The 144,179-nt window shown below is 49.0% G+C and overlaps 3 protein-coding genes and 1 pseudogene across 10 annotated transcripts in view; 2 read left to right on the top strand and 2 right to left on the bottom strand.

The window, feature by feature from the left end:
* kay (transcription factor kayak) overlaps positions 1-26,495 on the top strand; it is a 75,905-nt gene extending 49,410 nt beyond the window's left edge. For 2 of the 8 annotated variants that reach the window (XM_077666562.1, XM_077666560.1), the window contains exons 2-5: positions 20,493-20,693; positions 21,199-21,390; positions 22,109-22,216; positions 22,756-26,495. In XM_077666562.1, coding sequence (XP_077522688.1) covers positions 20,493-20,693; positions 21,199-21,390; positions 22,109-22,216; positions 22,756-23,355 — 1,101 coding nt within the window. In that variant the 3' untranslated portion in view covers positions 23,356-26,495. Of the gene's footprint in view, positions 1-289; positions 545-11,775; positions 11,937-20,492; positions 20,694-21,177; positions 21,391-22,108; positions 22,217-22,755 lie in introns of those variants that run through there. The other 6 variants (XM_077666559.1, XM_077666557.1, XM_077666564.1 and 3 more) reach the window with 5 other exon arrangements.
* A 10,877-nt stretch (positions 26,496-37,372) lies between these two features.
* On the top strand, positions 37,373-111,010 carry LOC144134534 (uncharacterized). The gene is made up of 10 exons (XM_077667442.1): positions 37,373-37,415; positions 38,270-38,461; positions 50,888-51,145; positions 52,959-53,042; positions 53,820-54,038; positions 54,422-54,672; positions 107,854-108,101; positions 109,887-109,893; positions 109,992-110,103; positions 110,972-111,010. Exons 2-10 carry the CDS (start codon positions 38,330-38,332, stop codon positions 111,008-111,010), a joined length of 1,350 nt encoding a protein of 449 aa, XP_077523568.1. The 5' UTR covers positions 37,373-37,415; positions 38,270-38,329.
* Positions 42,568-43,960, bottom strand: LOC144135524 (tetraspanin-33-like). Its single transcript, XM_077668169.1, has one exon. It carries the CDS (start codon positions 43,747-43,749, stop codon positions 42,646-42,648), a length of 1,104 nt encoding a protein of 367 aa, XP_077524295.1. The 5' UTR covers positions 43,750-43,960; the 3' UTR covers positions 42,568-42,645.
* Positions 111,011-115,523: 4,513 nt separating the features above from the next.
* On the bottom strand, positions 115,524-116,504 carry LOC144135523 (uncharacterized; annotated as a pseudogene).
* Positions 116,505-144,179: the final 27,675 nt, after the last annotated feature.

The following is a 144,179-nucleotide window of genomic DNA, read 5'->3' as shown; positions in this document are numbered from 1 at the left end:
GACCGAGCTGTTTGTCGCCCCCGCGGCGATAAAGACGACGCCGCGGCCTCTGGAGCGCGCTCCGCTCGCTCGCCGCATCGGTGGAATTTCCAGCTCCGGAAAAGGGCTTGTCTCGGTTTCCCGCGCGATTCCGCGAAAAAAAGCGCGCGCAATCGAGAGGCGAAGCATGCCGATCGGCTCGCTCCAGCGCCCATGTATAGCAGACGGCGCTGCGCCCACGGTACGGGCGGTTTCCCGCCTTTTTTTTCTTTTTTGCCCGCCGTCTGCGGTTCGCCGTGTCGTCTTCTGCATTCGGGCCGTGTCGTCTGCTGTTGCACTACGTGTACCTGTGTATGCTCGCGTTTAATATCGGTATCTCGATTATACGCACTGTTCTGCTTGGTGCTGCGTGTCGACGGGTGATAAACGCGCTCTGGGAGTTGATGTGCTCCGCGTTACTTTATTTTCTTTTACCTGTCCGCTCTTGCGTGCGCGATTGAATTACTATTGCCGGCCTGAAGCCATGTTGTGACGTATCCGTGTCCTGTCGGCTGCGAAACTCAGTGTAAGTGCTTGATTTTGTTGTCGTTTCTTCACTATTCGCGCTCAATGTCGTCTGCGCGTGAGGTTCATGTCGACCGCTGTGGAGTGCTACAAGTTCACGTGTGTCGCCACGCCTATCTCGAACGCAGCCGTGCTGTCTATGAGCGCGCCTCGTTGTGCCGATAAACGCTGTTCTCGATGACGTGTACACGCCGTATAACGGCGCGTTCTTATCGGGTTCCTCGCGCGCATGCGGGAAGCGCGTTGCCCGGCCGTCTTCTGCGTGCGGCGGCAGCGGATCAGTTTGACGTCACCGCTCCCCGATCGGCTAACAAGTTGTTTGCTAACATTCTTTACCTTTCTTTCTCGTTGTTCAGTGAAACTTTGCTAAGTTTTCATCTAGTGATAAACGCCGCTTACCTCTCCGCAGCAGAGTGTCTCACGACTGCGCGCGTAGTCGAGAGGAGGGGAGGGGGGGGGGGGGGGGGGGGGGGGAGGCACACTTTCCTGCGGAATCTTATCTCTATCTCGAAGGCGTCAATCTGCGTAATCTCTTGTTCGTCACAGACAGTACATCCAGGGCGTCGCTCCATATATGGTCAGAGAGTGAGCTTCCGAGGCGCTCTGTATGCTGCTGCGTGACAGATAAAAGTGACAAGTTGGTTCAAGTGCCCGCTTGGGACACATCCGCGCAACCGCAGGGCGGTGGGGCGCCGATAAGGTCTCCGTTGTCTTTTTTGTGTATTTTTTCCCACCTTCTCCTAGGCGGCGGTTCTCACTTTTTTGTTTTTGCTTTCTACGAGTTTATTTTTTTGTTCTCATCTCGTACTGTTTACCCTGCGTTGACAGCCAGGCCTGGCTGTGAACGCTCCGTGCGGTCCATCGATCGGAAGTGGGCATGCGCTACGCAGGCCAGGGTGCTCTTCTGTTTGTGTTAGGCCTCGAAAAGTCCGGCACGTATTTTTTTTAGGAGCGGCCGCGAATAACCTTTCCTTTCTTTTCGTGGAATGTGCGAGCGACGGCAGCAGGTGTTTCCATTTTCGGCCACCGCGAAGTAGTAAACCGTTATTCGCGCGGGAAAAACAAGCCCCGACTGCGCGAATAACAAGCCCCAACTGCGCGCGGTCGCTGACTCCAGGGTCAGATCGCAGCGCGCTCCGGGCTTCAAGTAATGCGCACATCCGTCATCGCCATTCAGCAGCCCTTGAAGACCCTTAGTCGCTGCATAAACATGAGAAGGGGGGGGGGGGGGGCAGTATCCAAGTAAGTGTTACTGGCCGACCCATAGAGAATGTGCAACGGTTGCAAAAAAGTTTCGTTTTATGCAGTCGTTATAGAAACTGAAGGCTTGTCAAAGACGTTAGTAAGCTTCGTATTGGCGATTCGCACAGACAGGGTTGAGCATCCGCCTCTCATGCGGGAGGTGCAGGGTTCGATCCCCAGTGCCGCCGGGTACCCACCGGTGATACAATGGGCGCAAGCTTTCCCTTAGTCTGGTGCTCGGCTTATTTAAGGTAAAATGCTTTGGAACTGGGTCTTTGACCCCACCCTGAGAAGTCAAAAATACCTTGTGCCATGGCGCTCTTTGGCGATAGATGCCATTGCGCCATAAAGAATCCATAACCATCATCACCAATTCGCATAAACAGTCTGTGGATGTGTATACCAAACTTTAGCTTGGGTGGATACCTATGAGTAATTGGCTCCCTTATTACAAATTTACTGCACCTTGGGGGATTCCCTTAAACATTTGACCAGCACTGTTGCACTTCGAGTTACTGGTCAATTCGCTCTCGCCCTTCGATATGCTAGCCGTCCCAGTTATATAGCTCAGTTGGTAGAGCGACTGCTCCGGGGAAGCGGTCGTCCCGGGTTCGAATCCCGACCAGGACGAATTTTTCTGTAACTGCGAAGTTTCTGTGGAAGCTGTACAGCTTCCATTTGCAGTCGTATGGTTGCTCTTCGGTGGATGCCAATGAGTAATTTGCTCCCTCATTAGGTTGTCTTCTGCGTATATGAACTATTTTTTTTTTGCAGACGATTCCTCCAGGCTCTCTTTAGACAGTCCATAAATTGTGCACGAAAGCAAATACTCTAGGAAAAATTGCAGAGTGGTGTAATAAATGGCAGATGGTAATTAATTTCGAAAGAACTGTCTCTAGGTCCATTACAAGGAAAAGTGGTGTAATAAATGGCAGATGGTAATTAATTTCGAAAGAACGGTCTCTATGTCCATTACAAGGAAAAAGTGTAAATTAGACTATGTATACTCTTGGAATAACATGAATATCCGTAGTGTGACTGTATATCGATACTTGGGTGTAGTCATCACTTGTGACCTAAACTGAACTACGCATGTTCAAAGCACAGCTAGCAAAGCATGTATGAACCCATGTATGAACTGGTTGTGAAAGGCCTACTGCTACCTCTACTACTAACTAGCTACGCTACCTTTTTTTTTTTGCCGTTGCAATCATTTACTATGAACACAGTGTAGGTACACAGTGTAAGAAATGTTTAGAGAGAGTCAGTTTGGGCCGCGTTTTTTTTTTTTTGTAAGCCTATACTGTTATGAATACGACCGGGAGTGCGAACCGGAGCAAGCATCTTTGAGGACCTTTATTGATTGGTTAGTATCGTTCAATTGATCCGAGAATCAGAGACGAAAATAGTGTCCACGTGTGTGGGCTTGACGAGCATATACGGATGCCGAGACAGGATGCGCGCGCCCTATCTCTCCCCGTTGTGTCGATTGCGCATATGAGATCGGTAACGAGGAAGTAAGTACAGCCGGACGTGCAAGCTTCCACCGCGACTGCCGGATATCGCTTGATGGCCAGGCGTGCACTATAAGCCCTGCAGTGGTCGTTATTGTTTCCCGAGCTCCACTGGGCCTGAAGCACTGGTTCCGGGAAGGCGCTCCAGACTGCAATCACTAACGACCAGATGCCTATCGATGGCTTGGCTGGAGCTTGACCTTACTGGACATTTTATCGGCCGCTTGAACCCTTTGGAAACGGTCTTCGCTTGGGCGCTTATATAGCTGTCTTGATATAACCGTTCTAGAGCGGCTGCCCGATATTGTACTCGTGGAATTGTACTGTGCCACAGCCTCGGTGGGTTTACGGGATACTCTGGACTGCTGCTGAATTTCACTTTTCTCTCGAAGTCTTGTGATCAGTATTAGGCACGAAACTAATTATTACAATAGTGTCGCGAATTTCGGGCGTTGATTTTATACGCATTTGGACGACTTCCAATCCAGCCTTCAGTCGCCACGGCCCTGTTCTCGTAATAAGGGAGTAGTTGCCCATTATCCCAGCACGCATCCATACGGCTAGACAGGAAAGCTAAACAGCTTGCACAGGATCTTCGTACTTGAAGAAAAATTCGTCCTGGTCCGGGTTTCGAGCCCGGAACCACCACCTGTCCGGGGCAGTCTCTACAAACTGATCTAACCAGGATGTTTAGCAGATCGTATAGGGCGAGAGCGAATTCATCATTAGCTCGCATGTTAGGAACCTATACGTCTTGTCCCTCTAAAACAAATCATGAATATTGCAGACAAGGTAATCGCACACAACTGAAGAACGCAGGGGTGAATGCCTCTCAAGGAAGGTTAATCAGTGGTTAAGGGGACTAACATCTACGTCATGAAAAGCGGTCGGCGCCATTGGCTGGAAGGCCATATTTGGGAGGCATTTGCCGCTTCGTTCTTTCGCTGTATCCGACAAATTTGGCTGCCGGTTCAGCGCGGCTGCGGTGCCTTGCAGCGCAGGTCGTGAGGCCGTGGGTTTCATTCCCGACAGCGGATGTCGCTTTTCATTCGCCGTGGAAACTCAAGATATCCTGGCTGGCCGTCGCTCTTGAGTCGCCGACTCGTTTCGGAACGAAAACGCCTAGTGTGGAAACAAAGGGAAAAAAAGGAGTTTTACTGAGCGTCTGCCTTCAGGAAAACAGAGCCAGCCATGCCTGACCTGCGCGCTCCGTATAGAGCACCTACGGGCTTTTCATAAGCTTGAATTGTTTTCTTGTGGCGCCACAACACGGCGCGCAGCGTCTTAAGTTTCTTGCCTCCTGGTCGTCGGCCTAAGGCAGTGTGCTGTGTTTATTCTGCGCGTCGCGCTTTTTACTATTTTTTGCTCTAAAGCTGGGTGCAAAAAAAGGCGGACTCTTGTATGAGAGAAGACATATACACACAGGCGCCGTATGTGTGTGTCTTACTTTCTCACGTTATTGTTCTTTTAGCTCAGTTTAAAGAAGGCTTTCCAGCGAAAACAAAACTGCTGGACCTAACAAAGTTTTGTTGAAATGCATCATGCCACCTTCCACCCGTGAGCCTTCGGCGTGTGTTGATCAAGATAGCCAAATACATTAGGTCAAGGCGCCCCCGAACGGCAACCCTCTCTACTCCTTTCAATGGGGCCAACTTCGAACTTGGGATCCCCCCCGGTTGCCCTACCCGTCGAGACGCGAAGAAGGGGGGGAGGGGGGGGGTGAACCACCCGCTGACGCCGGGTTTTCACTGCACAGCGCGTCGTAACGCCGTCAACAACCACGCCAGTGGCAACAACACCAGCGACAACACCAACAGATTCCCGAGAAGCCGCCTTTCGGGGCCAAACACTTTCTCCTCTCCGGCAGCGGGTAAAGAGGCCCTGGAGATTCTGGTCGCTTCCACGTAAAAACCCGCGCGGTCGTTCCGCGCTCGATTCCGCCGTTTCCCTTCGGCGGCGGCGTCGTCGACGAAAGTTGTCCGACGCCAGCGTTACCAGCGTTCGTGGTGGCCCCGTTTATTTATTTTCTTTCCTTCTCCGCTAGAGGGAGCCGTTGTTCGCCCTTCTTTCTCCCTCCTCCTCTCGTCTCCCGGCACCAACCTTCTCGCACTGTTGTCCTTGTTGTGTTTGCGTGCGGCCAGCAGCGCGCGAATTTCACTCTCTCCCTCTTCGTCCGCGTGAGCCGATGATGATGATAGCGACGGCGATGACGCCGGGGAAAGCGGCGGGGATTCCCCGGCGACGGCGGCATCGATTCGGAGATGGAGATAGCGGAGTCCGGTTCCCCCTTTGCGCGGCCTACTTCGCGCCTGTAGTGTTTTCGCGGGCTCTTCGCTTTTTCTTTATTCTTTCTTTTCTCGGAGCGAAGTCCTTTAATAAACACCTTGTCCGTGGCGCGCGGTCGCCAGCTTGCGCCAAGTTGGCTGGTTGCGGGTTAACGCCGCGCGTCCATTCCGTTGCGCGCGATTGGTTTTCGTGGAGCGGAAGCGTGTACGGTCACTCCATTGGAATGCGCGCGTATCTCGTTAGCATTTGACGGCCGCTAGTGCGGTTAGGTTGGGGCAACCAAGATTAGCGGAGTAGTTTGTATTTAAATCACCAGGAGTCCTCTGACCCGCTGTAGGAGCAACGTGTTAGAAAGCGTGGAATGCTGGCGGGAGGCGTTCTCTGCGCTTGATCTCAGCCGCGGTATCGGCAGTGGGCCCAGAACACTACATCATACTTAGGCCCGAAATCGAATTCCGAATGGAGCACGGCCCGGTAAAGGGAGCCGTGCTTCTTTTTAAGGTGGAAACGGAAATGGAAGTGCCGGTCTATAGATTCTTACTCGTGGGCCAGTCTGTTTCTGCGTACACTCGAAAGACCAGAGGCAGTTGCTAATCTGCGACACAGTCTTAGCGTTAACATTGTAAGCGAGTGTCGTAACGGCCTCTAATTGAAGAGTCCCAATTGGTGAACCCTCTTGCTAACGTCACTTGTTGGAGCAGATATACAAGGGGTCTCAAACTCATCCCAAAGCGCGGGACGCATTGACACACTTGTCTCCCTCGGACCAGTACCTGGAGAGGGGTGAATCAAAAGACTAAATTGGATGAAAAAGTGAAAAGTAGATAAGCAAGCCACAGAGAAAAAAATATTTATTTGCCGCGCGAGCTGTGGGATATAGGTTCCACATTTTTTATTTCTTTTTGGCCGTACCTGGCAAAATTTTGCCTCAGGTGGGGAGTTTTTGGCTGCGACTGCGCCATAGGCGCCGTTTACCCCAGAGTTCTTTATTGCCGAGGAAACTCCTCGCTCAAATATCGTAGTAAATGCCACAAAAAGCTAATGAGCTGTCAATAAGCTATCAATATACATGGCTGTGGCCAGTCACTCAAACGGGCGCTGCGCGTCCACTCCTTCCGAAAGGAATACAGTGGTGGGCGGCCGACTGATCTCATCTCGCATTAGCACCTTTTGTGTGCAGAGCAGCAAGTGAAAGCGAAGTCTGTGAACGTGGGTTTTTAACTGGAAAATATTTTCCCGTATGCGAGAATTCCTGGATTTTCTTTCAGGTGGTCGTGTGTGGAAGCAAAGAGAACGAGCTAAGCAAAACAAAAAAAAACTGCTTCAACACCTAACCAAACGTAGCGCACTTCTTCTTGAAACGCGTTTCTTTTACCATTCAGATTTTCAGGGAGCGTGTAGCCCTAATATAGTCACAACTGCAAACAGTCTAAAAAGCAGCCAGGGAGAATTTTTCAGTAGCTCAATTTGGCTGCATATAAACCCAACCTGGCAACACTTAAGAAAGAAGTTGGGTTCAGTATGATTTTTTTGCAGAAGAAAATGTTCGGAAACCTTATTATGAGATAGCCTACCCTTCCTGGCACGGAAGCAAAGGGCCGCGCCGTCTGAAGTGCTGCAGAAGGTTCCTTATTCTGTACTGAAGAAGGATCCCTTATTCTGTATTGTACCATTGTACTCTTTCAACAGCTGTAACTGGCGACATTCCTGAGTTTTAGTCAGAAGGGGGAACTTGGCCCTTACAAAAATTTCTTTAGACTGTCCATAGACTTGTGTCTATGAAGTCTGTAGACTCTACAGACAACCACTAGAGAACAGTCTATAAGCAATACAAATTCTTTAGACAGTCTATAGGATTTGTATTGCCTATAGACTGTTCTTTAGGGTTTGTCTATAGAGAGTCTATACACTTCACGGAAGATAGATTTAAGGCCTTACACTTTGAGTGGACTTTTGTCTATAGACAGTCTTGAACGCCCAGGTCTGAGCTGACCAACACAACCTCCCGTCGCTCGAGAGTGGGAACACGTATTAGAGATTACGGTGGCGGCTCTGAGGAAGCAGTTGGTGAAATGTGCGCGTTCAGTTCGAACCAACCGCACGTGATTGAGCTGTTTAAAACAACTCGGTTCTTTGGAAGGTGCCGTCACTGCCGTGAGAACGCAGCTTGCTGCCATGTGTTCGTCTGTTGTAAAAGTGAATTGCTGTTCACTTGAACGACGTTTCAAACCGTATTGCCCTCTTTGTTCGAGTAAGCCGGTGAGCCAGTGTGCATGGTTTTCCGGGATGGTTTATATGATGGCTTGGGGGCATTTGTTTATGGCTAATACTTCTGACCATAATGACTTATGTGGCTCAAGCTGGCTTAGGGGGCATTAGCTGGATTATTGTGCATTGTGCTTTCTTGTTATTGGCTAAAAGGACGATGAGATTGGCGGTCTTAAAGTTATTGCTCCTATCGGCGTCATAAATTCCGGAAGTTATCCTAGCTTGCCCAAAGGAAAGATAATGTCACTCGTACAGAGCATGATTACGGCTAGTTGCAGATCCACTGTAGATATTTTTTTTTTACACGTCCCGTGTATCTGCTTCTAGGTGCAGCGTATCTCTCTCTATGCCATTTTTGTTTTGTTATTTGCTTGTGTGGGGTAGCGCGGGTTTGTGAAGTTTCCGCTAAGTCCAGCACAACGTGTAATCGGACTCTGCGTCTGGGCTTTTAAGGGGAAATATATCTAAATAGATGGGGGGTATGGAATGTGCTGCCTTTGTTGCCAGTATCTGGTGATAGTATAGCATGGCTTTCGAAAAGCTCGTGCCACAGCCTGGTTCCGCTGAACAAAAGCACCACTAGATAGAAGAATCTCTTCCGATAGGTTCAGGCCTTCTTCGCCGAAGTCGGCGCTGGTAGCCACGTTCGCCATGTTCCCCGGGAGCGCATTGTTGGTCCCCTGGAATGTGCTGATAAAAAAACAGCAGCTTATCAGCGGTCGTCCTAACTCTTAACGCGAACCATATCGGGTAGCTAAGAAAAATAGCCGGAACGAATTCAGCGAAGTTGGCAAAAAAAAAAAAATGTTGCGATATCAGTTCGATATCAGATGGTCCGGGTTCACTCACCCTGACGTTTCCTTATTCAATGTTGTCTTCTAGCAGCTGCAGTGATTGCAGCGTGACCTTTAAGTTGAGCAGTGCGAGTGTAAGGAGAAATCGTGTCTAGTAAGCCTCAGTGGATTGTGACTTCGAAGACTTTCCGCAAACAAATTCGGTGACAGATTTGACAAGGCTGTGACAAATATGGCGCCTTCCCGTTGCCTTTGTCTCTTTCCCGCCTTTTTTGTTCCCTACTGGGCGCCACTCGAAAAAGCTGTGAAGCCCTGCTGCAGTGTTCTTTGCTTCAATTTTCTATTTTTTGTTTAATTTTTTCACTTTTCTCTTCCGGAATTAGGGGCCAAAATAAAGATGAAGGGCTGATCCTCGCTTTTCTTGGCGTGTCTACATAAAATACGCACTCATAGATAGCTTACAGACGGGGCTGTGCGCGGCCACGTTGCTGCTTGCACGCGAATACGCGGTAATGAGAAACCCATGCAGGCGGCTTGTGCGCGTGTTCTGTATAGACACTTGACAAAGAGAGCGCACTACGAATGCCGCCGTGCGCTAATGGGACGCCGTATCAATCACGCATACACATCCTTCTGCATGCACGCCGGAAACGAGAACCTTTAAGGAGAGGGACACTTTGTTCAACTGCCGCCTCTCGTTAAGGGCATGCGAGGCTTGTATACTGTTCCCTTGTATTTTTCGTAGTCGCCGCTTTGCGGCCTTCTTTCATCTCGTCACTTTTGCTTTGCTTTTCCGTCTTTTTTTTTTGTTTTCACTTCTTGCGTGCTGCGCTTGTTTACCGCTCGCGAGTGCGACCCTTTGGTAAAAGCCGCATTTAGTGCTCGGCACCGCTGGCTGTGTCCAGAGGCGGATCATTTTTTGTTCGTTTTATTTGGTTCGTACTGCCCCCGGGGGGGTTCGCAAGCAGCGTGTTTCCGTACCACCCCCGAAGGCTGTGGTGTGTGTGTAGTGAGCAGTCGGTGGCTTCGCGGCGCGCTTTGAGTAGCAAAAACAAAAAAGACAACAACGAAAGAAAAGCCTGGAACGATTGCCTCGGGGATCGCCTTCGGCTCCTTTTAATTTTGTTTCATTAGTTTGAGGCGGAGCCACTCGTAACGTGGCGGCGGTGAAGGCCAGTAATCAATGGACGTGCATACGGCGCCGTCTCGCGGGAGAAGAGCGCTTTGCTCGGGCGCTTCCGCCGTTCTGGGAAAGCACGTTCTTTTACTACGGTATGCTGGGCTGCACACCGACGACGAGTAGTAGCAACCCTCTCCAATACTCCCTCCCCCTTCGTCGTGGTGGCTGTGGAAGGCTCGCTTAAAATAAGAACCCACAAACGCCATAGCCGCAGGCGGCGGTGTCCTCGGGCGCTCTTGGCTCATATGTACTCTGCTCGCGTATAGTGGACGGCGACGGGACAGTCTTGTTCTGGCTTGTGTGGCGACTGCGGTGCACTGCGAAACACGCATTCCGGTTTTGCCGCTGGCGTGTGTCGGGCGTTGCATGCAAATACGCGGAGGGGCTCTCGCCGTTTTGAAGAGCTGCCAACTGCGGTGGTCTGCGCTGTACCGGAGCGGCTGTGCGCCGCTTCGTGTGCTTACTGACGGAGGGAGGGGTTCAGGCAGGTAGACAAGATGTATCCAAATTTGTAAAGTATACGTTCCGGAAATTCAGAAGGAGTTTCCAGATACGTAGACTGGTGGGCTCATATCGCCGCATCTTTGTGAACGGCGGAATAAATCCTGCTAGTACTTCGTTCGCTGAGACGATTGCGATTGCCAGCTTGGTACAGCTGCCGAACTCCGCTAAACTGAGGGCCTGTGTCCGACGTCTGGGACCTTTGTATCTTGGTCGTTTGTTGAGACTGCCGAGACTTCACCGCTCTTTGGTTGATGAAAATTCCTTTCGATTCCACGGGCAAGGAATCGTCAGTGCCCGGTCGGTAGGATCCTGAAGCGGGCTAGTTGGTCAGTCTTGCGTAAATTCCTGTTGGGAGAGCAGATAAAGGCGCGGACAGCGAAGACACGCAAGGCGACAGTCGGAGGCGGAAACATTAAAAACATCAACATGTATGAGGTTAAAGGCATTAATAGCTGGTCAATAAGCCGCATGAACTGCGGTCTCCCGATCGAGGCCAGTATTCTGAAAAAAAAAAAAAGAGGAAGAAATGGCTATAGGTTGCCTTTGTTGACGTAACTGTTTCCTAACCGGCGGCAGTGGCACTTTCCTCGATACCTTGCCAGCTGTTTTGCCTCACTTGTCACTTCGGTGTATTGCCGGGCGGCTGCAATACTCGGCATTGTTTTCTCTTCCTAACCAGCGCTGACGGTTTAGTGTCCCTAGAGCTTTCACCACTGACCGATGTACCATTCACTAATGGCTCAGTACTCTGCGTATTAAGAGTGGACGTTCAAGTTGTCTTCTCCATCCGAATTATTTCTGGCAGGAAAAACATGGCACGAGTTCCAAGAGAACTCTCGGGTGCCGTACGCGGAGCTCTCAATGGCTCAAATGAACATGAAACCGTGGGAATTCGCTTTGAAGCAAGTGTTCAAGCTTAAACTAAGCCGTGCGATCACATGGAATCTATATAGCGCTTTTTGTGCAAGGGTCTTCTTTTCCCGATGCTGACTGAATGCAGCAGTGCGCTTTTGCTGCTTATTGTGCGACGTCCGCTCCGAGGGTTTGTTTAAGCGCACCTCTTCAGTCGCGTTTAGTGGTCGGATCGGCGGCGACGTCGAGAGCGCCGAAGCGAACAAAAAAAAAAGAAAGGAAGCCAAAGTCGAAAGGCGGCGGCGACGCGGCCACATCTCGACGTGAACGCCGTCGCGCCGAGCCGCCGCGAAACGTCACAAAAGGGTGGAGAGGGCAACATCTCTGGAAGAGAGCGCGACGCTCTTTTTCCCTTCCACGAAGCGCGATATCGGCAGTAGCGGCGATTTGGCAAGAGAACAGCCAAAGGAGGCTGTGCTCGAGCGAGGCGTCATCGTGACGTCGCCGCGACGTCACTGATACGTGCTGGTGTCGCGATCGGAGAGAGAGGGAGGAGGAACATCGCCGGCAGAAAAGCAAGCCGCCGCTCGTAGCACCGCGCAGTTTCGTAGTTGCTCTGTCGTGCGCGCGTCGCCGGCTATGGATACCGCCGACCTCTGGACGGTAGAAATCATGGACAGCTTACAAATCCCCGAGAACGATTTCTACGAGAGCTGCGCGGACGATCTCTTATTGAAGGAGTTGGACATGCAAGTGAGTCATCATCGCATATTTCACTTCCGAAGTCGCAGTTCGCTGTTTTTCTTTACTTCTTCGTACTTTGCACCGCATCCGTGCAACGCGGTTGCTCGGGGCTTGCGCGGCAGGCTCTGTTGGTGTTCGAGAGGCAGCGGTAAACAAGCAGACGACGAAAGACTGCGCGAGAGGGCACTGGAGCTGTTGTTGCACCCGTGGGTTGAAACTCTTGGCGCGCTCGCCCGGACCCTGTTCTGCTCGTGTTTTAGTTCCCCGAAGTGTACACTGCCGTCGCGAGCTTGTGCGCGTGTTGCATCATTGCTTTTCCGGCGTGCGTGCGCTTGCCTCTGTGTCGTCGAGGGGGCGCTTACCGGAACGTCGCGGAGGTCCTAAAACTGCGCCGTCGCCAAGTCGCTGCTGCTGCTGCGAGTCCCGCCTATTGTTTCGAGTCCGATCCCCACCTCCACCCCTAGATACAGCGTTGAAATCTCCCCTCGCTGACATTCCGTTGTCTGCTGCTGCTCTGCTCGTGCGCTTCGTCGGTTGCTGGCAGCGTCGTCTGCATGACGTTCAGGTAGTAGCACGCATCCTTCTCAAGCCTATTTTAATGCGTTTAGCTCATTGTCCTATTCCGTCACTGTTTTCCGGGCCGCGAGAGTGCTTGGAATTGAGGACTGTCCTAACGTTTTTGTACGGAACGTTTCAAGTGGTCTCACAGCAGTACTTGGGTTTCATTTCCACGGAAAGCATTTGTGTGCGGCCCTGGGTTGAGATACGTGTTCTCTGTTCAAGGAGTTGTCAGCTGGCGCGCCTTTAATTGCCATCGTCACGGCTACGCTCTACGGGCCTCGTTTAATCCATCGGCGAAACGAAAAAAATAATATACAAAGCCCGCGCTATGAGCGTTCCGGTCGGGTGCCCAGTGTTTTATGTAGTTGTGCGTGCCAGTGTAGATTACGCATACATCTTTCTTCGGCCGGGGCGTAGGAGCAGTAACGGGCTACTTTCGCGCGCGCTCTAGACGTCTGCACAAGAGGACTGGAGGGGGGGGGGGGGGGGGGCAGGGCCTTTTGGGCGCATCGACATGTCTCGGCTTGTGCGCGCGGGGCGCCATCCGTCCGCAGTCTGCGAAAAGGTGTAGAGGTTTGGGGGTCGTCGATCTTTCGCTTGTTGTGCTCTGAACGTCTCCCTCCCCCATCCCTCTTTTTTTTTTCTCTCTTCGAGGAGGGTCGGTTGGTTAGTTGGGCGTGTGCTCCGCGGTACGGCGCCGGGGGTGGGAGGAAGGTTCCCATCAAGTACAGACTGGGCCCGTACACTTTTTTTTGTCTCCCGCCCGCCTTTATACCAAAAGGGTTCTCGCACCTTCCTGCCACCTACGCCCGGCTGGGCTTCTCGCAGCGACGCTTGCTTTTTCGGACTTAACGGTGGCGCGCCCTTGAAATATAAGCAATGGTCTGCGTGCCCTCGTGCGGAGCAGCAACTCGTACACTTGCTGGCCCTTCGACTTTTCTTTTTCTTTTCGTCCCGAGAACGACGGGGGATGGTGTCTTTTCGCGATGTGCGCTATATCTTTTCTTCTTTTCTGCCGTTCCAAGGTCGCACGCGTTCTGCTAACGTCGGCGGCAATGGCTTGGCTGTGCCAGCCAGCCGGCAGGTCTCTCCCCTCCCTCTTTACATTTTAGCTCTCTTTCGGTTTCGTCAGCGGCGCTATCGGACTAGCTTTTGTCTCCCCTGGCGGCCCCCACCTGCGAGCGTGTGTCTGTCGTATGTGCGGTAGGGCGCGCACGCTCTGCTATTCATTCGCTTTTATTTGTTTTTTTGCGCCTCTCTCCTGTCTTGTGTTACTTTATTCTCCCGCCTGTTGCTGCCCGCGGTTTCCGCGTGCGGATCTGAAAGTTAAATGGAGTACCCACACTGGGTGGCCGGGTTGTTAGGGGATGGGATGCTTTTTTTTCGCCGGGCATTACGGTACATCGCCAGATTAAAAAAAAAATAGAATAAAGATGGCCGCGTTGCCATGTGCAGCGTTGGGTACGAGCATAGAGTTTCTTGCTTATTACCTAGAGGGAAAGCTGGCGCCCCGCCTATGGGAGTTTGTGCATGGAGCTTCCTCGAGAACACCTCAGCCACCATGGGCGCTCTAAGCATCATGGGACGGAGAGCTACCGACTGCAGAACCACAACTTTTGGTCAAAAAATAGTGAAAAAAGAAACGTTGTTCGATAACCAAGAATGCCCTAAAATTCAATATCCTGTCTATAAATTGCAACAGACGAGCAGGAAAGCATGTAAATGTAAAGTTTGCCCAAAATAAGCGATGGCTTTCTCTCCTAGTGGCCAAGTATTGCAGACCACAAAAGCCAATATTTCGTGCTTAACAGGCGCACTTTTAAAAAAATTCGTTTAAAAAAATGTTATCGCTTCAACATTTTCAAAGGTTTTTTTAATGGCACATCAGAAAACAGAAAACCTTTATTGGCGTCGTATGCTGCTGCGCTTTCGCTACCGTGGCTTTTGCGCACTACGTTTGCGCCAAAGTCGTCTGCGCGCGGGGCGCGCCGTGGACGGAATGGCACGTCTCAGTAATGCCACTCTGTGTTCCCCAAAAAAGACCGACTGTCCCGCACCAACTAGCTCATCGCCCCATGATGCTTTGAGCGCCCATGGTGGCTGAGGTGCAGCGCCGCCAGCTTTCCCTCTAGTTAACAGTAAGAAACTCTATGGGTAAGAGCGCTTTAGTACAGAAGCATTAGCGCCCTGGGGAAAAAAGAAAGGTTTTGAAACGTGATTTCAACAGTGACCGCGTGTGTGCGCTGGTGCAGGTAATTATCTCAGAGGTATTTGGAAAGTCCTGAGAGGTATTTGGAAAGGAATAATGGTGCCGGGGCTTACTTTCGGGAATGCGGTTCTATGCTTAAGGGCTGAAGTTCAGTCGCGATTAGAAGTAAATCAGAGAACTGTCGGAAGATTAGCACTAGGTGCCCACGGGGAAACCACAAACGAGGCAGTACAGGGAGATGTGGGCTGGGCAACGTTCGAAGCACGGGAAGCTCAGAGTAAAGTACTATACGAAGAACGCCTGAGGAAATTGGACGATGACAGGTGGGCAGCTAAGGTATTTAAATACTTGTACAGAAAGAGCTTTGACAGACAGTGGCGAAAACGAACTAGAAAGCTGGCCAGTAAGTTTGCCAGAGACGAGGAAGGAGAAAGAAACAGCATTAAACGACAGGTTAAAAACGTCAAAGGTAAAAATTGGATAGATTCAATGGAAAAGAAGCATAGTGTAGAACTATATCGATGCTGGAAAAGGCAGATCAGGAAGAAAACGTTTTATGATAATTCAAAAGGCAGTGCCCTCCTCTTTGAAGCTAGGTCAAGATGTCTAAGAACGCGCAGCTACAGAAAAAATTTTAACGAAGAAGATGACACATGTGCTGTGTGTGGTAAATCTGTAGAAACAATATAGCACCTCATCCTAAAATGCGATGGTATCCATCCCGATGTCTGTGCAGGCACAGTCACTCTTCCTGAGGCCTTAGGGTTTAGGGATAACAATAGTCATGTAAATAAATCTGCGGTGGAAATTAGCAAAAAGCGATTGGAGGATTGGTGGCACAAAAGCAGAGAGATGACATAAGTTTTAAAGTGTAGGAATACGTTTTTTTAAAGGAAATGGCGAATTGTATTAACAGTTTACAGCAGAGTAAACAAAAATAAAGGAAAAAAAACCTGAGTATAGTGGCAACAACCACTGCCCCGTTTCAAAGGGGACGCTCCTACCTTCCATCCATCCATCCATCTCCGAGCTGTAAAAAAAAAAAATAGAAACATAAAACCGCTTCCAGCCTTCTCTAGTGGTGATGCGGAGGATGACTGGAGCTTGGAGGTCTGCAGTGCAAATTGTACCGGGTAATCTTCGCAAGAATGCGATACGAGTAGACTCCACTACGCTACACTGAGCTGCAGCTGTTTTGACAAGGGAGAGTTGGAGAGGGAGAGGCGCTGAGGTCCTTATCGTCGCTGAAAACATCTCCCTATTGTCTCGTAACGGTGGCAGCCGCGTGCTATGCTGTGTCCATCCCTGTAGCTGTCGTTTGCGTGCAAAACACGCGTCTTCTTTGGCGGCGCCGTATATTTCCCGGAAAAGCAAAATACAAAAAAAAACACTACACGTGTCTCCTTTCTTCTGTGCCGACCGGCGCGGCTTTTTGGAGAGAACAGCTGTTTCGACACCGCCAACTTCTGCGCTGAAAAGAGCGCGTGGCCTCCAAACTGGACTCAAAGCGAGCACAGGAGAGGAGCCAGAGTTGTCAGCGCTTGGCGCGTTTGCCAAGGCTACCCCACACCTCTCTGCTGGTGTAGAAGGAGGGAGCGTTGTGTATCGAGATAGCCGCCGCGGTTACCGCTGCTTCTCCTTGCCCGACGCCGAGCTGAGGGCAGTGTCATCAGTCACTCCGCTCTGTCCACAAGGCGCGGAGCTGTCAAGTATTTTCTTGTTCCCGTTTTTTTCCGCGCCTCATCTACTACGTAACAAGGCCTGGCTTATAAGCGCGCGCTCCCGATCCTCCTCCTCCTCCTCCTCCTCTTTTTCGTCGTTGACGATCCTCATTTCCATTCTAAATGGTCGGAACCTATAGCTGCTTCTGCCTTTTCTCCTCGTGTGTGTATCTGTCTCCCATGCGTGCGCTCATGACTAATTTATTACGCGAGCCGCGTCGAATCTCCGCGAACACCGAAGGGCGCTTCTATGGGCGGCGCTTGTCTTTGTGCGTTATTTTTATCGACAAACTCAGCTCGAGGAAAGTTACCTCGGCTTTTGACTCGATGTGTAGAAGCCGTCACGTAGCCCATTTGCGCTAGGGCTAGGAAATGAAAAAAAGAAAAAGCTTGCTCTCGTGTGGCACCCCTGACTACCTCACCGACAATTCCTTCTACGCCACGAAGCGATTGGCCATTGTAGGTGCGTGCGACGCAAAAAAAAGGCGCCCGTGTGCTGCGCAACCCCGGGCTGTCTAAATTACTGACCAGGAGCGCTCCACAAACGGCTTCCATCGTAGCCCGTGTGTGGTGGACTTTTCGGGTAACGTCCTGCGCATGCGCCAGGCATGCTCGTCCGACATTTTAGCCTGCCATGTGACCCGAAAGTGGGGAAGCAGTTTTTTGCACGCGTTCTTCCACGAACGACGTTTTATCCATCGTCGGGGTACCTCGCAGATGCAGGCGGTGGTCTCCACACGCGCCGGCTTCAATCGAGAAGACGTGGTGAGGTTCGCCATGACTTCGTAGTCGCGGCGAAGCCAGCATTTTTCTTTACTATACTGCCCACAGGTTAAGCACTGTCCGCAATGGTAAACTTAGCTTTAACCGCAGTGGAGGAATTTTGTCGGAAAATAACGGAGGGAGCATAGGCGACACGGTCCGGAAAACGTACTTCGCATGGCGGCCTCCATAGGGGTGCGTTTTTGGGAAAAGGTAGAAGAAATGGTCCACTTAAATTTGTGTCCGCTGCTAATTCCGTTTTCGTTCTTCTGGTGAGCGCGAAAGAGGGTAGCATATTTTGTGTGAACATGTTGGTCTCGTGCCCTTAGTCTTCATGACACTCGCGCCTTAGCCCCCCCCCCCCCCCCCCCTTCCCCCCCCCCCCCCCCCCCAGTCTTCGAGGGGTGGAGGGTAGTGCTCAGTCCAAAGCAAGAAAGACAACAACGAACCGAGGGAGCCAGCAGATTAGTCGTGGTTCGGGTTAATTCTGGTGGAGCAGTTAGCCCGTTATACACGCGAACATTTTTGTTATATAAACAGGAAAGGGGCCTTTGAAAATTGGATGTAGCGCTGTTAGGAAGACCACAGAGGACGACACAACAAAGAACGCTCTCGTAGAAAGCTTTCGAAGAATGAGTGACCAACGAGCCCAGCACCAAGTTCTACCAGAAGGGGCCTCTCTGTCGCGAGACGATGATCGTGCAAGAACACAGAGGAGGAGGTCAATGTATTTCGGCCCATAAGCTGCTTTTACTCGTTACCGCATCGCTTTCATCTAAACGGTGATAATTAGCTAGGAAAGCGCCGCGGATCCGCGAGGGTCTTCCCCGTGGCACGCCGCTACGAAAAAACTCGACGTTGGACGAAAAGTCGGGAACCTCGGCTTATTTCCTCTCAGTTTGCGCGGCAGCCCTCTCGCGAGGTCGGCCGTGTGGACGACGCTAGCGCCAAGCGAATATTGGGACCACCGCGACCAGAAGCACAAGGCGAGAGCGTGCGGGGGAAGCAAATCCGGGGGCGAAAACGAGGTCTGCTGGCGGTACGTTTCCGCGCGGCCATCCGTAGTAATAATGTGTTACTCGGGCGGGCACCTGTCCCAGTGGCGGCCGTCGGAGGAGAAAACAAGGGTTTTCCGCCGTTTCGGGCCCCAGGGGCGGGCGGCCCGTCCAGAGGAAAGCGTGGTGCACCCGTGCCACCCTTGACCCGCTTTGTGTCGCCTGGCGGTGCCTGGTCTGGCCGGCGTGCGCACGTAAACACACGGCTCCTTCTCCCCCCCTCCGGCGGCCGTCTCCGCATCCTCTCCCCGGACGCCGCAGTCTGAAAGCTATCTCTCCCGCTCCTTTCTGTGGCGAGCGGAAATCTACAGCGGGTACGTGTGTACCCTGTAAGGCGCGTTCTTTCTTTTTCCCGTTGACCCTGTTGCCGTTGTCTGGCAGGGATGGCGGAAGATACTCCGCGCCATGGTGGTCGTTTCGCTGATGGCCTCAGCCGGCAGAGTGGCAATCCCCTGCACAGCGTACGCAGCTCCCACTGGACGCCATGTCTGATGACGTCGTGGTGACCGCCTCGCGCGATACTCCGAAGGTCTCGCCATAACGAAGACGCGTTGCAATGGCGGCGGTGCGGGCCTGCGTGCGCTGACGGCCACGGAACCCGCGTCGTCGCTGCTGCAGCGAGTCTTCGTTCAAGGGCGGCCCCTGGAAGCCATTCTCGACTTCGGCTCGTGTCCGCGCGGTATTTCGAAGGTCTTAGGGTAATAGCGAAAATTATGCCGGAAATCGTGCGTCCCCCTTCGTGGGGGCTATCTTTGACGCCGTGGCCTGCGCTCTGTTTCGAAGATCTCGCTGTTACGAAGACTTGCTGCTGGGGAACATTATGTTGATGCCTCAGAAGCAGCCTTACACGCACTTCCGAACTCGGGGCTGGAGGTTGATTTGCGTAAGCATTGCAACTCATGTGGTTGCGCTCTTGGTTTTGTAATTCCAAGTCCTGGAACTCGGAGTTGCAGTGGCGCAGTGCGGCTTTCAGTTGCAGGCGCCTCCTGGACACTGCTCTTAAGCCAGCCAGTTGTGTGAAAAACCCCTGCTTTCATGACTGTGCTGGCGACGCCGCGCTGAGCGGGACGCGCCCAACCCTCGTCATGGTTGTAACGACGCCCCACGTTGGGCGCCATCGATTATAACCACGCGGCCGCTGCGGAGACCGGCTGTCGCGACGCCTGATGAGGACGGGGCGGCGGCGGCGGCGCTGCGTTTTTCTTTCCTTCTGTAGTTTTTTGTGTCCACGCTACCTGCTTTCTCAGAAAAACGGGGCCGCATATATTTTCGTGGGAGTGTATAGTCTGATCGATCCGACGGCCTTGTCTCTTGACCGTAATCTTCGCCCACAAACGCCGTTGGGCCGAGCGCTGTCTTTCGCCCGGCCTGAATCTCTGCTACCTCGGACAGACTAACACGCTCTTATGTTGAAGGGAAATCTTTCCGGACGCTGCATATAATCGCGCGGGATATAGCAGGGTGTTGGCTACTCTGCACCATGCTGCCTCTGAACCTTGGCTCAGCCTTTGTGTATGAACTGTGATGACGCATTTTTCAGTATTCAGCCTGAAGGCGGCAATGATGGGGATTGTGTTACTTTCCAGTGTGTGCCAGGTATCATCGTGATGATGTTAATGAAATGAGCATTCAAATTCGAATTTAGCTACAGGTTGTTCAAATGGCAGTTTTCATTTCTGAGCATTTTACTGAAACACAGGCTAGCCTGGCATAATACAGCTCTGCTTCATTCTAGCACTTTGTCTTTGCCATTCTATATACTGAGAATCTGCACACAGTATTGTAACAAGTATGCATTGTGCTAACCAGGCACGTAGCCAAAAAAGTTTTTCCCGAGGGGCCCAAGGCAGTTGTATAGGGCGAAACCCATGGGTGGGGGGTGGGGGGCTATGCATAAAGAGAATACTGCTGTGTGTGTGGGGGGTTTAACGCAATTTCAAGGGGGGGGGCAGGCCTCCTCGGACCCCCCTTGGATATGTGCCTCGTGCTAACACACGCTGCCGCATCAGAAGGTCCTGTAATCACAGCCATATATGCTGTTTTTAAAATTGCAAGCCCGAAGAAGTTGTTCTTGATTATTTGACCTCATTTGAAAGCAAGAAAAGTTTAATCATCGCATGCACAGCACAACCATGCAGCTCAAATGCACTACTTGAGGGTAATTATAATTAGCAAGGTAGTTTTGGCGTGTTTCTACTGTGAAGGAATTCTGCTGAAATTTACTAAACGTGTATTTCTTTTTTTCTTGTGTTTACAGTATTCTGGATTCACTGGGCTCACTTCGGGCATCCCCACACGCACCACTGCCACATTGACACCAACAACGCTGAAGAACATCGAGGAGTCTTTCCTGGAACTGCAGTCTGTTCCTCCGGCACCAATGGAGCATCAGCATCAAGCTGGCTTTGTGCCACCTCTGGTTAACGTTGCCCAGTTCCAGCAGCAGCAACAACAGCAGGTTAGTCTCAACTCGCTGTTGTCTACTTTTGTTTGCTTCTTTGAAGCTTCATAATTGCCACTCATGCATTCACTTGCAGCCTGGTCTATTTTGTTAAAAGTGCTTCTGTGTGACTGAGCATTACTGACCCTTGTGCAGATGGCACGGGGCTAAACAGTTGACATAGCCTGGTCCAGTACCGAGACAAACTGCATGCTTTGATTACCTGATGAGCTCCATTTAGATCAAGCTCTCTCTAGCAGTGTATTGTAAAGTCATTCAAAATTTGCATTTGCATTTGTTTTCTGCAGTGTAACTGTAAAAGTGACAGGTTTGATTCTGTGTGCCCTATGTATATAAAATATTAACGTCTTGAGTTCGTGTAGCAGTTCAACTCTTGCTGCTATCTGTGAAAGCATTTATGATAGCCTTCTTATGGTGGATGCCAAGCAGTGCTTAACTTCTCATGCCTCCCCATGATGTGTGTTGTGCTCAAGCCCACCAGGCGGCTTCTTTTTGGTCGCAGCACCAGCCGCCACCGATGGTGACGGTCAAGCAGGAGGTGGACGACGACTGGCTCCCACCCTGCACCACTCAGCAGATGCAGCTACCACCACAGGTGACCAGGCATAGCAGCAACACACCGGCTCCATCGCCACCACTGCCACACAAACCTGCTCGCACTGGCGGCGGCAGGAGGCCCAACAGGAGCGAGAAGGTAAGCTTTCTTTCACTTGTTTGAAAAAATATGTATTTGGTACCTGGACTGGGTTGGGTGGTTTCTAAAACTAGCTCTGTTCCATGGTTTTTTTTTTTTTTTTTCATTTTGTGCCCTTTGTTTATTGACAGAAGCGATGCCATGCTCCACAACTGTTATTTATTACTGATGCAATAAGCTCATGCATAGTGATAGCAGGGAGGTAATGCCACCTCGGCCAAATTATGAATGGCGCTAAATAAAAATGCATTAGAATTGGTACAAAAATTGTTATGTTATACTAATCTTGGTTTCGTTTTAAGGCTGCAAGGACAGTTAGGCTAGCATTTTGTCGCACAGCAGTAACTAACAATGTGCAGCACTTATAACTAGGATCAAGTTCTGTGCAGTGAAAGCTGCTAATGCGGTGCAACCACACACACAAGTTTATTTACTCGCATGTTTGCAAAGCCTTCCTCACAAATCTGTAATCTTTTCCATCACACTTGTAGCTTTCATTGCACAGCTGCAGGAAGTTGCCCACGGGTACATGTCGACCATTTTAATTGCAGTCCGTGCACTTTGCATCTGCTCACCCTTTTAATTACCAACACGTAACAACTTAATCTGTGCAGTCTGCTGTGGCTGTCATGTGTTTCAAGCTGAATGCTTGTGTTGTCGAGCAAGCCTTTTCGCAGTTGCCCATTTTGATGTTCTTTTTGTTTGTTGTGTTTTTCAGTTGAGTCCTGAAGAAGAAGAGCGAAGGCGTGTCCGGAGGGAACGAAACAAGCTAGCTGCTGCACGGTGCCGAAAGCGGCGAATGGACCACACGAACAGCCTCATCCAGGTCAGTTTTACTTCACTTCCAGCGCTAACACAGACACCTGGTTGATTAGCTGATGATTTGCTTATCTTGCTGGCTTTTTCATTCTAAGAATGTGAATAGAAGCTGGATGCTAGTAGTAGCAATGGGAGACTTACATAACAGAGTAAATTGTTGCTCTGCTTTTTGTGCCAAGATTTTTGTGGTTTGGTGTAGGTTAGTCATGAGGCATGTAGTATTTGGATTAAAAGTTTAGTTTGTGAGGACTGACTTTACAAAGGTAGCACAAGAGTTCAGTACATTTTATAAACTAACTTGCATCCAACCAAAGCTGAATTGCGTGACATCACCAGTAAATCGCATTCTCAAGCTCTTCCTGGTACCCTTACCTTTCTGTGCTTTATGAGCAAATATTGATGAGGAGGGTATGAAGAAATAAAACATCTGTGTGGTCATGGGAACAGAGGGGGGAGGAGGAAGCTTGCTCTTGCTTTGCAAAAAGCAAGCAAACAAACTTGGCATTCATTACTGTGACCTGACACAAGTGAACTGCATCCCTGCAGGAAACGGAAGGCCTTGCAGAAGCACGAAACAAGCTACAGAAGGACCTTGCAACTCTCAAGCACGAGAAGGAGAACCTCGAGTTCATCCTTGAAGCTCACAAGGCCACCTGCAAGATACTTCATTTCAAGGCCGACGCCAGTGCTGCTACCTCTACGGCCGGCACTATGCCCCATCAGCGACCTCAGCACCTTCCCGTCACATCATGCGATTCCAGCGGTGGCCCCAGCCGCAACAACCACAGGGTCCCAGCAACTCCGGGCCGTGCTCCGAAGTTCTCCCGTCCAAACTCTCTAGCCGTTACCTCGGTGTTCACGAACTCGGATGGAAGCAGTGCCCTGAACAACCCCACCACCACCAGTGGCAGCATTCCTGTGTCGTGCCCATCGCTGCTGACAGAAGTGGCTGGCGTGCCGATACAGACTCCATCAGCCGGCATGTACAGCTTCGAGTCTATCGTTGAAGGCACTGGAGCAACACCTACAGGAACGACGCCTCTGACCTTCTCGCCCGTGACATCATGTGCAGAGCAGCAACGCAACTCAAACGGCGACCTCTCGAGTCCAGACGGCATGAACCCACCCAAGCTCGTGTCACTCTGACCCCCTGAGCGCTGAGGTCCCTTGGCCCAGTGTTCTGCCGGCTGTCGCCATATCGTCTGCATGGGCGTTGCGGGCATTTCCTCCCACCCTCACTGAGTGCTGACACTCGGAGTTGTTCATGGTGCAACATACTGCACATAAACACATCGTCATTCTCCCACCCGTGCCAGGACTCGTGCGTTGTTGCCCACGTCCATTTTACAACGAGTAGGTCATGTCAAGAGTGATATGCCTGCTGGGAACTGGCTGCTCCGTTGTCAGATTTCATCTCGAGGTACTTATGGTCGCTGAGCGTCTGTCTATGTACTCAAGCTGGGAGTGGTTGTCAGCTTCTCAAAAATTCACTTGCTCCGGCAGTCCGGGGCAGTGGAATCTTCTGTTTGTGCATTGTCAAGTGCTCTCTCTGCCTTTGTGAGCCCCATTGTGGATCTATTATTTTTTTGTCTCTGTGCGGGATTGTGTCAAACACACAGATTTATGTATTTTCCACATTTTATTGTACCTGCATTCTATAGTGCTCTTGCAGCACAAAAATGCAGTTTTAATGACGAAATTATACCGGTTGATGAAGGAGGTGAAATAGTTTGTCTGGTTATTTTAGTATATTACCCACTTAATAAGCTATTCTCTCGGTGAAGCTGTGGGAGCCAGATTTGATCATGGAATTCGCTGCCTAATAGAGCTAAACAAGTATGATTCATTTGAGAGTCTAAGAGAGTTTAAACCAAATCAGAGAGGTATGCTGTTTGCTGTGGTTGTTGTCGATGCTAACAGTAATGCTTTATCATGGAGCGGTCAGTTCCCTGCCGACACTCTGTGGTGGGCTGCTCTTCTCAGTAGATTTTGCAAGGGTTGTTGGTAGTGCATTGTTACACTGAGCTGTTGGTGTAGAAAGAAGTCAGTGTAGTTGCTTCAGTCAAATGCCATTCCTCTGGTGTCGCAGGCTGTGTGGCACGATGTGATTGGAAGTTGCCACCTTAGTCGGCTGGTTGTGAAGCAGTAAGCGAATGAGTGAATGCCTGTGGTGCTCTCTTGTGATGACCTTTGGTGGAGGCGGCTGCTGCTTAGGATATTGGAGGCTAGACTGCAAGTTTTTAATTTGCTCAACAAGTGTCCTCTTGTCGTTGCCTCAAATGTGCCATTCTTGGGTAGTTTGATGCCGTTAGGTGCCGGGGAATAATCCCGCTCTTGGTATGCGTCGAAGATTATGTTTGTACCTATCAGGGGCTCGAGACATGCCTGGATAATTTCAGCTGAAAATGTGCTATCTTGGAATTGCTGTAGTATTTCCGCTGTATGGCGAGGCTAATTGCTGTTGTTTGAAGCATTGATTGCAGACTCTGTAGTGCTGCTGTGAGCTCATTCACTTATTTCCATGCTTTTGTGGTGTATTTACACTTACAAATGCTGTCCGTTATTATCTTGCCACCTTTACTGAATTCCTGAAGTTTCACTTTGCAGCTTTGATTGTCCAAGCATGCTAGAGCTGGTGGTATGGCTGGCTATATAACATATTCTTCAAGAGGCCTGCTCCACCATGTTAAGGCCTGAGTGAGCTGTGTAAAGTCCAGGTAGTAGTGGTGTAGTGTAGGGCCTGCATGCAAAATTTAAAATCCAATACACAAATGCCAAAATATCCTCTGATAATGGTAGCCACAGGTTGAGCATTTCAGATGTTTTGCGTGGGGTAATGTTAAGCGCCACCACGCACCTAGTCTGTTTGATTGCAATTTTGTTGAATGACTGTGTGAATGAGTTTTTCATAACTGACGTCGAGCAATATAGGATATCTTGTCACATTTACGAACATTTCGTGATCAATCATTGTGAATGTATGCAAATCTTGCCATTTCGATCGAAGCTAGTTTAATATGGATGCCGTTTCAGGCAGCAAAGTATGCACTGCAGAATTTTGCATTGGAAAATTATTCAACCTGCTATGAGGTATTGCTGCAGTCGTTGAAACTGCAGAGTTGGCATCCACCTTAGACGGGCTTCATAGTACTTAACATTTTTGCATGTGCTTTGTATGTTCTTTCACCGTTTTTTTTACCAGAAGCCTTAAGCGGCTGAGGTAGGAATGGGGAGGGAAGGAGTATTTTTATTGTCATGCTGCTGTAATGACTTGGGCTTCTAACTTCATTGACTTGTTTAGGTGTGTCATGCAATCGCGTGCATTTCTGCTTGCACTACTGCGCGATGCGACTGGCTTTAATGCCTAGCCGCACGGCGTCTCACCACAGCACTCCACTGAATCTCGTGATGCGTATAGTGTTGATGATCCTGCCATGTTGGCGGTGAGACAGTTCGCTGAAGTGTTTCTCAACGCGCAAGATTGTACACAGTTTGTGAGCGTAGCAAGGAATCTATGTAGACATGCGTCCAGTATGTATGTTACACAAATAAAGGAATACTGCAAAGTGTAATGCCAGACTTGCATGCTCAGAACCTGATGCAAACTTTTCTTCTAAAGTGCCACATGCTGCTTCCCTGCAAGAGTGCTATATATACTTGGTCTTATATTGTATATTTTATATACAAAAACATTATAGTTGTGATTATTACAATAATATATCATAACGATGCATAATGCTATTTTAGATGACACAGCAATAACAGCATTCTATATTTGCACAACTAAATATGTGGTTATGACTGTTTGTCATTGCAGAACACAATGCTCACGCCTCGCATTATATGAACTTTGGCAAAAATGTTGCTGAAGACATGTTTCACCTGCTTGCCTGCAGCTTCCAGTTGTACCAAAGACTGATGTGCCGAACAGAACTTTCATTTGCCGTTTCTTTTTTTTGATAGCTAACAGTCGTTGTTTTGTTTTGGTTGTTGAATTCCAAGTCACCTACTGTACTGTGTTTAGTTGGTTTTTGTTATAGGTTATTTATTAGCCCAGGGCACGTGCTCTGGGCTTCCTTGTTTCTTTGGTTGAGCTGTTTTTTTTGTTGTTCTGATATGTGGCACACAGCAATGGAGTGTTTGAGAATCATGTTCTGCCATACATTTTATTGTTTTAGTTGCGTCTTGTCTTTCATGTTGCATTTAAGCGCGACGAGATTCGTGGTGTGTGCGTGCCTGCTTGACTGCTTTTTAATCTGAAATAAAGAGAATGTTTAATATTTTTATACCTGCAAATGTTGCCGTACAGTTTCTTCTTACATTTTGTTAAACACAGTGATTGCTGCACAGATATATATATTTGGAGTGATACCCAACGAACATGCCCATCAAGGCATAATGCTTGTGCTGGAACAGTGAACAGGAATAAAAGCACACACAGTACTCATTAAAACCAGTACTGCTGGAAAAGAACAGTGCTTACGAACTATCACTTGCACAAGTTCAGGGCCACACACAAAAAAAGGCTACATTTGCTGCCACTTTTTTTTTCGTGGCTCCTGTGGTCCATAAGGCTAGGTGCAAATGCATTCCTTCACTTGTAGATGGTTGAACTGAAATTAAAAAGTTGGTACACACTATAGGGAAGAACTAACACCGTGTATCTGCCCTGAGGAGGTAACGCTTTCCAAAATAATATCTGTGATGGATCTCTCAAGATATGTTGAGAATGCTACAGAAATCTGAACACTGTCAGGGAACTAATACTTCTTTCAAATGGGTTAATCTTCTCGCTGTGCGTTCCAAAAACCTGGATGTTAGAACAAACTGGAGGTAAGTAATGCTAAATATAGCAAAGTGTGCCTGAAAAGGTGCGGAAAAAAAGACAATTGGTGTTGGGGTACCGCTCCCGATGACTTTTTTTTAGTGTCTCCATTGGTGTACACCTGAACTGCATGCGCCATCACTGAGTGAAAGAGGTAGATGCCTTCCGCTCACGCTTAAAAAACTTCCACGCAATGCTGTGGTAGTAGTGGTTATGCAGAAAGGGAGGCTCAGTACCTGGCTAGACACCTGAACTGCTTGAAGACTGCACTGCCTGCACTACGGGCTTAGCCAGCGGAGTAGGGGGTTCGATGTCAGTACACATGAAATTTTCTGAGCTCTGCATCCCCTCTCCCTTCGGTCTTTTCTTGGCCCATGCTATTTACAGACCACATGGATATATTAAAGCGTAAAAATGAAAATAAGAGTCAGTTTATTCTTGAAAACATTGATGTACAGGTGCGGCCAGAATATTACGGAGCACGCTTCGGAGTCTCAAAATTCCTGACGCATTCCAAAGAAAAGATATGATGGTTTCTTTGGTTCATGCGTGAGCGCATCGGCGGCCTATGCTAGCATATGTAAAAAGTGTATCCTAACTTTTGCCAGGTAAGGCGGGAAAAGAGTTTGATTGCCGAAGCGAAGCGTCTCTGTAATATTATGGCCGGAACCGTACATTGTCGTGCCTCTGTGATAGGGAGTGGAGCTTATTGCTGAAAAGAGACACTTCTTTGCTACTGCATGAAGTATATGGCACTCCTTTTAATTGTAAGCACAGTTCACCCGATTAAACGTCAGCCTACTTTTTCATATTTTGCATTGTCCTCAAATGATCATAAACTATACCGAAAATAAAAAGTGCTTTTTTTACAAGCTCCACTGTGGTCGGGCATAGGTTCACATGCATGGGATAAAAGTTTTGACAAATGCCATTCGTTCGCAGATGCTGACTTTGTTATAGAGAAGAAGCTTTTGTGTTGTATACCATATTTTCAACTGCCACGATTTTTCGTACAAGAGTTTTTTTTGTGTGTGAAAATAAATGTTCTTTACGAAACAAGTTCTCGGAGCCCCGTATGCGCTCGTTTTTTTTATGTAGATACTACAGTGCATGAAACAACTGACCATTCGGCTTTATTAAAGCAGAAAAATGACCAAGGTATTCTTTCTGCACACGCTCTCTTTCTTTATTTTTTTTTTGCCGGCGGCATATAAAACTCCCTCAAAAAAATATTTCTGGCTATTGTAGAGTACTATACCGTCGTGGAGGGCTCCGAATTGAGGTTGTTTAGAGTGCAAGTCGCATCGTGCAGTAAAATAAACGTCTTCTCTGATGATGATGTGTGGCTCTCAGGGCTCTGCTTCGCGGCGAGTAAACGAGCAGGCTCCCCGTTGCCAGGCGAGGAGGTCCGTAGGGCATCCCTACGGACGTCCATATCCGTATGGGGAACCTGCGCTGCCGAGGTGGTACTGCAATTGTTCCATTCGGTGAATCAAAACTGCCTTTGTCCTCCGCTTGGGCCGCTGCAAACGCGAGAACACATTCTGCGCGATTAGATGCCCGCGTTTGGCTGACAGCATTCATTGCCTACCCGCCTCGGTGGCTCAGTGGTTAGGGCGCTCGACTACTGATCCGGAGTTCCCGGGCTCGAACCCGACCGCGGCGGCTGCGTTTTTATGGAGGCAAAACGCTAAGGCGCCCGTGTGCTGTGCGATGTCAGTGCACGTTAAAGATCCCCAGGTGGTCAAAATTATTCCGGAGCCCTCCACTACGGCACCTACTTCTCCCTTTGTTCTTTCACTCCCTCCTTTATCCCTTCCCTTACGGCGCGGTTCGGGTGTCCAACGATATATGAGACAGATACTGCGCTATTTCCTTTCCCAAAAACCAATTATTATTATTATTCATTCATTGCCTAGCTTCTCTCGGCGTAGCCCATTTAGCTGACACACGGCACGTGCGCCTTCAACAGAGCGCGGAGGCTCACGCCAATAAGCGCCTGAAGGTAGCGCGGAAAAGTACGAAGAGTACTGCCCAAAACGGCCTGCTCTTCTCGCTAGGCAGTGTGCTATGGCGCTGCTATCGGCACCGCAAACTTCAGCGCAAGTTCCCCATATACGCATTGGAGATTCGGAGTATGTCCGAGAGACGTTCGTTATCGGATGGCTGGCGGATATCCGCGGACGGACGTCGTTCGAGTATCCGTGAACATCCCTCTAAGGATCTGAACTTACATCATGCACATATGTTTTCTTTTTCCTTAGACAAAAAAAAATTTAAAAGAACTTTTAATTTGCAAATGGCAAAATTCAACCCACCAAATTTCCCCCGTGTGCTCTGCGATGTCAGTGCGCGTTAAAGACCCCAAGGTTGTCGAAATTATTTCGGAGACCTCACAACGGCACCTCTTCCGTTCTTCTTTCACTCCCTCCTTTATACCATTCCTTCGGCGCGGTTCGGGTGTCCGCCGAGATATGTGAGACAGTTACTGCTCCATTTCCTTTCATCAAAAAGAAAGAACAAGCAATTAATTTTTTTTAAAGTTCCAAGCACACGGGAAAAAATTCTCTCGGCTTATTAATCGCTATGTTGTTTGGACACAAATTCCGCACAGAGGTGGCATTTGGCGATCAGTCTTATTTTATACTACGTTTGGATGGAGTACTTGCCTGATTCGGTCAGAATCGTTCGTTAAAAAACTACAGTTAAATCCTAATCGTCTGCAGCGACGACACAACAAAATTTCGCCGGATTGGTACGTAGCGCTATCTCGCGCCTACTAGAGGAACGAATGCTCTATTGCCGACGCCTCCACTGTAGCCAGGTGCCGCTACATGTACCGTGGCTGCGATAGGTCGTTGTTAGCATTAGTCGCCGCCGCATACGTTTAGGCTGAGCGATTAATTCTGACAGAGTACGAGAGTACCCCATGCAAACGTACTACAAAACAAAACTGACCGCCATATTTCACCACTGTGCGAAATTCGCGCCCGAGCAGTCTGAGTCTTCGCCACGGAGGAAGGATGGTATTCGCGTCTTCGCTGCTAGCCACCGCACCCACGCCCACGGCCAGTCTCGTGGCGGACGCGCGCTTCTCTCGAGACCGGCCGTGCCATGCCGTCGCTGTTAGCCCCGCCGATGATTATCCGAGCTCGGTGAACTACGGTTAAGCAGGCCTCGCTACGGCGCCTTGTTTGTGCGACGACAGAAGTTTCTGATGGGCTGACTAACATGTGACGTTTTGTTAGAGTTGAGGGGGGCGCTCGTTTCGAAACTGAAATTGTGGTTTTGTCGCTATTTAAATCAGTCCGGACGATGAAACGAATCGAGGTATACTTTATGATGATTATGATGCATTATGATGGATGATGATTGTGATGGCGCCAAAGAGCGCCATTGGCACGCGGCATTACACACGTCGCACGCCGGCGATTGCTTCAATTCCAAGAGACTCGGCGATATCTTCTCCTCATCGTCATCATCTCCATCATCATCATATTGATCACAGTCAGAAAATAAGATCAGGTTTACTTACATCCAGACTTTCTGCAGAGCCTCCACAATCAGCGGGTGTCCGTGGTGCGTTGCCACGCCATGCCATCAACCGTGTGATCAGTTCGAGGCCTTTTCCTGTTTTCCCATTTTACTTTTCCACACACTGAGGGTACCTTGGAGACAAGGTCTAACCGCAGACAGAAGCACGATCTTCAGTCTCACAGCCTGCTTGTGCGTGCTTTCGCACGTCTAATCGGTGTAACTATGTTTTAATTCTACCATTTTTTTTCTTGTTATGTTACTTTCTTTTTTTCCGCAGTGAAGCTACCATGTCCAACATTCATGGACACAAAAGTTTAAAATTGAGAAACTATAAGATACTGGTATAGAAATACTGAAGGTAATGATTCCTTTTTCTGATATGTAGCAAAGTCTCTCTTTTATAGTGTTTCCATCGGTCGCATCGAACAGTTAAGACTGCCATTGAAAACCAATTGGGAACGCTTTTGACGATACAAAAACGTTAATAGCAAAAAAAAAATGCAAGCCTGCTGACGGGATATCTGCGGCTATATTGATTGTTATATTGAAAGTTTACAATTGGAATTTGGCAGCAGCGGCAGCTCTCGTATTTTTACAGTTCGGGTTGCTACCGTTTCCTCCGCGTATGCGTCTCTATGGCCCACGGACTGGTGCCGTGCTACTGATTGCGGTTTCAAACTTGGCGCTCCCGGGCGACAGCAGCGACGCATCGGCGCCATATCAGCTGCATCTACTGTGGGCGTTTTCCGCTTGCATTTGGCAGCAGCGGCAGCTCGTGCAAGACACCCCGTCTGAAGCACTCCTTCCGTATTTTTGCAGGTTGGTCACTTTCTTTTATCTACAGCCTAGTACTGCCGCTGCTGACAAACTTGTTTACGCATCTTCTGTGTTTGCCGCATAACCTTACGACATGACCGCGTTGCTGCGCCCGTAGAGGAGAGCTTTCTGAAGAGCGCTTAAATTTATGCGTTACGAGTGCAATTTTTCCTTCCACACGGGCGCTTTCTCAGGCCTGACTGACGAAACCTTTAAAGGCAAGCGAGAAAAACTTAACAAAGCTTAAAGTGCAGGTCCTGCAGACCCAGTACAGGCAAGGATGCTACTGCCGTAACAGTCGAACCGACAGAAATCAATATTCCTGCAGTTTTGTTGGACGCAAGCAGAAAACTCAGCTGCCTCCTCTGCGTCCCTGAAAAGGGGGACGGGATCGAAAAGGCAGTAGAGATGCTTTCTGGCGAGTTCGACAGGTTCAAGAAGCGACTCGGTGCCCAAGAAACGGAAACGAAAGAGCTCAAAGTTCGAGTTGCGGAGCTGGAACCGAACAGTGCTACGCCTGATCTGGCTACAGTTCAGGCTAGTATTGATGACCTGGAATGGCGCAGTCGGCGTTTGAACTTGGGATTTCTCGGTGTCATTTAAACTGAACATGAAGGCTTACTGGCTAAGATTAACGAGGCGGGTACCGAGGCATCTCTTGAAACGTTAACAAGAGAGGATGTCGTCGCCATGCAGAGGCTGCCCAAAAAACAGGTCCAGAACTCCAGTTGAAGCCGCCGCGCTGGCTGAGTGGTTACGGCGCTCGGCTGCTCACCCGAAAGACGCGGGTTCGATCCCGGCCGCGGCGGTCGAATTTCGAATTCTAGAGGCCCGTGTACTGCGCGATGTCAGTGCACGTTAAAGAACCCCAGGTGGTCGAAATTTCCGGAGCCCTTCACTACTTTTATTTATTTATTTATTATAGATACCTCAAGGGCCCTTGGGTGAGGGCTCTCATAGCTTGAGTCGCTTTGGGACGTTAGGCCCCCGTAAACCAAGCTAAACGAGAACTCCGGTTGTTCTTGCGCGCTTCCCTCGCCAGGACCTGAGGGACAAATGGTTTGCAGCAAGAAGCGCTTTACGTGGTGCCTAGAGCTCTGTCGCTCACAGAGAACATGACCAAGTATTTCCGAAAACTCTTCGGGATGGTGAAGGAGCAGGCAAAACGGTCTGGATTCAAATTTGCTTGGCATGTTAACGGAAAAATACTCGTTGGGAAGAAGGATAGGAACAAAGAAGGGGACTCTGCCTTTATCATTCGGTCCGAGAGTGAAATTGCTGAACTGGCTCACTGATGGTGGTATAGCCGCCTTCGAGTATACCGGCCAGGTCCCTTGGCTGCTATACGTGCAACATGCTTCGCCCACTTCTCTTCCTCAAGCCAAGCAGTGCGCTTGGTCTTTTTGGCTGTTTTGCGGCTTCGGGAGCCTTCAGCCACGTCCTTCGCCGCTTTTGGAGCTCTGTGCCGCCGCAGTCCACTCCCAGCCGCAGAAACTCATCTACTATAAAGCTGGCCAATGAATATAGTGTGCCTTTCACGGACAAGGAGATATTGCGCGAGCTACAAGAGAGGACCAAAGACAAAATCTTGGTTAGTTATTAAAATGAATGTGATATTTTTATTTTAAACTGCAGAGAATGTTTACTGCATTCGAATCAGTGCGAAAGCACGGACTAGTGCCACGTATAGAAGACGACGATGAGTGGGCAGTGCCGCGGAACGGAGCGCTCGCGCTAGGCCAGCTGCAAACAAACAATGGGACAGCGGACTATTCTGCTCGGGGTTGCTTCCCATCGTATTAGTGCTTACGCACTAATAATCGCAAGCATTATTATGTTGAATTCTTGCTTTTTTTTCTTGTTCGCTTTCAGTCGCAATACGGGGCATCCGTTGTTGCTGAAGGCCCATCCACACTTCCGCTACTAGTTACCGAGTATTGAAGGAACTGTGCATGCGCAGCTGAAACCTGATAATAGCGTTAACACAGCGCTGCACGCTAAGTCCACGCTGACCTATTTTTTTTTGTTTACCGAAGCGTTTATCGCGTGGGAAGATGCGCAGCGCGGGGCAGATACTACTCCTGTTCGTCAATTCGGGTCACAACTAGCCGGTATTGATTTAGAATTAGTTTTTGAGAATGTCCATTATTAATGCCAGGCTGACGTAAACCTCGAGCTTTTCATCGTCTGTCTAACATCATGTCATTCATAAATATTTGTATGATCACAGTAAGGCAAGAATAGCGCGTGAATTAACCATTTCCGTCAAAACTTTTACGCTATATTTTTCGACATACTTGTGAAAGAGGGCACCGAGTGTGGCTTGGCTGAAGAAGTTTTAAAAAGAGGAAAAACGAAAAACAACTATTGCGCGCTAAAAAGTCGTTAGCAAATGACTCGTCCGCATAGGCGAAAACATTGTCAAAATCGACTGCCCGAGTTCAAATAGCTAAGCCTTTTGCAGCGGTTATTGTATTTCGTTTCCTAACCGTTTTTGAATGTGCTGTAAGAATCAGCTAAGAGAGGAACGACTGTAAAAATTTAGGAGGGTAGATGTGTAGGCCAGTTGGTGAGACATGAAGGAACTAGAAACCGCAGCGGACACGGGACACGGTGTCGTCTTTCTCTGTCCCGTGTCCGCTGCGGTTTCTAGTTCCTTCATGACTGCAAAAATCTTTTCCGCGAAGTGGATGAAGGTCAGGGACCTTCATGACGCCGATTCCACATATTCCACTTTCATTTGTCTAACACACTGATAATACACAGAAGATGGCGTCGTCTTGCTAACAATGCGCAATTGTTCAGAGCCTCTTGCAATGAGCACCCGTTTCGCAACACCCATGGCGCCAATGTTCCAGCGCTTGACCTGCTTGTATGCTGCTACATATTTAAAGGGTAGCTTCGAAGAATCGAGAAGAATATGTGCCCTTAGGCTAATGAACCAGAGAATCTGTCCTCTTCGTATATATAAGAACCTCCTTCCGAGGGTCCAAGGGCAGTAAAAGAAAGTGCCACCAAAACCTTCTCAGAGTGATATGTTTCCTTCATCTCCAGTGGTGTTCGCCCTGATTGGTAAGTCTATAGAGGCTCCGTGCTTTATATTGATTTAATTTTTGCTAACTTACAAAGACAACTAAGTCACTCGCCGAGCCAAAGGAGTTCTTTTCTTGAGTACGTAGTTTTTCTTTATGCGTGCCAATATTTTGAGAGGGCAGCCTGTCTCGAAGTATGAGAGAGAATATTAATTTTCAGGTTAGAGCATTTGTGCATCGATATCGCGAAACCTAGCGGTGACGGTGAACCCGTGTACATGGGGCACGATCAAGATGCTTCTGTTAATGAAAACAAATACAAAAACGGCGCACATAAGACAGAGGACCAGATACCATAAACCGTAAACCATATACCGTAAAGCATAAACATTTTTGCTTGATGGTTTGATTTGTGGCGGTTTAACGTCCCAAAGCGACTGAGGCTATGAGAGACGCCGTAGTGAAGGGCTCCGGGAATTTCGACCGCCTGGGGTTCTTTAACGTGCACTGACATCGCACAGCACACGGGCCTCTCGAATTTCGCCTCCATCGAAATTCGACCGCCACGGCCGGAATCGAACCCGAATTTTTGCTTGAGTACCCTAGAGAGCTATGATATTTGTATGACGTGTTGCCCAGAAACTGGTGTGAGGCGGTTTAGGTCTGCGGTCTTATATAAAGCTGCACTCTCCGCGGTGGCTCAGTGGCTTTAGCGTTCGTCTGCTGATCCAAGGTCCCAGAGGTTCGATCCTGGCCTCGGTGGCAGTATTTTTATGGGTGCGAAATAATCAAATGGGCGCGTACTGTGAGATTTAAGCGCATATTTAAGAAACCGAGGTGGTCTAAATTAATCTAGACCTCTTCACTACAGCGTTATTTATAACCATATGACTCTTCGGCACATCAAATCCGACAGTTCATTCGTATAAAGCTGGATATGCAGAACTGGTCAGTCTAGGATCCATTACAGACACGGGGGCAAAATGCTCGTTTTATTGGGGATGACATCTAATTTCGGATGAAAGTAGATTTTTTTTTCTTGTTAACTTGCTGTCAGCAATATCTTTCCAGATGCTGGAGAAACCAAGAAGAATTCTTCTAAATTTTTTTTTGTATGTGTTCAATTGTACGCAGCTGTGCCGGCCCTGTGCCTTTTCTATATAAACTAACATTTACATTGTTTCCTCTTTGTTTATGAACAGAGGAAGAGTGGATTCAGCCAAATGTTAGGAAAGTTTTTGGACTTCTCGAGGACCTAACTTTCTCTTTCGTCAGACCTAACTTTTGAGTGCGTGTTTTCTTGTTTGTAATGATGCGTAAGGCATTATTACGCTTGGATTACCACCCGGTATTCTCCTACGACCGCTAAATAATTTATAATCGCATTTCTGTCTCGTGCTGTTTCGATTTCAACAGCCGTATAAGGACTGCGACGTCAGCGTGTGCTTACAAGTCACGTGAGACATGAAAAAACTGCAATGTAATCGCCGCTTCCACATTCGTTGTCATTCCGGCTCTTGAGGAAGGCTGGCTTCAGCCCTTCGGCAAATTAAAACGATGAAGCAGGGATTATATGGACGTTTTTTCATGTCTCACGTGACACAGAAGTACTCTTTGACGTCACAGCCATCGTCCGGCTGTTGAAATCGAAACCAAAACAGCATGACAGAAAAAAATTCGATTATAAATTATTTAGCGGTCGTAGGCGAATATTGCACGGTGATTCATGCATAGTAGTGTTTTCCGCATCGTTGTAGAGAAGAAAGCAAGCCACCAAACGTAGGTGCACCGTTCAGCTATTACAATCCTGTGGCTTTAGGAAAAAAGGTTTTCTCAACTCACTACGCATTCCCATCCTTAAAACACTTTGTGAGCACCTGTAGGGAATCAAACTAGCTGTTCCTGTTCACAGGTGCAAGCATCGCTGCAAATACCTGGTGGAGTCCATCCTACGTGTGTCGCCTGCCGAGGAAAGACGGACCATGCGCCAATGTGATTCCTCGCTTCTATTTTCACTGGAGGTCTGGCTGCCGTAAATTCTCCTACAGTGGCTGCTATGGAAACGCCAACAACTTCGCGACCGAGGAACAGTGCTTGAGAAAATGCGGTACGTTTAGTTCGTTTATTTCCCAGGGACACTAATTTTTTAGGCTAATGGGGGCGTGCGCAACGAAAGTAAAAATTCGGAGTATTTGGAACACGTATAAAAGCATTACAGATATGTTAGGCTGTGATTTTTCTTGGAGTAGGCTGTCGTTTATTAAAAATTAAACAGAAGATGGAACTGCCGCTCAGTGATAGTAGCGTTTATTTCCGCAGTTTTGTAGAATGCGTGATTTGCAATTATATAGCTGCTAATATTAAGGCTCTATACTTACAAGCGCAAGAAAAATAGGGATTATTTATTTCAAGCACATGATTTTCTTTTGATCTCTGCTACAATACTCGAAAAATAGTCACTCGACGACCCCTTTCCGCACGAAAAGGAGGACAGCTTTCCTTGTTTAATCATTGCAGAACTGCCGCAACAAGGAAAGATTAAAAAAGAAAGATGCAGCCGCCAGGAGAACAAATTAAGACTGTGAGCCTAGGTTCTTACTGAAGGCAAGGACAGAAAAGCTGGAAAAAATTTAAAAAATGCGGCATAAACTCCACATAATTTCGGTGTGGATATCCCTCGTGAGCAGCTCTAATATGTGGAAATGCACGGCCTACCCTTGGTCTACCTTGCTTACTGGACGGCGAGGTGACTGTGCATTAAATTCATCGTGTTCCCCAAAATACCATAATGTCTCGAGTGCTTGCGTGAGTGTTGATGGTACTGTGTCGTCGTGCCTACGTATACCCACAAAGATTTACAGCCTATATATCGTACACCCATCACAACCGGCAGATAACAAAACGCTCATTTATTGTATTGCCATTTAGTTTACAGTGTGTTTTTCTCATTGCAGGTCGTTTCATACCGAGAAAATATCCTGACCATACTAAAAACGGTAAACTGAATGATTCGTTTATTAAAATAAAAACTAGAACGTTTTAAGCTGAGTTCGAATTTACACGGGGGTAGCCACGCATAGCGCATATATATATATATATATATATATATATATATATATATATATATATATATATATATATATATATATATATATATATATATAGTCTATTGTGATATCCTCATATATATATATATATATATATATATATATATATATATATATATATATATATATATATATATATATATATATATATATATATATATATATATATATATATAGTCTATTGTGATATCCTCCTGTTCCCTCATCGCATGCGGGAGGCGCGGGGTTCGATCCCCAGTACCGCCGGCTACCCACCGGTGATACAATGGGTACAAGCTTTCCCCTGGTCTGGCACTCGGCTTATTTAGGGCGTTACTTTAGGGAGTTACTTTTGCCCCCATTAGCACACGTCAGAAAAACAATAATGTATCAGAATGACTTACCTTACGCACCTAATTTAATGACATATTTCAGGCTATACATTTAAAGGTCCCAACACGTGTTTCCTGTTTTGCTTTTCGAGCTAGTTTATTTATAAAATCAACAAATAACTCTTGGAATAATGAGCAAACATAGATCACGGGATTTTTCTATAAGCTGCAAATTCTTGGCAGGTTATAATCCTGAAAATATATTTTAAGATGGATAGCTTGTTCTGACCAAACAGGAAAAGGGATACCAACCGTGTCACTACTGTTAGAAACGATCTAGAAAGGCGGGCAGTCATCAGCCGACCTTAATTAACGACTATAAAGCGAAGGCGTGCATCTCATAGCAGGGCATACTTTTCTCTTTGTCCGCAGGCACTCGTTGCAATGGAGAAGTGGGGCCTAAACAGTCTTTCTGCAGACTGCCACCGGTAGATGGACCATGCGCGACGGTGTACTCCCACTTTTACTTCGACACAAAAAAAGGGTGCACGAGATTTTCTTACAGCGGCTGCAAAGGGAACAGCAACAACTTTAAAACCGAAGCCGAGTGCATCAGTGTGTGCGGTACGTGTAGGCATCTCTTCTTTGGTATCTCCCGAGGCCGTGGGAATTAAAGAAACACGCAAGTGTGGAAGACTGCGTGAGTTCGTTAGTGCGTCGAAGAAACACTGAGGATAAATGCAATTGGCCTGTATCGATTGGGTACCGCGTTCTAATCTCAAAGAAACCACTTTAACCGAAGACTAAGATTCTTGGAGCTAGAATAGTCCCAGAAATGATATACAGGTTTGGCCACTGTCCGCCGATTTTGCAAGTAAAGTGCGTGCATCGACACACATTTTTCAACGCAGATGACAGTGGCTAAGCTACATTGCCCCTCAGTTCAAATCGGTAAGGACGGCGAGTTTGCCTCGGCTAGTGCGAGTATTTCAGAATTTAATTTTAACAGGAATAAATACCTCTTTCGCTGCCGGACAAACGTCAAAATAGCCAGAAAGAGCCAAGGGATCAGTTTTTACAGATAACAATAATTCCATACAGTAGTCCTAAGCGTTCCTGCATGGAAATCCCGTGGGAAGTGCCGAATGAAACTCAGTGGGATTTCTTTGTGGCGGAGTCCGTGCTGCGCACTACTGGCTCGCAAGAAAGCGGCGAAAAGCCTTCGAGAGCTGAAAAAGTAGGAGTCGGGAAGTACAAGTTGCTCCTTATGCCCACAAGGTGTTTCGCTCAGTCTGAAAAGGGTCACCAACAAGTATGTTGTCGAGGCTGATTTTTTATCTGCGCAGCGCAAATTGACGAAACTTAAAGTGCGTAGGCACATCCCCAAAAAAGCCAGAAACTTTAAATGCACGAGTAGGACATGTCGGTCCAGTTGGTCCATTATAGATGCAAAGGAAGAACTGCGCAGACGAGACACGGACGGCGAAGAGGCAAAGACGCACACAAACGCAGACTAAACGCAGACAAACGCAGGTAACTTTATTGCGCGACGGAACACAAGGCGTATATGAAGCGATCTACGCACCCTATCAAAAACGCCAGCACATAAACACGTGCCCAGGAAAGAAAACAAACAACTGCGAAACCACCACGTTGTAAACGATAGCCCTAAACTGGGCCGGCTCACTCTAAGATAACACAGAAGCCATAAACGTCGCACAGCGAAAGGGCATAGTGGAGTGCCACCCGAACTATATGGTGGAAAGTGAAACCAGCTGATAGGAGGAACAAAGGCCTAGTCAGATTTCTAGCACAAGTGCGGATAGCTAGGCAAGCCCCTAAACTATAGACGCCTTGCGTTCCTTCGCGCAATAAAGCTGTTATTAAAGCCCCAACTCGATGGACGCATCCTACGCGTACCCCAAAATGGCCAAAAATAGCTTTTTAAAATTTTGTTGCATCGCCTTGTATTTAACTTCATTAGTGCGCTACTCATAGGAACGAACAACACTGGACGCAAAAAACCACACACACAGTTCCAGTCTTTTTCGTTCCCATTGAGTAGCGCACTGATGGAGTTAAATATGAACCAACTAGGCCCGTTTACAGCTTTAATCACCGTGTATACCTCGTTTTGGATGCTGTCCTAAAGTTTCCTTGTCGCAGTCGACCCGGAAATACTAAAAAAAAAAACGTTTCTTGAACCGTGGCGGCTGTGCATTGCGGGGAAACGCTCGAACAATGGGCGTTTTCTCCGTTACGATTTTCTGCATAGATAAGCACCTTGTGGAGCAGATTTCTTCAAGACTGTTTTATCTATTTAGAATTATTTGTTTTGATGCACTCCTAGAACCATAGTACAGGCGAATGCATTCTTTGTTTTGGTACGAAACAAAGAATGAAACTTTTAAGTTTTCTTCTCGCTCTAGATATGTACACGGAGACTGCATCGCAAAAAAAAAAAAAATTCAGAACCAATAATTGCGTTTTGGAAAAAATAAATACAAACACACAAAAATGCCTTGACCCGTTAGCACGCAAGCTGGGACGCAGTTGATGTTGAACAAGCATTCTGCCGCATTTTATTAGCTTTCCAGCCTTTTCACAAGATTCCGAGGAAAATTATATGCTAGAAAACAGTTTTCTGCAGATATAACAGTGAAATTTGTTACCGAAATTTGAACAATGTCAGTGGGCAGAAGGGGCGAGCTTGAAGGCTGGCTCTCCTACCCACTGACGTCATATGGGTAGGGGACACGCGGTGAGGTGAGTCGCCTTAATCGGTTGCGAGCTACTCTGAGCAGAGATTTTAAAACAAAAATTATTTCTAAATTGTAGGGTCCACACAGAGCTTTCAAATTTGACACGAATAATCACAAAGAGCGCCTCTAGAGATCTGTCGCACTAGAATATGAGCGTAGAAATCCTTTCAGGGTCCCTTTAAGAAACGGACGTCGTTAATAAGGCACGTAGGCTTCCTGATTAATCGGTAGATTTCAGCGCAGCAGTCTGGATTGCTCCGCGGAGCCATCGTTGCTCGGGGACTGCTCTCATTCTGTCACTGGAACAAACCATCCGCAATACAGATCTGCCATAGGAGTAGTCTTGCTCCTAAAAAGAGCAGAATAAGTTGATCCTGATGTGCGCGGAATCTGGGATTAGAATTCACGGTTAGTAATGCACCGACCAGTCACACGTTGTAAGTTCGAGGAGGGAGGACTGCGCAGTGTCATCCTGAGAATGTAAATCAAGCAGCCGCCTGTTCCTGTTGCATGACTGACTGCCTAGACAGGAGGGACTGGAAGTGATAGAAGTATGGCTAAAAATGGCCCCGCATTTATGTTCGCTTCTCAGTTAACTGTACATTTACTTTCAATGTCTTCTTTTTTACTTTCACAGGGTGTCCACCAAAAACAAACACGTGGAGAGAATGATCGAAAAAATGATGAGAATGATGTGTGAAGAGAAAAAGGAGCATTTTTGTGGAAAAATGTGAATTTTACTTATAGAAGAAACTGCGACATGAAAATCGAAAAGCTAAATGCAGTTTGGACAGCGTAGTAAAAGTAATCTCAAGCATTGAGAAAAGTTTTTTTTTTTTTGTGGCTGCCATGAATTCAAGTACTTCATGCGACTTCGCGTACCGGAGTTTTCAGCAGCACATTATTGAAATCAAGGCGCATTTAGGCAAGGGCTTTATAATCAAACAAATCAAATGGGGACATGACGACACCAGCCAGTTAGCGTGCTTTTATTCCAAGGTACGATTTAGGTTCGACAGTTTGCCTTGGTTCAAACGACGTGCAGCGCATACTGAGCTTAAAATTATTTCCTTCAAAAAACGAGGCACCATTATAAAAACCACTGGATTCTCTGCAACGATCATTGTTCACTGCACCTCCGTGGCTTACGTATGGGACAAATAAATTTAATGCGAGCGTTTGATATGTGAAAAATTTCGCCCCCCCCTTCTCCCCGCCCCTAAATTGGTAGTCACCCGAGATAAAAAACCGTGAGATTGCCATGAGCAGTGTATTGCTAGCAGCCCAAATGTGGCATATCGTGGCTGCGTTCCCATCACGCCTCATTTGGCACTCAACGCAACGCCTTAATTGCAACACACTTACGGCGGGATGCCCAGAGGCTCTCGCGTTTGGGCAACGTCTGTTTCACCCGAATTCATCCCAGTGCCTTCAGTTTCGTAGCTACAAATAAAATAAAATGACTAAGTACTAAATCAGAGACACCAAAACCACTGTACAGCTGGAGCGTAGACATGGCAGCAAAACCTTGTGCGATTTAATGAGATTTCCTTGCGCAGCTTGCACACGAGTTTACTCTCTTCATGCGCTTTAGAACAGGTCCATCGCTGTTGTTTCCCTATGTTTACAATATAGGAAGCGCTTAAGACACAAAGGAACACCTAATAATTCATTAAAGTACGCATTCACTAATACAGCTATGCTACCAGCAGCGGATATAGCACCCATGACGGCGCGAGACAAAGCGCACGAACACAATAAGCCAAATATATGTTTTGAAAGTACGCTGAGGTGGATGCTTCAGTCTATAAGCAGCATTCGGAAGCGAGTGTGATGCGCTATTCAGCATTACGAATGAAAGAAAATATATAAAAAAATATCATCTCAGTATAATTAACAGTTCTGCGCAGTCAGTATCCCAATTAAGTCAGTGGAAGGTGACGAGAAGAGCCTATATGCAACCGAAAAGTCAGCTTTTGTCTGTAGATGTTCACCCCTTGTATACTGGATCCGGACTACATGTCCCTGCAGTGGCACACCTCCAACCTACGCGAAGCCTGCGTTAGGCTTCACGTTCGGCTTCTCGGTTGTCTGTCTCTCTGGTGGCTGCTCGGGAGGCTTTTCGGGAAGCTTGATTAGACCGGCCTCTTGCATGGCCTCCTGCCCTTCTATTACGGCCCTGTAGTACGCATCGTAGATGGCACTGATGTCGTGGATCTGGTCCTGCAGCACGACTGACGTAACGAGCATGGACAGCAGAAGCACGTTGAACAGCATCCCAAAGCCGACGTACGTCACCACGTGGTCCATGACGTGCGTCAGCGCAGCGTCGGCACAACTGCGCGTGTGGACGTACCTCCAGGCCTCCTGCTCCTCCATGAGCAGCACGCCGCGGCCGCAGAACCTCGGGACGAGGACGGGATCCGAACCGTTCACTGCCAGCACCCGGCTACGGCAGCACGAGTTTGGCACGGAGCACCGCTCGTTGCTCGGGTTGTCCGTGGCGCAGCGGAAGTACTCGTTCTTCTCCCAGTCTCGGAACGTGTCGGACGAGAAGCCGCAGCAGTGCATGGACGTCTGCAGAGTGTCGATCATGTGCCGGAAGTGGTCGCTGTGCCGGTAGCCCTGGATGAACTCGACGTAGGCGCCCTCCTTGATGTGGTTGCGCACCCACTGGGGCCCCATCGTGATGGCTATGGCAAGCAAGCTGCTGAGCACGATCAGAATGCAGAGCAGTGTCTGGTAGACGTCGAGCACGAACACGTTCTCGCGGAGTGCGCCCACCATGCCGCAGGCGGACACCGTTCCGAGGGCCAGGCTGAGGGCGATGGTGAAGGCGTCCAGGTGCATGAGGAGCGTGAAGGAGAAGGACTTGCTCATCACGTTGTGCAGGAGGTGGTTCCGCTGCGAGGGGCGCACCACCAGGGAGTAGACAGCGCACCAGAACGCGACGAGCGCGAGCAGCACGATGGTCAGGTTCACGGCCACGATGACGGCGCGCACCCGGAAGCTGGTGTGTGATTGTGTGGTCGTCGAGAGGCCCTTGTCGAGTTCCTCTTGCGGCTGCTGGCCCTCTTCGGTGCGATGTGTGCTGGGCTGCCGCGACTCCGGCGCAGGCCTCCGAGGGTCCTTGCTTGACTCCTTCTCCATGCTTCTTGTTCGTCTTCTTGCTCTTCATCTTCTTTCCGGGGCTACGAGCAAACCAAGGCTGTGTGGCTGATTGGCGTGCGCAGAATCTAGCACGCGCCCGCTACCACGGAATCATATTGCCAGCTGCAGATAATTTCGCAGTTCCACTAGAGGCCAGCAACAACAATACAGCCTTCAAGTTTATTTATCTGTTTATTCCTACCTTCAGGGTAAAAAAAATAGAGGGGAGTGTGGGTAACTTCAGTAATACCTCGAAAATAAAAAAAGGAAAATGAATACACAGCATGTAATGTCAAGAAGAAACATTCTCCTAATGACGTCTACTGCGAAAACATCAATACAATAGCCTGGGCGTAAAGCACTCCTACACACGGCGTCACCGAATAACATTGGACACTGTTGTGCCCGGACAACCAGCCCGGATTCCAAATCTACAGGATGCAAAATTTCTCCTGCGAACGCCCTTGGACAAGCCCGGTGCTGCGCCGCAAAGCAACAGCGCCCTAACGCTCCCTTGACAAGCTAAGATGCTGCGCCGCGAGTCAGCGGCGCCCTATGGAGAAGCATCGGCGAGCGACATGTCCAAACGTGCAGCAAATTGGTAGACAGCCAGGCGCCGGTTTCCCTTTCCCCCTGGAGGTCACCGCGCGTGGCAGACTTGAAGCGGGTGGCCAGCGCGGTCGCTGGTTGGACCTCTCTGGCGGCCGTCAAGTGCTGGCTTTGTATTGAACCGTTTGAGTGACAACCGTTTCTCGGGGCTTAGATAGATAGATAGATAGATACTTGAGGCCTTGCCCTTTGTAACGGGTGGGCACCACTAGGTTGGGCACCCGGCCAAAAAAACAAAAAAAAAACAAGAAGATGGGAGCACACAAGGAGAGAAAGAAAGATAAAACGCACAAAAAAGGAAAAAGAAGAAAAAAGAAAAAAAAACACGCAAGGGCTAAAGTCAGGAGGTGGGGGGGGGGGGGGGGGGGTCGCTCATCGACCTCGTTCACTTCCGACTCTTCGGTTTGGCGCTTTTAAACACAGTGCTCCACCAAAGAGTTAGTCGACGCTTGGTTCGCAGCACCCCCTCGCTCTTGACCTTGGAGCTGTCTCGTTCGTCGTCCACTGCAGGACAGTGAAACCCGAGCGCCTGTGGGAATGTGGTGCCCTCTGTCGGCATCGGATGTAGCCCCAACGCTGCCGCCTGGAGAGCACCTCCGATCCACCGAGAGACCGAGCCACCGTGAGCCGAGTGCCGCTCACGAGGGGAGTGAGATGTGTGACGCGTGGGAGCCTCGCCGGACGTCGCTGTGCGAGAACAGTCGCGTTAGCTCTCGGCCCCCGAGCCGATCTTGTCCTGTATAATGACCTGTACTTAGTGCATAAAATCCCTTTTGTTATTCTCACCGACGCCTGACTCGGAGTCTCCGTTACTGACTTGAGAGCTGGCGACGCTCTGTCACAAAACGGTGGCGAGCGCAACGGGACCACCTCAAAGTTACAACAACACTGGAGATTGAAACAATTATAGCCATTCAATTCTTGTCATTGATTTGGGAGATAGTTCTGATCCAGAGATGTTCGAGGTATAAATGAGTCAGAAAAACTTTGGCGTTACATGAAATTAAACCAAATTTGTGCACGTAATCGAGACGTGAGGATATATATATGTGGGGGATGCGAGTTATTCGTCGTGCTGTGTTTGGTGTTTTATTTGGCAATGCGTCGTGCAGTGTTTTTTTTGACAATGTAGGCCCCTTCACACCTCAGCAGCTTACGAATCATAACGCATTGTAAGCAGGATCACTCCAGCAACCCATTATTCCACGACCTACGGATATTACCCCTCGATTCAGTACGCCTCCGAAAAACAGCAACTGCCGTAAACAGTGTACCCGCCGCGGTGGCTCAGTGGTTAGGGTGCTCGACTACTGATCCGGAGTTCCCGGGTTCGAACCCGACCGCGGAGGCTGCGTTTTTATGGAGGAAAAACGCTAAGGCGCCCGTGTGCTGTGCGATGTCAGTGCACGTTAAAGATCCCTAGGTGGTCGAAATTATTCCGGAGCCCTCCACTACGGGACCTCATTGTTCCTCTCTTCTTTCACTCCCTTCTTTATCCCTTCCCTTACGGCGCGGTTCAGGTGGCCAACGATATATGAGACAGATACTGCGCCATTTCCTTTCCCCCAAAAGCCAATTATCATTATTATTATTAAACAGTGTCATTAGAAACAAGCGCCCCTTCCATACATCATCGCGTACTACCAGAAATGTCGCATTAGGCAACTTTAATCTACCGCCCACGAACAACGTATATGGGGAACGACGGATCTCTTTCGCTGGTGTTAAGATATGGACTACTCTTCCTCAATAAATAAAATGCGCTCACAATTTCGCGCTTACAGCTAAAGCATTCTTTCAGCACATGCATTCAATATGTTAAAGGACATTTATCTGCTGATCGCATCCGATTTATCGTTGTAATTTAGCATGCACGATGTTTCTGAATTGAAGCGACTGTTCCTTGTTATGCTTTCCTTTGTCATTTGTATTATGTATATATCCCTCTCTCCGCTTTTCCAAGTTTTTATTGTGCATGCGACGAAGTGCCTGCATTATAGCATTTCATTTTTGGGCCCATAACTAGCCTACGGCTACGGGTCCAAACAGTGCTGGACACACTTTTATTGTGTTTTCAAGGAAAAATAAAGAATTTGAATTGGAAACTTAACTGAATACCGTCTGGATATCGTATAATATTGCTTATTTAGAGCCAACAAAGATAATATTCTCTAAACTAAGCGGTCCCCTGGGAAAATAAAAAGCGGAAGTGTGGAAACGCGATTCCGGTAGACCGGAGTCCACCAGTCGCAGAACAATGTTGCGACACATTGCACCCTGGCAGAGACATTTCTCCTCTCTTTTCTGCCGCACTGCTACACAAATACCCGGAGCTGTGAGTTACATGTGTTCTACGGATCCATAAAGAGCCCTTAAAGGCGTACCTTAAGCAGAGTGCTGAGCGGTATATTTTCCTAGAGAGGCCGCCGCGGTGGCTGAGTGGTTATGGCGCTCGGCTGCCGGCCCGAAAGACGTGGGTTCGATCACGGCCGCGGGGGTCGAATTTCGATGGAGGCGAAATTCTAGAGGCCCGTGTGCTGTGCGATGCCAGTGCACGCTAAAGAACCCCAGGTGGTTGATATTTCCGGAGCCCTTCACTACGGCGTCTCTCATAGTCTGAGTCGCTTTGGGACGTTAAATCCCGATAAACTAAACCAAACCTATTTTCCTAGAGAAAACTCACAGGGAGACAACCGCGATTGCTTTCAGCGACTAAGATGACGAAGGTAGCGCGGGGCGCGTGCAGGGTGTGGTCACGTGACCGCTCTGTCAACAGCCTCACGAGTGCTCCTCACGCGCCCGTGAAAATGAATGGCTTTTTGGGGAAGGAAATGGCTCATTATCTGTCTCACGTATCGGCGGACACCTGAACCGCACCGTAATGGATGGGATAAAGGAGTGAGTGAAAGAACAAAGAGAGAGAGAGAGAGGTGCCGTAGTGGAGGGCTCCGGAATAAATTCTACCCCGTGGGGATCTTTAACGTGCACTGACATCGCACAGCAAACGGGCGCCTTAGCGTTTCGCCTCCATCGAAAGGCAGCCGCCGCGGCCGGGTTCGAACCCGCGAAGTTAGGATCAGTAGCCGAGCGCTCACGCGCCCGTGGCCTCTTCGTCTTAGCTCCTCGCAGTGGTTGCGCGAGGCGTGCAACTCCTTCGCCATGGCAAACGCGGGACAGTCAGGTCAGCGACAGTCGCAGCCGAGAGTCTGCGTGCTCGCAGGCATGAGGAGCGTTGGCAACGGCAAAACCCAGCTGTGCGTCAGGGAAAACGCAAGGCCGTTAGGCTTCGCAGTCAGTCCAGACGTCGTCACTAGACGAACTAGCATGTATGGTCAGCAGTATGACGCATCCGAATTAGCTGCCCCTAGGCCGTGTCGGAACCGGTGACGGAGCCGTCGCCCACTGAACGCGTGCTAACGGGTGGACAGCGCGGTCGAAGAGTGGAAAACTGCAGCTGGACCACCGACGCGGGGAAAGCTTTTTCGCTGAATTTTTAATGTTACGCGTAAGCTTAGCCACTGTTTTTTTTGTTTTGCTTTCGTTTTCTTCAGCACCTTCACCGTATCGACCCGTACGGAAATCAATTGACAGATAAGTAAGTAAATAAATAAATAAATAAATAAATAAATAAATAAATATGTGTGTTTTGTGTACCCCTTTATTTGCCCTTGCGCATTTGCGCGATACATTTTATCAGGTGCTTCTCGTGAACACGCGTTGCTCCTACAGCTTGCAGGTCGATGTACCAACTGTCTCAAATACGGCCTGCAGCGTCGCCGTGACTCCAACAGGGGACAACAACCAGAGCTGTGGCGAACGGCTTTTGAGTCCCAGGTCGCGCTATCGAACCCAGGCCGCATTTTCAGGCCGGGCGAAAAGCGAAATCGCCAGTGTGCTCTGCGCTTTAAGTGGAGGTTATAAAACCCCAGACGGTCGAAATCGCCAAATCAGCCAGTTTACGTCACCAAAGCAAAAGATGGAAAAAGTTGAGCGGATTGTGTGAGATCTGGATTTTGTAAAAGAAATCGACAACACAGACCTATATATATGGCATGTGTTCATGAAGCAGTTGTTGCATGAGGAGCACCTGCGCTTGGTAAGTATAAACACGCCTTGTATTTGACGAAAAATATACGCTTGCTCTAATCCGTGCCTGCCGTGACGCACGTGAGCAAAGAAGAAGAAAACTCTCCGACTGTACCGTATAGTGTTGGAGCCAGCCCTCCCTACAAGTCGTGAGACTAAGGATAACCACGACTGCCAGCACTGCTAGACGAGAGACATGCCCAGACGCGACTGGCTGGCGCAGACCGAAGTGAGCCCCTGGTCACGGTACCCCGTCATCTTCATAAACCTGGCGATCTTCCTTACCGCCATGGTGCTCGTCGGCATGTGTGTGAGTGGTTCTGCGCATTGCAACGCTATGATTACCGCGGTGGCAGTCTGGCCCGCGTCCTGATCTCACACTTTATGCGCAACGGTAGTATTACGGACCCGACCCCTCATGGCGGGAGCACTTCAGCACGCTGACCACCGGATCGCGCATTGCCTGCTGTCGATGTCGTGCATAAAAAACGTGGTCGCCCAGAGTGACACAAGGTCGAGACAGCGCGCCAGCCGAGCGATGCGTCTGCAGGTGGCGCTGCGAGAACGGCTAGACCATGAGCTTAAGTGTTCCCGCTAAGTCCGGTCTATACCATGCACTCCGTAGTAGTAGCAGCCTTATGCACAAGAAATATAGTTAAGCTGCAGTCACACTGTAGAGTGCGAAGCATGTCTAAACGTTGCGAAGTGGCAAGAAAAACGGAGAATCATGCTTTCTGTTCCAAGCTCTAAATAACCACAATATTGCGGATCACGCTTTGGCCATCAAGCGCTCGTCACGCGTTACCTGACGAAAATTAGGAAGCTGTTAACATGAGTTAGCACATGCTGCTGGTGCGCTTGCGTATGAACCCAAGAGGCTACTGCATGTTCTCGACGGAAAGTGTGAGACAATTTAAAACATCGAAGCGAGCTGCTTAATATTTTGGCTGCACCTGTGCGACGCGAAAAGTAACACGAGAATGTTAAATTCAGGCACAAGACGGACCTTTGAAGGCTTCATGCTTCAGCGCTATTAGTTTGTGGGAGTTTGTGTGCCGCAAACTCTGTAAATGCTCTGTAAACACACTGTTCTCTGTAAACGAAGCTGATATTTAATTATTACCTGCACCCGCCGCGGTGGCTCAGTGGTTAGGGCGCTCGACTACTGATCCGGAGTTCCCGGGTTCGAACCCGACCGCGGCGGCTGCGTTTTTATGGAGGAAAAACGCTAAGGCGCCCGTGTGCTGTGCGATGTCAGTGCACGTTAAAGATCCCCAGGTGGTCGAAATTATTCCGGAGCCCTCCACTACGGCACCTACTTCTCCCTTTGTTCTTTAATTTTCACTCCCTCCTTTATCCCTTCCTTACGGCGCGGTTCAGGTGTCCAACGATATATGAGACAGATACTGCGCCATTTCCTTTCCACAAAAACCAATTATTATTATTATTAATTATTACCTGCTGGCTAGAAACCGCACTTGTGCAGATGAAAGCCAAAACCTCTTTCTTTCACCTCCACGAGTGTGGTCTCCTGTCGGCCGCTAATGATAGAGCTATCGACTTCGTTTACGGAGCGCGCGGTCCAGAGTCTTTTGTCCCCGACTGTACAGTTATTACGCCAAGCAAAAGTTTCGATGCCTGTTGCCCTCACCCGGAGGGAAGACGTGATAGCGATAGCTATACCCCGTCCTACACTATCATCGGCACACCAAACGCATGGTACATCCGCAGAGCATAAGCACTGAGGACGCATTGCCCAGACCGGACACCCTCCTTTCCACATCTCCCTGGTGGCTGAAAGCAACGCCGTCAACAATATCTCTGGCAAGCAGCTAAACGTGAGTTTTAGGTTACGCATACTACGTCGCTGACGCCGTTTGTCCCGAAAAAGAAGCCTTTCATAAAGCTGGAATAATAAAAACAAGCTGCACACATACGCACACGAGAAACGGTGATTGCAGCGTTTAAAGAAATGAGTTCCCGCCTATTGCCCATAGAACCCGTGTATTCTATATAGGCTATGGTATACTTTTTCATCTGTCATTTTTCTTCCTCAAAGCTCAGTTGGATTACATGGATGGCTTGTCCTCTCACGTACGAAGCCATGCATGCAGTGCACGTTCCATGCGGTTTGAATGCACTGTACGCTTTATAAAGTCAGGCACATTGTCGAGGTGAGCTTGGGCCTGGATTGTGTTATTCAGTTATCAATATTGTTATCCATTTCATCGTTGCAGTGCGGACACATGAGCGTCGGCGCTAAGTGCAGGCGCAGAACGAAGGCCACAAAAATCTGCGGGTCGGCCTAGAATGCGTGTCTATCATTAAAAGAGGCTTCCAGTGCCTCGGTTCCGCTTTACATGCTTTAGATCGGCGGTGCGCCACCTCTGAGATGAACCCAAGCTCTCAAGACGCGGCTACAGCGTCACTCTCGCGACTGCAGGTGTACTCCATCTACCTGCGCTGGGACGACGTGTCGTTGGCCCGCGGTTCTTTCCTGGTCAGCCTGGTGGTGAACATCGACGTGGCGCTGCTCGTGGTTGCCGCCTTCCTCAGCTTCGTCTCGTCAATGGGCTTCCTGGGCGCGCTGAAGGAGAACATAGGCTGCCTCTACTGTTACAACTGGATGCTCTTCACCATGGTGCTCGTCTGCGCCCTGGGCTTCGCCCTGCTCATTGCCACCCCTTACCTCGCCACCAGGGTACGCACCGGTAGCGTGGATCTGAAGAAGCAGCTGAGCGTACTTGTTAGAAGGCAGCAGTATCCACCCAAGAGGTCACGGCACGCACAATCAGTATTGCCGAGGCCCTAAGGTTCAAGGATGAAGAAAGTACTGGTGATACATCCGCGGGAGATGACAGTAAGAAACGACTGGAGGATTGGTGGCATCAAAGCAGGGTAGTTAGCTAATATATACGAGCTTGCGATTTAAAGAGACACTGAGGTTACCCCCTTCTAATACAGTTCTCAGTACAAATATATTCTCTGGCGCCCTCCAAGCCCGGAGGATGCTGGAGCACCTTGCGGTGGGTGCACTTCCGGGAGCCTACCAAATTCTACGGACCATGTTTACATGAAGGCACAAGGTGGGATCCGTATAAGTGACTCTGCTCGAGAATGGCGGTGGGTACACTCTAAACAGAAATGTGTAGAAAGGGTGTAGAACTGTCCTCTAGCCCACTTCTTTTTATAAAAGGGCGTCCGTTATAGACGACAGTTTACGCCCTTTTTGCTCCCATATAGGCGTATTCGTGTTTAGAGTGTAGGTGGGAAGCATACCGAACCCCCCTAGGGTATTGCGCCGAATCCGGGCAACTTCCGGGCAGCCTCTGGAGCAGCTTCCGGTGGGTGCACCGTAGGGCACCTGCCAAATTTTCAGTGATATGCATCGGTGAGTGTGCAGGACATGGACTGCGTTTGCTACGCGTCGAAACTACGTGAGACGAGTGTCTGCCAGTGTGTGCGTGGTCATATCAATTGTACGCGTCACGCCGTGCAATTTATTGTACCAAGAAATCACCATGCTCCTTTCGCGCACTACCACTACCTTTTCTTCCCTTCCCTTGTGTGGGGTAGCAGGCCAGGGTTACCTTACCGCAGGCTGACCTCTCAATCTTTCCTCTCATCAAACAGACGATGGTTATACGAAGGGCCAGGGTGGGCTGCGGATAACGACTCTCGCCGTAAAAAAAAATACCGTTCCTGATACCTGTACCTGCCACCACACCGTCTCAGAGCGGTCGCACTTAGCAGCTATCCATCCAGAAAAGTATAAAAATGGCATAGGTCGTAGAAATAGAAATCAAACTGACATAGGTGAAGCGACAAGCAGCGAAGTTTTCAGGCACTCATACGGTCATGCCACTGTGATATCGAGTCTGCAAGAAAAAGAGCAGTAAGTGACTCGCGAATGAATGAAGGCAGAAAGGGAAGAAGTATTAGCTTTAGACATAAATTAGTTTACACACAAGTTAAAGAATTACAGCAGATTATGTGGCTGCAGCAATTGAGACAAAGTGACGTCAGAAATCAATAGGACTTTTGAAGAACAAAATGAAAGCAAACATTTCGTTATAATCAGAAAGAGAAGCCAATTTTGTTTGGAGGCTTAGGAGGGGTGCTTGAGGCCGAAATTTGATGAACAACAAAGGGACACTTAGCCCGTTTTGGCTGCCTTTGCATGGAAGACAAGTAGACGATGGTGAATGTTTTAGTGCTGTTGCCAACATTGTAAACAGAAATACGCCCGTATGGAAGTAAAATGAGAGTAAGCTTATTCCCTTTTCCGCAATCTCGCCGCCCAGGCTATTACCCATTTCGCTTACACCACGATGCTATACTACGGCGGCCATCATCCAGATCACAAACTCCTGTTTGACACAGGAGTAATGAGATCCACAACAGCGAGAATAGACGCAACTTAATAAATAAAATAATCACCGCTAAGCAAGATGAACGCGGCTAGGTGCCATTGCAGGCAAAAAAAAGTTAAGACCCTTATTTCGCTTTCACAGGACCTGCAAAGTGTTGTGAGCATCGAACTGATCGAGCGTTACCGAGACAACGCGGACTTCCAGCACATCGTTGATTTCGTCCAGGTGTGTAGAAAATTTCTCGATGTGAGAACTTGCAGAGCAACATTACTGCCTGCACTCGCTTTAAGAATTCGTGCTGATAGTTGTTTGGTATGAAATAGCGGCCTATGTATTGAGGGTTTAAAATTTTGGAGAGTTGTAATATGTATTCTCCACTGGTCCACGGCTGACATTCATACCGCAACCCTTTTTTGCCCTCTTCTACCTTATAAAGGCCCGATTTCCATTGAAATAGCCTCTTTGTCACAAGGACGGGGGGATCTAAAGAGACAGGCCTCCAACTTCAATTTCTTCTCAATGCGTCATCAGGTTAATTTCCGTTCCATTTAGACCTCTACCACCAGTCGCTATTCCCAAAGACATAAGCTGAGCGGGATTTCGTCACGTTGGTCGCAGCAGAAACACGTTCACGATGCCATTTACTTGCCCAATCCACACTGGCGTACCGGCACCCGACGAATGACGCAGCATGACAAGGCGTTTGGCACGCCTACCGAGATTTATCAGCGCTAGTCTTATCTCGGAAAAGAAGCAGTGTAGTGGCTGGAATCGGCGGAGCACCACCGCTGTGTTTCGTCCGTACTCGATACGGCGACAGTAAGGCGGCATCGGCCGCGCCGTGACCAGACTGTGGCGTCGGTGGTTAGCTGTTTCCTTCGCAGCTTATGGAGCTTGTGTCGCGATTGACGTCATCACACAATTAAGTAACAAAATTAGCCGTTAAAAAACTAAGTCCTGGGATCGCGGCTGTGGATGTGATACCCACTACATGGTTCCCAGGTTCAGTACAAGTGCTGCGGGGTGACCGAGGCGGCCTACAAGGACTGGAACAGAAACATCTACTTCAACTGCTCCCAGAGCAACCCCAGCGCCGAGCGGTGTTCGGTGCCGTCTTCGTGCTGCCGGGATCCCGAGAAGGAGAGTCTGGAGACGGTGCTGCAGCGTCGCTTCTGCGGCCACAACGTGCTCGCCATGACCGAACAGCAGGCCTGGGACAAGGTGAGTGCGTGGGCCTCTTGTTTCCGGGACGGGACACACATTGCTTGAGCACGAGTCGGTGAATTTCTGAGCATTTCTTACAGTTCAAGAGCTGCTGACGCATTGCCTGTTCTCTGATCGATTGCGGCTTACAAATGGGCTTTTTGCTACGGGCGCCAGCCAGCAGGCCCCCGCGTAAGCCGGTCTTTGTTCGCGCTGGTAGCTCAATGCTAAATCTGACCATTAACAGACGGGACCTACAGTACGGTACTGACAGGTATGGTATCGGCACCTGCACGCTCTTGTCAGTGGGTTACTGTGAAACTTGAGGGAGAATTTGCAAGAGCAGAAACGCCAGGAATTGCAAGAATAGAACGCCGCTCTGTTGTTCGCCTGGCGTGAAGGTGAACACCCGCAACTGCGTGAACAGCTTCACCAAGACGGTGCAGCAGGAGTCGATCAAACTCTGCGTGGCGGCCGTGGTGGTGGTGTGCGTGCTGCTGCTCGTCAAGGGCATGGCGTCGCGGGTGCAGGGCGAGATCGTGGAGATCAGTCGACGCTACCAGCGCCACCAGCGCGAGCGCCAGCACCGCGAGCGATTGCGCCAGGCGTGTAGGCGTGCCCGGGCTTCGCAGCGCGCCACGCCGCCCCAACGGTACGTGCTGTTCATAGCGTACTACAGTAGCCGTGTTTGCTATAGCGAGACTAGCAGCGCGTCGCATTCCAACGAATCGCATCGAACTGAGCCGAACGGCGTCGTGTTGCATCGCACCGCGTCGCATCAGACTACGTCTAGCGCTTTGGAGCTATGTACTACATGGGGGTGAAATAGCGATGGAGGGAACGAATTCGCGAAAAAACTCGAACTCACGAACTCACAAATGAGTTCATGAATGAGTTCATGAATGAGTTCTTGAATGAGTTCTTGAATGAGTTCTTGAATGAGTTCATGAATGAGTTCATGAATGAATGAGTTCATGAATGAATGAATGAATGAAGGAATGAATGAATGATATTAATGGTAGAAAATTTTGAGACAAGGGCGCCCGTTGTCCGCCACTCCCGATATGGACATCACGGCCGTCTCCTCATTTCATTCAGTTTTCTTTTATCGTTTGCGCTGGAGTCTACTGGACAGAACATGACTGCAGTACCACGGGGCAGTGTTTACACGTACTTTCTGCGAGTCAAGTTCCTACCCTCCACGCCGTCTAGCGCATTACTACTACGTGCTTTTTCTAACACCTAATCGCATTTTATGAACACCTCTGAGATGCAGTGGAGGAGCTCTAGCGGCTCCGACACGCGCTTTATTATCTTCACCGCTGGTTTAACGACACTTCGCAGTGCACCTGGATGCCACACAGACTTGTGTTGCATCATCAGCCTGACTGCACCCACTGCAGAGCAAAGGCCTCTACTATGTCTCCCCAATTAACCTGTCCTTTGCCAGCTGCGACAAACTTATCACCGCAAACTTCCTAATCTCATCCGCCCACCTAACCTTCTGCCGCTACGATTGCCTCATCTTGGGATCCACTCCGTTACCCTTAGGGACCAGCAGTTATATTGCCTTCGCATTACATTCCCCGCTCAAGCCCATTTATTGATCTTGATTTCGACTAGGATGCCATTAACCCGCCTTTGTTCCCTCACCCAGTCTGCCCGCTACCGGTCTCTTAAGGTTACACCTATCATTTTCCTTTCCATATACCTCGCTGTGCTGTCCTTAACTTAAGCCGAACCCTTTTCGTTAGCCTCCACGTTTGTGCCCCATAGGTGAGTACCGGTAAGGTACCGCCGTTGTACACTTTATAATAAATCATGTACACGAATGTATATCAGAGGTCTAAACGGCGGCCGCAGTCCTATGCGCACTGTATCCGCACTTGCTCATGCACCAATGTGACAACGATGATGTTTCAAGATAAGGTCATTCTGCATGGTACCGTGATGCTCGCTATTTTCACGGAACTGAAGTGGCCACAACTGGCGTAGGTCAGGGTTAATGAAGGTCAAAGGGAGAGGCCTTTGTCCAGCAGTGGGCGCAGTTAATCTAATCTTGACGATTTATGACGAATTCGTAACATCGATGAACGCAGCGCACACCGGCTTGCAGCCTGTCTAGAACTGAGCTCTTGCATGTTTCGTCTTGCGCAGGCAACCGCAACAACGATTTTTCGCACCGGGCCCCTACGTCACGCCGGCGTACACGGCGACGCCCGTTTATGTCTACTACGAAGCGCAAGACCCGCTGCATCAAACAAAGAGAGCGCAGTAGTGCCGTTTTTCAAACCAGTCACTAAGCAGTGTTTCTGCTGCACCTTTGAGTCACTGCGTTTGCTTAAATCGTTTGTCAAATTTCACGAATTTGTAACTATCGAGCGGTTGGCAGAGCTATTGAAGACTGGCTTGCCTGAGAGCGGAATAAATACAAAAAGTGACGCGTTGTCTCTCTTGAAGCATTCGGTATGCATCGCAATGGTAGCAGAGCTCGAGTGCTAACGTACAGTGAAGCAGCTCTCGAATGAGCTTGCCGAATGAAAGGCCTTGAAAGGTGTGGAAAGAAAGTCATGCCGTGGCTATCACTGCCGCAGGAAAAACTGCCCCGCCATAGGTATCGAGATGTGGGTCGTGTTTGCATTCTTAACTCGCAACCGCTATGCAGTGGTGGTATTGTTTACTGTGTACAAATAAAAAGCTCAAAAATGAAGAAAAAGTGGCTGAAGTTCGCAGTTACTGCTGCATTACTCCGTGACACTTGATGCGCGGCAAGGGGAAATAAAGGAGGGGGTAAAATGGCGGTGCGAAAAGAGTGAATTAAAGTAGGGATGGGGGGAGAGGGTAGTGGGGGGAGGGGGGAGGGGGCCGGAGGTTTTAGTGCATCAAGCTTTATCGGTCTGCATTAAGAACGAAAGCATGCAGCATGCTGCGCTAAGCACAAGTTGCTCCGGGCAAGCTATGTTGCGGTAAAACAAAAAAAAATCTTTCGTACTGAGGAAATACGGAGTCAGGCCTGAAAAACGTTTTTATAAAACTATTGCCTATTACCGCTGCCGTTATAACTTCCGTCCGTACTATCTAAGCGTGTGTACCTTGCGCATGTAATGCGTAGTAATGTGTGCAGATACATTGTACTCGCAGTGGTAGCGCGGTTATGCTAAGCTAAACCCCTCAACTGACCAAAAAGGAGCCGTGCAAACGACGGTGACAGGAAACTTGCTGCGCCGCTGTGATTACATTCCCATTCAGTGGTATGAAAATTTGTTCATGTGCTCTTCGTCGAAATTGATACGCATGAAAATAAGATTTTTGATAGCAATCGATTTTTGAGAAATGCTAGGGCATTGTTCGTGAGCTCCCTGGCAGACTGGAAAAGGTGCTGAAAATGTAAAGGCGGACGCTTACACACACTGTCGTCACATGACAAATCATGAAATGCCTGCGCAAGTACGTCAGAACAGTCTCGCGTCCTTATAGCAGTCTTTAGCCGTTCCACCAATCCATATACGTGTGCGACGGGGGCTGAGAGACCAAAAAAACAAAAACAAACTATGACGGTGGAAAAGCCCTACTGTGAACAGAAATACTTTGCGATAGGTATTACGAAAGAGCGGAATTGTTTTCACTACACGATGGCGTGCTGGCGGTGAAAAGAACGGAGACGACATCGGCAGACGTAACGGGGTATGCTCATGTAGAAATTAATTCAATAAATCTGTTCCTAGTAAACGCCGTCCGAGGCGTTTGACGCACCAGCTCGGATAAACTTTATTGCTCTAATAAAGGAGTCTTGCTGCTTGCCCGAAGATTGCTGATGTCTTCCAGGCTGGGCGTGGTTGGCGCCCCTAGTCCAAGGCACCACTGTCCCTGACCATCCGGCATGCGTGGCACACTAGGTCTCTTTGGACCTTGAGCTGGCTGCTGGTTAGCCGGTCCTCCCACTGCTCCGCATTTGGCTCTTTGTTACCTCTGAAAGCTGCATTGTGTATGCATTCCCATGTGATATGATACAGCGTGGGGTTTGCCCCGCACCACGGACATGTATCCCTACACTGCTCCGGATACATCTTATGTAGAATGTGAAGGTTGTGGAAGGCTCCTGTTTGGAGTCTTCTCCAACATGTCGCTTCATATTGTGTTAGCAGAGGATGTGGCTGAGGATATTTGCGTCTTCTGCCTTTGATGAGGTTGAGGATAGCTGCATACGTGAGCTCAACCGTTATCTCCGGGCCGTCCGAGGCGTTTGACGCACCAGCTCGGATAGTAAGCTCGCGAGCTAGCTTGTCCGCCTTCAGTTCGCTAGTTTGTCCGAGCGTGGAAAATATATTCTATCTCGATGATGATGAATTTTTCATGGCACAAGGGCAGCTTAGACAAACGTCATGACACGAGGTGTTATCTGCAAAAGTTTAGGTCAGCAATCCATCTTAAAAATATTTCACCCCACAGAAGCAAAGAACCAAGCCATGGGAAATTTTATACCGTCTATCGCGATTTGAACGTCACCAGGTTCGTTCCGGCTAAAACGCACCGAGAAATTTTTTCCTGCCATGACGATCACTTAGTCCGCAGAAAAAAAAAAAAGATGGCGCAGGATAAAGGAATCTTTCGGCTAGCTGAGCTCGCCGTATTCGTAGAAGCCTTCTCGTGAAAATAAACCGTTAGAGCAGTTTGATACCAGTAGGTTAACACTGAAGTGGTCATCTTTAAATCGCGTTAAGGCTGATTCACATGCTAGCGACAGAGCGAAATGAGCGATTGAGCGACGCGTCGCGGCGAACAATTTCCAACTAGTAAAGTTGCGTTAGCCGAGGAGGTGGCTATAGCGCTGGCAGCCACTCACTGCGAAGCCACGCACATAATTTCTGATTCTCAATACGCCTGTCGAAATTATAGGAAGGGAAGAATAGCGGCACCTGCCAGCAAAGTTTTAGCAAACGCGCAACATAGCTCAATCTCGAGAACAGAACGATTGGTATGGGTGCCTGGACACTGCAGGGAATAGAAAGGAACGAGGATGCTCACACAGCCACCCGAGCGTCTCTGCCCCGGAGTTCCACTGAATTCCCAGACTCTGTCGGGACTCCTGTATTGAATCCGCTTACCACATATGTGGACATTACAGCTCAGTAGGCAGACGTTCCCAGAGCCCGCCAAAGGCCTAGATAGAACTCAGGGACGACACCCCAGAAGGCTGCAAACCGGGTCGTTTCTAAGCCCCGCGATCTTAAAACACATAGACCCGACTTTTTCGGGAAACTGTAAGCTTTGTGACACATGGGAAGACGCATATCATATGGTACTGGCCTACCTGAAAAAACGCGGGAATAAAGAGAATAAATCAGCCATCGAGAGAGGACTGGGAGGTGACCTTGTCCGACTGCTTGGACCTGGAGTCCCAGAAGGCTCTGGTTCAAAGAGCGTGGGCAGCGGCTACCGCCTATGGTGTTCCGGAATAAGGATTACCACTCAGGCAAGGGCGCGATGAAACCTTCCGCTTGCCCCTAAAGCCCACCCCGGTGCATCCAATGAAATTTTTACCGCCACCAACTTGTTGAAACCCTGTCGCTCTGGCCGCTCGAGCCGCCGCCACGGCTCGAAACAGGTTTTCGCAACCACGGCGGCAGAAATCGCGAGCGTTTTCGCTTGCATGTTAAAGGGACAGTGAGGAGAGCTCTATCAATTTTTGTTTGTTAGCAAAATTTGATAGTTCGGCATTTCATGGCTTTGTTGCCGCTTGTCCGGGAGCGAAAGATGCCGTTATTTCAAAGGAATTTGGATTCGAAGTTGAAAAAAAAAATTGGCAATGGCTTAGCTCCGCTTTGACAGGATATACGTAGCGGGAGGTACGTTTCCCTGGCTAAGCTTGTTGTTCTGGTAATGCCAAACGCAAAGTGTCATATATTGGACTACTCACAGGTGTCAAGTTCTTTTGGTGCCACAGTCGGTCGCACACACTACAAATGTGTCCAACCGGATTGTTCACAAAGTCTGCTTCAAATGTCCTGTCACAGATGGACTTTCTGAAACTCCGATGGTGTGATCAGTCACACGACGGGCCTTCACATCCTCTTCGGTTGGTTCCCGTTGATGACGCCTTCCATAGGCTATGCGGCGTCTATTACGTTCGGCAGTCAGGCGTCTCCGTTTGGCAAGGCGTTCCTCTCTCTGTTCGGGCGTCTCCGCTGTTTTCTTCGCCTTCTGACGCTCGTTCTCTGTTTGTTGAGTAGCCAACTGCCAGTCGACAACCACAGGATCGGAAAAGAGTAATTGTTCTCTTGTCCATACCGCCGTTTAGCAGCGGCTGGACTCTCCTTCTTTGTATCCATATCAAGCGTTGCGATACAGCCGCCGATTACATCTCCGCCTTTTATACGCAATGCTGCGCATGCGACGACGCGCGGTTCGGGTGATAGGGCGGCGCGCGGCGAGGCGGTGGTGACGAACGTGGCGCAGCTGTGGGGTCTCTCTGGTTACGATAGTATCGGCGCATGCGCACAACTGCTCATCCGCGTGACTTCACGTTCACCTTAGATGGTGGAGCGGGCGCGCAGCCGCGGCGACCAATGTTTTGCGGCGGCGAAGCGCGCGGCGCGCCCACTGCTCCTCTCCGGTTGCCATGGTAACGACGCATGCGCACAACTGGCCTCCCGCCTGTACAGCGAAATGCTCGACGGTCCCGCTACAAGTTTTTCCCGCCTTTCGATTCAAACTTGGCGCACTGTTATGACGTCACACGACGGAGTGACGTGAAGCGTGACGTAAACGCAGACTCCCTGATTTCTGGCGGCTAGCGGTGCGGTCTAGCAGCACCCGAAATGAAAGCTACCGCCGCCGCACGTTGAATGCATCTATCGGGGGTCGCTACCGTCGGTTCGTTTACGTTTGCACCGGCGTCTGGAAAACCTGCGCTGCCAAGGTGGCACTGCAATTGTTCCATTCGGTGACTCAAAACCGCTTTTGTCAGCCCCTTGGGCCGCTTCAAACGCGAGAACACATTCTGCGCGATTATATACCCGCATTTGGCTGACAGCATTCATTGCCTAGCTTCTCTCGGCGCAGCCCAGATAGCTGACGCACGGCAAGTGCGCCTTCGACAGAGCGCGGAGGCTCACGCCAATAAGCGCCTGAAGGTGGCGCGGAAGTGTGCTAAGAGTATTGTTACAGATGAGGGTATTCGACTAGAAGGGGATGAAGCAATAAAACACATAGGAACAAGGATGACGGAAAAATTTTCAGCAAAGCACGTGGTACATAATTTATCGAAGGAGGATAGACCGGTTACAGCAATAGCTTCACTTGAGCAAGGAGAGTGGGAAAGGGCAGAGAAGAAGGTTCCTAGTGGCACATCAACAGGACCAGATGGTATCCCGATTATGTTGATAAAGAAGTTAGGACCAAAATCCAAGCAAACATTAATACAGGTAGTGAACAAAATGATAGTGGATGAGAAAGTCCCCGATGAATGGCGATTAAGTAGGGAAAGGGGGACAAAGCAGACGTAAGTAACTATCGCCCCATAACAGTGACGTCTGTGGTTTACAGGGTGGTGATGCAAATTATAAAGGATAGACTGCAGGCTTGGGTGGAGAACGAGGGGGTGCTAGGGGAACTACAGAATGGGTTCCGGAAACAAAGGAGGTTGGAGGACAATCTATTTTCATTGACACAGTGTATAGAAATTGCGGAAAAGGAACATAGGCCCTTATTGCTAGCATTTCTGGATATTAGGGGAGCCTATGACAACGTTACTCAGGAGCATTTGTGGGACATATTGGGCACATTGGATGTGGAAAATGGAGTAATTAATCTTTTAAAAGATATATATAGAGGTAACAGAGTGCTCATAAAATGGGAAAAAAATGTATCAGGGCCTGTAGAGATACAGCGGGGGCTTAGACAAGGATGTCCTCTGTCCCCTTTGTTGTTCATGTTGTACCTGCAAGGTTTGGAGGCCAAGCTAGAGGGGAGCGGACTAGGTTTCAACCTATCTTTTTTCAAACAAGGGGAATTGATTAAACAGACATTACCGGGACTAATATATGCGGACGATATAGTGATAATGGCTGACAACAAGGAAGACCTGCAGAAGTTGTTAGACATATGCAGTACAGAGGGAGATAGATTAGGCTTCAAGTATAGTAAGGAAAAATCTGCAGTCATGACATTTAATGAAGAGGGCGGCGAGCATAGAATACAGGAGTTCGTGCTAAAGGTAGTGAATGAGTACAAGTATCTTGGGGTGTGGATAAATAACAGTGTTGAGTATCTGACAGAGCATGAAAAATATGTAATGAATAAAGCTAGTAGGAATGCAGCTGTCATGAAAAATAGGGCACCGTGGAATTACAATAGGTATGAGGTGGTAAGAGGGATCTGGAAAGGGGTGATGGTCCCTAGCCTGACCTTCGGGAATGCGGTCCTGTGTATGAGGCCAGATGTTCAAGCAAGGCTGGAAATTAGGCAACGGGGAGTAGGGAGGTTAGCTTTGGGAGCACATGGCAATACACCAAATCAGGGGGTACAGGGTGATATGGGATGGACGTCTTTCGAGAGCAGAGAGGCTAGCAGTAAGATAGCATTTGAGGAACGATTGAGAAGGATGGAGGAAAAGCGGTGGGCTAGGAAAGTTTTCAGATACCTGTATGTAAAGAATGTTGACACGAAATGGAGAAAGCGAACTAGAAAATTGACAAGCAAATATCTGGACAGCAGTAAGGGGGCAAATCAGCAATTATCGGTTAAGAAAAAGGTTAAGGGAACAGAGAGAGCTTTGTGGAAAACAGGGATGCTGACGAAATCGGCACTAGAAACATACCGGACCTTTAAACAGGAAATTGTTAAAGAAAATATCTATGATAATTGTAGGGGAAGTTCTTTGTTGTTTGAGGCCAGGACTGGAGTTTTGCGGACTAAGAAGTATAGAGTCAGGTACCAGGAGATAGACACTTTGTGCATTGCGTGCGGAGAGGAGGAGGAAACGGCTGAACACTTGATACTTTTCTGTAAAGGGCTTCACCCTACAGTGGAAGGCAGCGGGGCTGACTTACCCAAGGCATTGGGGTTTAGGGATAGTGAAGGGAAAGTGGATTTTAAGAGGTTAGAAGTAACCAAGCGAAGGTTATCTGATTGGTGGCTAAAAGCAAGCCAGGAGTAAAATTTCACAAGACATGGCTAGGTGGCTTGAGCCACCGCCCGATGTAAAGGGTTCAGCCGTATCCATCCATCCATCCATCCATACATCCATCCATCCATCCAGTACTACTCAAAACTGCTTGCTCTTCTCGCTAGGGAGTGTGTTATGGCGCTGCAATCGGCACCGCAAACTTCAGCGCAAGTTCCCCCTTGGCAGTGTTACGATGGATCCCGTTCCCGAACCCGCCAACGAAGTTCTCGCAAAAACTCCGGCCTGCATTTCAGCTACCTCAGCCCCACAGAGCTTACGATGCTTTTGAGGGGGCACGTTTAGGTTAAGCGCCGGCGGGTCATTTCCTCCTTCCTCATTGAGCAGACGTTGCTAATTAAATATCTTAACCCCAGTGCGGGGAGCAGGCCCGAGACATGCGGTCGCCCGTGAAGGAGTCGTGCTCAGCTGCAGTGACCAGCAGTACGGTTACATCTACCGGAACGCAAGCAGCCCCAGCGGGGACGCAGCAGCGTCCAGGTCTGTTACATGCGAATGGGCATGTCCTAACACTGGCCTGATGGCTTTTTCTACGCAAATAGCTGAAATTCTTTCCTAACCTGTCGGGAGTATAGTAGAAGCGTCGTTTCTGGGCCCGCGGTTTTCAGATTTGTGTGTCTGGCAGGCTCGTTAGAAATTTGCATTCAGGAACGACGTGTATTGTGGTCGCAGGGCAGTGCGCGCACTCGTGAGCGAACTTTGGTGAGCCTCTGTGCATGCCTCGAACACACGGGCTTGACGTCCCGTCTGTTCTCCATCAGGTAGTTACACGCAGTGACCGAACGCTCCGCGAGTTCTACCCTGAACGATTAATAACTGGACGCCCCACTCCAGTTGTAACCAACACAGTGCTGTGCGCGTGTGTGATTTAATTCGTCTAAAATGAACTAATCACGCGCACAACCAGGACACATTTCTGATTGTGTAAATAGTTTGTACATATTACTTCTCCCCCTATCCTCTCTTCCTGTCCCCTCACCTCTTTCATTTCATTTCTCCATTCTGCCTGCTATCCTTTATTTCCGCTGCCCCAGCTCAGGTGCTTCAGTATCGATGGCAGATGCCGGGGCTAGCAAAAATCTTTTCCTTCCTTTTTACTATTATTTTTAAATGAACCACTACCACCACCAGTCGCGAGGGGCGAGGACAAGGTGGGCACATCGCGCCCATTGGAGGCTGGCCGAGGCCAATGAATTCTGATTCTTTGATAGGCGCTGCTGCATGGTGCAGCAGGCGGCGTCGAGGAGGTTTCTCAACGGTTGCAAGGGCCAGGTTATTTTTTTTTGCCACAAAAAAAACGGATGGGTGCTCAAGGGCGCTCGCGTTTACAGTTGGCGGCTTCAAAGAAACCGACGCACGAAGCTTCACCGTGTTCCGCGCGTTTCCGGAGGTATGAGGTCCTCTGAATCGGGTTCGCTCGCCCACTTGCATGTACTACCTTCAGGTGTTGTACTGTGAAAGGATCAAATTAGCCGAGAGCTCGAAGAGGACAGCTCCGCCCAACTGCCGAGGCTATTGAATGGATCCGCAAAGAAAGGAGTTGGAGGAGAGTGGAGTCACGGTCTCTGCAGGTTCGAAATCTCCTTTAAAGGGAAAGCTTTACTGGCCGCGAACTTGCGATTTCGCCGTGGCGGTTCTCTGAGAGGAGGCTCATGACGTCGCAGCGCGGGCCTCGCCGCGAAGCCGAACAGGTCTGGGCGGGACGGCGGCGGCTGGCGCACTTAGCGCGAAACAGAGATTTGCTCCAAGTCTCCGCCAGTGCGGTCAGAGTGCGCCGAAACCGCCGAACGCGTCGGCGGTCAAGCGCAGTTGGAGTATAGAGGGTCACGCTTTGACCGACGTGACGTCGCCGTACAGCGCGCGCGCGCGCGTTACGCCGGAGTATAAACGCGCCTTAAAGGGACTATGCAACAAATTAATTGAGATTACGTAAAGCAGACGAGAGATAGGCGTTTCATCACTCGTCACCCCAACGCAAGGATTTTTAAGCTAGCATCAATAACAACGAAGATATAGACGACTAAAAATTACGCTCCTCCTCTCCCCCCTCAACTTGTACACGCGGGGCACCAGACAAAAATAAAGCAAACAGGTCTGGGACTGGGCCCCGCCTTTGAATACGTCATCAGATGACGTTCGGTTTGCAACTTCCGGTTGTCGCTCCTAGCCCCTCAGCAGCAGCGTCGGCGGCGTGGCGGCATCTCTCCGGTCTCTAGTCGCCTTCCAGGATTGCGGCGCGCGTCGGGTTTCTTTGCTTGTCGTCTGTTGTAGTTAGCAGTAATAAACGCGGACCTCGAGGTGCGACTGCTCGCTCTTACGGCCGTGATGGGCATCGAGCCCTATGCGTTCCCACGAAGAGCCGTGCGAGTGGCTCCGGAACTCCCGACAGAAGGAGGCGGAAAACCATATGCGCGAAGGCAATGCCCTGGGCCGCGCTTGCCCCAGAGGGTGACGCGGCGGCACGAGCAGACGATTTTCACGGCTACCGGAAGTGTGCCCGTGACGTAGTGGCTTCCGTGGCTCGAGCGAATGACAGCGTGTGGTGGCCTGGCGACGTCATGGTACAGTGACGTCTTTCTTCCACGATTTTAGTTCCAAAATCGGTCACTACGAGCACACCAATCGGCCCGCGAATTCAATAAAGAAACACGTTTTTTTTAAAATATATAATAAATTGCCGGCTCAGTTCTGAAGACTTATGCTTGGTGTGAATGCTCATTAGCATCATTTCTAAACATAGAAAACATTTACAAGCGACTTTGAATTATTTGCATAGTCCATTTAACAGAGCCTGCGCTTAACCGCTAACCAACGTATTCGGTGGCGGCATCTGTGGAAGCCACTGAAACCCCCCGCACACTCACTGAATAAAAAGAAAACTGTGCCGAGGTTCGGAATCGAAGCAGGGCCTTTGAAGCGGAGACGCTACCACTCCGCCACGACGGCTCAAGATTTAAGCATGAATAAAGGCGCATCTAGTGAATACACTCTTCCGACGCAGAAGTCTCCGCCCATTCGCTACGTATATCCTGGCCTAGCAGAGCTAGGCCGTCAGCAATCTTTTCTTAACTGCCTTGTATCTTGTCTCCCGTCTCTAATAAACGATTTCCGTTAAGTAGTTCGAAGTTGACTGGCACAGCCGGGGACGTTTCGCCGGGCAAGCGTACGAAGACACAAGTGCTCTTTATACTGCTAACTGCCTTGTACGATCACCGACCATCGTGCCATCATAGTTTTTCATCGACCGTGGCGATCATCTGACCAGCCTTAACAGGCTCCTTCAAAGGTTAACTAGCACTTGGAGTTCCTCTGCTGTTCGGCACTTGTAAATCGAGGCGCGTCAAAAATAAAACCACGGGGCACGCAAAGCCCATAGACGCGAAGCGCCATAAAAAACCGAAACTCTCCTGGCCGCCTGTGGCGCCACCAAGCATCGGTTTTCTTTGCTTCAAACATTCAGGTTGTCTTTTGTTTGTCTTCTTTGTGTGGTAAAAGTGAACTGTCGGTTTCAAAACAAAACTTACTTCAATATTGAACCGCGAAACCTTCCTTTGCCAGCCTCAGAGATTCGTAGCATCCATGGAGTATGGAAAATTCCTCCAAGGTGGCGTCTCTTGTCTTATGACGTCATCGCGCTTGTATTTGCAAGATTGGCCTGTGGCGGCGATACCTGTATTTTGGCTCTTGCTATTTTCTACCTTACAAGAGCTTTGTTTTCAGTAAGAGTGGCGTTTTTGTGATCAGGAGCTAGTATTCTATCGATACAAGCCAACTTCAATTTCTCCTCAGTGTCCCTTTAAGCAGGCTTTAGACTTTGCCAATTTGAGAACTGGTGGACACCCGGAGGCAATGGGGATCGAACCGCACACCTCTTGCGTACGAGGAGGATGCTCAAAACCACTTGACCACCGTAGCGGTCAATATGTTTCATCTCAAATGGTGGGGAGGGGGGGGGGGGGTAAAGTCGACGGGCGAGGCGTGCTTGTTGTGGTTGTGTGAGTTCTGAGAACGTGTGTATCCGCTCCTTCGAGAAATCCCGGCTGGGGTCACCATTTGCGGGCAAATAATCCTCTGGCTAAGTTATCGGCGGCCTCCTTTCCGGGATTGCCAGAGTGAGCCGGCACCAACACCAGCTCAATAGACCTATCGGAATTTAGCGTGCGTATTCGCAGTATCTCCCACGCGGGGGGATGGACGCGTCCGCGGGCAAAGTTAAGAATGCGTGTTTTGGAATCGTTAACTATATAAGTCGCATTGGTTAAGGTGATGGCTAATGCTATAGCAGCTTCCTCTTCTTCATCCGGGGTACGGGGGGGAGGGGGGGGGAGGAGGTGTCTATGAGGTGGGTGATCATTACTATGGTGACAAAACTATGGTGATCGTTCAAACTTTGGCTTTCCAGCGGCGACATCTGCTCAATACGTCATCCCCATATTACATTGTTCCAGAGGGCGCTCCTGATACCTTACACACGTCTTGAAATTATAATAATAATAAAGTGGTTGCTGAGGAAAAGTAATTGCGCAGTACCTGTCTGACACCTCGACGGACACCTGAACCTCGCCGTAAGGGAAGGGATAAAGGAGGGACTCAGAGAGAGAGTCTCGCCCATAAAGCTCTCTCAAGGATTCCATCAAAAAAGTACCTCAAGATGGGAAAAGTCTCTGCAGGAAAACGGTGCTCGATCACTTCAGTACCCTGTGGAGTGCGTCCCACAAGCCATGTGTGACCAAGGGACTGAGAAGATCTCAGGCGACCCTTCTACATCGAATTCGCATGGCCTCTGCTCGCACTCCTGCATGGATGCATAAGACCGGTATAGCATCGTCTCAGCTCTGTTCATTATGTGGTGTGTGCGGGGATGTCGAACATTATATTATGTTCTGCCCAGAGTACAACGCGGAAAGGCATGTGATGTTCGCTTCCTTCAAGAAGACAGGAACCCGTCACAGCACAGTGCAGGACATTGTCTACCCGAGTGGAAACCAGACATGCAGAAGGGAGGCTGCACGCCTTCTTTTAACATTTCTGCAGAACACGGATCTTGTTTTTAAATGGTGACAGCAGGAACGGACTATGGTCTACTGTGATTGAATGTGTGCGTAGATGGTGTCTTCCGGAGTGGACTACTTTATACTGTGCGTGAAGGTGTGTATGGAGTGTGGCACTACAATGGCCTATGTTCTACTGTGACTGAATATGTGCATAGATGGTGACTTCTGGAGTGGACTGTGATGTGAGTTGTGTGGAGTGATTGTGTGCATAGGTGGTGACTGCGGGAGAGAATGTGTGCTATTATAAGAGACTGTGCTCTTAGCGGGGTAGATGCGGCGTGGTTAATATCGAAGGGACGCTGCGGTGGAGCAATTGCCGGCAGATAAAGCAAGGCTAACCCCACCTGTAGCATTCAACACCTCAACCTCAAGAAAGGAATAGAGATGCCGTACTGGAGGGCTCCGGAATAATTTCGAACACCTGGGGATCTTTAACGTGCACTGACACCGCACAGAACACGGACCCCTTTACGTTTCGTTTAACGCGGCCGCCGCGGTCGGGTTCGAGCCCAGGTACTCCTGATCAGTAGCCGAGCTCTCACGCGCCCGTGGCCTCTTCGTCTTCGAAATGCCGCCACCGCGGTCGTGTTTTATACTCGTAGTTGTAAAAAATTACAGGCGCAATTAAGTGTCCTTGAGTTCCATTGCCTCCTCGGTTACGCAGTAATGTAATTAAACACTGACGCTCATTATTACACAATTATTTTAATATCATTTTATTACTCGTTCAAATCTGGACGAATTAAAAGTAATTCACCAATTACGTGAATTACTTGGAGTAATAAGCGATTTTAATTGCCTTATCATTTAAATATATTTTAATAATATGGTCGTTTAAACTATACGTTCAATCGTTATCAACCATTAAAAATCATAATTTCACATTTACTACGTGATCGACAGTTCATGAGGACGCGCTCTGTCCACATTCCGTGGTGGCACATCCCGTCCGCGCCACTCACGCGGCAAGAAATGCATGCATCTGTGTGCAGCGCAAAACTTGCTGATGCCTTACACCCACCTCGGTGGCTCAGTAGTCAGGCCGCTCCGCTACTGACTGAGCTGGAGTACCAGGAATCGAACCCGACCGCGGCGGCTACGTTTCGATGAAGGCAAAACGCAAAAAATCCGTCGCGGTGGCCCAGTGGTTAGGGCGCTCGGCTACTGATCCGGAGTACCCGGGTTCGAACTCGACCGAGGCGACCGCATTTCAATGGAGGCGAAGACGCAAAGGCGCCCGTGTGTTGTGCGATGTCAGTGCACGTGAAAGATCCCCAGGAGGTCGAAATTATTCCGGAGCCCTCCACTGCGGCACCTCTTTCTTCCTTTATTCTCTGTCCCTCCTTCATCCCTTCCCCTACGGCGCGGTTCAGGTATCAGCCGAGATGTGAGACAGATACTGCACCCTTTCCTTTTTTTTAATTTTTTTTAAATTGGTTTTTGGGGAAAGGAAATGGCGCAGTATCTGTCTCATACATCGTTGGACACCGGAACCGCGCCGCAAGGGAAGGGATAAAGGAGGGAATGAAAGAAGAAAGGAAGGAAGAGGTGCCGTAGTGGAGGGCTCCGGAATAATTTCGACCACCTGGGGATCTTTAACGTGCACTGACATCGCACAGCACACGGGCGCCGTAGCGTTTTTCCTCCATAAAAACGCAGCCGCCGCGGTCGGCCCTTTCCTTTCCCCAAAACCAATTTTCAAAACGCAAAAAGGCGCCCGTGTGCGCCCGCCGCGGTGGCTCAATGGTTCGAGCGCTCAGCTACTGAGCTGGAGTACCCGGGTTCGAACTCGACCGAGGCGACCGCATTTCAATGGAGGCGAAAACGCAAAGGCGCCCGTGTGTTGTGCGATGTCAGTGCACGTGAAAGATCCCCAGGAGGTCGAAATTATTCCGGAGCCCTCCACTGCGGCACCACCCCGCAGGGGGGCGCCTGCAGCTTGCAGGCGTCGCGACGGTGAGTGGCGACACCGCGGGTTCCCGAGCATCCGCAGGGACATCCCCGCAAGGGGATGATGGTGAACTGTGCATCACCACGGACCCGAGCACCCGCGCCTCGCCGTGCGTGGCATCGCCGTGTCCGGGGAAAAGGGGATCCTGGTGGTTGAGCCGATGCCGAGCGTTTGGACCCTTAAGGCCCCTTGGCAAAGGCAACACACCACTTTGGCCCCAGCTTCCTGCAGACGGCGCCTCCGGCCTGACCCGACCGGGGGGAATCGGCAGTCGCCTTTTCCTATCCTCCTCTCCATCTTTCACTTTCCTATCTCTGTCTCACAACTCTCCTACATCCTACTCACTCCTTGGTTTTTCCTGTTTTCCTGGCGGCGAGGGTTAACCTTGTGTGACCAACTACCCTGAGTTGAGTCATATTTGGTTATAGTTGAGGTGTACAGCTGGCGTGGGCAGGACTTGCTTTCAAGTTCCTGTCCCGTCCCCTTGTTGGACTCCGTGGTGGGTGGCTGGCACCATGACCGAATAACTAAATTTTCTTTATGGCTCCCCCCTTTTCAAAACCTGATCGCTCTCTGAAAAGAGGGCGGAACGAAGCAACAGACTTTTTCCCGAAAAAGAAAACAACCTTCCCAAAGTTCCATGTCATACATAGTACAGTAGAAGGAAAACAGACAAGAATACTATCACCCTTTCTTGTGTCAAAGTGCCTAACAGATGCACTGGGCCCCGGATATAAGCTATCGAAAATGGCCAGTGGCGACTTATTACTAGAAATCCGTGACCATACCCAAAACTCCAAGATCCCAGACATTCTCTCTATTGGAGACATCCCAGTCTCCATAACAGCCCACAGATCCCTCAATACCGTCCGTGGTGTCATTTCAGAAAACGACTTCATTCATCTAACAGAAAAAGAAATGCTAGAAGGTCTCAGCGACCAAAATGTCACAGATGTCTATCGAATTAAAATCCGCAAAGACAACAAAGAAATAGATACTAAACACCTGGTACTCACATTCAGCACAAGCACATTACCTGAAACCATCGAAGTCGGATACCTTAAAGTTAATGTCAGGCACTACATTCCTAACCCACGCAGATGCTTCAACTGTCAGAGATTCGGGCACGGCTCTCAGAGTTGCCGCGGCCGCAAAGCCTGTGCGAAATGCGCTTCTAAGGACCACAATTCAGAGGAATGTGACGCAGCACTGCGCTGCGCAAATTGCGAAGGAGACCACGCTGCGTACTCCAGGGCATGTCCGTCCTGGAAAAAGGAGAAAGAAATTATCACCATAAAGACCAAAGAAAACATTTCATTTAAAGAAGCCAGGAGGCGTTTTGCACTAAACAACACATTCTCGTTCACAGCGAAACCAAACTTCGCTGATGTGGTGCGCAGGGGCGTAGCACCACACAGCACTCCGGCACCTGCCGAGGCCACTTCCACCGAGCCTATGGCAGGGCCATCCACGCCCCAGGCAGGGTCAGCGAAAGCTGCCCTGCCATTTTCACAGCAGGGAGCGCCGGTCCATGGGTCGGCATCCCGCAGGACTTCCCCCCGTCAGGGGAGGCCTGAAACTAACACAACCGCGGCTGCGCGGTCCTCCAGCACCTCTGGCGAGGTGATGGATACAACTCCCAGTCCGCCCGCTTTGCAGCGGCGGAACAGCTCTCTTGAGCGAAAAAAAGACAGACCCCTCATAACGGGCCCTGAGCATAAGTAAACGCCTTAGCGTTCTCACCCCAAAAATTAACATGGCTTTCTTAATTCAGTGGAATTGTAGAGGAATTATGCGGAACTACAGCGACGTAACACATATTTTAGGGTCAATGCTACCCACAGTTTTATGTCTTCAGGAGACCAATCTTGGTCCACAACATGTGCATATCCTTAAACATTATAACATTTTTAGACGCGATCGCGAGCAGGCAAATCGACTCTCGGGAGGCGTCGCGATTGTCCTTCAAAGCGGCGTCCCTGCTCAAGAAATCAAACTTTACACAAAACTTGAGGCAGTTGCAGTTAGCGTCGTTACCTACAAAACAATAACAATTTGCTCTCTATATCTCCCCCCACACATCACATTAACAATACAAGATTTAGAAGGCCTGATCAATGAATTGCCGGAGCCATATCTGGTAGTTGGCGATTTTAACGCTCACTCCCCGTTTTGGGGAAGCGAACGCTGTGACTCTAGGGGCAAAATAATCGAAGATTTTCTACTCTCAAATAATGTCTGTCTTTTAAACACAGGAAAGGCCACATATTGTTGCCCAAGCTCAGCAAAAATGAGCTTCCTTGATTTAGCTTTCACATCACCGTCTCTTTTTACCGATTTTAAATGGGATGTTTTAAATGATCCTCTGGGAAGTGATCACCTACCCACTGTCATCAGGCTCTCGTCTTCCACTCCACTCATCCCCACAAGACCACGGCGCTGGAAATTTCACCTCGCCGACTGGTCACTTTTTACAGAAAGTGCCACTCTAGATAAAGAATTTTCTGAAGACCTCAGCATAGATGAAATTAATGAAAGATTTACTACATGCATAATATCTGCTGCAACACTCGCTATACCACAAACAACAGGACTCGTACAGAAGAAACACAAAGTATGGTGGACAGAAGAATGTACATTTGCAAAAACACAGCAAAATAAAGCATGGGGCACCTTGCGCCGGTACCCCACTGCAGAGAACTTACTCATTTTTAAAAGGGCCAAGGCGAGATCGCGGTACGTGCGCAGGAATGCTGAGAAAACCTCCTGGCAGAAATATGTGTCCTCTATAAATAGTTCAATACCATCAAAGAAAATGTGGGACAAAGTTCGTAAATTCACTGGTGACCATACTTCCTTCACACTTCCGCATTTGACAACACCCGGTACTCAAACAACATTAGAAGAACAGGCCAACATATTGGGTGAGCATTTTTCCACAGTTTCAAGCTCATCCAACTATACACAAACATTTCAAAAGCACAAAACAATAGTAGAAAAACAAAAACTTCCCTTTGGAACATGCATACACGAAGACTACAATCAGGTTATTACAATGCAAGAACTAAACACAGTACTAACATCCGGTAAAATGACAGCACCAGGCCCAGACAATATACATTATGCCATGCTTGCTCACCTCTCTGAGACTGCCATAGAGGCTCTCCTAAAATTTTTCAATAAAATATGGATGAGTGGAGAAATCCCCCAAGCATGGAAAAAAGCAATCATAGTACCCTTCCTAAAACCTGGCAAGCCACCAACTACTCCCAGCAGTTACAGGCCAATAACACTCACTAGCTGTATAGCAAAATCATTCGAAAGCATTCTAAACATCAGACTAACCTTCATACTTCAGTCCCGGCAACTTTTAGATATACACCAGTGCGGTTTTAAAAAGACATGTTCCACAACCGATCACATCGTTCGCTTTGAGAACACAGTTCGGGAAGCGTTCATCCACAACCAGCACTGTATCGGGGTCTTCTTCGACATGGAGAAGGCTTACGATACCACGTGGAGGTTCGGTATCCTCCGTGACCTAGCGGACCTAGGTATCCGCGGCAGGATGCTGAGCTGTTTGAATGACTTCCTAACCAACCGCACGTTCCGAGTCCGCCTAGGTGCAACCTTCTCCAACACTTTTACACAAGAAACTGGCGTACCCCAGGGGTGCATCCTCAGCACGACCTTATTCATCATCAAAATGAACTCAATAGGAAAAGTAATCCCAAAATCCATAATGTACTCTGTTTACGTAGACGACCTCCAAATAGCATGCACGTCATCCAGCATACCCACCTGTGAGCGACAGATACAAATAACAATAAATAAACTGGCTACCTGAGCAGATAGAAACGGATTTAGATTTTCCCCTCAGAAAACAGTAGCGGTTCTGTTTTCTTTGAGACGAGGCCTACAGGCCAACCCCACAATATATCTAAACCAAACCCAATTACCTGTCAAACAAGAGCATAAATTTCTAGGGATAACTTTCGATAAAAAGCTCACTTTCTTGCCACATATAAACACCTTAAAGAAAAAAGCTTCCCAAGCCCTCAATGTGCTAAAACTACTGTCAAGAAAACGCTGGGGATCTGATAGGGCATGCCTATTACATATATATCGTTCTCTGGTTCGCTCTAAGTTAGACTATGGGTGCATAGTATATGGCTCAGCAAGACCGTCCTACATAAAACGACTAGATCCTATCCACAATCTTGGTTTAAGGTTGTCTTCTGGTGCTTACAGAACTTCACCAATAGCAAGTCTGTATGTGGAAACGAATGAACCTTCCTTAGAAGATCGAAGAACTGCACTAACTTGTACATACATCCTCAAAATCCTTTCTCACCCCAAACATCTCTGTTACTCAATCGTCACGAAATGCCCATCCAGAATACTCTTCAACAACAAGCCTCACGCAATTAAGCCGTTGCTCTTGCGCTTCAAAGAAAAATGCCAAGCACTAAACATACTAAATGAAATTAAAAATATTGCCCCAAGATGCGAAGCGCTACCACCGTGGTACACTCTTCCCACAGTGTGTGACGTCACACTAACACGCCTCAGGAAAACTTGTACACCACACGACCAGATAATACAAGAATATCTAGCACTACAAGAAAAATACAGAAATTACACTCCATTTTACACTGACGGGTCAAAAACTCATGCTCATGTAGGAGGCGCAGTAATACAAGGAAAAAATGAAAATGCAGTACGACTTCCCTCATGTGCTACAGTTTTCACCGCGGAGTGTTATGCTATTAGTGTTGCGGTGCAGAAAATAACAAATGAAAACATCAAAAACAGCATCATCTATACAGATTCACTGAGCGTCCTTACAGCATTAAACTCTAAAAATGCCACGGAGCCACTGATTGGAAGCATCATACATAATATAGTAAAGGTCACAACACAAAAACATGTTATAAAATTGTGCTGGGTTCCCAGTCACGTTGGCATTCAGGACAATGAGAGAGCCGACATGTGTGCTGCACAAACCAGAACCATGGAAATAAAACATGTGAATTTGCCTCCTAGGGATTACATGAAGTTAGTGCATAGCAGACTAAGAGACAAGTGGCAAGCTTCTTGGGAAAATGGACACAACAAGCTGCATACCATAAAGCCCATTATAAAAGAATGGAAATCATGCCACCATAAAGAGCGTTTTATCGAAGTAATTTTATGTCGTTTACGCATAGGTCACACACACATCACCCATAACTTCTTATTAACAAAAAAAGACAAACCTGTGTGTGAAATGTGTGGTGAAGAGCTCACAGTAAATCACATTTTAATTTCTTGTTCGCATCTCGAAGAACTTAGACAAAAAGTTTTTACGGTATTTTACAATGAACACATTCCATTTCATCCCGCATTGCTTTTAGGCGAGCAAACACTCGTCGAATTTTCACTTGTTTGTAAGTTTCTAAAGAAAGCCAGTGTTTTAAATCTATTATAATGTAACCTCTGTTCACTTGACATAGCATCATCTAACCTTGTGTTTGGCGCATGATAGCCATAGTTGCTTATGCGCCATAAAACCCCATACAACCCCTACAACCCATCCACTGCGGCACCTCTTTCTTCCTTTATTCTCTCAGTCCCTCCTTCATCCCTTCCCCTACGGCGCGGTTCAGGTATCAGCCGAGATGTGAGACAGATACTGCACCCTTTCCTTTCCCCAAAACCAATTTTCAAAACGCAAAAAGGCGCCCGTGTGCGCCCGCCGCGGTGGCTCAATGGTTCGAGCGCTCAGCTACTGAGCTGGAGTACCCGGGTTCGAACTCGACCGAGGCGACCGCATTTCAATGGAGGCGAAAACGCAAAGGCGCCCGTGTGTTGTGCGATGTCAGGGCAGGTTAAAGCTCCCCAGTCCTCCACTTCGGAACCTTTTTCTTTCTTCCTTTCTTCTTTCACTCCAGCCTTCTTCCCTTCCCGTAGGGTGGGATCCAGGTGTCCACGAAGATATGTGAGACGGTTTTTGCGTCATTTCCTTTCCTAAAAAGGAATTCTTAAGCCAATAGGTTCAGAAATTGCGGTTTATTGAGCTATAAACGCCGGCGTTTATTCAGTTCATTGGCGTTGACGACAATGTAGACCGTTGATTTTGAGGAAAGGAAAGTCACTTAACTGGCTCCCTAGGTCAGTGGACACCTCAATCGTGCTTTGCAGTATGTTACGATGGTGACAACCTTGTGGCAGAAACGCGGCACTGAAGCAGCAAACCGCCGGCCTTCTTTGTCGCTGACAAGTTTGCAGACCGTTGATTTTGAGGAACGCCCATAACTTGCTCCCCGACACAGTGAAGCCTGCACAATGTTTCGTGCTTACGAGTGCTGAACAGGAAGTAATTTTTTTTTTACTGTGCTTCCCCTTAACCGCAGTGTGGACAGAATACGTATACCTTTGCATTGGCAGGGAAGAAGGCCGCAATGAACCACTTTAAATCCTATATACAAGGCATACTGTGTGACGAGAGGATTGGATATAACAGCGAAAATCACCATGCTCCTGGCTCGTTTACTGATCCCGATTAAGTCACCGAGTAAAATGCCTAAAAGATCGTCAATAAGTATTGTTAGTACGTTGGCTCGTTTCCTCACAGAGTCTACTGCCTAAGAGATCGCCAACAGATGTTCTTAGCATCTTCATACTGTTCTGCTCAGCGCACGAAGATGGGTCAGGTTGCCTTACATTTAAAGCCTTAATTCTTGCGTTACTTGCGGAGAACAGCAGTATGCTTAATCCCGAAAACCTGTCTGTCCAACCCGCGAGAAGGTGTAAGTATTACGGAATAAAGCTCTGCATAAAAGAAGAAAAAAAAACGAAGAAAACGCCGCGCTGATTGACGCCGATATTGCCAGCAGATATTGCCTATATAATGGTCTTTCGCTAGAGGAGGATGAAGTTGTAATAATAATAATAATTGGTTTTTGGTGGAAAGGAAATGGCGCAGTATCTGTGTCATATATCGTTGGACACCTGAACCGCGCCGTAAGGGAAGGGATAAAGGAGGGAGTGAAAGAAAAGAGGAACAAATAGGTCCGTAGTGGAGGGCTCCGGAGTAACGAAAGGAGAGATGCGGTGACAGTCTCGCGCTGTTTCTTTTTGTTTCCTTCTTCCTTCCTCCGCATTCATTTTATTTTCGTCCAGGAAATATTTATTTGAAAAACTCTGTGCCTCCCAATTCTTGGCCATTCCTCCTATGTGGGCATGTGCCATTGTATCAGGGTAACAACAACGACAGTCTCGCTCTAGGTGGGTAATTGTTACTACCTTGTTACAGGCAGAGCGCAGCAAGTTAACTCTTCGGTTGGCGCCTAAATTGAGCTCTATCGAACCCGACCGCGGCGGCCGCGTTCGATGGAGTAATAATAATGAATAATTGGTTTTTGGGGAAAGGAAATGGCGCAGTATCTGTCTCATATATCGTTGGACACCCGAACCGCGCCGTAAGGCAAGGGATGAAGGAGGGAGTGAAAGAAGAAAGGAAGAAAGAGGTGCCGTAGTGGAGGGCTACGGAATAATTTCGACCACCTGGGGACGTGCACTGACATCGCACAGCACACGGGCGCCTTAGCGTTTTTGCTCCACTCCATAAAAACGCAGCCGCCGTGGTCGATTTCGAACCCGGGAACTCCGGATCAGTAGCCGAGCGCTCTAACCAATGAGCCACCGCGGCGAGGCGCGCTGGGCGTTCCTTCATCTTCGTTCCACTTGACACGGCGCATGCGCACAGCTCTTGCAGCTCGGTTTTGCTTATAGTGAACTAGTTTCGCCGGCGCGCCGCAGCTGCTCCGCACTATACGTGGCTGGTCACGTGACGAACCACGTGATCAGCCACAGTGCCGGCAGCTGCTCCGCACCACGTGACAGCGTGGCGGCGCAGCCACGGGGTGGTGGTGGTTGTGAAAACATTTATTAATCATAGAGAGAGGTGTTGGGGTCGTGACCTGAAGGGTCACGCCCTTACAACCACTAGGTGGGATGCCTAGTTAGGCACTACATTGGCGGTTGCCGCAGCCCGAGCGCGCTTCGTTAAGGCCCTTTGGGCCTCGAAGCGCAGCAGCCAGACAGGGTCGCATCCCAGTCCTCTCCAGCCACAGGGTAGGTAGTGCTCCTGTATCAGAGTTGCGCGTCTGTTTACCCTTGCCGCTTCGAACACCGTTCGCCGAGAGGCGATCACGTGATTTTCGTGACGTCAGGTGTTTACACTTTCCGCGGGGAAGCTGACTTCACAGGCATAGTGTCGCTGTATATGCTCTCACAGGAACACTACACAGGCACAATGCCGAGCGACCCCTCGTCAACTCGACGCCTCGTGTAAGCCAACGCTGTCGGCTACTTTTCACACATTTTCCGTGCACACCTGTGGCGTTAGGTTTGGTGTGCTGCTGTGGTACTGAGGGGCGCTGTCGTCAGTTATGAATGGGTGCAGTGCGGCAAACTGCTGCATCCGCACTGGAAACGGCAAAGCCTTTTACGAAGTGCCATTTGGGAAGGTCGGCGGTTGAAGTGCGTCAGTGGCTGAAATAGCTTTTGAGAATGAGTCGCGATAAAAGCGCCCAAATATTATAATTTAATAACTCAGATGAACAGATAATGCTTTTCAATAAAATTTTTTAATAAAATTTAATAGAACTGTGAATAAAGAATATTAACGAGAAAGAGTAATTTCAAGGTGCTTTAATGATTTGTTATTTAACTGCATTTAGCAGCGGGGTACATTTTGCAAAATGTTTTAGGTAAATTTCTGAGTTTGAATTTTTTTCGATAGGTCAGACTCGCCTGTTCAATGCAATGGTGTTTCTTTAGTCTGCTTGCCTGCGACAAGCTGCAGTATCATTTTAACGTGGTTCTAGTCGAATGCGTTTTCGTATTTTCCGCTCGTAACTCGCACATAACACATGGTGGTGCTAGTTGTGGAAAAAGTAATTCACCACTATACTCTTTTTTTTTTCTTCGTGAGACGGGCGCGCGGGAAGACAGGACGGGACAGACGCGGTCCCATCCGGAACGGGCCTGCTTGTTCATCTGAAATTACTTGTTGCAAAAAAAAAAAAAAACTCGCATGCCGTTATCAGCATTTTTTCCCCAGTTTGTCATGATTACGATTTGCTGTTAACGGCGATTTTTTTTTTCATGCTGTATTCACACCCACGGCAAATCACAAATTAGTTTTCGGTGTTACATTTAAAAATTTGCGATGGAGTGCAATTTGTACGCAAATAAAAAAAAAACAAACAAACCGAAGCGCTCTACACAGCGAGCCCATGGACGCAGCCCCTGTATGCACGAGCGGTGGCTTTCTAGCACAGGTTGGAACATGATGGCGGACCTTCGCGCAACTCTGCTCCCTGCGGGAGCATATACAGGAACGGTAGCTAGTTCTCCTGTATACGCTCCCGCACTAAGAGCGGCGGCGCCGCCACGCTGAAGGCTCGAAATGCTACCGTAATGTAGCTATCGCTGCAGAGTCCTGCACTACGGCATTTGCTAGAGCTCACGTGCTGCTTAGGAACATTAATCCTCACATACCATACCGCATACACCCACTGATTAATTCCTATCTTGAGGTCAGCATGCATAAATGTCCTAGTTGAATACAAAATAGGACATTCATATTTAGAATCGAAATGCCAGCCCGCCTTTAAAAAAATGTAACCTTTCTTTCTTAAAACGTCGGAAGAGAGATACATTTTTATTATAGGGTTAGCGGAACGCAGCAGGGGATGGTATTTGGAGCGCGAAATCGTGGTAGTCAGTGTACAGTTGTACGCTACTGCAGAACTTGATCAGTGCTGTGATATCAGTAAAATATTCACACCCGATATGTGTGGCATCACTGCCACATTTCAAAGGCAGGCAACCGCGGCTAACTATGCGTTCGCGATACAGCGGGCGTTCGCCAGCACGACCACTCGCCACTCCGCGCTAGTGGGCGGTTTTGGCCCTGAGCTTATCGCGCCCACACAGGCAAGAAAGCCCTTCAGCTGGCCGCCTGCTGAAGCCAGGCAGCATCGCAGCAGTAACAAGGGCTGCGCGAGGCCCCCTTCCGACCCCGCGAACGCCGGCAGGCTAGCACAAGCCATAGATGGAGTCGGACCGCAACTGCAGGTGCATAGCCCGGGTGCCGCACTTCATCTGTGCACCGGAAATTGTCTGCCTTCCTTAGTATACCTCACAGGTTTGGTCAAAAGTTGTCACGCCGCGGAGTAATAATAATAATAATTCTTTTTTGGGGGAAAGGATATGGCGCAGTATCTGTCTCATATATCGTTGGACACCTGAACCGCGCCGTAAGGGAAGGGATAAATGAGGGAGTGAAAGAAGAAAGGAAGAGAGAGGTGCCGTAGTGGAGGGCTCCGGAATAATTTCGACCACCTGGGGATCTTTAACGTGCACTGACATCGCACAGCACACGGGCGCCTTAGCGTTCTTCCTCCATAAAAACGCAGCCGCCGCGGTCGGGTTCGAACCCGGGAACTCCGGATCAGTAGTCGAGCGCCCTAACCACTGAGCCACCGCGGCGGGGCACGCCGCAGAGTCAGCGGCAGGAACGAGTGTTCTCTGCAGTCGCAAAGCCGCCCTTGCAGGCGCGTGCCGTGCCTGTCAGTTGAGAGGATAGACGCTGCGAGAACGCACTTCTCTCTCTCTCTCTCTCTCTCTCTCTCTCTCTCTCTCTCTCTCTCTCTCTCTCTCTCTCTCTCTCTCTCTCTCTCTCTCCTTGGTAATAAATAATTGAAAAAGGTAATACACCATCTACTTTGACTGCTTACGCCTCTAATTCTTGCGTTTTGGGAAACGAAGTTAAAACAGACTTTGTCGACATCAATGAGGGAATGAGACCAGGAAATTTGTAGCGCTCCTCCCCAAGAAAAGAAAACAGCGTGACCAAAAATAAACAAGTAAATCAGTCAGTCAAGGGTGCTCAAGCAATATTGAAAGGAGCGAAATGTACGACTGTGCCATGCTGCAGTTGCTGAGTGGTTGGTGCTGTGACAACTCGCAGCTGTCGACTTTCGGGAACGCTCAGCATATGGCGGCCATATTCTGACTTGCGAACTTTTTCGCGCTTCCGTTGGGTGATATTGATACCGCAATTTTTAGGATTAGCACGCGTCATTTTAAAGCGTATCGGTTCACTGCATTGCAATTCACTGCACACAAGCGTGTTCAGCGCTCAGCTTTAAGTGCTCGCCCGCGTTGTCGAGGTTTTTGTTGCCTTCAGTCAAAACATAGTCCATGCGCCATCGTTTTGCTGTGTACTAATCCCTTACAAAAATTTCTTTAGACAGTCTATAGACTGTCTGTAGAATTCTGTTTATAAATCCTATAGACTCTCTATAGACAAACCTAGAAAACAGTCTATAGGCAAAACAAATCCTGTAGACAGTCTATAGGCAATCTATAGATTTATGGCCATACACTTTTAGTAGACTTCTCTCTATAGACAGTCTAGAGATTATGAATAGACAAAAATAATTATCTTTAGGAAGGCAATAGTCTATAAGATGTCTTTAGACATTTTTTGTAAGGGCTGTCGCCTTGGATTAAAGGTACTCAATCGGATGAAACCACACTTGTGCTGGAGTAGTCCGCTGTGCAAGACATTGTCTTGCAGAGACATTGTTCAGGACACTCCCAGCATTGGCCATCGGGGAACTATCGACTATATGGTTCTTATGCGAGCGGTGACACGACTGCTAGGCCGAAAAACTGTGCCGCGCATTGTCGACCTCACTCAGTTGTTCAAGGTTCGCTACTGTGGAAGAATTGCCGGCCGTATCCCTCAAGGCCAGTGCCGCCTGTATAGCTTACAAGTTACGAGAACCAAACGCCAACTCAAGCACTGCATGCAAGGAAATGTTCTCGCAGTGGCGTTTGTGCGCTGATTCCTGCAGCAGTAACATTGTGGAAGCTCATAGGCAGTCGCGCAAGAGGCGTTCCGCTGACGGTGAAAACAAATTTTGCGAGTTGTCTGTGTTTTAGAACTTCGTAATAAATTTGTGGGACGTTGTACCCTCGATGCTTTGCACGAAGACCTTAAACTTGATCGCCCTGCTGTGAAGATATTGTTTACGCAGATTCATTTCGCAGCCTTATTGTGCGATGCGAAGGCGGAGCGAGCTTGTCAAGGGAGTGAAGCTGCCCGTGTGCCGTATAATGTGCGCGATCACTTCGGTCAAGTGAAGATGCGGTACCCTTGCGCTTTCTAAATTGTGACATTTACTTTGAGCCCCTCTCCCTAAACTAGAGAAAAATGGGTGCAGATAAGCAGTACAATGTTTCTCGCGTGAGCTGTTGTTCAGCAGGCGTTAAACGCGGCCGCCAAAAAAAAGTACGATGATGCGCAGGTAATTACAGAAGAGGAAAATATGCAGCGCAAAAAAGGCATAGACAACAGAAGAAATACAAACACAAGCGCTGACAAACACAAGCTCAGTTAACCTTAGTGAGGTTTTCGTGTAAAAATTATGAGGACACTTACGTTTGCTTACGTGCAGGAATGCGAAAGCATGGAACCTTCTAGAACGCGGTTTTTTTTTCCACGGCGCCAGTAGGGACTGCATTTTTCTGTTGTTTTTATTTATTATTTTGTGGTTATGTTTTGTTTATTGATTATTTATTTTCGTTTTTGTTTTTTGTTTTAACGTTTTATTTTTAATTTTGTTTCTGCTTCTTACTTATTTTTAATTTTGTCGTTTAGTTTTTATTTAGATATTATTTTTAACTTTTATTATTTTCTAACTTTTTGTTTTATTTTTATTTTTACTAATTCCTAATGAAAAATTAACAAATTGCTAACCACCCATTACTTACAATTGACAAGCGTATGCGGGTTATAGCAATTATGCCACTGATGACGTAATAGTATGATAGATTTCCCGGACGGACGGACAACAACGGGTTTATGTGGAACCCATTTCGTCAACCGAAGCCGTCGTTGGTCTGCCACACCAGACCACATGTGAACGAAAATAGGGCCAGCAAGACTGTGCTAACTGGCTATAGATAGCGACCAGCAGGGAGCTGAGCTGCATTAGTGTCAGACATCTAAAGTATTTGCCCAAGACCAAGATCGTCGGGGAAAGAGTGTGGCTTCTTCATTGGCTTTTTGGCAGATCTGTCAATATCTAACTTTACTTGACTGGTATAGTGTCCCATTTCGTTCACTTGTCCACTCATTTTGTCAACGAAGTCCAACTGGAACTGGACAATAGAAGACAACGAATTAACCTTGGAACGTTATTCCGCGACTTCAGTCTGATTGGGAGTGACTCTCTTTAGCACGAAGGCAGTTTCAGAAAACAAAACAAAATAGAAGTCTTAACTGCCTGTACAACGCCATTAGTGTTTCCAAGGGTTTCTCTGATTGCAAGCAGTTCCTCCACTATATCACTTAACATGGGCATGTAAAAAAGTCGACTTCGTTCCAATTATACCAAACCCAAGTGCGGAGCAATGGGAGGGTACGCTCTCCAGCGACTACCGCGAGGACCAGATCGGTCTGATGCGGCGAGCTCAGCTGACGGCAGCATCCAGCAGAGCCCTGGAATAGGGGCAACCGACCGTTGTTGAGATGGACTCATCTGAACCGCATAAAAGCATTTGCGCTAGAGCTAAATAAAGTTGTACTACCTACACACTTTCCTACACTGTCTATAGACTCTCCATAGACTTCTGTCTATGAAGTCTATAGAATCTCTATAGACAGACCCTAGAAAAGTCTATTAGGCAATACTAATCCTTTAGACAGTCTATAGACAATTTATAGATTTATAACCATACACTTTTAGTAGACTTTCTCTATAGACTAAGCATAGACAAAAATAAATACTTTTAGAAAGGTAACATAATATATACGATGTCTATACACCGTCTATATACCATTTTTGTAAGGGGTGGACGAAGAAAACATAGAAAAGGACAGCGCCTGACCTTGTGTATCTTTTCTTCCTCGACATGTTACCTTCGCGCTTTCTACAGCTATATGGAATAAACAGCCTGAGCTTGAAAACACATGCGAACTCTGACATTCATGGAGTTTAGTGACTCTGCGGGAATTTCTTGGTTCAATTTTTATTTTTTGGACGATGCCGCGAGGGTGGGTGTTGACACAGCGAAATATCTTTTCTTCGCACGAGTTTATCTTTACTTACACTGCTGAAATCAAACTTGAAAAAAAAAAGCATCAGCTATATTTGTGTGCCGAGAGAACGGCGCAGTCTACAAAAAGCAAATGAGTACGCTACACTTATACTTTGTAGAGAAGAGCCGGCGCCGATCGAAGCGACATTATCTAGGTTACTATTTTAGTTGGCACAAGCGATTAATGATACATTTAGAGAAAAATAAACCTTTCACGTCATTCTGATGAAAGCGGTGGCGTATACGCAAGCCTTTCTGAAGAATTTCCGTCCAGTGAACATCTGGCATGGAGGTTGCCCTCACAAAATTTCTTCACACAGTCCATAGACTGTTCATAGACTTTTGTCTATAAAACCTATAGACATTTCATAGAGGCAGTACCAATCCCATAGCCACTCTATAGACAATCTGTAGATTTATGGTCATCCACTTTTAGTAGACTTTTTTCCGTAGACATGTCTAAAGACATTCAATACACAATAGGAAATATCTATTCTCAAATTCTCAAAAACTGCTTGATCCGTCGTTTCCAGTGTTTGCTCCCGATGATAAGGATGTAATAAGTCTTAAGTTGTCGCTGATTGTTGTTGTGCCTCGGGAGTCACTTTTATCGCCAGCGTTTAACACTTTCTTCGCTGACTTCCCTTTGGCGCTTTGCAAATAGTCGGTGTTCCAGTATGCTGGCGACACTGGGTTACTGCCAAAGCATCTTTCTCTTAAAACAGCCACTGGTATGTTGCAAAATGACGTGCACAATGCAATGCGTTTGTTCACTGACAGTGGATTTGTTGTCAGTGCAAAAAAAAAACAACAACACAATTTCACTGTTATCTCTCTGCGCTACGCTACTGTAAAGCACACGCCTTTTTTTCTTACATTCATGCAAGTGCCGCCCTGTGTCGTCGCCTCCCTCTGTCCTGTGTCTGCTGCGGTGTATAGACTCCTAATGTCTCACCAACTGGCCTACACATCTACCCTGCTCAGTTTCTACTTACATAACTCGGGCAATGTTTCTTATAAATGTTCGTCGATTGGATGCACGGAATGTGTTAAGTATACTGGGTGATCTTTTAACAGCAACTTATTTTGGCAACATCATTTATCGTATGGTTGCTGGAAACTTAGGTCAGTAGTCTGCTTGTTGTTCAACATAAAAAAATTTGTCTCTATCTGTAAAAAAAATTATTGCGCATGTTTTATCGTACAGTGTGTTGACATATGGCCTTACTGTTTTTGGCGTCTGTTTGGGTCGTTGGGAATTCTGTGTCGACAGCAGTATTAAATTATCTTCAAAATATGGCCTGCAGCTTCCCAATCTTACCAGCTGTAGACAACCTTCCGCGGAGCTGGACTACTGAATTTTAAGTCTTCGCTCGTTGGAACTGATGTGCTTAAATATTTTTGGTGTTCCGGATTTAAAAGCGAATATACCTGTTATCTTGATCCTCGTTCAACCACGAGGAATGGTGCGGCTGCAGACGCTATGGCTATGTCCCAGCAATTTCAGAAAGTTACCGGATGAGGTTATATATACGACATTAAAAACATTGTGAAAGGATTATCAAACAATTAACGGTGGAATTAGAGTTAATGCTGAGGGCAATGGCTTAGCTCCGTTATATTTAGTGTTAGTCGGTTGTTTTTGCTTTGAGTAGGACCAACAATTTTTGTCGTGTTCTTCTCTATTAATTCTTGTAATTTCTTTTTTGTACATATGCGTGCGGATCCGTGCGTGTATTTCAATCACCATGTGTAATATGTGTAATAACTCACGGTGGGAGAAAGGCCATCAAAAGGGCTTAGACTGGCCTGATTCTGTTGCAGTGCACGTTTTGGTGAGAATAAAAATTCATCTTCGTGCCTGAACATAGACTTACTCTTTCCCTCATCACCCCCTCTCCTCTATCCCCCACTCGGTTTCGCCGGCAGCTGATCCGCACCACGTGACTAGCCACGGCGCCGCCACGGGGCTCAAGGGTGACCGCGCCGCTCAAGGGGTGCCACGCAGAAGGCTCGGAGTGGTAGCGTAATGTAGCTGTCGCCACGAAAGGCATTGTACTTCAGGATTGGATATATGTTTAATTATCACCATTCCGAATCACGAGCAGAGACCGTCACTTGAAGCCCTCCGACCCGACTCCTTAACATTATGTTTGGGAAAAGTCTATGAGTGAGGCGTCCATACCCGCGGCCAAAATTATATTGAAGTTAATAACCTCTTTCCCCGTCCTATATGGTAGGGTTCAGGCCAGGGCTCTGGGCAGAAGACGCCTTCCTGCTACTGAGAGAACAAGTCTTCGTGCATGCCAAGAGGTCACAAACATCTCATCTTGGCCTTATGTTTAAAGGGCGCCTTCAACAACGTCTCCCCCTATCCTTCAACGCACAAATAAATCTTAACGGCGGTGAAAAGGTTTTCGCTGACGTGCGTGCATTCCTCACTGGCCGCATATATGTCAGCGAAAACCTTTTCTCCGCCGTTAAGATTCATTTATGCATTGACGTTTCGCTGATAACTGGCCGCACGACCACGATAGGCATGGGTAAAACGGGCTCCGACGTCAAAGGCACGCAATACAAAGGCTGTCGCGTGCGCTACAAACCCTTCCAATTGTAGGCTTTACAATATACGTGTATGAAATAACAATGTGGGCCGCAAAAGGTTCCCTGGGCCAAACAGAAGAAAAATTAAAAGTATCATCTTCATCATCGGTAATGTATTTTCTAGTGTATTTTAATGCGAAGTATTAACCGAGCTAAAGCGGATTTTTTTATGTATCCGTCTCCGATACGCGTGTACACCGAGCGAGCGGACCATAGGCACACCGTTGGGAGATCGGCAGAGAAGAGGAGAGTACCCCGTCGCGGTCAGAGGAGGGAAAAGAGGAGATGGGGCCTCGCAAACGATCAACACCCACAGAAGAGGAGTCCAACGAAAGAAACGTCAACGTGCAGCAGCCGATACGCAGCGAAACGGATGGTGCCGAACATACAGCGACTGTGACAGTGACTGCGAAACGAGTTATATCTTTCAAGCGGAGCCACCTCCCTTTGGTACAGGCAGGCAGAATTACGCACAATTCACAAGTCACAAGGCGCCACTTGCAGTGATGCTGTTATCGATGACAGTAAAGGAGCACCCACTCAGACTTGTCTACGTTGCTCTCCCCAGACAGCTTCAAGTGTCCCGGATTTCTACCTCACCAAGGCAAACAGTGAGTCTGCCTTTGCACACATCAAATGATGTTAATGATAATGATGATGCATTTTTAACAGCGAAGTTCAGCCTCGGACCAAACACGCCATGGCACAAGGTGTTTGGGTCTTCACAAGGTGGGGCAAAGACTCATTTTCTAAGCATTTCACCCCAAAGAAGCCGAGCACGAGGCCAAGGAATAGTTTGCACTCTGAAGAAAAGCGGGTACTAGGCAGCGCCGAAAATCGAACCCCACGCCTCCCGTATGCGATGCGGCTCCTCAAAACCGCCAGGCTACCGCTGCAGTACACACTAAAGGAGCCACCGACAGGGTTCTTGTACGAGAGATGGAAGGACCCAACACATGCAAAATGAAAACAATTTTCAAAAGGGCATGCAACATGACAGAAAATGTTACACCTCACAGGACAAAGCAGCCGACGGTTCCAACAAGGTACATCAACGTGGACATTTTTAAAGCAATGGCTTATCGATTGCATGAAAACGGCCTATAATGCGACAATACAGATTTACTGCCAGCAACACGACATGACAGTGTCATCGATCAGTTCTTAATTAGGAAAGTCGCCTTAAGGACTACGAAATACGTAGCCTTGTTCATTATTCACCGACCGTTGTTCTCAATAATAGAAAGCGAGAATGAGTACAGCAACAATGTTAAGAGTATGCATGACTAAGGAACGCTAGGTATCAAGAAATTGCGGCTTGGAATTCAGACTAAATGCATCGTGATTATCATACAGAATATTCTTGCGCTTCATAGACAACCATAGTAGTGGTTTTGTGCAATATATATTTTTCTTTCTTACGTGTCCGGATCTACAATTAACTTTTCTTAATGCTTTCATGCACCAATTCTATGGCATTATTGAAAATGTGGTTTTGTCGTCGGCCCTTCATGTTTGCAGCAAGTAACATCCGCAGCGTTATGAAAAATAAAAAGTAGAACCTGTTGGTCATCTTTCTTATGAGGCCGGTTTGGCTGTATCATTTCCAGGAAAGCTGCTTACGTTGAAGATTAGGGAAACTGCATCCTTTTTTGGTCAATAAGCAACATTTATGTGTGTTTCACAAGAAATGCTAAAACGAAAAAATGTGTCTTAGAAATTGTTCTGAAGCAGTAAATAACAATTTCTAATGTCCGCAAGCTGAAGGCCATCCGTCCGAACGCGTCGCATGCGAGGAGATATTGCCACATTGGATGGATGGATGGATGGATGGATGGATGGATGGATGGATGGATGGATGGATGGATGGATGGATGGATGGATGGATGGATGGATGGATGGATGGATGGATGGATGGATGGATGGATGGATGGATGGATGGATGGATGGATGGATGGATGGATGGATGGATGGATGGATGGATGGATGGATGGATGGATGGATGGATGGATGGATGGATGGATGGATGGATGGATGGATGGATGGATGGATTGGATTGGATTGGATTGGATTGGATTGGATTGGATTGGATGGATTGGATGGATTGGATGGATTGGATGGATTGGATGGATTGGATGGATTGGATGGATTGGATTGGATGGATTGGATGGATGGAGGCTGAACCCTTTGAATCGGGCGATGGTTCAAGCCACCTAGCCATGACTTGTGAAATTTTACTCTTCTGTTGATTTCAGCCACCAATCAGATAACCTGCGCTTGGCTGCTTCTGCCTGCTTAAGGGGGGGGGGGGGGGGGGGACACTGGTCTTTGGGACCAAAAAATGACCCAAAATCAATTTTTTTAAAAGTGACATTTTTGGAGCCTATAGGTATTATTCAACTCTGCCAGTTTTCTCTCCCAGGAAATCGGTAGTTTGACCATAATATTGAATTTAGATCACTGTGTGGGTTCAATTTGTGCAGGAGCAGGCGATTTAACACCATGAAAATTTTGGACACCTGGCTGTCTTAGTACGTCAATGTCTCAATGTCTAGGACAGAGAGACATGTCATATAGTTTGCTAAGGGAAGCTGAAGGCCCAATGTATACAATAATCGAAGCACAATTGTGCAATCACGCTTCAAGAATTTATAATTTTGCAAAGTGTATCTATGCATGATATTCACATTTTGAATGCCGCTATTCTAAGTGCTGTAAAATTACTAATGAGGGTGAAATGAAAAAACTACTTTATTTCACTCTGTACTCACCATACTATGTAGCCATGGGTTAAAAATTATTTTTTATTGACCCATTTTTTTTGTACCGAGGTACTAATAAATGACTAATTAAAATTAATTATCTTAGGAACTAACAAATTAATTAAAAAGTAATTTCATATTTGAAATCAGTATAGAAAACTAAGCAAGGTATTACAGTTTAATTTGGATTCGACTAAAAATAAGGAAAATAGATCTAAGACCAGTGTCCCCCCTTAAAATCTACTTTTCCTTCACTGTCCTTAGACCCCAATGCTTGGGATAAATCCGCCCTGCTGCTTTCCACTGTAGGGTGAAGCCCATTACAGAAAACTATTAAGTGTTCAGCCGTTTCCTCCTCCTCTCCGCATGCAACGTACGCACAACGTGTCTATCTCGTTGTACCTGACATTATATGTCTTAGTCTGCAAAGCTCCAGTCCTGACCTCAAATAACAAAGAGCTCCCCCTGCAATTATCATAGATATTTCCTTTCGCAACTTCCTGCTTAAAGATCCTGCTGAAATTCTGCTTACATTCTGCCGGCGCTTCCTGGTGGCCGAACCTTGTCTCCTATAGCGGGTGGCCGAACGTGTTCTTTGTCTTGAATGAGCGCAGCTGTTCGGCGAGCCTCGCCCCAGTAAGCGGCTGTGCTTCCCGCTTTCTGCTACGTTTGCCGGTGGCATAAGGTGGAGCCGTGCTGGGTACCATCCCACGTACGCTGACGCCGACGATACCCTTGACGCTTCTCTAAGACTTGCGGACGCCATACCTGTCCACAAAGCGAGCCGTCGCCTGCGAGGCCTGCAACCCGAGTTTGAGCCACTGACAAGGCCTGTGCGATCTATGACTTCCACCACTGGCAGCCACACAGGTCAGCACTGCGGCAGTGCCCCGCCGTTCGTCCTTCTCGCACCTCGGTCGCCACCATCCTTCCACGGCGACCGGTTTGAGGATGTAGAAGATTGTTTGGCCAGTTTTGACCGTGTAGCCGCATTCAAACAAGGCGACCACAAGCGGAAGCTGATGAATGTGTATTCGCACTGGAAGACTCTGCGAAAACGTGGTTCGAGAACCACGAGGCGCCCTTTTGCAACTGGGCAGCTTTTCACCGTGAGTTGCTCGCCACATTCAGTTCGAGCGAGCGAAAGGAAAATGCTGAAATTGCCCTTCTCTCCAGGTCACAGCAGTCCAACGAGAGCGTGGCCATGTGTATAGAGGACATGACCAGCCTCTTCGATCGGGCCGACCCGGCCATGCCCGAAGCTATGAAGGTACGGCACCTTATGCGTGGGGTAAAGGAGCAGCTGTTTGCAGGCCGCATGTGCGACCCTCCGAGAACCGTCGCTGGCTTCACTAAGGAAGCGAGCGTGGAGCGTTGACTGCAGGAATGGAGTACCCAATACGGCCGTCAGGCAAATGTAGCGGCTGCTCACTACTGCACGTCCTTGCCAGGTCCCGGGGATGAGGCGTTGCGAGAACTTGTGCGGAGCATTGTTCGCGAAGAACTGCGACACCTCCACTTGGATGCTCCGTCGGCAAGCATACCTTCTACAGGCGATGTCCTCCGTGACGAAATTCGGCACAAGTACAACTGGACCAGGCATGCTGCGGTTGTCCACCGCTTCGTACGAACATGTCGTGATTATCAGCTTCGGAAGACGCCGCCGAGTAAACCAGCCGGGCTCCTGTAGCCTATCGGTCCCCCGCGCCTCCCGTTTCAATAGGTCGGCATGGACTTGCTCGGCCCATTTCCGGCGTCTTCCATGGGTAACTGGTACATTGCTGTTGCCACTTACTATCCTAGCCGCTACTGTGAGACCAAGGCCATTCCCCGTGGTAGCGCCGCCGAAGTTGCACATTTTTTCATTCACAACATTGTCCTTCGTCACGGAGCCCAAACGGTCGTATTAACTGACAGGGGAACCACGTTTACGTCGGCACTTACGAGCGAAGTACTTCGACTCAGTGGCACCAGCCATTGAAAGACTACAGCTTACCATCCGCAAACAAAGGGACTGACTGAGCGGCTTAACAAGACAATTGTCGATATGATTTCTATGCATGTCGACGATGACCATGCAAACTGGGACACGATACTGCCTTACATCACTCTCGCGTACAACACTGCGCTCCACGAAAAGACGCGCTTCACTCCGTTCCATTTGGTGAACGGTCGCGAAGCCTTGACCATGCTGGACGCCATGCATGTTTCTTCCGGATCCGGCTTCCTCTTCTGTCGTGGGCGCTGACCAATTTGTTCGTGATGCCGAAGCAGCTCGCCACGTTGATCGACAGCGAAACCAGTGCCACGAACAACGCGACACCGAGCGTTACAACCTCTGCCGCAGGGAGGTGGTTTACACACCCGGTGACCTCGTCTGAGTGCGATACGTTTGTGAGGGCGCTATGAGAAGCTTCTCCGCCGTTACCTTGGTCCATACCAGGTGTTACACCACCTCAGCGCGTTGACCTACGAGGTGCTCCCTTTTGAAACGGTCCGGTCCTTTCCACAACCGACGTCCGAAGTAGTCCACGTGGCGCAAATGAAGCCGTATTACTCCCGTTAGCCCCTGCCCACGAAGACGCTCGCGCCGTTAACTTTCCGCCTTACGTATGTTTTTTCCCCTTCGCGTGCGGCATCGAGTCCTTGTCGCTTGGAAGGGAGGGGGGGGGGGGGCAATGCCACACTGCTGACATTCTGCCGGCGCCACATGGTGGCCGAACCTTGTCTCCCAGCGCGTGGCCAAACGTCTTCTTTGTCTCGAATGAGCGGTGGTGGCGGTGGAAAGCATTTATTCATCTATATATACAGAGAAGTGCTCGGGCAGAGGCCTCTAGTGGGTCTCGCCCCTTACAATATAAGGCGGAGTCCCTCATTCCGGGACCCCGTTGGTCTTCACCGCTGCGCAGGTCCGCCGAACCAGGGCCTGTTGGGCCGATAGTTCCTGGCAGCCGAGCAGAGCCGCCTACCAGTCTTCTCGGGTAGGGGAAAGCGTGACGGGGCTGAGAAGGATTTAGCCTGCATGCTCAAACCATGTGAAAGGTGTCGGCCACATCCCCACTGAGTAGTAGCGGCCGTCAAAAGAAGTCAAAGTGCTTGAGAACCACCGGGAACAGCCTGGTGTTTGTCAAGAGCCTAAGGAGAATTCGTTCGCCAGCTTTACCCAGTCCCTTCATAGGAACCGGGTAGCACCGGTGTTCGGCACGATAGTGCTCAGTAATGTCTTTAAAAGAAAGAAGAGGGCTGTGATCTGAGTGAAGGTCCTCCCAAGGAACGCCTGGTTCCCGGTGTGTAAGTGCACGGGCTGCCTCATGGGCGGCTTCGTTACCTGGCATGCCCTGGTGGCCGGGGACCCATATGATTGAGCGATGAGTTGGATCGCAGTCGCGAGTACTGTGGCGAAGAATTTGGTGAGCAAGTGGAGTGATCCAACCGAACTCAAAGTTACGACAGGCTCCGCGTGAGTCTTTGAGGATGAATTTAGAGTCGGGATGGGAGGCTGCGAGGGCGATCGCTACCTCCTCCGCATGAGTTGAGCTGGGCGCTCTGAACGAGAGGCCGTCCACCTGTTTTCCTTCGTGTATGACTGCAGCCGTGTACCATTCCCCCCTGGAGTGTTAGGGGCCTGCAATGTCGACGTAGAAAACGCGTTTCTTTGAGCCATAGTGGCGTTGCAGGGCATCCGCCCGCCAATGGCGCCGGCCATTATAGTCCTCCTTGTTCATATTAGACGGAAGGGGTCGAACGTAGAGGGCGCGTCTCCACAGTACCGGCACTCGAACCGGTTTCATCGTATGGTGGTCATGTTTGATATGTAACTGGTCCAAGAGGCGGCGACCGGACACGGTCTGGGCGAGACGCGTGTATTGGTTTACGAGATGCGCCTCGCAAAGTTCCCGATAAGGGTTCACCATCCCCAACGCGAGCAGTCGCGCGTTGTAAGCGGAGATCGGGAGGTCGAGGGCTCTCTTGAAAATTTTGCGGTCCGCAACCTTCCAGCAATCTTCATGTTTCCGTAAGCGGGGGTAAGGAGTCGAGTACAGTACTCTACTAGTTACGAAGGCAAGGGCGAGCCGCACCGCGTCCTTACTTCGCAACCTCCTCGCTTGTTGGTGTTGCATTTGGGTTGCAAGCCCCAAGGGTAGCGTTGGCCTGGCGGCCTGGGGCAAAGCTGGAAACATTCGAAGGTCCCGGCAAAGGATGAGTCGACTGGCAACAGAACAACTTGTTTATTCTGGCATCTCAAAAGAGCAGCCGGTCAGGGCGACCACGTTACTCGAAGGGCGAAATCGAAGTCTCCCTCGGCGTCCGGGGCAGCGGCGTTTTATACCATCGGAGTTGAGGGCAAGAGGGAACGGCTTGGGAAGAGTCATCCGATACGGCGTCGCTTCGACATGTCCAGACGTGACGGGCGCGTCCGCCAGGCCGGCGCCGGTCAGACCTCCTCGCCTCCCAGTTGGGGAGCTCCTCTCCCCGGCTGCCGCGCTTTGACAAGCGTGGGCAAAACATGCACACACACACACACACACACACACGCACGCACGACGATACGTGGCACTGAAACCTGCCTGGACACGCTTGGCGGGAGGCGTTGCGGCCGCGATGATCGAAGCCGCGGCGTCCGTTGCATCCGCGCCGGCTATACCGCGCGTCGTAGGTAGGCGAGACGTAACAGACCGCCCCGCCGGGAGAAGGAGATCCCGATGGTCAGGGGACTGCATCCGCTGTCCAGAGGGATGTCGCTCGATGATGCTCGTAAACGAAACCGGTCGTCCCTCGACGTTGCTTGAGCGCAGCGCACAGAGAAGGCCTCGTTCTCAGGTTCAGGATCACACAGGGCACTGCAAAGTCACTTCAGGAGAGTTGCCATTTTTGTGCTCGTTCCCAGCAAGCGTTAGAACTACGCCGAAACGCAACCGCTCAGTCAGCAAGCACGAGACAACCCTCACTAAGCTCTGCCAGGCTCTTTCCCCTTTTATACTACTGCCTAGTTCCTTACAGTAGTCAAGCAGCACTCAGAACGCGTCCACAAATTGGAAAATTGCACTAGAAAGCACATAATCACTTTGAAACACTAAACAAAAGCAATATGTTAAAAATCCTGCCTCAGGAAGAAAACATCAGTAACCAACAACTTTGAGGCGGATTCCTACGTTAGGGGCTTCGACTTAAGCCATCGGCGTTACCGTTGAGACTCCCCTTTTTGTAACGCACCTCAATGAATATTGTTGCAAAGCGAGGCTCCAGCGCAGGAGGCGGCCATTTTTGGGAGAGATGGTCTGCAGCCATTGGAGAGGGCAGTGATCCGTCTCAATGATAAACCTCGAGCCGGCTAGGTAGCATGACAATTTCTGAACGGCCCACACGAGACACGCACACTCTTTCTCGGTGGCGCTGTACGCCTGCTCACGACAGGTCAGCTTACGACTAGCATACAGGACGGGGTGTTCCACTTCTCCATTGTCCCTTTGGCACAGTACAACGCCCATGCCTCGCTCACTAGCATCGCACTGAACAACGAACCCTTTTGTGTAGTCTGGCGATCGTAGCACAGGCTGGCTTGTTAGGGCGCTCTTTAGGGCGCTAAAAGCTCTTTCCTTTGTCTCGCTCCAGACGACTGTTTGGGGCTCTGTTTTTCTTAGAGCATCCGTCAGGGGAGCCGCGATATCGGAGTACCTGGGGATGTACCTCTGATAGTAGCCGGCGACACCTAAGAACGACCGAATATCGGTCTTCGTGCGCGGTTGCGGGAAGTCTCGCACAGCGGCCACCTTTATTTCAGAGGGGCGGCGACGACCCTGTCCAATCACGTGACCGAGGTATACAACCTCGGCCTGTGCTAATTGGCACTTGGGAGCTTTGACTGTCAAGCCCGCTTCGCGCAGGCGGGTTAGCACTGCCCGCAAGTGTGCCATATGCTCAGACCAGGATGCGGAGAATATCGCTACGTCGTCTAAATACGGTAAAGCGAATTCTTCCTGTCCTCGCAACACTTTGTCCATGAGGCTTGAAAAGCAGTATGGCGCGTTCTTCAAACCAAAACTCAAAACTTTAGGACGGAATGTTCCCATTGGTGAAATGAACGCCGCATACCTACTAGCCTCTTCTGTAAGTGGAACCTGCCAATAACCCCTGACAAGATCTAGGGTGGAAATAAACTGAGCGCTACTAACTTTCTCAAGGCGCTCCTCGATGTTAGGGATCGGATAAATTTGATCCTTAGTGATGGAATTAAGCCTGCGGTAGTCGACGCAAGGACGAGGTTCCTTGCCCGGTACCTCAACTAAAATCAAAGGGGAGGTATAATCACTCTCACCCGCCTCAATAACACCGAGCTGTAGCATTTTCTTTACCTCAGCCTTCATAATATCGCGCTGGCGGGGTGACACCCGGTACGCCTTGGATCGTACTGGCTCTGGGGAGGTAAGTTCTATATTATGAGTAAGGACAGAAGTCCTACCAGGCCTCTCAGAGAACTGACCTTGAAACTCTTGTAAGAGTTGGTGTAGTTCGGTTTTCTGCTCAGGCGACAGCGGTGCTTTACTGAGTAAGTCACTAATGACCTGATCAGTGTCTTCCCTGTTCGTCACTGAGCCTAGTCCCGGAAGCTCGACTGGAAGCTCTTCGGGAACGTTTACCATCATACACACCACTGCTTCCCGTTGTCTATAGGGTTTGAGCAGATTACAGTGGTAAACTTGCTGTGCTTTCCGCTTTCCTGGCAGACTCACCACGTAGTTAACATCCGACAGTTTTTGAACAATCCGTGCTGGGCCCTCCCACTGCACGTCGAGTTTGTTTTTTAGCGATGTGCGCAATACCATTACCTCATCGCCCACCTCAAAACGACGGGCCCTGGCTGTCCGATCATAATAAACCTTGGCCCTCTGCTGGGCCTTTGCCATTGCTTCACCTGACAACTCCTGTGCCCTTCTTAAGCGTTCGAGGAGACTAAGCACGTACTCGACCACGACTGGGTCGTCGCCCCTGCCTTCCCACGAGTCTCGAAGCATGCGAAGCGGAGACCGCAGCGAGCGACCGTACACCAGCTCAGCTGGCGAAAACCCCGTAGCCGCATGCGGCGCGGTCCTTAATGCAAACATCACCCCAGGCAGACACAGCTCCCAATCACTTTGTTGCTCAAAACACAATGCTCTCAACACGCGCTTCATGACGGAGTGGAGCTTCTCAACGGAATTCGACTGTGGGTGGTACACTGAGCTGTGTAACAGCTTTACCCCACACCTTTCGAGAAAGGCTGTCGTCAAAGCGCTGGTAAACACTGTGCCCTGATCTGACTGGATTTCCGCAGGAAAACCAACTCGCGCAAATATGGACAGTAGTGCATTGACTATCTCAACTGAGCTGAGTTCTTTAAGCGGCACTGCTTCAGGGAACTTTGTCGCTGGGCAGATCACAGTCAAAATGTGTCTGTACCCCGTGGCTGTTACCGGCAGAGGTCCCACTGTATCAATAACGAGCCGTCTAAAAGGCTCCGTAATGATAGGTACCAACTTTAACGGCGCCCTCGATTTGTCCCCTGGTTTGCCAACCCGCTGACAGGTGTCACATGTCCTCACAAAGTGTTCTACGTCACGAAAACACCCTGGCCAATAGTACTCTTGCAAGAGACGGTCCTTAGTCTTCTTAACTCCTAGGTGACCGGACCACGAACCGCCATGCGACAAGCGCAACAGATCCTGACGGTAGCACTGAGGCACGATCAGCTGATCGAACTCGACTCCCCTGCGGTCTAGATACTTCCGGTACAAGACACCACCTCTTTCCACAAAACGAACATTTTTCTTGGCGATACCTTCCTTGACATTGCAGCGCATGTTTTCTAGGCTGCCATCCTTTTTTTGCTCGGCTATCAAAGCCGACCGGCTGACTTTTAGCAACCTATTAAGTCCATCGGACGTAGGCGCGATGAGCAAATCTGCAGATAGCTCTTCTAACTTTCCCGTGTCGGGCGTTTCCTCTCCAGTACCTGGTGCCTTAAGCGCTACAGGCTCAATTTTATTCAGTTCGGACGTGCTCTGAATATCAGCTTGCTGCGCCTCCGACCCTTTCTCATTGTTCGACAACGTCGGCCCCGCAACTACCGCCTTTGCAGCGAGCTCCCGAAATCTCGATCTGGTTAAGGCCTGAACGCTAGCCTCACCAAACAAAAGACCCTTCTCGCGCAGGAGGTGATCGGACCGGTTCGAAAATAGGTACGGGTACTGGGGGGGCAGCATAGATGACACTGCGGCCTCCGTCTCAATTGCTCCGAAAGGTCCTTCAATAACCACTTTTGCTACGGGCAGACACACGCTGTGAGCTTCCACGGCTTGCTTGATCCATGCGCACTCGCCCGTGAACATATCGGGTTCTACGTAAGAGGGGTGAACTACATCCATTGTAGCTGCGGAATCACGAAGCACTTGGCACTCTTTCCCGTTCACGAGGAAGTCTCGCATGTAAGGCTCGAGAAGCTTCATGTTCTCGTCAGTGCTACATAATGACAAACACACGACTTCTCTTTTTGTTTCTGGACACTGCGCCGAAAAGTGACCCGGCTTCTGGCACGTATAACACACGCGCGCTTGCCTCGCCTCGAACCGCTTTCTGCGTTCGGCTTCGGCTGCCGCCGTCTCCTTACGTTCGGTCGGACTGCTTTCACTCGCATCCGCACTACGCGTGTCCCCCCTTGCTCTCATGGGTGTGAACTTCGGCCTCTCAGACTTGGAGCCAAATTCACCCTTTTGACCGTCCTTAGCTCCGCGAGCCCGACGCGTCACAAACTCCTCGGCTAGCTCGGCGGCTTTAGCCACTGTACTAACGTCCGGCCTATCCAAGACCCAGTACCGCACGTTCTCAGGTAACCGACTATAAAACTGTTCCAGCCCGAAACACTGCAGAATTTTCTCGTGGTCACCAAACGCTTTCTCTTCTTTGAGCCACTCCTGCATGTTTGACATAAGCCTGTAGGCAAACTCTGTATATGACTCATTTCTGCCTTTTTCATTTTCCCGAAACTTCCGACGGAACGCCTCCGCTGACAGCCTGTACTTTTTTAGCAGACTCGATTTCACTTGGTCGAAATCCTCTGCCTCCTCTCTCTTCAAGCGAGCGACTACGTCGGCCGCCTCGCCGGGTAACAAAGTGAGCAAGCGCTGTGGCCACGTTTCCCGAGAGAACCCCTGCTTCTCGCACGTTCGCTCAAAGTTAACCAGGAACAAACCAATGTCCTCTCCAAGCTTAAACGGCCGCATCAGGTCAGTCATTTTGAACGATACCCGTTCTCCTGCACCGTGTGCCTGACTTCCATTACGAGCGCGTTCCATCTCTACCTCGAGACGCTTCATTTCCAAAGCGTGTTGACGGTCGCGCTCTTCTTTCTCTTTCTCTTTTTGTTCTTTACGTTCGCGCTCGTCTTTCTCTTTTTCTTTTTGTTCCCTCTCCTCAATGGTCTCAAGGCATTCCGACAGCTCGTCATCCTCAGCCTCCAACTCAAGAATAGCCCTTAGCAGTTCTGGTTTTCTGAGTTTGTCTGAGACATCCAGACCCAACTCTCTTGCAAGCTCCAGCAATTTCGGTTTGCGCAACGACTTCAAATCCATGGCTGCTCCGAATGCTGCTTTCTCTACTGCCTACTATTGTCTTGCCGCAAACTAACCCGGCAGCAACGACAACACAATTACCAGCTCTGTTTCTGACACTAACAAAAGCCTGGCAAAACTCAGAAGAAGAAAGTCCCGCACTCACCAAACCTCGCAGCCAAGAATTCAGCGCAGTCGTTCCGCTGCAGGCAACCAGTCATCACACAGGGCTCGTTGCACTGCTCCCGGATGGTCGTTGTGCTGCTCAGCATACAGTTGAACGCATATCTTCGCTGCTGGCCTCCGTTGTCGGGATCCCACCGCTGGCAACCAGTTGTTGCATTTGGGTTGCAAGCCCCAAGGGTAGCGTTGGCCTGGCGGCCTGGGGCAAAGCTGGAAACATTCGAAGGTCCCGGCAAAGGATGAGTCGACTGGCAACAGAACAACTTGTTTATTCTGGCATCTCAAAAGAGCAGCCGGTCAGGGCGACCACGTTACTCGAAGGGCGAAATCGAAGTCTCCCTCGGCGTCCGGGGCAGCGGCGTTTTATACCATCGGAGTCGAGGGCAAGAGGGAACGGCTTGGGAAGAGTCATCCGATACGGCGTCGCTTCGACATGTCCAGACGTGACGGGCGCGTCCGCCAGGCCGGCGCCGGTCAGACCTCCTCGCCTCCCAGTTGGGGAGCTCCTCTCCCCGGCTGCCGCGCTTTGACAAGCGTGGGCAAAACATGCACACACACACACACACACACGCACGCACGACGATACGTGGCACTGAAACCTGCCTGGACACGCTTGGCGGGAGGCGTTGCGGCCGCGATGAACGAAGCCGCGGCGTCCGTTGCATCCGCGCCGGCTATACCGCGCGTCGTAGGTAGGCGAGACGTAACATTGGAAACGCGGCGAACCATTCGGCCCACCTGGTCGCCGACTTTGCGGAGTTTGGCAAGGGTCGTGTCTGCCTTGCGATGCCGATTAATGAAGAGACCGATTATTCGCAGCTCATGCGCTTCACGGATGGGGCCTCTGGCGAGAGGGAGAGCTGAACGGAGATTTTGCATTTCGGAGAATGTCGAATATGCACAAATTCAGACTTGGACGGGGAGCACTGGAGGACGCAGTACGTAGTATAGTGGTCTACTGTGCGCGCCGCTGCTTGCAGGCATTCCTCCATCTCTCGTGCTTCCCGTAGTAGCCCAGCTGGTGATTTCATCGGCGTACAGTGCATGCTGAACACCGCCGACACCCGCCAGCTGTGCCGGGTGGTGCATCATGGCAATATTAAAGAGAAGCGGGGACAACACAAGGCTTTGTGGTGTGCCCCACGTTCTTATCTCAAACGGGCCGTACTCGGTCTCGTATGCGTATATAGGCCAAGCGGTCTGTTAAGAAATGTTTGATGTAGTTGAATGTACGAGGACCGCAGTTGGTCTCGCTAAGACGTTTTAATATGACGCCGTGTTTTACATTGCCAAACGCACCCTTAAGATTGTGTGCTAGGACTATCTTGTCATTGTGTGGGTGTTCTGTGGATTCGAGAACCTCGAGATGAAGCTATAAATGTATGTCTTGTGCGGATTTATGAGGTCGGAAGCCGAACATGGTGTCAGCGAAGGTGTTCTTGCTCTCGAGATGTTCCGAGAGGCGGTCACGGACCGTCGTTTACAACAGTTTACTTACGCAAGAAGTGAGGGAGATGGACCGGAGGTTGTATGTGTTTACCGGTTTCCCCGTCTTCGGGATAAAGGTTACCAATGATGTCTTCCAATCGGGCGACAACGAAGTGTCCCCTGTCCAAAAGGTGTTGATATATTCAAGTAGGGTTTCGTATGCCCGATCGGGGAGGTTTGCCAACAGTTTGACTGTGACCTTATCCCTCCCGAGCGCCGTCCCCCTGCGCATTTTGGCAAAAGCCGTGCGAAGGTCGTGAGGCTGGAAAAGTTGATCCAGTTCCGGATTATCGCTGCCTGCATACAAATAATCCTGCCCGCGCGGATCATCGTCATGACTGAAGTATTGTGAGCGTAAGACGTTCGCTAGCTGCTCTGTGTTTCCTTGAAAATTGTGTATCGCGCGAGTGCGGTGTTTCTGGGTTTCCGAGCGTGTTTGTGTAGGGTCTACGAGACTACTAAAGAGCCGCAAATTGTTGCGGCTCGACATCTGTCTTGCTGCGCTGTTGCCCCGTTATTGTCAGCGAGCCGGGCAGCATACTCGGCAGCTTGCTGGGTGAGGTCAGAGATGCGAGCGCGGAGCTTACGATTGTGTTTCTGCCGCCGCCATCGTTTAGTGAGGCTGCGGCGAGCTTCCCAGAGGTGCATCAGGTGATTATCCACGCCCGATGCACGCTCCGTAAGCTAGATCTGCTTTTTGCGTGAACGGAGTGTTTACATGAGTCCGTGTGCCTTAGTTGAGCAGTCTTGCTCCAAGAGCGAAGTTACTGGAGGACCTGGCGGAAAGCATTCCAGTCGAGAAGTTTGGCTTGTGCAAGGGGGCGATGTAAGGGTCGAGTGTAAATGACAGAGTTCAGTATGCAGTGGTCGCTCCCGAGGGTGTCCTCAGTGTTGATCCGCTCTGCGTCTCGGATGTGTTTCGTGAGGGTAAGGTCGGGGCAGGTGTCCCCGGTGACGGATTTCCCTACACGTGGCGGGTGGGCAGGGACTCTTTCTTGGGATAGCACCGCATGGGACAGGGGGCGTTAAAATCGCCCACTATTATGAGGGGGCCGCGACCCATGATCCTTAGCGCTGCGCTAAAGATGTTAGAAAAACTGATGTTTTTGAGTTTCCGAATGAGCGCGGCGGTTCGGCAAGCCTCGCCCCCGTAAGCTTCCCGCTTTCTGCTACATTTGTTGGTGACGGCTACTAACAATGTAACAAGCGATTTTATGCACGTATGTCTTAACTTTAATCTCGCAGAACCCATTACTGAGCCGCCGCGTGCTCTGTATCAGATGCTGTAGAATTGTCCTGAAATCCTAAGGTCAATTCATTACGAGCTAGAAATCGGTGACCATGAGGTAATCGATGCCAAATAGTCCTTCAATACAGCATCGCTTATCACTTATAAAAAAACCACAATTCTTTATGATAGAGATAACTACGAATAAAGATAATGAATGAATTCAGGGCTTGCCTTACATTCGTTTAAAAGTCATTTCGTAACAGATGTGGTAGGATAACTGGCTCACCTTAAATGCGAGGCTAAACTGCCTATGAAATTTATACAGAGAGCCACCTTTCACAATAACTGCAACAAACCGTGTTTCATGAGAACAATGAAACAAATACCGAGCATTTCAGCACGGAATCATGCTATTCGAACGCGAAGCCTCATGTCGCAGCAATGCTTGACGAAAAGCGCTCTTTTTTTCTGCATTAATTTCACCAGGGGCGAAATGAGTTCAATTGAAAGTCCTTTATCGGGGCATGTAAGGCGCATGGAAAGGTGAGAAATATTATGAAAAATAATTAATCCTCAGTCCTACCGCCAAGCAGCACTCACTAAGAAATCTGGTGAAAGAATGACAGGTGCTGACATTGCTAATATTTTCGACTACGCATTTTCATCCCTGTTTTCCAAGAATACTCAGACACGTCCTACTTTTCCCACAATCATAACATCAGATATATTAGTCACCACCTTCTCTCCTAGTTGTATCGCTTCTTTAGCTACCAGCGCCTCTTGATAATTGCAACATGTGAAACTTTGCTACAAAAGCTGATTCACTTCCAGTGCTGAACTGTCAAGTAAGCAGAGGGGCAAGAGGCCTGTGTCAATAATTTCGCGCAACATGAAGAAGATGAACAGTCGATACAGAATGAACGTGGTTTTTTCAGCACCATGCGAGCTTTGCAGAGATTTGCTCCAAGATGGCCAGGCGACCCCCGAGATGCGCTATCAAGCATGATCTGCGGTTCACCGAATGCCATTCGGATGGCATATGCGAGATACGTCGGCCAGACTGGCCGCTGGTGCAATGAATGAATGAGCGAGCGAACACGAACGGTCAATAAAAAACAATGCAAGTGGTAACCTTCCAGACCACTGCAAAAAATGTGAAGTGCTTGAAGGTTGTGGGTTGCTCAGTGGGCACAGGCCACCAACCTCCACTGGTTCGGGCTTCGCGCGAGCCAAGGGCCCGGTCAGCCGTCACCACACGCACCCTGGGGCACCGCTGAGGCGGCACTGAACCTCTGCAGAGAGGAGAGCGGCTTGCCGCAAAGACACAGGCCTCCGAGTTCACAAACGCTGTCTCGGAGGAGTGGCCCTCTGGGCTCCGCGCCGCGCGACCGCCCAAGGATGTCCCGGATTCCCGTCAAAAGTCACCAATGGCAAATGCCCTTGGGAAGCCGGGGGCGGAGCTGCGGCCGAATGACAGCGATTCGCCACCAGCCGTCTCTCCGCCGCCCGAGGCGGGAGAAAGGGAAAGAGGAGAACAACGCGGGATGCCGGCAACAGCCGCGCAAAGGCAACGGCGGGAAGCCCGGATTCCCACATCCTCCTCTCCTTAAATGCCCTCCTACCCATCGGCGAAAGCGTGGGGCAAAAAAAAACAAAACAATGCACATAAAAATAATAAAGCTAGCTACACTTCAGTTCCAGCCCTAAACTAAAAAAGACACACAGAAATGAAAAGGAAACAAACAAAAACTTGCATACGCTTCAAGGAAACAAAAACAAACACGCAGATTACATACACTGTACACAAGGCGATCTGAATACAACTGCACAACTATCTGACAGGTGGATGGGAGCAAAGTTCGGTGGCGCGGCCCATTGGGCCTGTCGGCGACTCACCGCTCGCAGACTTCAACTTGGGCCGGTAGAAAGAAGGACCAACGGCCGACGGTGGGCTTCCTTCCGTTGATGTCGACTCGGCCGCGGCAGTGCGCTAACCGCACACACTCGGACACGGCGTCATGTTTGGGCACAAGATAATCAGTGCACACCTTTCGCGCCAGCTGAAACAGTCGCGGGCGTTCCGCGGCATCTTGAGGTGTAAGCAGCGAGGGGTCCTTTTTGTCACCCCCCCCCCCCCCCCCCCCCCGCTCACGCAGATGCACCCAATGGCACAGAAGGACACGTCGATCGGCGACAACGATCCGCTCGTAAGAAGCGGCCCGAGGCACCGCGGCAGGGGTCAAATGACGCACTTTTCACGCTCCACACAGCCCCAACTCCCCCTCCACACAGGCCGCACAAAACCGCGCCGCGAGACACTGGCTCCTTATTAGTCATCCCCAGACGGAACGGAAGGGAGAAAAGATGCTCTGTACAAAAGGAGGCAACATCTGCGCTTCAAGAAGATAAGTGCAAGCGCGAGCAGGCTGAAGTTTCCATACGTACAATTTGGGTTAAAGAAAATACAACGCCAGCGCAAACGTATATTACATATGTGCACCTCGGAACGTTAGAACAAACAACGAACAAACAGGAAACGAAAGAGGCTAGAAACTGGCTAAAACAAATAAACAAACGAATAAATCAAATGCACAAGGCTGTAACTGAGTATGCGGCAAGGAAAAGAAAAGATCACACCGTGCTTCACGTGGGTAAGGCCCGACCAGAAAGCTCGCCAGCTATCTGAGGATGCGTGCCTTCGGTTGCTGAAGAGTCTGCCATCCGGCATCAATCACATTGGCGACCGTCGCCTCAGGTTGTACCGGTGCGCGGTACGCTTGCGTTCCGCATAACCATTTGTTCCTTTGCGCTTGCCTGTGATACCAATGGGTACCGGCGCAAGCTCGTCAGACCGTGATGCGTAGGCCTTTAGGTCTGCGATGTGGGCACGGCTGGTTTTCCCCGAAAGGGGATCCTCCAGCAGATACGCGAGCGGCGACCAGACTATGAACACCCGGTACCGACCAAGCCACTTAATTAGGAGCGAGCTGGGCTGAGAACCCCTTGCTCGCATCGCTAAAAACGTGGTTACGCTTCAGGACAAGATCACCCGCCTGAAAAGTCAGGCTGTGGTGCTTACGGTTATACTGAGATACTGAGCCTTCTGCTGAGCTCTGGCCGCCGCCAAACTCTGCCTTGCTCTGTTGAGGGCCCGACTAAGCCGGTCCCGAAGCGTCGACGAATAAGCAGAGCAGTCTGCTATCCCCGAGCTGGCTCTGCACGACGTTTGACATCGGATTCGCCAGCTCCCTCTCGAAATTGAGGAAGGCGGGAGAGAAACCAGTTGAGCGATTCTCAGCTCTCTGAATGGCGAACGCAAACTCACTCAAATGGTCCGCCCAATCCTTTCGACACTCGGCAAAGGCCGCCAGCATTGGCTTGAGCGTTCGGTTGATTCGCTCGGTCAAGTTGGACTGGGGGTGGTAGAGCGAAGTGGTGCAGTGCTCGATTCCGAGGGAATGGCACGTGTTACCGAACACCCGAGCGGTGAAATAGGACGCATTGTCCGTGAGCAGTCTTTCCGGAAAGCCGAACCGACAGAACAGCACCGCTCGTGCTGACATTTTCCGAAGCGGGTACAACTCGACACATTCGGAAAAATGGTCAGCGACTACCATCAAGTAAATGAACCCCTGCTTGCTCCTGGGGAAAAGCCCCATCAGATCGCAGGGGGCCATCTGCCACGGACGCACACTGTCAACTGGTTTCATCATCCCGGGTGGCTTGCCACCCCGTGACTTCACCGCTTGACAGACATGGCAGGGACGGCAATAGCGTAAAATGTCGCGCTTCCTGCCGGGCCACGTCACCGATTGACTCAGTTTTGCAAAAAAATTGGAGCCACTCAGGTGACCGGCCAATGGTTCATCATGAGAGAATCGCAACGGTGCACCTCCCAGTCATTTGGCGATAGCCACCTTGAACGGGTCAATGGACCCCATGGTGGCTATGTACTTCAGCACGAGACCGTCATGGTTCAGCAAATATGAATTCCCGGGGCTCGCCGCGACACACGCTGCCTTTTACCCTTCTGCGCCCGCTACACTACCGGTAGCGTCACGGCGCTCCGTCTCCCTGAGGCCGCCGCTCACCTTTTGACAAAAGGAGTCATTTTGCTGGGCTTTCAGCAGCCTTTTCGGGCTGAAAACGATTCCAGTCATCCCAGAGGGAAGCCTGGTCTCGTCTCCACTCAGGTTTGCAGCGAAAATTTCCGCTAGCGTCGGCCTCTCCGAGGTGCTCACGAGTAACTTTAGACAGTTTTAGCTGTGCGTACGCAACGGCTTAGCGTACGCAAGGAGTTTGAGGGGATGGTAGTGCGCATGCGCAGAACGCAAGCGCAAGCCCTGCGTCTTGCGTGCGTACGCTAGCCAGCGGACTTTGCGTTGCGGCGCTTGCGTGGCTTGCGTACGCTAACTTTGACAAGATGGCGGCGCCCTGCTCGCCCGCTTCGGAATAAATACACGTCGCCGCTGGATTCTTCGACGCAATAGCTCGCTCAAATGGTAGCGGTTCACTTTTATTTCGCCTAATCTTGCCCACACGTAGCGGTATAAGCGATAACTAGCCCCTGTTTTTCAGATAATTTGGTGATTTTCAAGCTTCTAGGCCTAACTATATGCAGTGTGTTTTCCTCGTAGCAACGACACCTGGCGAAGCAGTTTTCTGGCTTTTATAGCCAGTTGTTACATTTTCTTCGGTTTGCATAGTTTTTCTTCTTGGAACAAAAAAAGGCTCCCAATGCACTCACACTAGTTATCAGTAATCACGGATTTAATTGATTCAACCGAGCGTTGATGTGGTTTGACGCCTTGTCACTAGATGGCGCCACGTGCGCCTGAGGGACGCTACGGCACGGCCAGCTAAAACTATACTTCGGAGCGGACTGCGTAACGTACGCAGCGCCGTAGCGCTTTGCGTACGCAAGCACTTGCGTACGCACAGCTAAAACTACCTCTAGCCCGCTTTGCGAAGCGCTGCTCGACTGGTTAGCGGAATGGGTTGGCCCGTTTGCGGACTCCCCTTCCTAGCCGCCTGGTGGCTCGTCCGCTGTTTCGCCCCCTCTCCTTGCTGGCGTCAAGGCACCGCTGGCGAGTGGGCCACGGGATAGCGAGTCGATACTGCACCGAAAATTTTAGCTGAGCGGGTTTGTGCGTCCGCTCCGCTCAGCGAGCTAGCGGGAGCGCTACTGAGCATGCGCGAACCCGCTTGGACGGGAGCGCGCGAGCGGACCGTTTCCGCTCGCGCGCCGGCCAAGCGGAGCGCTGAGACTGAGAGGCGTGACGAGCGGGCCTCGCGCAAAGCCTTCTGGTCTCGCACGACCGCGGCGCATTTGGATTTCCGTGTCCGCCGCCGGTTCAGCAGTCGCAGAACGCATGTGCCGCAACAATTTCGCAAAGTGGTGCAGCCTCGTCAAATAGTAAAAATCGAAAGCGGTTTGGAAGCATGTGTTGGATAACGTGGTGACGGCGGGGCGGCCGGAGCTCACGCTACGAGCAGTGCGAGACCGAGTTGACTTGCTGCTGTGCTATTTACGTCAGCAAGACTTGTGTGCTTGACTGATTTCTGTGCTTTGCGTCTAGGCTACAAACGCCATGCGTTTTCTCAAAATACAATCTGATTTCTACCTCAGATCCGGCACAGAGGAGCAGTATGGTGAACTCCAACAGCTACTTCAAGAGGTATCTGACTTGGCTCGCGAATTCCAGTATGCACCGCGAGCGCAGCCAAGAAAGAGCAATGGGACTGCGGCATCAAGAATGCTGGTGTCAGCGCCCCTTCCAGGTGCTGGCAAAAAGCGCGCCACGCAATACTTGCGCGACGGCGCACTGGAATTAATGGACACATGGAGCAGCCAGGCAGACGACATTCAGACAACCGGTAAGTGATGCAATCGTGCTTATACATGTTCCAAAGAAAGCCTTGTGGGCCGCTCTGCCTGTTGAGCTTCGAAGGCGCAATGAATCGTGCACATCTTAACTTGCGTAGGAGAGCTGGTATAGTATAGGTTAGGACACACTTTATTGCTCTAACAAGGTCTTTCGGTCAGACAGAGGTCTTCATCTTCAAGCAGATGTCTCCCTCCGTCTTGCAGAGGTCGGCGCCCCTATTCCAGTGCACCGCTGAGTTTGGCCGCTCGCTGGGCACGGATGACCAATCCTCTTTTAAGGATTGGGTTGCCGCTGGAGAGCACACTCTCCCACTGCTCCGCACTCGGATTTTCTGAGCCATGGAATGCTTTGTTTCTGTAACATTCCCAAGTAATATGGTATAGGGTGGGTGTTGCACCGCACCATGGGCAGATGTCCCTGTATTGGTTCGGGAACATTTTGCTAAGGATGTGTAAATTAAGGTTCCGGTTTGTAGCTTCCTCCAATAAACTGCTTCTTGTCGATTTAATTTGTTGTGGGGAGGAGAATACTTTAGTCTCGTCCCTCTCTAATAATTTAGAATGTCGGAGTACGTCGGGATTACCCTCAAGAAGTCCTCCGGGTCTTCGTTCAAGAGTGCTCGGTTAGTGTACTCGCGAGCGACTCTATCGACTCTTTCGTTGCCTTCTATCTCGGTGTGTCCCGGTATCCAGAAAATGGTGTGTCTAATGTGATCTTTGGGTAGGCCTGCGCGGAAGAGGATTTGGAGCGCTTTATGACCTGTTCTGCCGTTAATGTAGCTACGGCATGCCTCTTTCGAATTTGTGAGGATTGTAAAGGACTTATTCGCGCGATAACCCTCCGCGGCGGCTAGAGCAACAGCCATTTCCTCTCCCTCGGTTACCGTGCAGTTCCGTGCCGACGCGCAAGTGATCTCGTTATAGTCTGAGCCTATTACTGTCGCGACGACTTTTTTCTCCGTTGTTCCCCGTCTCCGGGGGTACATCGCGGCGTCCGTGTAGACCGTGTTCGCCTTGACTGCCAAGTATTTTTCTACATATTTTGCTCGGGCGTTTCGCCTAGCTGCGTGTAAATATGGATCCATATTTTTGGTGAGCGAGCCTATTTTGATGGTGCTGCGGAAATTATCTGGCAGACTCGCTGTTCTCTGCTCTGCTCTTAGCGTTCTGTTTTTGATGCGCCAGTCTTATGAGGAGCGCTCTGTTAGTGGTCGTCTGCTGGAGCCTGTCTCGTTGTGACTCTAGTTGCGCTTCTTTGAGTTCCTCGAACGAGTTGCGAAGTCTGAGGGCCAGCAGCTTCTCCGTTGATATGATGGCTGTCAGGTGGAGAGCTGGTATAAAAACAAGACATTCCCATTGTCATGTGCTTCCTAGGGATCAAAGTGATAAAAACTGTTCACAAGTCACCATTTTCCTGTGCATGACTTAACAACGGCGCTAACACCGAGCAGCTGCTAAATTTTGAAATGCTTGCACTTTAGTGTGATGAACACTCAACATGACTTACTGCTGGTGTAGTTGATGCAGTTTCATTATTGTTGTTCACCCTTACAGTGTGCAGCAAGAAACGAGTGGAGCTAAAATAAAGCTTTCTTTTTCAATTTGAATCACCTGTTCCTTTTTCATTCTCTGAACGTTGTGGTCATCCCAACAGATGTATGCACTGTGGCAGGACCAAAGCATACATTGCTTCCCGCAAGTTGCATTTAGTAGTGGTTTTGTCGACGCCTTAAAACTGCAGTGGAATGGTATATTTCTGTGTTGATTTTCTGCAGGTGCTAGGTCAGCGGCTTCCCAGCTGCTCTTATGAGTCACTATGCGACCCAGGGCGGGAGCCCCAATTGTCGCCGCACAGCCCGCAGTCTGTCCACGCTGAGCAGATTCCTGTGGCAGGCAACCATTCCGACACTGATGACAGTGCTGTTCCCGGAGCACATCCAGCAAGAGTGCAGCCACATCGAAAGCGGCAGCGTGTGCAAGATATGCCCAAAGGTGAAAGCATATAAGAATGCTGCACGCTGATCAGGGGCAACACACGGACAGCGCTTTGGCATCATGATGCTTACTACACATGTAATGAGCATGCAATATGCAATTGGCAGATCGTATGCATTGTTTTTCATACAACAAGGTGCTACGAAATTTTGTTGTGTGACCTTGTTTAGGTACTCTGCGTGAGATTTTTGTGACGAGCAGTGATTTGAATATGAATGCACAGTGTTCGTATAGAGACATGTGCATTTCAAAGGAGATGGTCTAAACTGGGTAATGGTTTATATCTTTTAATATAAATCACAGCCAAAGAGGAACACAAAAAAGGATTGCCGGCGGTTCCAGCTTGGTTCATTCCTTTAACATTGCTGAGCATGCCTGAGTATAAAGATGTATCCAGGCTTTTCATGTTCACATACTGCAGATAGGGCAGATAAAAGCAGTTCGTAATCTCAAAGAATGTAAGGTGGAAAATATCAGAGCAATTAGCTGTAGACCATACCTATAGTCTGCGTAAAACTCCAGCCCAAATAAGTTTGCAATGTACACGGTTCTTGCAATGTCCCATGAAGTCACCATGCCACTCACTCTAATCCTGCAATGCCCTTGCGTTTCTTAAAAGTGGGCCTTGATAGCTGGGCAGATTTCACAGGTGCCACACGCCTTGTTGACTCCTTTGCACAGTGTTATAGAGCAACTTTCTATCGTTTCCATGCACAAGACTGTTTTCATGTATAAGAGATGCGAAGTGTGTTTGAGATTTGCAGTTTGTCCCGTGAGTGGATTTACATGACTATGATTGCATGAGTACGTCAACAACATTCTCGCAGCTGTTGACAAAAATGTTTCCCCTTTGTTTTCCTGGCAGGAATTCGAGGGCTTCGAGGGCTGCAAGCTTCGGGAGTAGAGCTCCTGGCCAGACGCGAGCAGCATGAGTTTTTCATTGAAAAAGGACAAAACTGCCCTAGCCAAGCAGCAGTTCGCCCTTCAAGAAAGCAAGGTACGGCTCGAAGAGGAAAAGTATAGGCAGCAGTCGCAATGCTTCGTGGACATCGTCAAGCGTCTGGAACGAATTGAGCAGTCCTTGGACATTACTCAAGAATCGGGAATAATAAACAACCATATTGTTTCATATTGCCACATGTGTTATAGCAATTATATGTGCTCTCCTCAGTTACTACAGCAGCGCTATCAAGTTTTGTGCTCCTATTTTGTACATAGCTTTTACAGCCACAAATGCTCACCATTCATTTCATGCTTCCAAATGAATTTTTTTATTTCAATGCGGTTAGATGTGTTGAATGGAGGAGAGAAATTTATATATTTTCCGGGCACATACCCGTGGCCTAGATACTAAAAAAAAGTATTGCAATTTATGTGGTTGCCTCTGTAAACGACCCTTTCCTGTGATGGAGTATGTAGTGCTGGTGCAGTACTTCTGGACAGAAGAACTTCATAAAATTACATCTTAATCACAGTGAAGTAATTCATGGCTTCACATGCCACCACTGCGCCAGTGTTTATGTTCACAGGTCAAAAAGGCTGTCAAGCCTTTAGTGCATCGTTCTCTTGAGAACGGTGCAAAATGGGCCAACGAGGGAACACTTCAAGACCAGATTGTCCTTAACTGCCAAATCCCCTTGTTTTGACGACGAAAGTGGAATTCACAGATGCTGAAAATATACAGAAAAATTTCTTTAAATGAAATTCGAATGTGTGATTTTCCCTAAGACAGGCTTACAAGGCCTCAAATGTAACTGCATGAACTTCTAAGGATGTGAAATACGGGAATGTGACAAGGGGGCTAGTTATTAATGCAGATGAAAAACAAGGTAGGTTTCAAGGCTTGGTGGTTCAAGACCGAAATACTGTGCCACTTGAGATCAATACATACACGTGTGGCAGTTGGCCAGAATTGCGCTCACTCGGTTCAACCGAGGCAAATTCTGCCAATGAAGTTTCTGGTTTCTCCTGAAGTCTAGGAAAGCAAACAGCCCTGCGATTTTCCCAAAGCCCCACTCATTTGTCTGCCTCACTCTACTCATTTCCTTATTAAATGCCTGCTGCGGCGCATTCAAGGCTGCTCTACCGTATGGCTTTAACAGTAGTGGCCTCAACGGGTAAGCAGGGTCTCAGTAGAGGAAGCAACTACGTCCTTGCACGAGCTTTTCCAACTTCTGGTAAATTATGCTCTTGCGCAGGATACCTGAAAGATGAACAAGTATAAATTGTACTGCTCTTTCTTTCCATTTTCCTCCTAATAAGTGCAAATATGGTTTTTGCTAAAATCAAGCCAATCAATGCTCATCAAGAAACTCAACAGCTTAATGTCGGCTACCGATGTACGGCCCATTCAGCTGGGCAGGGATGCCATTTGGGCACAATTGCCTGGTATTTCACCGCGTGGATGCGTTTGTGGCCGGAGAAAAAAGCTTTTGGCTCGTCGATGGCCTGCAGATGTCCCTCGCGGTCCCGTCAATGAACCCCCAGCAGTTGCTAAGGGGGGCTCCTTTGGAGTACAAGGCTTGCAATGTAAACAATGTATATAGCTATCGTAGAATTTCGGAAGAATTTCTTGCCTGATAAAATTCGCCCAGTGTTGGCAAATCAAGCCACGCGTGATTATTGGCGTCTGTTAGGAGGCGCAGGAAACAGTCCTAAATGTGCGAGAGCACGCTGCTTGTGACTGACGAAATGACTGAATAGTGGCGGCCGAAAAGTTGCTCCAACTCGCACAGCCTGTTTGGATACGACAGGCGGCGCAGAGTAATGCAGAGGACTTCCGCTCCAGTGACGGACACTCTTTGCGGTGTCGAGATGATCTCGGGCAGAAGGGCACTTTCAAATCGGCTTGAATCGTTTTTCTCAAAACGAAAATACGAGCTGAAGAGCCAACTGTCCATCGTGTCTATGTTTAGGTAGCCACCAGCAGAGAGCGGATACCGTCGGGTCACAGAAAATATTTCTGAGAGTAATAGATCTTCAATATCGCGCCAGGAAAGTTTATTGAGTAAAACTGGATCGTGTAACACACTCTGCATCGTGAGCATGATGGCGAGTGGACACAACTAAAAGCACGAAAACTTGCGAACGGAAGCACATGTAACAAGGCGCCAGTAACTAGCAAAGCCGAAAGAACACTCAGCCTGACTATTTTCTGGCTCCTCAATTCTCATAACTGCGCTCGATAACAATCCTGACATTATTTGTTCAAGAACAACTTTATTTGTTCAGACATTATTTGTTCAGAACCGTTTTACTGACTATGTCTAGCAACGAGCATTCTTCCCTATTTTGTAGGGCGCTACGAGAAATTTTTAATAAATTTTTTAAATGAAGCTCTACTTTTTAACACCAGACACTCTATGGGCAGCTCGCCGCTAACTCCGGTCAGCTAAAATAAAAATACGTAGTTACCATTCCGGTAAGACTGAGCGGGCCAACGTAAATGCTTATCAGGAGAGCCCAGCGCGCCAGCCGACCTGCAGCCTCGCGGAGCCGCATCAGCCAACTGAGCGCACTGTGGTCTGTCTGCACCACGAATTGCGTTCCGTCAAGGTAGACGTCGAATTTCCGTAGTGCAAACACGATGGCGAGGCACTCCTTCTCGGTCACGGCATAGTTATCAGAGGGCAGCAAGGAGCGGCTGGCAAAGGCCAGCGGTTGCAGCACGCCATCGAAATCCTGTAGGAGAACTGCTCCTAAGCCCAGATCGCTCGCGTCAGTCTGGACTACGAATTGTCTGGTCAGTTCGGGTAGCATGAGCTGCGCTGTCTCGGCAATGACACTAGACAAGGGGCGAAAGGATCGCTCTTCCTCGGGCCCCCATCACCACGCGGCAGTATTCCCAAGAGCTTGGTCAAGAGAGCCTGCACGCGGGCACAGGACGGGATGAACGACGTATAGAAATTGGCCATTCCCAGAAAACGGTGGAGGCCGTGTACGTCCTTGGGCACGGGAAACTCCGAGTATGGCTCGGAGTTTCTCTGCATCTGGCTCAATGGAGCCTTCGCCCACTATGTCATTCCCAGAAAACGGTGGAGGCCGTGTACGTCCTTGGGCACGGGAAACTCCGAGTATGGCTCGGAGTTTCTCTGCATCTGGCTCAATGGAGCCTTCGCCCACTATGTACCCTAGCAACTGAACTCGGGTCCGCGCTATTTGGGCTTTCGTAGGATTCAAAGTCATCACAGCAGCCCGTACGCTCTCGAGCATGTCGGCATTGTGGCTTAAGTGCTCATCGAAGGCTCGTGAATAAATCACGATATCGTCCAGGTAGCACATGGCGTGGGACCATATCGCTTCCCCTAGGACGCGGTCCATTAGCTTCTGAAAAGTCGCAGAACAACAGCAGAGACCAAAGGGCATCCGAGTGAACTCAAACAGCCCCCTGTGGCACGTGTAAGCGGTCTTAGACCGGTGAGCGTCCGCCATCTGGACCTGCCGGTAACCTTTGGAGGCATCTAGCGTGAAAAAGTACCGCGCACTGCCCAGGTTTCCTACGATTGAGCTGATCGTCGGGAGCGGATAGGCATCCTTGCAAGTCAGCGCATTCAGACGGCGATAATCCACACACAACCGGTGGCGCCATCTTTCTTCGGAACCAACACAACCGGAGACGCCCAAGCGCTGGACGAGCGACGGATAATGTCCGCCGACAGCATCTCATCCAGCAACCCATCGATCACCTGCCTTTTCGCAAGGCTGACGGGTTTGGTGTTGCACTTCAAAGGAAGCGCATCTCCGGTGTGGATCTTGTGGCTCACCGAAGTAGTACAGCCAGGTTGATCTGTGAAGAGCTGGTAGTACTGACGCAACAGTGCTGTCAAACGAGCCTCCGGTGTGTCATCCAACGTTACCTCAAAGGCGGCCAGCGGATGTGGTGCCTGGTCGTGCCGCGCCGCTCGGTCCCAAAGGGGAGCGTGAACGACGGAACGCTCGACACGAGGCCTTGGCCCTGGTCGCTGAGCGTGGCACTCACTGAACGCCTTCACTGCGCAGGCAGTTATTGACGCCGGTAGGCAGATGAACGGCTTCAGCTGGGAAAATGGTCCGTCGCGATAGCCGCCATCCGCAATGTCCACCTTCCGAGAATAGTGGGCACATTGAGCCCTGGGAGATGGATGAAACGCGTGCGCCTCGTCCGCTCTCCCCACCTGACAGTCAGCCTCGCGGCGCAAGCCGAATGGGCTACGCCTTTAGAAAGGTTGAATGCCGTACGGCAGTCCCGCAAGCGTACCGTGTGCTTTTGCAAGTGGGACAACACCTCTTCACTGAACAAGGAGGTACTGGCGCCCGTATCCAGTAACACCGAAAATTCGCGGCCAGCATTGGTAACCGGAATAAACGGCACATGCGCACTAGCAAGGCAGGTTGCTCTGTAGGCTGAGGGAATTAGCAAAGACGGGCCGGTCGTCCCTTTACGACCAACCCCCGCCGCCGTTTTCCTGCCTCACAGGAGGCCTTGCCAGGGGGCATTCTCTTGTTAAGTGTCCCCTTTCTTGACAGCGGAAACAGCGCACACCGCCGCGATCTTGGTCGCGGCACATTGGCGCCTCTCCCTGCCTGGGTCCGCCCGCTGCAAGGCCAAAGGGTCGGCTTTTCCCCTCCGCTGTGCGTTGGAGCTCTTGGCGTCCCTCGTCACGCGGTTCAGAAAACCGTGCAGCGTAGGCTGTCCATCTCCCGTACGAGTAGGGATCGAGAGCTCGTTCGCTCAATTGCACGCTAACGGCTGCAAAGGCAGGTTGTGTGGGTGGTCGCCGGTTCGGTACGGGCATGGCCCCTCTCCATGCACAGCGTGGTTCGAGGGCCTCGCTTGCCGGCGGTGGCGGACGATAGGAGCGCGCGGCGAGGATGTCGCTTTGAATGCGCTTTGGCTCGGCGGCCAGCTCCTAAAGATCTCGGAACCGGCCGCCGCGCAGGTATGCCGAAAAAGTCGGATGTGCCTGCCTGGTCGTCCTTGCCACACGTTCCTCGTTCGAGGCTCTGGGCTCGGCTATTGAGAAAAGGTCCTCCATCGCACGTACGTACTCCAGGAGTGACTCATCCGGAGCCTGTGTACGGAGCTCCAACTCTCGCCGCATCCTACGCTCATAGTCAGCGGGCAGGAATTCGCGCAAGAATGCTGCACGGAACTCCTCGAGAGTCGCTGCCCGGTGGCCGGAAAGCCGATGCCACCTAGCTGCCGTGTCAGTCAGTGCTGCGGGGATGATGTGTGCAAGCACAACCTGATCAGTGAGACCCATAGCTCTCTGGTAATGGGTGAGGGACTCAAGGAAATCCCGGGCACTGAGGAGGTCATCATACCCGCGGTATGTTGTCATGGGCAACTTGACCGCGGGGTGAGAAACCTTCGGCCTGGCCAAAAGCGCCTCAACAGCCCCTGACAGCGACGGAATCATCTGGGCAGCACATTTTAGCAACGACTGCGCCCCGGCCTCAGTAGTGGCTTGGGCGGGCTGCACGAACGCGGGATGCAAGACTCCCAGTTCGATGAGAGGCGCGGTTTCTACAGGGAACCGGGCCAGCGCCTCACCATTCCCAGAGCAGAATTGACTCCTAGCGGGGCACGGGTTCTGTTCTGCAGGACTGCCGGTTGCGGCAGCGTCGCACGCACCGCTTTCGCACTGGGCGGAAAGCTTGTACGGCTGAGGCATGTGATTAACGGGTGCACCGCAGGGTGCTCTCGATACAGCTCGAATGTGAGCCGCGTGATCGACGTTGCGGCTTGTATTGCCGTATGCCCCAATGGGGGCCGCGGCCAACCACTGTGTTTGGCTATTCTAAGGAACAGCAGCCAACGGATCAAAGGACGCTACGACTCCTAAGGGAGCCGACACGTAGCTGCCGAGTGCCCCGATGGGGGCGGCAGACATGGTGCGCGAGCGTGATAGTCAAGGCGACCTGCTCGGCTAATGTGCCATCAAAGGCGTGAGAGCCAATGACTTAGCACGTTGGGCGCCAGTTGTGGGTTTCTCACTGAGCACAGGCCGTTAACCACCGCGGGTTCGGGCTTCTCGCTTGCCAAGTGCCCCGATCAGCCGTCACCACACGCACCCTGGGGAACTGCTGCGGCGCACTCAACCTCTGCAGAGAGGAGAGCGACTCGCCGCAAAGACACAGGCCTCCAAGTTCACGAAGGAGACGTTTACTCACGCCGTCCGCAAGAGGTACACACAGACTCAACAGTCACCCCGTCCCCCTCGTATTTCCTGGGACCGTGTCGCGCCGTCCAAATGTATAGCTACTGTGTGTTTAAGGAAAGCATTTCACAAGTAACATAGCCGCCGCGGTGGCTGATACGGCGCTCGGCTGCCGGCCCGAAAGACGCGGGTTCTATCCCGGCCGCGGCGGTCGAATTTCGATGGAGGCGAAATTCTAGAGGCCCGTGTACTGTGCGATGTCAGTGCACGCTAAAGAACCCCAGGTGGTCAAAATTGCTGGAGCCCTTCACTACGGCGTCTCTCATAGCGTGAGCCGCTTTGGGACGTTAAACCCCCTAAACAAAAACAAAACAAATTTTCACAAGTAAACAGTGAAACTGAAATATTAATTTCTAAAATCTCCATCCTGTAAACAGCAGATACGACCAACTGTAGAACTACATTAGTTTAAAAAAAAAATGTTATCTTTTCACTTCCTTTTTGGAAATAAAAATTGATTATCCAGCACGTGAAACCAACTGCAACAGTTAACTATTGTCTTTCTACTATTTACATCTTTTCATTTTTTGCTTACTTGTGTTGAAAGCTGACTTGACTTCTGGCTTGTAGCCAAGATGACGCAACCACTGTATGGATTATGGGGGTTTAACGTCCCAAAGCGACTCACGCTATGAGGGACGCCGTAGTGAAGGGCTCCGGAAATGTCGACCACTTGGGATTCTTGCACTGGCATCGCACAGCACACGGACCTCTAGAATTTCGCCTGCATCGAAATTCGACCGCCGTTGCCGGGATCGAACCCGCACCTTTCGGGCCGGCAGCCGAGCGCCATAATCACTCAGCCACCGCGCCGGCCCAGCCACTTTCCAAGAGTTTATAAATAACTGGTAAAGTTTGGTACAGAATCACCAACCCGACCACTTTCCAAGAGGTGAGCTTAGCCGCAGAAGACCAAGAGGCGCGTTCATCTGCGATAAATTTGCTCTGGTTTTAACCTTTTCAAAAGATGAAGCCGCTATGGAATGTTCCTCCTCTATTTTACTGATGGCATTCCACCCACAACAAAATGAAAAAAATAATAATCAAGCCTAATGTACGACTCGAGTTTTATTTTTATCAATCTCTGGGCACATATTTATTTTTAACATTTCATCTGTTATTGATTATCCGATGTCGGCGCTCTTTGTATTGGGTTATTTAGATTGTAAGGTCGCCAGCAGTAGCAAGGCACGTACGGGAACGGGCACAGGTCATCGTGGTCTGCGTTCAAATGTCTGAGTGAGATTTGAATGCCATGGTCTCATGTAGACCTATATAAAGCTCTACCCACAATTCCTACCACAAGGCGCAGCGAAGCAGCGAGACATGAAGTTCCTTGCGATAGCTCTTCTGTGGTGCTCGAATGGTAAGTGGGACGTCGTAGTCGCGTTACCCATTAATCCGTTGTCTGAGCTGGGGTATGTGTCGTTGCAAAATACATGGTCAGTTACTAACTGAATGTTTACACGAGCGAGCATCATTCTAATCGAGTTTGTTGTCTTGAACTATTTCTGTATTATGGCGTTTGATCCTTTATGGTATTAACGCCAGCTCAAGCACCACTCTTTCCTCTGAGATGGGATGCCTTAGAAATAGAAAAGGGTGTGTTTAACAAACGCGCTTTACTGTCAAGCAGGACGATTCGTCCAGCTGGGCCCATTCACTATTCGCACCTTGTTGCTGGGCAATGGGAGTTAGCGGCTAACATTACGAACTCTTCAGAATCTGAAGCGCCTCGTTGCGTGACACCATTGCAGCCCCTGCTTCAATATACTCACTAACGATCGCACTGAAGAAAAAGGCAAGAATCCTTTGTTGCTGGGCGCAGGGAAATCGGCGATGGTTGGGATGTCATGGCATGTTTCGTTTTGGGACACCACTGACTTCTGCATCATGCCCTCACCGGTCAATGCTTCATGCCGGTCAGCTCAGCGAAAGATAATGGAGAACATTGTTATCTACATGGGGGCTCAAGCACATGCGAAAGGGGATTATTTTGTTTTTAACCGTGGTAGCAAGAAACTAGAAAGAGTTCAGTGCAGGAAGTTAGGGTCTTTCCTGCTTGATACTTCATGTGAAGTCCGTCAGAAAGGCGTGATGTTTTGCACCTCCCGCATACGAGGCGGATGCTCAAGCCCCTGAGGCCACCGCTGCGGTAAAAGAAAGAAAGGCCGCCGTTCTATGTATATACGCACACTACTGCCTGGCTATGACGTGGTATCACATGGTTTTACTGCACCCCATCGGATGTCATCACGTGGCTTCGCATCACCCAATCGGATGTTCTTAAGGTGAAATGTGAACCCAAAGGGCACGCACTGTGAAAGGTCAAATATCAACCAAAGGTCATTGCTTAAAGTCAGGGGTCGAGGGTTTGACACCATAACTGTACCACATATGGACATACACGGCTATCCTTGGTTGGGCTGAAGGTTGTTCAAGGTCGTTGTGCTGTCTACCCGAAGACTGCTGTACCTAGAGTAGTGAAGCTTTTCGCTTCGAAACTTAGCGCAAAACACAACGGGACACGAGACATAAACACGCGCACACACACCAGCGCAAACTTGAACCTGTATTTCCAGAAATTAAACACCGCCTTAAGAGCAAAGAAAGGGCAGGCGTACAGATGCGCGTATAGATAGATATAGCACTAGAAGTACGCACAAAAAGAAGCCACGCCAGACAAAACTCAGTGTGTCCGACGCAGAAAACCAACAACTAAACAGAAGCACAAGAACAGGGCCGTTATTTAGCGCTAAGGAATCGAACTTCTTTCTTGAGAAGAGCCACTGACGCTTTACTCACGCAAGAGTCCGTCTTACTAATCTTCAGAGTCTCCACAATTTCCCTGGCCTGCCCATCAAATGTGCGCCGTATAACAACCGGTTGTCGGGATCCAGGAAAAAAGGTCGAACCCGACCGTGGCGGCTGCGTTTTTAGGAGGCAAAACGCCACGGCGCCCGTGTGCTGTGCGATGTCGACGGTTCCAACGTTCAAACGTACGGAAGGCGGACATTAATAAAAATTTTCGCCTTCCATGTGCTTTGAACAGAGAGCAAAATTGCAATTGGTAGGTGCAGCAGTATTTACACGACTCAATCCATTAACAAAAAATGGGCAACTAGGTAACCATTCTCTTCAAGAGTAGACTTTAAAATTTGTTTCCTGGGCTAGTTCATCTACTTCATCTTACGTCACTCTTCTTAATCTGAGTTCCGTGTTTCGCATTTCGAATTTTAAAAGCTGATTTAGAGCTAAGATTTAGAGTTCGAATGCTCTCTTTTCGTCGAGCAGAACTCAACCAACCAACACAAATGTGACTGCACCTAAATTGCTCGCGCGTGATCGAAAACTGTTCCCTGACTGGAAGCCATTTTTTTTAACTACGCCTCTTGGGCATTAGGACCAATAGCAGGGCCTGATGATGTTTGAACTCCATTAATTTCAGCAGGATACATGTGGTGAGGACGAGGGAAGACGCAACAGGGATTCACAATGCTGTTTCTCGACCTTAGAATAAATATTTTGTTATTAAAAGAAAGCTGCTGATATTTCAGTGCTGAGGAGCTTTTCAAGGTTATTATACCCTTTTCTCCTGACGCCCGCCCACACTTGCAATGAAAATAAGCATTGAAATTGAATTTATATACACTAATCTATTCATGATAACGAAGAGCATTTTAATGAAATATATGCACCAATGGCTTGTCGCTCAAATTTTACGCACTTTCTAACATTCAAACATATTCGTCTTCTTTATTATGACGCACGGTTTAGTCATCATACTGCTTCCAGGAAAACGATTTCCTTTGGATGTCACAAAAATATGTTTTCGCCTATGGTGATTAACCGAGATTTAGGGGCTTCTCATAGCGCATGCTAGGAGGAAAAAGCGCCCCTTGAGACTTGAAAATTGTTCTGCAGCAATAAGTCGCAGATAGTGATCACTATGATAGGTTTTTATGACGTAAAATAATCTTGGCGAAAGAACGCCAAACACAAGGTGACTGGTCATCATAGCTCGCTAAATCGCAGACAGTATTTTCGGCACACTGGAAAACATTCGTCCGAATCTATCATCTAAAAAGCTAATCATTTATAAAACATGATTAGGTTACTCCTCATAGCAAGCCAAAACATGGTCTTCAGATTTTTGCAAAGCCAAACTATGTTTTGTAGAAAGCCTCATCATCATCAGTATCACCATCATCATCACCATCATAATCATCAGCAGCCTGACTACAACCACCGCAGGGCAAAGGCCTCTCCCATGTCTCTAGTAAACCGTGTCATTTGCTAGCTGCCGCCACTGTATCCCCGCAGGCTTCTTAATCTCATCCGCTCACCTAACTTCCTGCCGTACCCTGCTACGCTTGCCTTCTCTTGGAATCCACTCCGTTACCCTTAAGGACCAGCGGTTATTTTGCCTTCGCATTACATGCCCTGCCCAAGCCCATTTCTTCTCCTTGATTTTCACTAGGATGTCATTGACACGCGTTTGTTTCCTCAACCACCCAGCCCACTCCGGGTCTCTTAAATGGTCGGTTTTGGTTGGTTTTTGAGGAAAGAAAATGGCGAGTAATTGCCTCACATATGTCGGTGGACACGAGAACCACGGCGTAAGAGAAGGGGGAAGGGGAGCGAAAAAGAGGAGGGAAAGAGGTGCCGTAGTGGTAGGTTCAGGAATAATTTCGATGTGAACTTTACAAGGCCTATCATTTTTCTTTGCATCGCTCGCTGCGTTGTTAACCTGGGCTGAACCCTTTTCGTTAACCTGGGCTGAACCCTCAACGTTTCTGGCCCGTAGGAGAGTATCGAATGCTCGAACGCGACTGCACAGGCTGCCCTCGCACGCCGTGCTCGCAAGGCGATGGGATCTGGCGGCATCCCAGACAAGGGACGTGGACCAAGATGACGTCGGCATTTACCAACTTCGCCGGCTCATCCTCTCTATTTCCTTAATAAATGTTTGCTCTCTCTCTGCCAGTAACTCCCCCAAATTCTTGGTAAAACATAATTTCGACTACCTGGGGATCTTTAACGTGCACTGGCATCGCATGCTTTTGATTTTTGACTAGGAGATGAAAATGGAAATTGGTTTTGAGGAAAGAAAGTGCCGCAGTAACTATCTCACTTATCTCGGTGGGCACCCGAACCGCGCCGTAAGATAAGGGATAAAGGAGGGAGCCAAAGAAGAAAGGAAGAAAGAGGTGCCGTAGTAGAGGGCTCCGGAATAATTTAGACCACCTAAGAGATAACAAAGACAGAGACAGGACAAAGACAAACACAAAGAATTAATTTCGAGTTTCAGTGCCCTCGCATTGCCGTTATTTTTATCGACACGTTCTTAAGACATAGACGCCTTATAAAACTGCACGAAGGCCACGTTCAACCAGTCATTGTCAGTACAAAAACGAAAAGTTTCACGATGAAAATTGCCCTCGACTGTCTCTATCAGCTGGGATAAAATTTGCCTTAGCACTAGGAACTCGAACCTATTTCGTCTTTGTATTTGTCTGTTATGCTCTAATGTTAACTGTTGCTTCTTTTTTTTGTCACATTTAATATTTCAGGCCTTATTTCTATGGGCGGGGCAAAGGCGGGAAATGGTAAGTTCTTCTGGTTGCAAAGTACACCTTTTACAAATAATTTTTATTGCGTGCCACTCAAACATTCGAGCCTTATTTAAAGTGTGACACGACTATTTATCACAGGTGTATGAATATCAAAACTTCAATATAGGAACTCTGAGTGGCAGACATCAAATCGAACGTTGAATAAGAAAGTGACCATGTATTTATTAACGATAGCCTTTTTTTATCTTGCATAAGCTTGAACATTTATCCTTGTTTAAAAATGTATCATGATGTACCATGAGGCTTGGATACCACGAAGCTTGGATCGGGCAAGTAATATCAAGACTGAGGCATAAAACTTGCTGCCTAGAAAAATTAGCTGTGGTTTAGCTTTGGTTAAAGATGGAGTGACGAGATAGCTACAGCTGGCCGCGTGGAAATTGCTTAGTCGAATTGCAAAAATCAGTCTTTCGCCGCTCCGTTTCGCTGGTCGTTCCTTCACCTTGGTCCCTGGACGTGGATTCACTCTCTCCCCTTTCCCTCTCTCTACTTCATCCCCCACTCGATACGGCGCATGCGCACAGCTGTTGCAGCTCGGTTTCGCCGGCGCAGCTGCTCCGCACCACGTGACCAACCATGTGACCAAGGTCACGGCGCCGCAACCGAGCTCAAGGGGTGCTACGCTGAAGGCTCGAAGAGCTGGCGTAGTGTAGCTCACGCTACAAAAATGCCTAACTCCTCATATTCACAAAGGTCTTTGATGCAATCACGAGATTACATTCATATCAGGACGCGTTATTTGTGAGCCAGTGTATCCGGGTACAAACCCGACGGCGGCGGTCGCGTTTCGATGGAGGCGAAACGCAAAAGCCACTATTCACCCCCAACTTAAAAACATCCATCCAGTCCACCATCAGGCTCGACGGGCAGCCTGCGCCCGCACCTTACATAAAACACTTGAAAACGAGCCTGGCGTAGTCTACGTAGATGTCGCAGAGTACTCCCAGCCCTCAGCTTACGCCCTCTGCGTACTCTCCAGCAACCTAAAACGCACGACACCAGGCTCGATCAAGGCAAGCACCTCGATAGAAGCCGAAGAAGCAGCCATCGCGCTAGCGATATCGTCTTCCACTGCCACTCTTATACTGGGCGATTCCAAAACCGCCATTCAAAATTTTGCCCGCGGGCAGATACATGATGCCACCTATAAAATTCTCACCTCCAACCCCCAACCACCTAGCCCAATCCAATAATCTGTGTGCCGGCCCATTCGGGCAATCCCGGTAACTAAGCGGCCCATTCCGCTGCTCGAGCGTACGCCAATGGAGCAGCGCCTAGCGAAGACCCAGACAACGCGAGAGTCCGACTGATCACATATCACGACATCACGCTGCACTACCGCAAAGAACGTCTACTTTACCCCCGGCCACACACATCTCTGACAAAACAACAGACGTCCTGGCGACAATTCCAGGCTCGCACCTTTCCCTCCTCAGCGCTACTTGCGCTTTTCTTCCCGTCTACTCATATACCCCGAATGTTCCCTCTGTGGTACCCCGAGAGCCACATTCGGCCACATTATGTTCATCTGCGGACAATGCGACCACCGGCCCAATGGGCTGTCGCGTACTCGGAGGGGTGGGAGGTAGAGGTCTCTAGCTCCGACCCAGCCTCGCAACTGAGGCTGGTGCAGTGGGCGGAGAAGGCCACCACCCACGATCTGGAGCCAGCCCACCTCTGAAATTTAGAACTATTAGGGCTCCGCCAATAATAAAATGTTTCACCACCACCACCACCACCACCCGCGCGCTGTGCGATCAGTGCACCGAGACATGCCGTGGTATGTTTAACGTGCACTGACATCGCACAGCACACGGGTTCCTTTTGCGTGTCGCCTCCATCGAAACGCGGCCACCGCGGGCCGGGTTCGAACCCGGATACTCCGGATCAGTAGTCGAGCGCCCTAACCACTCAGCAACCGCGGTGTGTATTTAATTTTCAAGTTTTAGATATTTGTCTATAGTAATAAAAAATCCCAGCTTTCAAGCGAAATTGAGAAAAAATATCCAATTCAATAATGCTTTATTTTTACTTTAAAGAAGGATGATCGCGTCTTCAGCAGACGCCTTGTACGGAATGCTGCGTATAAATATGCTAAGTCAAATGGCGTCAATATGGAGACGCCGTACTTCTGCTTCGCTGCAGCTGAAGTTCACCAACGCCTCCCCACGGACACGATAAAGCCACCTAGTTAAACTACTCCTGAATAGTTTATTAATCTAAAATATTCGCTACCTTTTGAAAATTCTAAATGCATCGAAAGTCAGCGCCATTGCCTTTATAGTATACTATTTGAGTCGTCCTCAAAAGTTTCGAATATTCGGACACCCTATAATTTATAGGCTGCATTACCATCTCACTAATTATGCGTCTTCTATAATACTATAACATGAAGGCGTCTAACACAAACAGTGAATATATTTACAGAGGGAAAGCACACAGCGGGGCGCAGCCGAACAGCAGGGGCAAGCGGGGCCCAGCACCACCAGCGCACTTCGTTCTCTTAGGGTTCCACGCACTACCGGAGCATTTGGTACACGTTGTTATGGGCCGGGTAACAGCATCCCACCGCTGCCGCCAGTTGTCGTGGCGCAGGGGTTCACTCGAACCTTGGTTCCAATGGGTAGCGTGTCCGAGCCTTCGGGTTGAAGAAGTATGGAACTTGAAGCTTGGGAAAACGATCATTGCGTCGATCGACTGTATAAGTCTTGTCGCCAAGGCCCAGAGCCACTGGATGAGCCTTCTGGCTAAGGCCCACAGCGATCGTTCGTACTCAAGACGCTCGTTAAACACACTGAGGCTCCGCCTCTTTCACCACACGAGGCAGGTCGGAAGAGTCGCTGGCCGCACCATAGCCCGAGGAGCCCCGTGGGAATGGGCGAGGAGGATCCGGAGGTCCGCTGCTACTTCGTCCGAAGCTGTCAATCAGGGCCCGCTTCCCCCTTCGACTTACACCGTCTTGCGAGGAACTGCAGCCAAAGGAAAGGTCGTCTCCCCCTCTTCGTGTGCGTGGGAAAGATTCCAGCGGCTGCTTGCCCGGGAGGCATCTTTTTTTTCGCTGGGGTTCTCGTGGGTGAACGATCTGTCGAAATTGCCGCTTCCACGTGGTCATCCCGGTCGTTGAATCTTCGCTTTAATCGCCTGTGTGGATCCCGTTCATAACAACGTCTACAGTCGCAACAATATGATATCCTGTGGATTGGAGAACGCAGCCAGTTATGGAAAGAAAAAATGCTGCCAGGTGTAACGTTACGAGGCATTCGTTACGGCGGGCGAGAGAAAGTAAGAAAGACCATGTCCTTACCGCATCCCTTATGGCATAAGGGGCTACGTTAAGAGCAAGAGCCATTGAGGGTCAGATAAGAGTGCAAGTTGATAAAATCCTAGCTGAAATCAAGAATAGCCGGACATCAATAGGGCTGGCTATGCATATACAAGACAGCTGTTCATCTCAAAATGTAAGGGTTCGGATTCCATGAGGAGGTCCACTTATCAGGGGGCGGCGAGAGTCAGGGGCGTGGATGAGGTTAAGAAGCTCCCATGGACAAGGTGAGTGAGGCTGGCATGGGACAGGCTTCATTATAGGACGGCTGGAATGTTCATAGTTCTACAATTGACATAAATGGGCGTTGATTACGATGCGTCGGCAAACAATGAAGAACCCCCAGGGCCTGTAACTCAGCGGAGCCTTTCCCAGGACGCATGAACGCGTGTCATGTCACTCTAGCCTAGACATCATTCTTAAAAGTGACTTCTTTGAAAACTACACACTATAAATACATGGCCTACGCACAGTAGGCGGAAAGTGCCGGAATTAGGTTTTTTAACTCTGAAGCAAGGCTGATGCTACGAAACATTTTTCCTGTGGTTTTTACGCAGAGAGGCCGCAAGAATGCGGTTGGGGGCATGACACGAGCCCCGGTTGCAAGGCTGGTGGATGGGGCTTTAGATATTCGCTCAGTAAAAAGCGATGTGAGAAACACTACTTTCAATGCCAAGGAGGAAAGGGCTTTTTTCCCACAATGATAGCGTGCAAAAATAAATGCAAAGGTGAGTGTGCAACTCTTTCTTTTTCATTTTTTTAAATACATTCCACTAGTTCACGATTACTATAGCACCAGAAAACTTTTTAAGTGAATAAACTGTTTTATGATAGACTACACTGGAACTATACTCCTCCTTTATTTCTTAGTGTGATATTCACTTCGAGTAAAAGGACCACTGTGGGAGATTTTGAACATTTTGAGTTGATTATCACATCACATTACTTAGAGACCCCTCTTTGAGGCAATGAAAATGTTTTTCAAGATACCGAGCAGAGATGCTTAAAAAACAAAAAAAAACGAACTAAAACTGGGTTTCGACCGCACGAGGGCGTCATGACATTGAAACATATGACGTCACTGATGTCACAAAACCTATCGAGCGCGGTGATTGTCTAAACTACGGCTGCACGTGACAGCTTAGGTCAGTACACGTGCCTGAAATGAACACGAGCAAGCTCGAAATTTTGCTTCTCAGCAAACTCAGATCGAATATCGACGGCCGTGCATCCAGTGACGTCACACACGTAAGGTTGCCGTAGAAATGTCCCCGACTGAGGCCACGGATTGATATATTTTAAAATTAATTTGCACTGCAACAAATTCTGGCCCGGCCTCCATATCTGGCATACAGGACAAGGAAACTGTGAACGTACCGTGAAAGTTTTAGTAAAATCCGAGGCTGTTGAAATGGACGCCGAAGTTGGCTTTTACGTGGAGCCTATTTTTAAATGTTAGTTGCAGTCTCCCCTTAAAACATCTGGTATATGGCTCAGTTACACGCGAGAAGAGCTACATTACATGTTGCGTAGGCTGCCATTTGCTGGCATGCATTTACAAGAACGGGCCATGTGTTTTTTTTTTTTCCAGCCGTTATTGAGGATCCATGTGCACTGAATAAATATGAAGGCATAAGTTGCCCCATATTTGAGAAGCCGCACCAAGTGTTTTGGTTCAACAACAAATCGCAAAGGTGCGAGCTGTTTCATTTTAAGGGCTGTTACGCGACTGGCAACAACTTCGACTATGCAGAGGAATGTTGGAACGAATGCAGTGGTAAGTTCACTGATTCGATTACAAGAAAAAAAAAAAGCGCGCCCCTCTGCGCTTCCGCCAGTTTTATGTCAAAAATAAGCACACCAGCAACTGTACTTATTCCATGTTTGGTTGTTTTGCACAGTATTCAGAGCTACAGTTCGTGCGGCTAAAGCAGTTCACTGGAATCACGCAACCTGCGGGTAAAATTCTTAACAGGTGTAGTTAAACTTTCCACACCCTCTCGATGGCCTGTTGATGCTGGTTGGTTGCTTGTCCCGAGCGATGAGTAACGATGTCACGTTATGGCCGGTGATCGTATACACGGCGGTTAGCAGTACGAAGAGCAATTCGGGTCTTCTTCCACTCGTCCGGCGACACCGTTGCCGGTTAGGGCAGCAACTCCAACTTCTTAGCTAACAAAACTGATTTATTAAGGACGGGACCGAAATACAAGGCAGTGTGAGAAAAAGGAAGTTTAAAAGAAAGGCTGTATAAAAGCGGCCGAGACTGACACTCTGTGCGCTCCCCCACTTCTTTGTTTTCAGCTGGTTTTAAACCCTTCGATAGTTGGGCAGAGCTTTACTATTTCTGCTCCCGCCCAACTTCGACCAACAGCAGTGCAGTGGCACCATACACACAAGTGGGGAGCGCCCGACTCGGTGGACCCCGCACATCCTGGAACGTGCAGGGCGCACGGTTTTGCGTATGCACCTCGCTGCATCTGCAACCCATCGAGGCGCCCTCACATCGGCTTTCCCCTCTCCGCTGACAGTAAAAAGAAACTCCTCAGCGGGAAAAGGTCGTCGGCCCCTTGTGACCCCGACAAGGCCGTTCGTGGTCCCACTCCCCATTTCCCCTGGCCTTCGACAGCATCCGAAGCGCGCGACGCGCTCTCATTGTTCTAACCCCTCGTGCACGGCCGGTCAGCAGGGGACGAGACGGTGAGACGCGCAGCAACGAGCGGGGGCAGTGGCAAGCCAGCTGCACGCGGTGGCGGCAAGTGTACAGTGGCGAGTCGTGGCCGGAGCAGAAAGGAATTAGCGCCGGTGTCGCGCCGTTCACTAACCTCCCCTCGACCCCTACGGAGACGACCCACCGGTGACGTAGGCTTCTAACTTAACAGGTGTCGACAGATCTTGAGTACCTCACATGTGCAAGTCCAACGAGATGCAATAATAGCTCGGTAGTTGGCCCTGTAGCAGTGAAGTTTGGAGCGGCATGGCCATTAGATATGTCACGGTGTTTGAATATGTTCACACCTACAGTGATATTATATTCATCAAACCACTTTCATCCAACTCGTATTAACAAAGGTTACTATAGACAGCTTCTAGCTTTAGGGACGAATGCAAGTATTGAGGCTCAGCGAGAGGACGATGGAAAGAAGCGACAAAAATGAGTCCGTCCTGTACGTATTCAGGTGCTGTAGTTGCACCAAAAAAAAAAATAGCTACATGTAGTCACCGCGTATTTAAAAAGACGGGTTCAGAGGTTGTATTTGAAAAGGCAGGAGAAAAAAGTTGAAGGGGAACCCTTTAGAGATCCCCGAATGGCTCATGACCATCCACTACTAACAAATGACAGAAATCGCAGCCTGCGATTCAGGACCTCAACTTCTAAACCAGAAAGGGGTAATGAAAGGGAACAACAGTTTGTGGACGGGAACCAGGTGTTCAAAGTGCTAAGGAAGTAAGTACGCGGCGTGTACAGTCATGAACCAACGTTTCCGGGGTGCGGATTTGAGGAAAAAATTATTCCAACACGGTTAGGCAGAGCAGTTCAATGAAATGCATAGAAGAGCGAGACTTGCATATTCCGTCTGCTAGAACCTCACTGGCTAGCGAGGGAACGCAGAAATAAAATTTTGTCCGTGAATTCGCATCCCGCAACTTTTGTTCATTACTGTATGCCCATATACAGTACTCTTCTGATACTAAATCAAATACGAATAGTGCAGCTTTACTACGGAATCGAATGTAGTCATTGCTGTAAAATTTCGCACCTCAGCGATCTCTACTGAAAGTACGAAGCACAAAATTATAATAACTCTATGACCACCGTGTCATATGTTAACGAAAATTGTATTTTGCTGCTCGCGCCGACAGCGAATAAACTAGCGCCGCATCTCCGCACACTAGATAGGCTAGAAGTTTGTGACATGGCCTGGATAATCGGGCATCAGGGCAGGATTTGCCAAACTTCTCTGAAATCAGCCTCGTCGCCTAAAATTGGAGGCCATGCATGAGCATTATGAACGCCGCCACGCGAATGGACTGCAGTGCTTCGCTGGGCACTTGTTCCTGCGGACACCGATCGCGGTGGCATGCTGTGCGGCTTCGGAGTGAGCTCTGTGTTTGAAGCAGTTGTCGAATAAAACGACACTGTGTCTTATTCGAATTTCGTGCCTATTATTCGATAATTATTTGAAAAATTCTGGTCGCATTAGATTAATTCCCAATAATTATGGACACGCACATTTTTCATTGCTGAAATGATTGGAATTAAAAATATTCGGTTCGTTATTTGATAATTAGGAAAATTTGCACATTCGTAGAGGATACATCTACCTTGGGCAAATAGGGGCCAACATCGTGACCGCGAGGACGAAACAGGTGGAAGAATGAGGATGGCATAGAGCGCACTGGTACTTATAAGTATCCTCAAAGATAATGTGTCTTAGCTTGCCAGAACTCGCCCATTGGGCAGAAACCTGGTGGCCAACGTAAAGGGTTGTACCAAAATCGAGGACAACGCAGTGCGCTACGGGAAGTAAAATTGAACGTTAAGAGACAGGAAGAGAGCAGAGTAGGTCGGAGAACAAACGCGAGATAAAGGGAAACTTCGCCGAGCTTAAAGGGGCCGAATGTGTGAAACATGCAGGTAAAGCATGCGAAGTCCTTCTGAGGTAGCGCTTGAAATGGTGACGTAATTACCTAATAAAACATGGACGGCTTTCAAGATTTTCCGCAGCGCACAGCTCCAGGTGGGAGGCACGTGATGACGTTATGTATGATACTGATACATCAACAACGCATAAACAATCGCTCTGGAGGAAGAAAGGCTTCGCTGACGGTTGCGGAAATATAAAATCTTGCCCTCCGTTGCGTACTAGACACTGCGCATCTTCGCACTCCTCGGGTGCTATGAGCAGCCGGAAATGCATTCGTCGATTGTGTCACCATTTTAAGTGTGATTAATTTCATAAAAACCTATTTTCAGGAGCACTGCGTAATGGTTGGGTACAATATTTTACCCGTCATACTCAATAGTCATGTGTTAGAGTGATGATAAATAGCTGTTGGCTCTGCAGGTGAAGTTCGCGCGACAGGTTGTCAGAGTGTCGTCGGTAAGCCCATCGGGACGGTGCCAGGATACATTAGTATGCTTGGTTAGCTTCGAATATGATGAGTTTTACGGTTCATTTATCTTCCCGCGATTACCAGAAGCAGCTGCACAGAGCTTCAACGCAGAGGCGCTATCGGAGTATGTCAAGCGCCGCGCTGACTGTCGCTATTGTTCTTGAAGGTTCAGTGTTGGCAATCGCTTGGCTTAGGCAGCGCTACTTCAAACCGGTTACGCTGCTTGCTTTAGTATCCAGTTTGTCTGTCTGTCTGTCTGTCTGTCTGTCTGTCTGTCTGTCTGCCTGCCTGCCTGCCTGCCTGCCTGCCTGCCTGCCTGCCTGCCTGCCTGCCTGCCTGCCTGCCTGCCTGCCTGCCTGCCTGCCTGCCTGCCTGCCTGCCTGCCTGCCTGCCTGCCTGCCTGCCTGCCTGCCTGCCTGCCTGCCTGCCTGCCTGCCTGCCTGCCTGCCTGCCTGCCTGCCTGCCTGCCTGCCTGCCTGCCTGCCTGCCTGCCTGCCTGCCTGCCTGCCTGCCTGCCTGCCTGCCTGCCTGCCTGCCTGCCTGCCTGCCTGCCTGCCTGCCTGCCTGCCTGCCTGCCTGCCTGCCTGCCTGCCTGCCTGCCTGCCTGCCTGCCTGCCTGCCTGCCTGCCTGCCTGCCTGCCTGCCTGCCTGCCTGCCTGCCTGCCTGCCTGCCTGCCTGCCTGCCTGCCTGCCTGCCTGCCTGCCTGCCTGCCTGCCTGCCTGCCTGCCTGCCTGCCTGCCTGCCTGCCTGCCTGCCTGCCTGCCTGCCTGCCTGCCTGCCTGCCTGCCTGCCTGCCTGCCTGCCTGCCTGCCTGCCTGCCTGCCTGCCTGCCTGCCTGCCTGCCTGCCTGCCTGCCTGCCTGCCTGCCTGCCTGCCTGCCTGCCTGCCTGCCTGCCTGCCTGCCTGCCTGCCTGCCTGCCTGCCTGCCTGCCTGCCTGCCTGCCTGCCTGCCTGCCTGCCTGCCTGCCTGCCTGCCTGCCTGCCTGCCTGCCTGCCTGCCTGCCTGCCTGCCTGCCTGCCTGCCTGCCTGCCTGCCTGCCTGCCTGCCTGCCTGCCTGCCTGCCTGCCTGCCTGCCTGCCTGCCTGCCTGCCTGCCTGCCTGCCTGCCTGCCTGCCTGCCTGCCTGCCTGCCTGCCTGCCTGCCTGCCTGCCTGCCTGCCTGCCTGCCTGCCTGCCTGCCTGCCTGCCTGCCTGCCTGCCTGCCTGCCTGCCTGCCTGCCTGCCTGCCTGCCTGCCTGCCTGTCTGTCTGTCTGTCTGTCTGTCTGTCTGTCTGTCTGTCTGTCTGTCTGTCTGTCTGTCTGTCTGTCTGTCTGTCTGTCTGTGCGGAAGTTTCAGGAAATATACTTACAAAACACTACAATCGTTGAGAGTGTACCGAGCATATCAGTGGCTGCCTTGCACGGGAGCTTTTGTAGCGTTTGCTAGTTGGCTTATGGTTATAGACGGATTGCTTCAAACTACAACACATGGAACACAAAAAAGCATACAACGTTCCTTGTGTCCCATGTGCTGCGATATGATCGAAGTAACCCATTTCTAAGCATGAGCTTTATACTGAACAAAATTTTTATTGGATGGTAGAAAATAAAGCACTGCATTCTTCTAATCTTTTTTCCTTCAAGGTTACGTTAAAGACCGTTGTGACTTTCCGATTTCGAGTGGTGACTTCTGCGCAAACGATACACAGTACACTACAATGAAAAATGTTTTTGGCTACAATGCCGCCACGGAGAGGTGTGAACAGTACATATACTACGGCTGTGGTGGATACGGCAACCGTTTTAATACACGTCAAGAGTGCTGGAATACATGTGGACGTAAGCTCTTCTCATTACTTTGTTTCATTATCAGGAGGTGTGCTGCTTATTGGAGCTGGAACAATAGAAGAATTTAAACCATTGATGTTAACTGTTTTAGACGACGTATGCGTGCGACAACCAATTTTACTAATAATTTTGCGCCAAACTCATTACTGTTTGCGATAGACACTCCCTATTTTAAAGCGAAAGCTTTACTGGCCGCGAACTTGCGATTTCGCCGTGGCCGCACTCCGAGGAGGCACATGACGTCACAACGCGCGCCTCGCCGCGGATGTTTTACAGCTATTACGAAAAATTCAATTGGCTGTCCAGGGCGGATAGTACTTGTTAAAATGTCTGAACTAATTATAACATGCAAAATTTTAGAAAAAAAAATGTATTAAAGAAATTACGCCTTGCCGCGTATTTGAAGTTAAAAAATTTTCCCGATTAAGTCTAAAAGGCATTCAATTTTTTCTAACATTGCGAAGAATGTTATTTTGTAATAAAATTAACATATAAAATATCTCGGTATTGTGTAGTCCTAATCGCTTGCTATCCGATCCAAAACACAGTGCTTAAACTACGTCCAGAAAAAAAAAATCCACATGGTTATGAGAGCGAAACATTTCTTGTAAAGATTTTAGTGAGACCGTTTTCCACTCGACATAAGATTCAGTGGATTGCTATTGTTTGAAACTTGTTCGAACTTGTTTGGCCAGAAATACTCTGACAATTGGCTATCGGCCGCATAACAAAAGCGTTAAATTTTCCTAAATCGGAAAGGTCAGAGTGCAAGCTATGGTGCGTCCTTTTATACAAGCCGTCCTTGTTCATTCCCCACCCCACAAGTCGTTCGCAGCGCTGTGAAGGCTGTGGTGATCTGAGCCAGTCAGAAAGGCTTGCGCTGCAAAACGTGTTTCTCCCCCTACTGAAAAATGTGTATAGGTTGCAGTGGGTCAGCAAATAGTATTATGCCACATTTGGTTTGGCTTTATAGGATGGACGTCCCGGAGTGGTTCAAGCTATGAGGGACACCGTAGGGTAGGGCTGCGGATAATTTCAACCACCTGGGGATCTTTAACGTGCACTGACACCGCACACTACACAGACCTCTAACGTTTTTCCTCCATCGAAATGATACCACAGCGGGCGGGTTCGAACCAGCGACTGTCATGCACTGTGCGAGGTCAGTGCACGTTAATTAACGACGGGTGGTCGAAATTTTCCGGAGTTCTTCACTAAGGCGTCCCTAAAAGCCTGCGTTGCTCTGGGAGCTTCATCTTATAAAGTCAAACGAAATGTGCCATAATCCTGTTTGCCGACCTATTCAAACCAAAACACATTTTTCAATAGAGGCCGGTCCCTCACCTCGTGACCGGTGGCCCCATCACTGGGAAGGAAAGAGCACCAGTGTGCAGCTGCTCCACACAGTCCGCGATTCGGCCCACTCTGCGGACACCATGTTTACCGATGGCGACGCACTACTTCGCAGCAGGCCTCTGCAGTGCTGCTTTCGTACGGATTTCTCTGCTAATTTACCCGTGAATGAAACGCTCGCTGTATTTTCAAAACACCATCATGAACTACATTTGTTGTATTGTTATTCTGCGTTGTTGTATTTTTGGTTGTATTTCCATAGTTAATTCCAGTGCCTTTGCTTTACCCTTACTATTAGTTGTTTATTTTACGATCTTCACCAAAATGATGTATTTTTTGAACTGTTATTACTAACCCTATTTTGCCCTCCTGCAACAATACCAATTGGGATTAGCAGTATGTATTAAGATAAATAAATAAATAAATAGATAAAGAAATAAATTTCTAATTAATACAATAATTGTTTAAAAAAGTCTCAGCACTGCTGAAATATTTGACGGATATTTGTTGTCTTCTGTGGCCCTGGTTGGACGAGAGAGCTCTACCTGTCACAGTGCTGCAAACGACTTGTGAGATGAAGTACAGCACGAAAAGCTCTTTGGAAGCGCGGGAATCAAATAAGTGGCATACAACTTCAAAATTATTTCAAGACTTCACTGCGAAAATTCGAAGGGCTACCTGGCTCACACAATATCTTATGGACGGGTTCTTTCTTACTCCACGCCTCTCAAGGAATCGTCTTCTAAGTATTCGAACAGACTCCCCCGGCAGGCAGCGTGAGTGTACTGGGCGACAGCTTTTCTTGGGAGTGAAAGTAAAGGTACCGGTCCGGAGAGCATCTGCAGGTCCGTCACTCCGCCTGTAGTTCGCCCGCAGGACGCCGCTTCGTACGCTGCTCGATGAATTGTTTTTCAATGGTTTTTCGCTCCGTTGCTGGCCCCGCTGGCTCCCTCTACGGAAGCTGCTTAGGACCGGACAAGCCTTAACAAGTCGTTTTAATGAAAGTAATTATTTATTTCGTGATCCTCGTAGCAAATCCACATGCATGTTAGACATATGCCTCAAATAACAAATGTTCCCAACATGCTATGTTTCAAAAGGAAACAAATAACTGCAACTGAAGATTATATTCACTGCGTAGAAAAAGATGCCTGTGTCGGCTCTTTACGTGATGTGGTTATTAGCGTGTAAAATTGCAACATGCTTTTCTAGCACTACACTCCACAAAAACTTTTCTTGTCAATGAAACCTAGGCTTCATTGACAAGAAAAATGTTGCGGAGTGTAGTGCTGGCAAAGCATGTTGCAATTTTGCACGCTAATAACCACATCACGTAAGCACCCCAGAAAAATGAATACCTCTTAGGTAATGGAGTCAAATGCCTTATGCTAGAGCTTCTCTGCCCTATCTGACAGGTTTCGTGCTCTAAACGAGCGCACTAGACTAATGGCAGTGTGCAAAATGAACAGCAGCTGAAGTAAACTCGCCCTGCTTCTGCGAAGATTGACTGTTCTGCTGATTTACTTAAAACAGGCAAACCAGTACAGCCACAGTGTAGATAAGACTTTCAAGACACTCTATACAGCTTATGAAGCATAACTCCTCGGTTCTGGAAAATATATGATCGTCTTTTATTTATTTGAAAATGCTAAGGGGTCCACATTTAAAAGTCATGGGCAGCAGAAAACTGAAATTGGGCAAAGTAACCGGAGAGAGGATTTCGCGAGACACAAATGATGAAGTCGTAAACATTATTAAATTTCTTATACGTGCATGCAATAGCTGAAAAGGCAACTCCAAGCGGTTTGACTCAAATCATAAAATGTCTCAAAATGGATGAACACAAACATGCAAAACGATTAGCGACAAAAAACGAGCGTACGAAAGGAATGTTACCCATCAAATCCGGCAAGCCTGTGGGCACTGAAAAGGAAAACTTTAAAATTTTTAACGCTGGAAAGAAATGCCACATGACCGCTCAGCATTGCGTTACGATCAGGGTAGAGAGCTGAACATATAGTAAATCTCGCAATAAATTACGTAAATCTTAAAATTTTCGAATTGGCCGTCGCCCGTGAACTAGATGACAAGAAAAACAGCATAACATGGATAAGCCGGGGGTACATACTTTGCATATTGTAGCTGTAATGCGTTGGTAAAATTGCTCTATATACTATCTGTTATAAGCATGAATCGCTTTTAGCTCCCGTTGTCGGCGCGCCACGGGAGACCTTGGCACCAGGGCGGAGGGAGAACACAAAGGCGAACCCAAACGAACTTTGTCGAAGCTTTCAGTCCGCCCAGAGTTAAGTGCTGCGCTGCTGCCGTAGCAGTGCATGCGTCAACAACAGCCTCTTCGTGTTCCCGTGGAAGGCGAAGCAACAGCGCGGAGCGAAGAAGCCTAAAGCGCCCGGGCGCCTTAGCGTTTCGCCTCCACTGAAACGCAGCCGCCGCTGACGGGTTCGAACCCGGGAACTCCGGATCAGAAGCCGAGCGCCCTAACCACTGAGCCACCGCGGCGGGTCGATGTCAGTGCACGTTAAAGATCCCCAGGTGGTCGAAATTATTCCGTAGCCCTCCACTACGGCACCTCTTTCTTCCTTTCTTCTCTCAGTCCCTCCTTTATCCCTTCCCTTACGGCGCGGTTCAGGTGTCCAACGATATTTGAGACAGATACTGCGCCATTTCCTTTCCCCAACAACCAATTTCGGCGAATATGGAAAGTGTCTGTAAGATACATTGTTAGCTGCAAACAGCCCACGATTTTCACTTTCTGCGAGATTGTTGACCGCAAGATACACTCCTCACACATCACTCTACTTATTATAGTAAATCTCTTGGAACTGACGGTGCATCTCCATAAAACAACCTTTCTTCCCGGCTTTCGAGCACCAGAAAAAAGAAAATGATTTTGACGTGCGCCGTACATACATTACAAATGAGGATGTAGCTCACGCCGAGACAAAGGAAAATTAGGTTGCCACATGTGGGACAATCTTCTGAACGAACATGCTTCCACATGGTGCAAATTACCTCCTAGTGTAGCAAGTGGGACAGTACATAAAGGCCTGCGCGACGAGTGTTAGTACAGCACTCATTCCTTGTACCGTTTTGTTCTGCCGCATGTGTTGCACTGTAGCGCTGTTGGGTAGTGTCTGTAGCATTGCCGTCTGTTTGAATAAGGTGATTTGGGCGGCAAGTTTAATTATCTCCGGTGTTTCCTGGCACCTACATCTGCTATCTTCGCCTTTAAAGCTCTGCAACCGGCGTGTTGTTCCTCGAATAAGCGAAAGTTTAGGTAGAAATATCGGATACGCGCCTGCGTCAAGCGTTTCTGACGTGCGCATCTAATTCTTCAAATCAAACGTGTCTCAATGTGCAGAAGTGCCTACGCATCACAGCCAGGGCCTAGGACCAGCAAAGCATATGAAACATTGTTTGCCAAACAAGCCGCTGCTCTTCACGGTTGGGGCCTTAAAAAAGACGTAATATGCGCTCTTGGCCTGTTCTTGCATACCTACTTGTCCATTCTTGTGCATAAAAATCGTATAAACGCCGCTTGCCAAATATCAGAAACAGAGAAGCAGCAAAAGACGGGAAAGAGATGCAGTCCTCCGCGCGAAGCATTAGGAAGAAGGTTAGGGGACGCTGCTAGGCTTCAAGTGCGGGTGATGTCGCTGCCGCCGCTTCTGTCTAACAAAATCGGTACGCGCTCAACAATAGGAGCAGCCTCTGCTCGCGCCACTGTAAATATTCTAGTACACTCTACTTCAGTGGCGTTTTTTTTTTGCTGCCTTCCATTCCTGAAGATGAGCCTTCGTTACGGATTCGGCTTCTGCGTTGTGCGCGGAGATGATTCCCTCGAAGCTAGAATTCCATGCCTCGAAGCGAAGCGCTCCCGGCAAAGTGGTTCCCTTGCGTGTTGTGGAGGCAATCGATCACAGAACACAGGCTCCGAGGCGCCACCTACGAGCACGGTCAGTAACTAGCTCTAATTTGTTGTTGGGCATGGTGGTCGGCGGGGGCGATGATGGCTGCAGGCGAGCGCGGCGAGCGGCCCTACGTTCGGTGTAGCCATGGGTGCAGCACATGCTGGCACCATCCCCTCTTCGCTATGTGGTGAGCTCTGAGAAACCCAGTGTCTAAGAGCCGTCCTAGATTGCCGTACAACTTTCCTGCAGTCTACTCTCGAAGACGTGATGGCCTATGATTTTTAGAGCGTAAGGTCTTCTACGCCATGTCTCCCAAGGTGATTCATCTCAGCCGCCGTGACCCTGAGCTCGCTCGGAGCGCTAAGTCTGCCAGGTCTCCTCATTGTTGCCATGGGTGGCGCGCCGGTTGTGCCGTCTGTGCGATCGCTTCAACGCAAGCGTCAGGCCGAATCCGATCCTCCATCGCATGTATCTCGGCGGCAAGCCACTCTCACTAAAGACAGAGAACGCAACCGTGCCAGACAGGCTGCCGACACCCCGAACAACAAGAAGCCAGACTAGGTCGCTGCCGAGGAGCTTACCAAACGCAGAAGCGTGCCAAGATCGAAGCGGCAGCAGCGACTTATAAGTCTACATTCAGTCTCCAATCAATCGATCAGTCTTCGCTACAGTAAATGATCGGACGAAGACAAGCCATAAGATCTGCAATAAAGCAAGTTCTTTATGAACAATCTCCGTAACCACTTGTATAACCAAGCATAACCCCTCTTACGCTCGTGAAACTTGGTTAAAGGATAGTTTAACCTTTCCATTTTTGTTTTAGGTTTTGCGATAGAACGGCGTATTTAAGACACTTCTATGATGCAAACAACCTTTGACAAAGTTAGCTAGAAACGCCCAATATATTTCCTGCTATTAACCATATTAAATATTTCAGGAAAATCTAGGAGCAAGTGCACGCTTCCTGACACTGGACTCTCTGGTGCTCATTGGCGATATTATTACGACATAAAATCCGACACCTGCAAGTCGAGGTATTATTTCTACTATACCACCGATGAGGTCAACCGATTCTTTAATCTTCGGGACTGCGAAATAGAATGCAAAGGTGAGTGTAAACGTTGGAGCTTTTATTTTGTTGACCGTGTAAAGCTCCAGCAACGCCCAGTGCCAACGACAGAAGCGTGAAATTGTTTCAAGCATTATATCGATGACTGGCGCTCGTTATCAAACAGCACATTCCGTATTCTTGAGCATAATTATATGCTGCTTAATTTCGCGTCGCCTTAAAGGGCGACTCGAGGTTTTTTTAAGCATTTTGTGTCGATAGTCACATCCCCTTCCCTAGACTCCCCTCTCTCTGCCATAACAAACGCTAATTTCTTTTTTTAAATACCGAATGAAGCTTCTTTAAAACTTTCGGACAGCAAGCCGAAAGCGAAACTCCGTCTGTGGCCAGGGACGATGCTTAGCTCAAGCAACATTGACATGGAAAACATTACTAAGAAGCGAATTGTACATTCGCTGAAGGGCTGAAATAAGGACTTAAAACAACGTGTACTTTCACAAAATTTTTGAGATAACCTAATACTAGCCTCAAAATTTGATTGTTCTGGCGAAGTGCGGGTATCAACGTTCCAGGAATGTTTGGTACGTAGAAAATGCAATGCCGCCTCGAGAAATCTTTTTAACTGACGCCACGGAAATGACGAAATTTAAAGTTGATTTGCGCTTGAATGAAATGTCGCCTTTCTGTCAAACTTGATAGAAGCATAATCAGGAACTTGAGACAAGCCCACAATATACGCTGCATTACAATATAGTAGCCTCGGAAAACTCTCGGAGTAGCCCTTTAACACTCGGGTAGTCTTATCAACATTTTCCAACAAAGAAAAGTTACCTTGCCTCGCAGAACGAGAAGAAAACCATCTAGTATCAGGAAACATCTTTCACTGGTGTTCAGTTTTTCGTCCTGAATGTCTCTGTTTTAAGGACCAAATAGAATTCTGCAGTCGCACACCTCGCCCTGGTCAGTTTCATCAAAGCCTTAGTTACGTGCGGGCGTTGTCTACTTCCTTTGGATTGCTATAATCTAAAGACTTGCGTATCTCTTCCAAAGAGCAGTAGCGGAGAATAGATTTGACAACTGGATAGCTTTTGCCTGATTCACAGTGTGCTCGTTATCTAGCAAGCTGACCGAAAAAAAACCGCGTTCTGAGGAGTCTACGGAATTCTCTCTCCTGTTTTTATTTTAAAAATCCCACTTAATAGAAATGCGCCATAATTGTATCTTTTATTCAGCTAAGTTCGTAGTCTGCCTGCGTTTATAGAAACCACCATTAACGTTATATGTCATTGAGCATACTTTATTTCTGACCTTTTTCTAGTATCAGCTCTTTTTTTTATTTATTTTTTTTTGGGGGGGAAGGTGGGGGGGGGGGGGTGTCGTCAACCTGGTACCATCCCGAAATGTGGTTCATATCAACTGCTTTTTACCTCCAAGACAGTATGCCTGTATCACAAGGACCGCATTTTCTTTTTTTTTTTCAGCGAACTACACGTTCATTTCTCGCCACGTTTAAGGACTGCGGGTCTCTGTGGAATGAACGAGACCCGCCAAGCAGCTGGAATTCAGAATACTGGAAACAAGAGTTCAATAAAGACTGACTTACAGCAGCATTTTATTCCTCTCAACTCATCGCCGAAAATATGCACTTCGGTGGTCGCGGCTTCCGCACGGACCGGTTCAATGTGTCGGGATCATACATGCATTCATATCGAAACCGGAAATCAGAAATCCATGCACATTGAGTGCAGAAGTATTTTCAATTTACTTAGCGCTTGCAAGACTTCCTTGTCTCCGTGATCACATCTGCTTGCACACAAGCCGAGCGTAAATGGCGCAGTCAAATGTAAGAAATATATTGTTTTTCTCTCCACTTTATGTACTGCTGCAATCAATCTCTCTCGAGATCTTCAGCTATATACGTTTAGTGAGAATTGTAGGTTATTTGGGGTGCTTATTTTAATTTGCCTTGAATAAATATTATCAGCCATCAGGCAAGCCTTTTCTGCCGATCACATTGGCGCCTGTCCAGTTGTGTTCTTCTGCCTCTCTCATCCTTGTTCTTTTCGCGCCGTCCTGACATCTTCAAAAAGCTATGCACCAACTAGCCAAAACCAAAGTACTTCTTGAACATTGATGTGTTTGTACCTGCGAGGGTACAGAAACATGGTTCTTTGGTCTTCACTGCCTGGCTACACGTATACCCACGCAACTTCAAATTAAGGCTGATTTCTCCGCGGCAGAGCGCAAAGGTAACGCACAGATGTGATAGCCGAAGAGATCCTTACTTACTCAAAGTGTGTTAGTTACCTGGCAAGCTGAGAGTAGCAAGCCGGAAACTATGTTGACCTAGAACCTTTTCTCTTCCTTGTGTACAAAAATAAATATATTTTTACTTTCTATTTAGCTACAGTTTTGTGAAGTTCATAGCTCGGCTGCGATGCAAGAGAATGCCATGATTTGATAGCATAAAACTTACTTGCTTGGTACTTTTTTGTTAATTCTTTCTTGCTTCGACTTCGGAGCATCCCAATGTGTAACTAGTAACTATACGAGTTGTTTTCGACTGGTTCTCATTCACACACACACACACACACACACACACACACATATATATATATATATATATATATATATATATATATATATATATATATATATATATATATATATATATATATATATATATATATATATATATATTGTATCTTTAGTTAGGTCTTCTTTTTCGCCTAATTATGTACTTTGTATACGAAAGACCTGATTAAGAAACGCAAAAGCATGAGGGCGCGTAGCCCTATAGACAAAATAGAACTAGCAGAGCAATCCAAGTTAATAAGCGCAAGGTAGCCGTTATAATGAAGTTTAATATGGAGAGAATCGAGCATGCTCCAAGGAACGGAGTTAGTCTAAAAGCGGCGAAGAGGAAACTAGGCATAGGTAAAAACCAGATGTATGCGATAAGAGACAAGGAGGGCAATATTATTAGCAATATGGATAAGATAGTTAAAGTAGCCGAGAGTCCTACAAAAATCTGTACAGCAGCGAATGTAATCAGAATGTTAATGAAAGAGACAGTAGCGAATAGCAATGCGTCACCCGTCAGTAAAGAAAGAGGAAGTAAAGAAAGCCTTAGGAGCAATGGAAAGGGGAGTAGCGCCTGGGGAGGATCAGGTAAAAGCAGATCTGTTGAAGGACGGAGGGGACATCGTGCTAGAAAAACTAGCCACCCTGTATACGCAATGCCTTATGACCTCGACCGTACCTGAAGCTTGGAAGAACGCTAACATTATCTTAATTCATAAGAAAGGAGACGCCAATGACTTGAAAAATTACAGACTGATCGATCAGCTTACTGTACGTTGCCTACAAGGTATTTACAAAGGTAGTCACTAATAGAGCCAGGGCAACCTTATACTTCAATCAACCAAATGGTCAAGCAGGCTTTCGTAAACGTTATTCCACAGTAGGTCATATTCACGCTATCAGTGAGGTGATAGAGAAATGCGCAGAATATAACCAACCCCTATATATAACCTTCATTGATTACGAGAAAGCATTTGACTCAGTGGAAACTTCGGTAGTCATACAGGCATTGCGGAGAAGAGCCTTATGTCAAAATACTGGAAGATATATATAGCAACTGCACAGCTACTATGGTCTTCCATAAAGTCAGCTATAAAATTCCAGTAAGGAAGGGCGTCAGGCAAATAGACACGATCTCTCCAGTGCTTTTCACCGCCTGCTTATAGGAGGTATTACAAAGCCTGAATTGGGAACACTTGGGGATTAGAGTTAATGGAGAATACCTAAATAATCTGCGATTCGCTGATGACATTGTCATGCTGAGTCACTCAGGAGGTGAACTGCAAATCATGATCAATGAGTTAGACAGGCAGAGCAGAACGCTGGGACTAAAAATTTACATGCAAAACACCAATGTAGTGTTCAACAGTCTAGCAAAGGAACAGCATTTACAATTGGCAGCGAGAGCCTGGAAGTTGTAAAGGAATCTACTTAGGGCAGGTAGTGACAGCTGATCCGGATCATGAGAGGGAAATAATTAGAAGGATAAGAATGGGGTGGAGCGCGTATGGCAGGTTCTCTCAAATCATGAGTGGCAGTTCACCAGTTTCCCTGAAGAGAAAAGTGTAAAACAGCTGTATCTTACCGGTACTCACCTACGGGGCAGAAACGTGGAGGCTAACGAAAAGAGTTCAGCTTAAGTTAAGGACAACGCAGCGAGCCATGGAATAGAAAATGATAGGTGTAACGTGAAGAGACCGGAAGCGGGCTGAGTGGGTGAGGGAACAAACCCCGGTTAGTAGAGAGTTTTAGCTGAGCGGGTTTGTGGGCCCGCTCCGCTCAGCGAGCTAGCGGGAGCGCTACAGCGCATGCGCGAAACGCTCAGGCGGGAGCGCGCGAGCGGAAGGGCTCCTCGGCCCTGCTCCCGCGCGAGCCAAGCGGAGACCGGAGCGACGCGGCGAGCGGGCCTCGCGCAGAGCCTTCTGGGCTCGCGCTAGCTGAACCAAACGTACACATTCAACATGGCGGCCGCCAGCGCGAGTGTTTCAGACTCATGTGTAGCCCCTTCCGCAGAACGCACGGACCCCGTGTCG

Source organism: Amblyomma americanum, chromosome 5 (assembly GCF_052857255.1).
Source record: "Amblyomma americanum isolate KBUSLIRL-KWMA chromosome 5, ASM5285725v1, whole genome shotgun sequence".
Lineage (NCBI taxonomy): Eukaryota > Metazoa > Arthropoda > Arachnida > Ixodida > Ixodidae > Amblyomma > Amblyomma americanum.
The sequence above is the reverse complement of the archived record's forward strand: the minus strand, read 5'-3'. Positions and strand labels throughout refer to the sequence as shown.

What these genes read in the sequence shown, in the direction of transcription:
- LOC144134534 (XM_077667442.1), top strand. Translation starts at nt 38,330, where the DNA reads ATGGACCATGCGCGACGGTGTACTCCCACTTTTACTTCGACACAAAAA. An exon ending in CGAGTGCATCAGTGTGTGCG is followed by an intron (nt 38,462 to 50,887) that starts GTACGTGTAGGC and finishes TCGCGACTGCAG; the next exon opens with GTGTACTCCATCTACCTGCG. An exon ending in CGCGCCACGCCGCCCCAACG is followed by an intron (nt 54,673 to 107,853) that starts GTACGTGCTGTT and finishes TTTCTACCTCAG; the next exon opens with ATCCGGCACAGAGGAGCAGT.
- LOC144135524 (XM_077668169.1), bottom strand. Translation starts at nt 43,749, where the DNA reads ATGGAGAAGGAGTCAAGCAAGGACCCTCGGAGGCCTGCGCCGGAGTCG.